The sequence below is a fragment of the Peromyscus leucopus genome, chromosome 19 (genome assembly GCF_004664715.2).
Source record: "Peromyscus leucopus breed LL Stock chromosome 19, UCI_PerLeu_2.1, whole genome shotgun sequence".
Taxonomy (NCBI): Eukaryota; Metazoa; Chordata; class Mammalia; order Rodentia; family Cricetidae; genus Peromyscus; species Peromyscus leucopus.
Window position 1 is genome coordinate 23,688,346 of NC_051079.1, and position 143,687 is coordinate 23,832,032.

The following is a 143,687-nucleotide window of genomic DNA, read 5'->3' on the forward strand; positions in this document are numbered from 1 at the left end:
TTAATCACTATCCACTGCACAGAGGAGCTTTTCTGAGGACTGCACTCACCTGGAGGCACTGAGATACCTGTTTAGAGGGCAGCTTGGTACTAGGTCCATTTAGCAAAATAAAGCAGTAGGTTTATCCCTGGGGTCTATGCACTCCCCAGCCATGAGTTCACGGCCAGATTTATAGCACCAGGCACACATTTCCTCCCGGTAGGAAGCAGTTGGCTAACCCCTTAACACTTCATGCCACAATCGCACCCATGGGCATATCTTGCCAGGCCAGTCTTTATTGTACCTTGCAGGATTCACAGGTGGATCAAGACTGTTGATAACTGCTCCCCTAACACCCTGTATAGAACCTCCCAGCGCTGTGAAGACCAGCCATGAGGGAGGAAGCTTCCCGGTCAGCATCAGCTTGATTTTTTTCATGTCCTGTAACTGAAGTGTATAGTGTCTTCTGCGATAGGGTCTTTCCATCCAACTCATTGTGGGCAACCAAAAGCAATGGCAGTAGCCTATGTTGTTTTGGGAATCATTGTGGGGGGACATGTCACACATCTGGTGTTGAGTTTATTTGACAGCCTATGGATTGTGGGAGGAGTCTTATCCCGTATAGACTAACTCCAATTAAGCATATATAATAAATATATATATGAAGTTTATAAAATAGTAGGTTTCCATATGGCTTTTTCAAACACACTTAATGTTAGTTATCTCTCCCAGTGGCTAACATTTCTGGGAATAAGGGGATGGGGCTAAAAGGGAAAAGGAAGAGTGGGGGACACAGGCTAGCCTGGAGACATCAGCAGGAGAGAGAAGTGAGCAATACCCCAGGAATTCATTACCAGCTCAGCACCTCCACAGGGTGGGCCGATGCTTCGATGCTTCGCACATGAAGCTTTGAATCTGAGAAAGCCTGCATATGCCTCTGCATAGCTTCGGGGGCTGCTTTCTAATTATAGGGTTCTGGCTGGGTGGATATTTTCTCTAAAGGAGAGATGCCTGCCATGTTCTCCCAGCTCAAGCACAGCAACTCCTCTTCTGCAGAAAACGTTGAGGACGCATTCCAATGTAGGTACTGAAACAAAGCCAAAGCAGCGGCTCTTTCCAGACCTGGCAGCCTGCCTGCTGGTCATTGTGGGTCCCTCTTTCCCAAGCGAATATAGGAAGAAATTATATTCAAATCTAGACAAAAATTTTATGATTCATAGAATTTTGGAAGCTGTAACCTCATGGCTTTTATAACCCCAATGCCATGGCTATAATGGGTTTTGTGAGCAAATGTTTGAAATTATAGCCATCTACTTTTGCACAGTAGTAATTGTGGCTTGGACTACGCATACGTTTTGCCTGCATTATTTGTTCTAAGTCTTTCATTGATTTGCATTATTTTTCATATGCAAAATTAGGAAAAAATAACTTCTAGAAAGTCATTCACTTCTAAAAACAATGAGGCTCTTTTAAGTAGTAAACTAGAGGGCTTTCGATTCTGCTTTTAAAAGTTTTGATTAGGCTGTTAAATGAGAGATAAAATGTAATATATTCACTTTCTTTGTGGATATTTGCGCTTTTAACGTGAAAACAAAAAAAGCTTTAGGGCGTTGCCAACATTAATGAAAATAAGCTCTCACCCAGTCTGCAGGGATCCTTCTACCAGGCAAATAACTAGAACTAAGAGAAGCGGATCCTGTTCTACCCGCCTGGCTCCCTGCCTGCAAACCAGCTCCCTCCCAGTTTCCATAGACCTTCCCAGTTTGACGGGAACAGCTGCCCAAATCTTTTTCATTTCCAACTTCATCTTTCATTACTGTCTCTGGCTTGGAAAATGCAGTCTCCTCCCACAGCACTGTCCCTTCTAGTTCCGTACCTGTCCCCTAACTTCTACATCTACTCAGGACCATCTAGACCTGGTGCTTGTACCTGGTCTGCAGTCTGACATTCCGCTCTCTGTGAGTTTTGATCTGGACTGGCTTATTACAGAGCCATTACTTAGTTGTGCTAACATGAGTTGTAAAATGGTGACCTCCAGGTGGCTTGGGGGGTATTGAGTTGAAATGGTGCTAGCTTGAGTGACTTGAAAGTATAAAGGTCAGTGCTTGAAAGTATTGCCAAGCAGAGAGATGGTCAAGTTGGCTGCTCAGTGTGTCTCCAGTCTGCAGGACATGGGTCAATGCCACATCCTGCATCTTAGGACTCTTCCAGGACGTCCCCTCTGTATTTTATTGACTTGCTTTTCTTATCGACTCGTGGTTAGCCAGCGGAGCTCTTTCTGCTTGGATCTGTGAGACAGACCACTGCAGATATCCTATCTCAGCTATGATGTGTTGATCTTATTATTGTAATAGGAGTGTTTCCAAGCTCTCCAAGTCTTGAATGTCACCCTTGTCTAGTACAGTGCCAAAACAATGGTCTAAGTTTTGGTTTTCATCTGAGATTGTCTTCTGCTATATACCATTGCTCTGATCCTGCCAATGATGTCCTAACCTTTTAAAAATTGCACATCTATGCTTTCTTGTCAATATAGCAAAACACCAATGCAGGAGATTTATGTGGTTCATAATTTTGAAAGTGCAAGGGTGCAGCATAATGCTAGCATCAGCTTAGCTCTGGTGAGGGCTCTTTTGATGCATCACATCATGGTTGTTGGCAAAAAGTTGGAGAGGAGGGTCCAGCAACATAGCCCAGTGGGTAAGGGTGCTTGCAACCCAAACCGACAGCCTGGGTTCCATCAGCAGAACCCACATAGCAGAGGGAGGGAACCAACTCCCATGGACTGCCCTCTGACCACATGTGTACCTCGGCATGTATGCCAAGATGTACAGGTGCATGGACACATAAATAAATAAGAAAAACAAACAAATGTAAAAGATAGATTGGAGGGAGGGAGGATCAAGTGCCAGCTCACCAGACAGGAAGTGACGGAACGGGTGGGGGCGGCTTAGGGTTTGTAACAGTTCTTGGAAGAATGTCAAGAAGTAATGAGAGATACTTTAATCCCTTAGAGAGCGTGTTCCCAGCTAACCAAGAACCTCCCACTAGACCCTACCTCTGAAAGGTTCCATACCATCTCCCACCACGGCCTGGAGGACCTAGTTTCCAACACATAGACTCCAGAGAGGCAAACCACATCTAACCACAGCAGTGACACAAAGTTTAAATAAGCAAAATGAAGGAAATAAATTTTAAAAATATTTTAGTATGTTATATGTAGGAGTGTTTTGCCTGCATGCATGCTCAGTGCTCACAGAGGTCGGTTGTGAGCCACCATGTGGGTGCTGGGACTCAAACCCAAGTTCTCTGGAAGAGCACCGGTGCTCCTAACCACAGGGCCATCTCTCCGGTCTCTGTGACTTGCCTTTTAAAGCACACAGCTTAATCCTGGCATAAAATGCAACTGGTGATCTGGCCTGACAAGGACTTGTGAGTGACTCCAGGAATTTGAGACGTCCAGGGCCTGGAGTGGGTGGAAGAGCAGACAGAAACAGACAGGGAGATAGGATCTGCTGCAGGTGGAGTGGGTGAGAAGGATTCCAGCATGGCCAGACCAAATACCAGAAAAGCCTAGCAAGTTAAAAAGGCAAAGTAGGTACCTTTCGGCGGACCCTGCCGAGGTGTGCCACTAAGAACCAGGAACAGCAGAGTTGGTGCAAGAGGTTTACTGGGAATGGAGAGAGTGAAAGAGAGAAGGACCGTCTCGGAGTGGAGACTGAGAGAGGCAGGCAGACAGACAAACGAGCAGGGAGGAGACAAGAGGAAGAAGAAAGGTGGGGGGTGCCAGTGACTCAGGCAGCCGAGTCGGGGTGCAGGGCTCAGGGTCAGTCCCTGGGTGAAAAGACCCCTGCAGCCACCACAACCCCAGCCAACAAAACCTAGGCCGCTGAGCACTGGCCACAAAGGGAGGGCGGGAGTGCAGAGCTCAATCCCTGGGAAAGGAATCAGAGACAGCATGCTGGAAGCAGGGCAGAGCCATCCGCTCTCGAAGCCTATGCCCAGTGATGTGCTTCTCCCAGCAAGGCCATGGCCCCTAAACCTCCAGAAACCATCCCACCAAGTGGGGACCCAGTGCTCAAATGCTCGAGCCTAGAGAACAGTGTGGCACAAATTCTAATTGGTCTCAATAATAAAAATCTGGAGTCAGGCATTGGGGTAAATGCTGAAAGACCAGAGAAGTAAAGGAGCAGCCAAAGTCACCTTTACCTCTCTGACTCCTCCTACCGATAAAGGGGCCGAGCTCCTGTCTTTCCCACCTCATATTCCTCTCTCTACCCAGCCAGATCACTTCCGGTCTATCTGTACACCTCCAGACCTCTTTGGTTCACTAATGGTTAGCTCCACCCTCTGAGCTTCAGGCAATCGTTATTTGTTAGAGCACAAAGTATCACTACAGAGTGGTGGTTCTCAACCTATGGGTTGTGACCCCTGTGGGAGTCAAATGACCCTTTCCCAGGGCTTGCCTAAGACTATTGGGAAACAGAGATACTTACAGTTTGTAACAGTAGCAAAATTACAGTTATGAAGTAGCAATGAAATAATTTTATGGTTGGGGAGGCATCACCACAACATGAGGAACTGTATTAAAGGGTCACAGCATTAGGAAGATTGAGACTCACTGCTATAGATGATATTTCTCATTCAAACTACCACAGGGGTCAAAGAGGCTTTATGAGTGGGGGAGCGTTTGCAGGTCAGCCTTAATATTCAGGAGTTCATAAAGCAGAAGGGAAACTCTTGGAAATTTAATCTGAAAAGGGAAATCTTTTTTAATTTTTAAAAGAATTCTATGTGCATTAGTGTTTTGCCTGCATGTATGCCTGTGTGAGGGTGTCAGATCTTGAGTTACAGAGCTGTCATGTGGGTGCTGGGAACTGAACCTGGGTCCTCTGGAAGAGCGTTCAGTGCTCTTAACTGCTGACCCTTCTCTCTAGCCTCTGAAGAGAAAATTCTTAATTGGAGGAAAAGCAAGACACAATGTGCCCCAGGATGGGTTCCGCAGAATTACTTGTGAGTTAAGGAGCGGGGAGTCTTTGGATAATGATGGTAAGGACTGAAGGTATGCACCTATTAGAAACGACAATGTACAGCAATAATCACACCGATGGGAAAAGTACTATTATCAACAGCTCTGTTTCTGGTATGAGGTTAAATGTTACACAAGGGGCTGGTGAGACGCCTCAGCTGGTAACGGGCACTCGCCAGCAAGCTGGACAGACGTCAGTTATAGAAATTTCAGAGGGATTCTGGGGTGACGAGTAACAGGATAGAGGAGCCTGGTTCTACAGGATAGAGACGTGTTGAGGGTCCTGGGGACACAGAGGGACAGCTAATATAATAAACTTGGAGGAGTCATAGAAAGCCTCCTAAGGGGTGCCCCCCCCCACTCCCAGAGGAAGTCCCAAGAGGAGAGATAAGGACAAGTATAATGGGAGGCATGTTATGGTGAGTAGGAGAGAGAGAGAGAGAGGTGGTTCGGGGTTCAGGGTTCAGGGGGTTTTCGGTAAGCTGCCACGGCACTAGCAAGTGACTCAGCAGCCGTGGGTACAGGGTTCGAGCAGGAAGGAACAAGATAGCGAGGCCTGGTCACCTGTGGTCACAATGCCAGGCAGGGCAGCAGGAACCAGTCTGTTTACCAACCCCACCCACTCCAGGCCCTGGACGTCTCAGATTCCTGGAGTCACTCACAGGTCCCTGTCAGGCCAGATCACCAGTTGCATTTTATGCCATGACTAAGCTGTGTGCTTTAAAAGGCAAGTCACAGAGACCGGAGAGATGGCCCTGTGGTTAGGAGCACTGGTGCTCTTCCAGAGAACTTGGGTTTGAGTCCCAGCACCCACATGGTGGCTCACAACTGACCTCTGTGGTCATTGAGCATGCAAGCAGGCAAAAACACTCATACATTTTTTTTTTTTTTTTTGGTTTTTCGAGACAGGGTTTCTCTGTGTAGCTTTGTGCCTTTCCTGGAGCTCACTTGGTAGCCCAGGCTGGCCTCGAACTCACAGAGATCCGCCTGGCTCTGCCTCCCGAGTGCTGGGATTAAAGGCGTGCGCCACCACCGCCCGGCTAAACACTCATACATTTATATATATTTATTATAATAAAATATTTTTAAAATTTCTTTCCTTTATTTTGCTTTTTTAAACTTTGTATCAATTCTTTGTGAATTTCACGTCATGTACCCCAAACCCACTCATCTCCCATCCCTCCATATCTGCTATTCTGCCCTTGCGACCTCCTCCCCCAAAGACAACAAAACAAGCAAACAAAAATCTGGCGGTGGAGCCACAGCCCCTGCAGTCTGCCCTTTTGCCGAAACAGCTTTACTTGCAAATGTTCACTGCGACCAATCATTGGACTAGTTCGAGGCCTCTGGCTTCTGCTACACTACCAATACTGCACCCTCATCCGGACTCCTCTTGAATATCCTGTTGTTGACCTGTGTCGTGAAGATCCTGCGGCTTTGGTTCTGCAGGACTGGCCTCTTCATGCTCCAGCAGTTCATGCATGGGGTCCCCCAACTCAAAGCTCTGGATCTGGGCCTGGGTGGTAGCTGAGTTGGTCAGCCTGCCAGCTCTCCTGCACCTGTGCCACCAGGGCCAGCTCTCCCACTGCCTAGGTGGAGGGCAGGGTCAGCTCTCCAGTCTGCTGTAATAAAAAAAAAAAAAAAAAATTAAAGCAAGTCATAAATGGCCTTTGAAAATTTAACCGATTTTCCTATTTAAGAAAATGGTCCTTTTGGGGTACTTTGCCTCAAACTTGCCTGAAGTCTGCATTTTCCTTCCTCGGGGGTGATGTGGAGAAGGTCAGAAAACAGGACGTATCCAGAGTCTGTAGGGGAGTGAAGGATTTACACCTACAAATTTTGACATAGGGTTCCTAGCCAGCCGAGACCTTGGAGAATGGCTATATGAGAAGCTACATACGGCCTTTGGTCCCTGGCCCCGCTCAGTAACCTGGACCTGCAAGCGGCCACTCAGCAGGGAAGCAAAGCCTGCTTCTGGGGAAGCTGTGGTTTTATTGTCGGCATGGCGACTGCGCCTGAACCCCCCGCTGTTTCCTAAGGACTGCGCCTGAATCACTGCTATTTCATCCTCTGGGGTTGGGGCACCCTTTAGGAGGCTTTCTATGACTCCTCCAAGTGTATTATATTAGCTGTGCCTCTGTGTCCCCGGGACCCTCAACACGTCTCTATCCTGTAGAACCAGGCTCCTTTATCCTGTTACTCTTCACCTCAGAGTCCCTCTGAAATCTCTATAATTGACACCTGAATCCACCGCTGTTTCTGTAAAGACTGCATCTGAATCCACCGCTGTTTCTGTAAGGACTGCACCTGAATCTACGCTGTTTCCGTAAGGACCACGCCTGAATCTATGCTCTTTCCATTAGGACCGTGCCGGAATCTACGCTGCTTCTCTAAGGACAACATCTACGCTGTTTCCGTAAGGACCGCGCCTGAATCTACGCTCTTTCCATTAGGACCGTGCCGTAATCTATGCTGTTTCTATAAGGACAACATCTACGCTGTTTCTGTAAAGACCGCGCCTGAATCTACGCTGTTTCTATACAGACCACAGCTCCGCAATCACTGCCCCTCTGCTCAGGCCGAGGCCTACTTCCTGTGCGTTTTTCTATCGCCTTTCTGGACTCTCCTAACTCTCTATGGCTACTTCCTGTCAACTAATTTTACTTAATTAACACAAACACAGGGTTCACAGTGTAATCAAATGGCCCACAACAGTGATCCGAGTTTGAGTAGTCTGACCTCCTCATGCACACACACACACACACACACACACACACATGTGCAAAAGAAACAAAATCAGGCTGGGCAGTGGTGGTGCACACCTTTAATCCCAGCACTCGCCAGGCTGAGGCAGGCGGGTCTGTGTGAGTTTGAGGCCAGCCTGGTCTACAGAGAGTTCCAGTATAGCCAGGGCTATTAACACAGAGAAACCCTTCTCAGGAAAACAAAACAAAACAAAAAACAAAAACAAAACAAAAACCCGAAATTGGTTTCTCTTTTCTCTTGTTGACTGTGCTGGGCTTCATGCTTCTGTAGGCTGTTTTGACTGTTAGCAGAAAAGGTACCAGAATCCCCAGGCCCATGTTCCTAGCTTTTGAACAAACCTAGTGAAAAGAAAAAACATTCTGTTCCCTGAAAATCCGGAAAACAACCCAACACTGCTGCCTGGCTTTGCTGCCTACCTGGTCTTGGGGATTAGGATGGAGACGCTGGATGTGTGTGTGTGTGGGGGGGGGGTCATGTTAACCAAGGGAAAACAAATACTGACAAGAAGAGAGAGAGGAAATAACGGATGCTCATTACACTTAGACAGTAGCCGAGAAGTTGTTCTAGAGGAAAAAGTTTAAGCCACCTCAAAATCCACATATATATCCTGTCTCCTTCTTTTGGGTCAGGGTCTCCTTTTGCAGCCCAGGCTGGCCCTAAGCTCCCACGTCTTCCCCCACACCCCACATGCTGGAATGTAGAGGCCGAGTGTGCAGCCATAGCCTGGCTGACCCTTGCTTTCAATGCACCCCTGCACCAGGCTGCTCTCTGGCTTTCGCTCTCCTTGAGTCCCAGCTGGGAGCATAGATAATTGAAGGAGGACTCTCTGACTTTAAGCCCCACCTGGAGTTCCTACCTCACCTGCCTTCTCCCCAAAGGGGAAAGAAACTCTTCCTCCCTAAGCATTCTGTCCTCCAGCTCTACATCGTCACTGTGCGGAACCTCCGGTCTAACCAAATAAGGAGAATTTCTGTAACATCCCACAGAGCCGTTTACCTTCTGACTCTTGTCCCATCTGCACTAGTTTGGGGGCTTTGTTAAAATATTCTGTTTTCCACATCAAACAAGTAACTTAAGTCTTGGCTGAGGACAGCCTCTATCTCTCTCTACATGAAGAGAACACCGCTTCTGCCAGATCAGACTACTGTCTCCATAAACAAGAAAAAATGTCATGATGTGGGGGTGGGGTAGGGTGGGGGGTGGGGAGGGCGGCGGCGGCGGCGGCGGCGGCGCACACTTTTAATCCCAGCACTCGGGGGAGGCAGAGGCAGGCGGATCTCTGTGAGTTTGAGGCCAGCCTGGTCTACAGAGCGAGATCCAGGAGAGCCAGGGCTGTTACACAGAGAAACCTTGTCTCAAAAACACCTCCCCCCCCAAAAAAAAAATCATGACTTAAACATGTTTCTTTCTGTGTGTAAGAGAAGTCAAAAAATAGGTACTCCGGGGCTGGTTTGGTGGCTCCCGGTCATCGGGGACATATATTTTGCATCTTTTGTCATATGTTCAATGGCTGGCCACAGGATGCGAAGTAACAAGGAAGGACCTGCCACAGTTTGTCACAGACTTTCCAGAGATCCTCGCCTGTCTTATGCATCTATCACCTTGGCCAGGTAGGTTATCTGAGGGAGAGGCCAGGAGCTGTGGGTCTTTAATGAACTCTGAGGAAGGAGGAAGCCTCTCCAGGGAGTATTTGTAACGTGGCTGAGATCTGCATCGACCAAAGATCCGTCAGTGGCTGTTGAATGCCCCCATGTTCCCAAAGTTATAGAATACCCCTCTTTCTTTCTCCCCTCCCTCTTCCTCCTCCTCTTCCTCTTGTCTTCCTCTTCTTCAGCACAGTCTCAAAGTATAGCTCACAGATGCCTCGAACTCAAAATCCTCCTGCCTCAGCCTCCCAAGTGCCCAGACATACAAACGTGTGCTGCCTCACCCATATCTACGCACCATTCTCAATCCCTTTGAGTTGATTTAACTATGGTTTCTAACAGTAGACAATTTTAGGGACAAATTAGGCAGAATATTCAGGCAGTATGTTTGACCGTTCTGAAAGACAGCTTTAGGGACGGGTGCTGATATAAGTTACAATCATCGGGCCTTAAGTAAGCATAGTTCATTTGTTGTTGTTGTTTTGTGTGTATATGTCTTGTTGGGTGCATGTATGTGCATGTGAGAGAGCATGAAATGTGTGTGCCAGTGCACGTGGAGACTCAATTCCCCAGGAACCATCTATCTTGTTTGCTAAGACAGGGTCTCCCATTGGTCTGAAGCTCACTGAGTAGGCTAGGCCGACTGGCCAGTGAGCCCAGGACCTGTGTTCTCAGCGCTGGGCTCCTGAGTGTGCCACCTCCCCGGAGTTTTCACCTTGGGTTCTGAAGAGCAATCTCAGGTCCTGATACTTGTGCAGCAAGCTCTGGATGTCCTGATTTGGTTTCTGTTGTCATGATAGGCCAGTGAGTGACCCAAAACGAGTTAGAGAGGAATGGGGTTTATTTCATCTTACAAATCCCAGGTCACAATCCATCATCTGGGGAAATCAAGGCAGGAACTTGGCAGTAGACCCTGAAGCAGAGACCAAGAGGAATTCTGCTTACACTGACTTGCTCCCTGCTTCAGTTCAGCTTGCTTCCTTATACAACCTAGGGGCACCTGCCCAGAAGTAGCACTGCCCGCAGTGGGTCGGCTGCTCTCCATCAATTAGCAATCAAGGAAAGGCCCTGTAGACATGCCCATGGGCCAGTTTGGTGGAGTCAATTCCTCAAACAAGGATCTTGCTTCCCAGATGTATCAAGTTAACAATGGAGATTAAATACCACATTTGATCTAAACTATCTGCCCAGTTGTCTTTCTTTCCATCTTTTGTGAGACGAGGAGGTCTCATGAAGCTCTGGCTGCCTTTGAATGTGCTACACAGCTAAGAACAATTTCGAACTACTGACCTCCCTGCCTCCCCTTCCCAAGTGCTGGATTACAGAAGTGAGTGACCACACCTGGCTCATCCGCTGTTTTTTCAATATTGTTATTTGAGATGTCTTTAGAAAAACATACATGATAGCCGGGTGGTGGTGGCAGCGGCGGCAGCGGCAGTGGCGGCGCATGCCCTTAATCCCAGCACTCGGGAGGCAGAGGCAGGCGGATCTCTGTGAGTTCGAGGCCAGCCTGGTCTACAAAGTGAGATCCAGGACAGGCACCAAAACTACACAGAGAAACCCTGTCTAAAAAAAAGAAAGAAAGAAAGAAAGAAAGAAAGAAAGAAAGAAAGAAAGAAAGAAAGAAAGAAAGAAAGAAAGAAAGAAAGAAAGAAAAAAGAAAAGAAAAACATACATGATCTCTGCAGGCAATGTTGGCGTTTTTTAACTGTGCTGACGTTTATTGATTCTCTGTCAGCAAGGAGGGTGCACTAGATCTGGCCGAGGGGCTCCTTCCCTCTCACGCCCCTCTAATTCCCACTGTCTTTTTGTGGGGGAAATGTCCTGTCTTGCTTGTAATAAGGAAAAACCTCTGATTAAACCTATGAAATATTATTTGGGGTTGATAGGAGAGAAACCAATAATGGAATTGATGATACCCAGGGCTGAAGAAAGAGCACAAAACCCCCCACAAGGGACTCCTAACAATACTACTCATCATGCCAGAAGCCCGGGGCCAGCTAACAAGCCTTTAAGAAGACAATTAAATTCCACGGTACAGTCATACAACCATAGCATAAAACAGAAGTGACCACGTCTGCTCAGTGACAGAGCATGGGTGGCCCTAGGTGAGCTCTCCAGCATGCTCTTACACAACACAGATCACATACAGATGCTAGAAAAGGTGTTCACGATGTGTGACGTTATTCTTGGCTGTCTCCTTGACTATAGCTAGGATTAACTAAAAACCCAAGTCTCGGGCTGGAGAGATAGCTCAGAGGTTAAGAGCACTGGCTGCTCTTCCAGAGGTCCTGAGTTCAATTTCCAGCAACCACATGGTGGCTCACAACCATCTGTAATGAGATCTGGCGTGCAGACACACATGCAGATAGAACACTGTATATATGATAAATACATCTGAAAAAAAAAAAAAACCAAGTCGCTAGGCACACCTGTGAGGGATTTTTAGTGAATTGGATCATCTGGGGTCCAAAGACCCACCTTAAATCTGGGCCCCCCCTTCTTGCAGCTGCCTATACAAAGGGAAAGTTGCTGTTTGCCTGCTTGCCCTTGCTCTTGCTTCACTGGCGTTAGAGCCCACATCTTTGGGATTCTGACGCTCTGACATATACTGAAGAGCAGATGGGACATGCAGCCTTTTGGACTGAACAACTGCTGATTCTTGGAGTTTCCATTGGGAGACAGCCATCGTTGGACTAGCTGGACCACAGTCTGTAAGTCACAGATAAATAAATCCCTTTTTATATATAGATTCACTCTAGCAGTTGTGTTCCTCTAGAGACCCCTAATACATGATGAATACTTTAAATTTCTCCATTTTCATAATAAATAATGCAGATACACACAGTACAAACTTCTAAAGTTTTGCCTACTCATGCCTCTCACCTCCTGATTGCTTTTTATCTCATTGCATGCTATTAAAGTTTTAGTTTATAACACACCAGGTCATATCATGTACAAACAAAACCACAGCTGCACATCTAGATATGGACCAGTGTTTGTATCCCCACGGGGACGTATTTAAGTGAATTTTGAGAGCACTGAGGATCTGTAGCTAGAACTCAGTGGGTTTGTTTTTTGAGGCCGGGTCTCCAGATATAGGCCAACGCTGGCCTTTAAGTCCAGACCCTCTATGGTCTTTGCCTCCTAAAGACTTGTATGACAGAATTGGGCCACCACGCCCCTCGGCGTTTGTTTTTGTGATACTGTTAATTTAGTTATTTCTATTAAATCAATAAGACAAAAGGGTGGGGCTGACCACTTAGTTAATGCTGTGGGTAGTGAGACTTATTGTCTTTCTGCATTCAGAAAAGTGAGCTATAAATAAACCTCCGGCAGGAGGTAAGAGCCACAACTCAACTCCTGGAAGGTGAAGGGACAACCCAGACAGTGCCTGGTCGCACAGGCGCACTAGCTTCCGCCCAGCCTGCGCACCGAGAGCGAGCGCAGTTAGCGCGCCGCGGTGCTACAGCGCAGGCGCAGGGCGAGGGGTCGGCTGGAACCGGCCGAGGGGAACGGACCGTGGGGTCCTGTCCACGATGGCCGACTCGACTTGGTGGTACCGAGGAGGTGAGGGTGGGTGCGCCTAGAGAGGGGGGAACCAGGGCCCATGGGTAGGTACTCCAGGTACCCGGGAACTCTGCCCTCACACCCCACTCCAGCGCTGTCACCCAGGGAAGAGTGAAGTCCTCTGCTGGGCTGTCACCTCCGGGGGTGTGGGTCGCCCAGGGAGTCGCGCCCCTGTCCGCTGCAGCTGGAGCCCCTTCTTGCAGCCGGACCTTTCCTTCCCCAAAAGCTGCAGTGAGGGCGGAGAAAGCATTAGGGACAGAAGGAGGTGTTTTGAGTTGTGTCTCAATAGGACCGTGGGGAAAAACAGTATCAAACCTATCAGTGTACAGCCATAGAGACTGCCCGCCCCACGGCAGAATTTAGCAGTTGCCCCTGTCTCAAGGGAGAAGTAAGAAGGAGCCAGAAGCCGCTGAAAATCGTTGCATTTTCCCCATCTTGGTCACTGATGTACCAAGTTATAGTTACCCAGGAATGTAAAGACAGTTTTTTGTTTCACGTCTCCCAGGGACTTCCAAACATGACCTGCATTACAGACGGGAAGCAGAAGTTAACACCACACTTGAGGAGTTGTTACTCTACTTTGTTTTTTTAATAACTCTATGTATATGTAAGTATACAGATGTAGATTTAAAAACGCTGGTTGAACTAGTAGCTAAAATGTGGAAGTGAAAAATAAAAACAAAGAAAACGGACAAATTTTAGAGATTGTCCTAGGATGGACAAAATTTCCAGCTTTTAAAGGGCAAAACTAAGCCACAGGTGTAATGGGAAGCTTCCATAGTCAACACTGAATATGATTTCTTTTTTAATTCGGAGAATCTATTTAAACATAGTCCCCTGGGTTGACAATTGAATTTAATTTTGTTCAAAGCCATAGAGATGTATTGGTTTGGTTCCATAAATATAAAGTACAAATAGGAACCAACATAAAGTTTGGAGATGACCATAAGTCTCATCCTTTTCACTAAACTCCATAATTAATAATAAAATACATCTGTGCCGAGTAAATGCCAATTTTTAAGGTGGGCAGGGAGAACCTCTCAATCTACTCTACACCCCCGCCACCATGGGTTCATGGCATCAACTTAGTATGTGAAAAGCTTGTTAATGTTTTGTATTTAAACTGCACAATGTACGTAACTAGAAGCTAACGTTACAGGATCTCTCTCATCTCCAAATGGGTAGCCTGTATACCAATTACACAGTTAATTGGTATTGTAGGGGCAGGTGTTTGAGATTAAAGACAACTGTGGCTAACTTGATACGATACCTTAGACTGGTTAATAAAGGCTTCATTATGAAGAGAACACAAACACATGCTTATTACCAAGCATTTAGAAAGCAGAACATATGAGCTAAACGATTATCTATAATCCCACCATTCAGAGATTTTTGAACACTTACGATAAAGCAACTAATCTAAGTCTACACTAAGGGGATTCGTTAACCACTGTAGAGCATGCAGTGAAATAAATGTAACAAAGAATGGCGGACCCATTTGCTTGCAGTGAGCATGCGCCACGGCACTTGTGGCGGCCAGAGGACAGGCTGTGGAGCTGGTGCCCACCTTCATCGTGCACGTCTCGGGTTGCCAGGCTTGATGATGCCAATATTTTCCCTTTGAACCGTCTTGCTTGACCCACATGTTGTTTTGTTTTAACTGGGGAGTTCTGGCAACGAAAGAAAAAATAGTTTATAAAAGGGGAGAAAGAAATACTGCTAATTAAAAATGTTTAAGCACATTTACTCTGTTCCAAAGCATGGGTTTAAATGTTCCACATGTTGGGCTAGAAAGATGACTCCATGTACTTGCTGCACAAGCGTGAGAACCTGAGTTTGGTCCCCAGAATCCAGAGCGTGGTGGGAAGTGCAATCTCCGGGCTGGGGAGGTGGAAACAGGCCCCTAGGATGTTCTGTCCAGCCAGCCTAGCCTACTTGAAAGGCCCAGGCTAATGAAAGGTCTTGTTTCAAAAATACAACCAAGATGGGTTGGCTCTTAGGGAATGCCTCTTTATGTTGAGCTCTGGCCTCCACATGCAGGAGTGCGCGTGCGCACATACGTACTTGTGTGTACACACACACACACACACACACACACACACACTCCAAATGATCCATAATTATGACATAACTATGTAGTAAAAGATAGCATCCTTACCGTGAGATCTATAACCCTTCTCTGTAGCTAGAGTTTTCCTGCCTTGTCCACAGTCAGGACAAATCTTTGTCACCCACCAGTCCCACAGCCACTCAGACCCAACCAAGTAAACACAGAGACTTATATTGCTTACAAACTGTATGGCCGTGGCAGGCTTCTTGCTAACTGTTATTAAGCTTAAATTAATCCATTTCCATAAATCTATACCTTGCCACGTGGCTCATGGCTTACCGGTGTCTTCACATGCTGCTTGTCATGGCGGCAGCTGGCAGTGACTCCTTCTGCCTTCCTGTTCTTTCTTTTCTCCTCTGTTAGTCCCGCCTATACTTCCTGCCTAGCCACGGCCATTCAGGTTTTATTTATTGACCAATCAGAGCAACTTGACATACAGACCATCCCCCCAGCACAGCCAAGTGCAGACCATCTCAGACACCTGCACTCAGGCCCATGGTCCTAATCATCCTCTATGTGGACCAGCTGGGTAAAGCCATGAGGAACCCAAAAACGGGCTCCCACAGGACATACAGAACATCCCACAGCACTTCTCTGCCTTAACCATTCACTATATGGTATTGCCTATTCTTTTTTTTTTTTTTTTAAAAAAAAGGTTTTGCTTTTATTTAAAATAAAATGCATTTATACAGTCTTTAAATCATGGATTATTGGACAATACTGTTAAGTCCATCCCTCCCTGGTGCCTATTCTTAATGTAGAGAAAAAAACAACAACAGTGGAGTTGTGGATATAATGTGACCTCAGTAAAAAAACATTTGTAGGCTCGTAGTGGTGGCGCACACGCCTTTAATCCCAGCACTCGGGAGGCAGAGGCAGGCAGATCTCTGTGAGTTCGAGGCCAGTCTGGTCTACAGAGTGAGATCCAGGAAAGGCGCAAAGCTACACAGAGAAGCCCTGTCTCGAAAAAACAACAGAAATCGTGTATGTGTGTATGGATGAGAGGGCTCACACATGTGTGGTCAGAGAACAACTGTGTGGTTGCTTCTCTCTGCTCCCTCCTACTTGTTGACTTTTCATGGAAAGGATTGTTGAGTGTTGAACCATCTCACCAGACTTATTTGACTTCGTTTTTTAAAGATAGACTATTAAATATACATGCATAAAACCTGAAGGACCTATGTCTACCTTTAGTGTGAGGGTTGAGGGGAACATCTACCCGCTTTGTACAGTTCTGACTGTAATGATTAGATAGAACATTCTATCTAGGCTGCTGAGATGGCTCGGGGGATAAGAGCTTTTGGCAGCCAAGCACGGTGACCTGGGTTGGGTCCCTGGATCCCACATAATCGAGAGAACCAGCTCCCACAAATTGTCCTCCACGTTTGTACCATGGCACACAAGATAAATAAATATAAAATTAAACTTAGACAATGCTGCATTTTTTCAAAGCTGGGGAAATTAATATTTGTGAATGCTGCTGAAGTGGGATTTTAAATGACAGATTTAAGCACGGTATTCTCTCCGCAGTGACCTTTGGGATGGTCAACCCACACATGTACTACTTAAACAAAGTGATGTCATCTCTGTTTGTGGACACGTCCCTTCCTGGTGACGAGAGAAGCAGCTTTAGGTCCATTCGAAGCATCACTGATTTCTGGAAGGTGAGATGTGTGACCTGATGAAGTAGCATTAGATAGCCCATAAGCCAGGGGTTGGAGGCTAGCTCAGGGGTGCAGCGCTTGCCTAGTAAGGAAGTTTGGGCCCCAGCTCTGGAAAACAACAAAAGACAAATTCACAGATAGTCTATAAACCCTTGGCTCATGTAGAAAATGCTCAGAGAATGTTTGTAAAAGGAATTAATAAAAATGAGTATTATTCTTTATTAGAAAATCAACCAGTGATGTTTATTGTTAATCTTTACGTTCACAATGTGACACTGTTCTTTATAACTTCAAACTTTTGATACTTTCTCAGATATTCCCATTTCCCTTGGAAAACACAGAATTGTTGTGTGAGCACTAAAGTCAGCCTGTGACTGTGTAGATAAAGTCCATATGAGTGACAGTCGTACAAATTCTTAACTGCCCAGAAAGGATAATATTCATAATTTATATATGCAACCCTCTGTTGTATATGACAGTAATAGGCTATATATAATTTTTTAAAAAGCAATGTGTTTAATCACACGGGAGAGTGGTTCCTTCTGCCCTGGGATACGCAGGGCTTTCTGTGACATGGAGCACGAGTCACATCCGGCAGGAAGAGCCACCAAGGAGGAGCAGCTTCCGGTCTCCATGTCACAGACACTGGGATGTAAAGGCTCTTCCCACACTCATGGCACTGTGGACACATTTTAAAGGGTCGATAAGGGATTCTAAAACGGGGGACCACGTGCTGTGTGCTCTTCACGCGGAGCTGAATTTGCAGCGTGAACATAGAGAAGATGGATTAGAGAGTGAGTGGACAGAGGTCGTCACATCACGGAGCTGAAATTTATGAAAGAGAGTCATCTTCTGAGTGTGGGCTGATATGGTGGTTAACTTCGGTTCATGCCAGAGCAGACCCTTGGGTGTGCCTGGGATGGTGTTTTTTCTGAGAGGGGTAACTACCCGGCGAATGTGGGCAGCACCATCCACAGACTCTGGTGGGATGGAAAAGAGGAGAGTAAGCAGCTAGAGCTCAGGCATTTCCACTCTGCGTCCCGGCCGCCATGATCTGAGCCGCCCTGTTCTGTCACACCCTTCCTGCTAAGGCGAGTGAAACTTAACTGAGACAAATCTTCCCTCTCTTTGGGTGTTTAGGCCGCTATTCTGTCACGGTGACAAAAAAACCTATTAAGAAAGAACAATGTGAGATAAGTGGTCCCAAGTCCTTGGCCTAGCAGGAAAGGAGGACTAGACGTGATGCTTCCCCCTTTCAATGGTCTGTGTGGCCAGTGGCCGACAACAAGAAATGGGGAAAGCAATCCTGGGCCTGGGATCACTTAGAACGGAACAGGGACAGAGTGAGGAGTCGCCATCACTGTGGCCTTCACCAGCGGCGTTGGCCATTGCCAATGGTGTCTCAGTCAATACTTAGACTCAGAATCACACATGGGACTAGAGTCTGTTGCCATGAAGGTATTTCTGTTTCTTCCCACGATACTTGCCCTCGCCTGTGAAGTTCATGGAAGGACCCCTTCTGGAAGGCTTGTACTGGGACTCGTGGTACAATAACCAGCAGCTGTACAATTTGAAGAACAGCAGCCGCATCTACTACGAGAACGTGCTTCTGGGAGTCCCCAGGGTGCGGCAGCTGAGAGTCCGCAACAACACCTGCAAGGTCTTCTCGGTGTTTCAGCCGCTGATGAGCGACTGCTACAACAAGTACACAGCTGAAAATGAGGACCTCTCCGATTTTGGCCTCAGACGGGATACCGAGTAAGCACCATGACACTGGTGGCCCTTTCCTAGCGGGTACCCTTGTTTGTATCTTTACAGAATTATCTCAATGTGTCTGTCTTCTGAGTGACGGGAGCTGGGAGCTGCTGGCTGCAGTGGTTTTCTCTTCGAACAGCATGGGAAGAAGCCTTGCCAGTGGCCGCGCTTAGAATACAAGAGTATCCACCTGGTGTGATGTCCCTGTTTGATGGGGCTGGGAGGGTTGACGTGGTGTGTGAAATGTATGGTTATACTGGATGCAGAGTAAAACATCAGTTTGTCTGTGTGTGTGTGTGTGTGTGTGTGTGTGTCTGTCTGTCTGTCTGTCTGTCTGTCTGTGTCAATAAGGAGACCAGATATCAACCAGAGGTGTCTTTCTAGGGCTGGAAAGATGGCTCAGTGGTTAAGAGCACTACAGAGGTCCTGGGTTCAAGTCCCAGCAACCACATACATGGTGGCTCACAACCATCTGTAATGAGATCTGGTGCCCCCTTCTGGCCTGCAGGCATACATGCATACATAATAAATAAGAGATGTCTTTCTAAATCACTCTCCATCGTTCATTTTTGAGACCGGGTCCCTCACGGAAACTGGAGCTCATTGGTTCTGTTAGGCTGATCAGCCAGAGAGCTCCAGGGATCCAGTGGTGTCCACCCCTGAGCTCTGGGATTACAGATTCATGCCCCAGCAGCTGGCTTTTATGCGAGTGCCAAGTGATTCACTGCCACGCTCCTCCCTCCTCACTGCGCCCCACTTAAGCGATGTCTGTGGCTCCAGGACTAGAAGGATGCAGTTATGCTCTCAGTGATCGTACCTGATGATGCGGGCCCAAGATGCTCTTAGTTCCTTTTATGGCTGTGCTGGGGTACCACACAGCTTGCAGAAGTTTGCTGGGGGCTTGCCGTGGTCGAAGGTTAGAGTTCATGGTAATTATGGGGGGTCAATGTAGACCCACCACCTTATGCTGAAATGTGAAAGCCCAGAGTTCCTGGCACCACCTCCCCTGGACAAAGATGTTTCTGGTGTCTCTGCTGTGTACACTTTGTGTGTCAGGCGTCCAGTGAAAATCATGGCCAGGGGATAGGGCCAACCCTTCTGTATTTAGTGTTTGTTACAGTTATTCAAATGTTTATAATCTGTTTTCTGCTCATCATATGCTCTAGAAACAGCTATTCTTTGCTCTTTTACCTGCTTTGGTCAGAATGTACTGTCTCTAAGGAACATCCTCGCAGTGCTGACATTTTACGAGCGCGTGTCTTTGTACGGGGCAGGTCATCTGCCTCCTCCCTCCTGTCCCCGCCACCCTAGCTTCCTCTGAGCCTCTCAGTCTCCGTTATACCTGACTGCTTTTCATCATTAGTCGGTATTTTCATCACGAAGTTTGATGGTATGTCCTTTCTTACATAGCCTCCTCCAATCTCAGGATTAATTGCTCTGTGTGTGTTGACTTACTTTTTGTATGAGTTTGGGGATTTATTTTCTCTTACTCAGAGACAGGATATCGCCATGTATATAGCCCAGGCTGGCTGAGTTTGGGGCATTCCTGAGGGCTTATGTAATTTTTATAAATGTAATAAATTCATAAGTATAATCACACATCTTTCAGATATGTTTGGGGGAGACTAAATAGGGAGACTGAAAATGGGGAGTCGAGGTGTTCTTCTTTTGGTTTTCTTGTAATTATAAGTTAAGAGCCAGAAGGTTTAATTATAAACATTTTTTGAAAAAAAATTAGCCAGGCAGTGGTATGCACACCTTTAATCCCAGCACATAGGAGGCAGAGGCAGGTGGATCTCTGTGAGTTCAAGGCCAGCCTGGTCCACAGAAGGAATTCCCAGAGTAGCCAGGGCTGCACAGAGAAACCCTGTCTCAAAAAAACCAACCTCTCTCCAAAATGCATGTGCGTGTGCGTGTGTGTGTATGTGTATGCAGGCACAAACGTACCACAAAACCGTTGGATGTATTTGTTGCCTGTGATAAGCACTAAAACACGCTGGGACTTTGGTGCTAACTCAATAATCTTGGCCCCTTCGAACTTTCTGTTTCAGCTGTTTTGAAGCCACTTCTTAAACCAAAGGTTAGCTTAAGTCCTTGGAATGCTTCCTCCTCGACTTCTCAGGCCACTGTTCTTTTACTGTCTGACAGATGGAAGTACTCGCCTCCTCCTGCCAACGCCCCTTGGCACTGGGGATTTGTCGGTGTGTACCGAGATGGAGGGTATATATTCACATTATCAAAATCAAAATCCGAAACCAGAACCAAACTCGCTGACCTTCGACTCAACAGCTGGATCACAAGAGGGACCAGGGTGGTTTTCATTGATTTTTCCTTATACAATGCTAACGTCAATCTGTTTTGCGTCATCAGGTGAGTGGTTCAGAAGTTTCCTCTTGGCAAACTGAATTTTAAAAGGCTCCAGAGCCTTCACTGGAGTTTGCTGAGATTAAAGTCATAGCTGTAGGATAAATACGATGTTCTTCTGCCAGGGGTGCAGCAGAAATTAAAGCAACATCATCCCGATCGTTCCGTGATTTCAAGGTATATTTAGGAACACGATTCACACACAGTGTGCTAGGTTTAACAATCTGTGCGTGTGTTTGTGTGCTCGTGCTCAGGTGTGTACCAGGGTGCCAGGTGTGGAGATCGGGACAGTTTTGGGGAGTCCGTTTTCTCCTCCCACAGTGGAGGAGTTCCAGGAATCAAACTCAGGTCGTCAAGCTTGTGCGACAAGCGCCTTGACCTATGGAGTCATCTTTACCGCGGACACTTTAGTTCCATATGGTGTCTCTAGCCAAGTCTGTCATCCTGGAATTGTACAGATCTGCCATCATAATTTGTTCTTAAAGTCACATTGTCAAAGTCTCTTGGTTTATGGGCAGGGGAGGTAAGTCAGTTGGTAAAATGCTCGTCATAAGTCTTAGTTAGTGTTTCTATTGCTGTGAAAAAACACTAGGGGCAAAAGCAACCTGGGGAGGAAAGGGTTAATTTGGCTTGCACTTCATCATCATGGCCCATCATTGAGGCAGGAGCTGATGCAGAGGTCATGGAGGGGTGCTGCTTGCTGGCTCAGTCAGCTGTTTGAACTTCCCCTTGGCAAGGCCCTGCCCTTGGAGCAGGGTGCATATCCAGCTGCAGGAACCTGAGCTGAGGAACTGGAGCTAAAGGCCAGTTTTGCTTGCGCAGAAGCAGACCACAGTGTGTTTGTCAGACATGGTCTCCCTGAAGCACCAGGCCCAGGGGCAGCAGCGGGGCAGCCGGGGAAATAGTGCTTATTCACCCAGCCCTCCCTGCGACTTGAGTCCAAGGATTTTAATTGAACCTGCAAGCCCGAGGAAATATGTTTAAAAAAAAAAGAAAAGTTCTTACTCCATAACCCAGGCTGACTGTCCTCCTGCTTCTGCCTCTGGGTTTCTGAAATTTGTTCCTTTTTTAAAGAACAATTTACAATTTGATGTGCATGGGTGTTACCTGCATCATGTATGTGCACCATGAGGATGTGCGGTACCCACAGAGGTCAGAGGAGGATGTCAGGGCTCCTGGAGTTACAGCCAGTCGTAAGCCCACACGTGGAAGTGAACCCGGGTCCTCTGGAAGAGCAGGACGTGCGCCTAACCAATGAGCCGTCTCTCCAGCCCCCAAGGAAACACATTTTGTACAAAATCTGTGGTTAGCGTTGAGTTATATGTTGTTATTGATTTAGAAATTTTACAGCAATTTAAACACTAAAACATAAGCACTTAAAACGTTCTCACAAACTTCATCTTGCAGGCTGGTGGCGGAGTTCCCTGCGACAGGTGGCCTCCTCACCTCATGGCAGTTCTACTCCGTGAAGCTCCTGAGATACGTTACCCACTACGATTACTTCATTGCGTCCTGTGAAATCGTATTTTGTATTTTCCTTTTTGTCTTCATAACACAAGAACTGAGAAAGATGAACGAGTTTAAGTCTGCCTATTTCAAAAGTATTTGGAACTGGCTAGAACTGCTGCTTTTGGTGGTGAGTATATAGCCACAGTATGATATACGGGAATCATATCTGCTCCTGCCAGGAGACATATAGAACACAGGATTTTTTATGCATCCAAGACTTATTTCAAAAGCTACAAGTATCAAATATAAAATGAACTGTCATAGGGCAGTCTAATCCTACACCCCTAAAAGAGAGAAATCTGTTTTCTTTGATTTAGTCCTAGAGAGGGTCAGCAGGAGCCTACAGGACTCCATAAGAAATTGTTTCCCTCCTTCCCTTCCCCCCCCCTCTTCCCCCTCTTCTCTCCTCCCTCCCCTCCCTCTCCAGGGTTGTTGTAGCCCTGGCTGTCCCTGAACATGCTATGTAGACTAAGGCTGGCCTTGAATTCACCGAGATCTGCCATGCTTCTGCCTCTTGGGTGCTGGACTTTAAAATGTGTGCCGGTGTTGAGATTGAATGCACATAAGAGGTCTTGATATCCACACTCCCAGCATGCACTCGTGTGAGGCTTAGCACGGAGTGCTTATAGCCCCAGCTGCTTGGGAGCCCAAGGTAGGAGGCTGCAGAAGTTCAGGGGCAGCCTGGGCAATATACTGAGACCTGATCTAAAATTAAAATAAGAAAAGGGCCCGGGAAGATGGCCCGGTGGGAAAGAGCGCTCGCTGTTTAAACATGAAGACTCCAGTCCCCAGCACCCACATAAGGAGGCTGGGAGTGGCCACGCACACCTGTAACCCCAGCACTGTGTGGGGCAGAAGCAGGAGGCTTGCTGAGCCCTGCTGTCAGCTCCAGATCCAGGGGAAAGCCTACTTCAGGGGAATAAGGGAGATATTAATAATAATCACGGAGCACAACACCCACACCCAACAGCCCCCGTGGTCTCTGCTTGCACACACAGATGCACACATCACATACCAAAAAGGAAAAAGCGCCCCATCTACCGTTCTAGGATCCCCAGGAATGTCTACAAGGGCAGGGCATTAAATAGGTTTGGTTAAGTGTTTCTGTCCAAGGAAACATTTCAAGCGGTTGTAAATCTCCAATGCCTCAGATAACCTGGACCCAAAGTCATCGTTCAGAGAGCTCGGTATAGCATTCTTTTTTCTTTTCTTTTTCTTTCTTCTTTTTTTTTGGGGGGGGGGGCGGAGAGAGCTCGGTACAGCATTCTAAGGAGGTTTGTTTATGTCCGTTACAAGTTTTGTTTGTTGGTTTTAGTATTCCACAGTGTGAAAGACTCCACTTTTGGGTAGGGTGACGCAGAAGCCCTCAGACCGAACAGTGACAGGCAGGCAGGTGAGGATGGCCAGGAAGTGGTGTTTCTTTTTATGAGCCACGGTGGCTCTATTTTAAGTGCAAGTTGAGCGCCTTCCATTTCTGGGATAGCTATGTTCTGCATGGGCTAGCACCTGCCAAGCAGAGAAAAGGTCAACCGAGACCACAGCTGGAAGGCAAGCTGCAAAGGGGAGTGGCGAGGCCAAGGCATTGCCCCGTTGTGGGTATTCCTTCCCCCCATAACCTCGGGGTATAATGCAGAAAGTCCACCGTTACTGAGAAAGGAACCATTTATTAAAGGATTACATTGCGGGGACCAACGCACCCATGCAGGATATGGCAAATTCAGTCGCAGAGTCCTGGAAGACTGAGAACCGGTCCCAGCTGCTTCACGCCGCCTGATTCGGTCTCCACCCTCCAAGAGTGCGAGAGAGAAGGGACCCCTGTACGTGCTCCCCAAGTCTTAAGCTAGCCAAGAGGCCACGCCCTAGGGGCCGGTACTCCAAAGTCAGGGGTGGAACAGACACCCACTACATGGCAAGCTGGGCTGCAGTTCCTGTAGGCTACATCCAGACCCTTGGAAGGTGGGAAGGTGGGCGCCTGCCTCCACCTGAAGGGCTTCCTCATCTCCAAGTAAAGGCTGCCGTCACTCCATCACTCGCTCACTCACTCGCAGTTGCAGCCTATGGTCTTGTAGAGATGGATTCACCGCTTACCAAGGCTTCCACAGCTGGAGACAATGTGCCCTCACACCCCAAGGAAAGGGACAGCACGAAACTGATCACGGGGCTGCTAAACAAGCTGCCCGCTACCTCATCGTGCTGTGGTTGGGACCAGACACGACGGCGATCCAGGAAATTCTAAAAGTGGCTCACGGTAAAAGCACAGAGAACAGCAGTAAGGCTTGCCGAGAGAGACATTTGTATGTCCTCGGACTCAAAAGTGGGTCGTCTCCTTCTGAGTAGTCACGGGCATGTGTTGATTGACAGATGTCTCCCTTGTGTTTTATACAAAAAAAAAGACTTGATAAGGCACTTTTCACGAAATTTTTTTGAACGCCCATATCCTGTCTTTCCCTCTTTTTTATTAAGTATTTGATGAACTTTTTTCATGTGTTTTTTCAAAGGCTGGGAGAAATTCAGAGACAGAGAGAGTCTCCACTTTGACCTTTGTGGTTTTCCCTTTAGCTGTGTTTCCTGGCCGTCTCTTTCTATGCGTACTGCAACATGCAGAATTTTCTCTTACTTGGACGGCTGTTGAAAAACACCGAAAGTTACCCGAACTTCTATTTCCTCGCATACTGGCACATTTACTATAACGATATCATCGCTATTACGATCTTCTTTGCATGGATAAAGGTATTTACATCTCATTTGTTACATAATCCAATAGCATACGTGTGTCCGTAAAATTCTTACCTTGTATGGAGGGGAAGCATCCCCACTAGTAAGTGAATTTTCTGTTTTTTGCTTTTCACTGTGTAGTCCCAGCTGTCCTAGATCTCCCTCTGTAGACCAGGCTGGCCTCGAACTCACAGAGATCCTCCTACCTCTGCCTCCTGAGTGCTGGGATTAAAGGCGTGCGCCACCACTGCCCAGCAGTAAGTGGTTTTTGAAAGCAATTTGGCACACCAAGTGAAGGTACCTGCCCAAGCTTGGTGACCTGAGTCTAATCCCTGGGAAAGAGAACCAGTTCCCACAAGCTGTCCTCTGAGACACTTGTACCTGTGCTCTGTGGTACACTCTTCCCACAACCCCCTACCATCTGTACGAATCCAAACACAGTGATTAAAATATTAATTTGACCTTTAAATGATCCCTGACATCTTCAAACACCCTTGATTACCATTGTCTCCTTTTACTTGAAGAATTCTTCTGAAATTAATTTCCTGATTCTAAGCAGCTGTTTGGACATATTGACTCTTGCACTCTATCTCTTTCAGATATTAAAATTCATAAGCTTCAATGAGACCATGTCTCAGCTGTCGTCAACCTTGTCCCGCTGCATGAAGGACATCGTGGGCTTCGCCATCATGTTCTTTATTATATTCTCCGCCTATGCCCAGCTGGGGTTCCTGGTTTTTGGGTCACAGGTTGATGACTTTTCCACTTTTCAAAATTCCATGTAAGCTCTTAGCACGGGTGTCTTTATGTTTCCTCACTGGGAAACCACAGTGGTGAAGAACACTGGGATAAAGAGTTCCTTTAAAGCTTGGCCCTACAGTTCACTTAAGGCTACACAGGCATCATACTCAAAATGAAGTCTGTCTCTGGACAATCAAACTAGGTGGTTTTTAATCACTGGTAGGTCATTAGAAAAAAGTTTTCACCGGAAAGGAGAATATGTCATGTAAGTGGGTCCTAGTGTTCCCACAACATTTACCCCCCTGAGCAGAGGGAATCCCTGCTTCCCACAGAGGCTTCATCTCTAGAATATTGTTTTCCCGTTAACGGCTCCTGCTCATGTGCCAAACCCGTGCTTCACGGTAGCGTTCTGACGCCAGGTGTGGCAGTGCATGCCTGTGACCCAGCACTCAGCAGGCAAAGGCAGAAGGATTTGAGCCAAGGCCAACCTGGGCTATATAGCAAGACGCCGTTTCAAAATGACAAAAACATCTAAGTTTTTTAACACATAAAAAGAGCTTTATAAAAGGAAAGTACGGGGCACACATCTATATTCACAGGTCTCAAGAGACTAAGGGAAGCCAGGCAGTGGTGGCGCACACCTTTAATCTCAGCACTTGGGGGGGGCAGAAGTGGGTGGATCTCTGTGAGTTCAAGCCCAGCCTGGTCTACAAAGCGGGTTCCAGAGAAACCCTGTATCGAAAATTAAAAAATAAATAAAAATAAAAATGAAACATTTCATGGATACAGTTAATAAGAGTGCTTGCCTGGCACACAAAAAAAAGCCCTAGGTCCAGTCCCCCGAGGCACACATACCTGGTGTGGTGGCTCACACTGGTAACCCCAGAGGTGGACCCGGGAACTGGGAGATCAAAGGTGCGCTTAGCTACGCAGCAGGTTTGAAGCTAGACTGGTAAACAAAAGAGAAAGATGATCCTTTTTTTTATGTGTTTGAGACAGGATCTGACACTACCCGCCCCCCAGGCTGACCTCAAGCTCACAGCAAAGCCCCTGCCTTTGCCTTTCTGAGTGTTAGAATTATAGGGACAAGCCACCACGTCCAGTCTGGTGTACAGTTTATCTCCTGTTGAGTAGATAGAACAACTTTGTGTCTGTCTGAGGGAGATAATGTCTGTGGACCCCTCCCCCTGGACAGCAACAGGAAGTCCTAATACAGCACCTCCAGCCCTTCAAGCGGGCGGCCCCTCCTCCACTTCAGGTCGTCTTTTACTCGTGGATCCCATCCCTGAGACAGAAGCCATGCTGGTTTTTTGTTTGTGGCTTGCTTTAACACAATGTCCTCCTCTTCCGTCCACTTGACAGGATTTCACTCTCCTCCGTGGCTCAGTGCTCCTCCACCATATGTGTGGGGGCAGGAAAAGGGACAGGACACTCACCGTTCCCTCAACTACGACACCAGCTATCGAAGCACCTCTTTTTTCCCCTTGTGTGTGTGTGTACAATACGTGTGTGCTGTGCACATGATTTGTGTGGGCACGTGTAGACGTGTGTGCCGGCAGATGTACAGGTGGAGGTCAGGTCTGACATCAGGTGCTTCCTTGGTCTCTCTCCACTTTGTGTGTGTGTGGGGGGGCGACATGCATGTAGAGGTCAGAGGACATTGGCGTCTATTTTCTCAGGCTTGGTGGAAGCACCCTGACCTGCTAAAACATCTCCAGCCCTCGGTTTTGTTTTCTGAGACTCCAGGTTCAGGTTCAGTCTGTCACTGAACCTGGAGCTCACTTGTTGGCAGCCGGGGAGTCCACCTATTTCTGCCCCCCTCCTCCCCCCGCTCCTCCCCCAGCACTGGGATCACAGACATGCGCCTCCGAGCTCAGCTGTTACACAGGCGCTTGGGACCCAGGCTCAGGGTCTCATCTTGCACGGCAGGCCCTTTCCCAGCTGAGCCACCTGCACAGCGCCCCCTTTTGGGAGAGGGCGCCATGGAGCCTCCAGAGACCTTAAACCGGCAATGTAACAGAGGCCGACCCTGAACTCCTGATCTCCTGCCTCAACCTCCCATGTGTTGGGATTGGAGCTCTACCATGCTCTGTCTGATTTTAGGATGCTGTGGCAGCACAATTAAAGCCGGGGTGGGGGAGGAGCTGGGATGTGGCTCTCGGTGTAAAGCACTTGACCTAGCATGCATGAGGTCTTGGGTTTAGTCCTCAGCACGGAAGAGGAAAGCCAAGAGCATATGCCTTTGCCTTATGCAGCTGGAGACATTAGCAACCCCAAGCTGTCATGTGTATAAATGAAGAGGCGGAACATTTTCTGATGGTTGTCTTTCTTCCCATCGAAGATTTGCGCAGTTTCGGATTGTCCTCGGAGACTTTAACTTCGCTGGGATCCAGCAGGCCAACTGGATCTTGGGGCCCATTTACTTCATCACCTTCATCTTCTTTGTGTTCTTTGTACTGCTGGTAAGCACGGCTCTCCTTTGTCTTCATCACAGACTAGTCACAGAGTTGTGGCCTTGCACACTTGGTCCCCAGTAGGTGGTGTGGCCTTGCTGGAGGACGGCTTGTGACGCTTCCTCATCTGCCCAAGTAGCCAAACTATAGGCATTTGCCGTAGTACACATATGTGCGTGCGTGCGTGCGTGCGTGCGTGCGTGCGTGTGTGTGTGTGTGTGTGTGTGTGTGTGTGTGTGTGTGTTGGGATGCTGGGGATCAAACTCAGGACATTCTAGACAAGCACTCTAACACCGAAATATATGCCCACCCCTAAATAAATTTTTATTGAAAAATCATCCGACTGTTTCTCCCCAGAACATGTTCCTGGCCATAATTAATGACACCTATTCTGAAGTGAAGGCTGACTATTCGATAGGAAGAAGACCCGATTTTGAACTTGGTAAAATAATTAAGAAGGTTAGTTAACTTACTTTCCTAAATATAATTCTACATTTTTTTTTTTTTTTGGTTTTTTAAGACAGAGTTTCTCTGTGTAGTTTTGGTGCCTGTCCTGGATCTCACTCTGTAGCCCAGGCTGGCCTCAGTCTCACAGAGATCCACCTGGCTCTGCTTCCCGAGTGCTGGGATTAAAGGCGTGCACCACCACTGCCTGGCCTAAATATAATTCTAAAGGACTTTGTATCACTTAAACCCTCCATGAGACACGAGACACATGCCCTCCAGGTCTTGTTGAGAAATGGTTTCATGTCTCACAAGCTGCCTCAAAGTCACTATGCAGCCAAGAATAATCATATGATCCTCCTGCCTCTACCTCCTGGGTGCTAGGATTCCAGGCATTCACCGCCATGCCCATGTGTTGCTTGGCATGGAACCTGGCTTCATACATGCAAGCTAAGTACTCTTTATCAACTGAGCTACATCCACAGCCCCTCTGCTTCAACAGTTTCGCCAAAATCATCTCCGAGTCCCACACCCCAAATACTGAATACAAAGCACTGTCAGGTGATAAAGTATGTGAACAATTTCGTTGCTCCCAAAGGTTTGTCAAGTTAGATACTAGCAAATTTCCACAACCAAACTCAGCTTTTGTAGTCCGTCTTCCTCACTCTCCTCCCCATGTACACAGCAGTATTATTCAGTCTCTCCTGGCTCAAACATTGGACTTCCTGTCCTGTTGGCTCTCCGATAGTTTGTCCTCAGGGCTTGCAGTTTCTCTCCGAAGATGCAGGTCTTGCTCACACTTGTGGAATCTCGAGGACCCTTTAAATTCTGCCACCAAGAGATCGGGGCTTTCATTTCCCCATACGCCAATATCCTCTGACATATTCTAGCCTGACCCCAGGCCATTCCACTTTGGGTTTAGCAGATTACCTGGGCCTATCAAACTAAGGCCAATTTCTTCACTCAGCTCTCACAAGCCTTCCGCACCCCTCACAGTCCCTTCAACTATCAGGAGCCTTCAACTATCAGGAGCTAGAGTTTCTTCTACTTTTCTTGCCTCTGTGTATTACACTGTAAGTTCCGGCTGATTGGGTGGGTTGGGTTTTGCTTGTTTGCTTTTGGCTTTCTGAGGCACGGTCTCACTATAGGCACCTCTGCCTGCAACTTGCTGTGTGGACCAGGCTGGCCTTGAACTAACTGCAGTCTACCTGTGCCTCCAGAGTGCTGTTAACCTGAGGACTGTCTGTGTGACCCACATTCTCACTATGCCTTCTGCTCACACCATCTCCTACCCCCGAGACATCCTCACAGCTCACACCTACCCCTGAGACATCCTCACAGCTCACACCTACCCCTGAGACATCCTCACAGCTCACACCTACCCCTGAGACATCCTCACAGCTCACACCTACCCCTGAGACATCCTCACAGCTCTTCTTCCTTTCTGCTCTTGACAGTAGGACCTGCCCTGTCCTTTTTGACATCTAGCTCGTTTTCAGTTCTGTACCTCTCTTACCTTGTTATGGATTTTATCGCTGTGATAAAACACCGTGACTGAAATAAACTTGAAGAGGAATATGGCTATTTCTGCTTACAGTCTGTAGTCTATCATCCAGGGAAGTCAGAGCAGGAACTGAAGCAGGGGCCATGAAGGAATGATGTTTTACTGGCACACTCAGCCTGCTTTCTTATACCATCCAGGACCATGGGCCCAGGGATGGCACTGCCCCCGACAGACTGGGCCCTCCCCATCAATCATTAATCAGGAAAATGCCCCATAGACTCCAATACAGTAGGGGCATTTCCTCAATTGAGGCTCCCTCTTTCCAAATGACTCTAGCTCATGCCAAATTGACATAAAACTAGCCAGCTTGTACACCCTGGCAGGTCCAAGAGCACTTCACAGAGGTCAGTAGCTGTGGTCCTGTGGGGTGTCTGGGAGCTTGTCTGTAAGAGAATACTGTTAAGATGACCTCCCATGGCCAGCTCAATTGTGGGGTTTTTATCTTTGATATCTTGAGTATGATGTTGGTGGTACACAGTAGAAGTGTTAACATACTTAACGCAGTCCATCTTAACACTTTCATTTTTTAAGATTTTCAATAGAGTGTTAGGTGCCCACTAAGACCAGGGGCCTTGGGTCCCCAAGGCTGGAGCTGCCTGACAGGTGACAGGAGCAGAACCCAGGTCCTCTGGAAGAACAGCTTGTTAACTGCTGGGCCATGTCTCCAGCTCCTGTATTAATATTTTAAGTGTTTTTATTCTCCTCTCATATATTACACTCTGACTGCAGTCCCCTCCCACTGCCCCTCTCCCCCAGATCTGCCCCCCCTTTCCCTTTAGAGAAGGGCAGGCCCCCCAGGGCTATCAACCAAACATGGCATATCAAGCTGTAGTAAGACTAGGCACCTCCCCTCATATTAAGGCTGGATGAGGCAACCCAGGAGGAGGAAAAGGGCCCCAAAATAGGCAAAGAATCAGAGACTGTCCCTGCTGAGAGTCCCTCAAGAAGGCCAAGCTACACAACCATAACGTATGGGCAGAGGACCTAGGTCAGACCCAAGCAGGCTCCCTGACTGTCGGTTCAGTTTCTGTGAGCCCCAGTAAGCCCGGGTTAGTTGATTTTGTGTTTTGTTGACCCCTTGGCTCTTACCATCCTTCCTCCCCGTCTCCCACAGGATCCCCCAAGTCCCACCTAGTGTCTGTCTGTGGTCTCTGCATCTGTTTCCATCAGTTGCTGGATGAAACCTCTCTGATGATAATTATGCTAGACTCCTGTCTGAGTATGGCCGAGTATCACCAGGAATCATTTCATTCATTTTTTTTTCTTTTTGTTGATCGTTTGGTTCTATCCTGGGTCTCTGGGCTGTCCAGTCTCTGGGTCCCGGCCCTCCAGGCAGTGTCGGGGTGGGTTTCCTCTTGTGGCATGGTCTCCAGCTGGACTGGTCATTGGGTGGCCGCTCCCACAAATTCTACACCACCTTTACCCCAGCACATCTTGCAGACGGGACAAATTGTAGGTCGAAGGGTTTGTGGCTGGGTTGGGGCCCTGGTCTCTCCACTGGAAGCCTTGCCTGGTTACAGAAGATGGCCAATTCTGGCTCCATATCCCCATTACTAGGAGTCTTAGCTAGGGTCACCCTTGTAGATTCCTGGGGTTTCCATTGCACTAGCTTTCTATCTTGCCCCCCAGATTCCAGCTGTCTCTCCCTCCATCCTCCCCCCACCTGACCCCTCCTATTCCCGCCCACACATCCCCACTGTGTTGATATTTTTAAGACTTTTGCATCACATCCCAGTGATGTCCTGAGAGCACCCTTTGCTTTCACAAAGGCACAGTGAAAGGATCACAGCACAGTGCCAGACGTCTTTTTAGGCAGGAGTTCCTACAACCAGTACGTCATAGTTCATGTGTCTTGACTGAATGTGAAGAATACGGGAAATGATTTCTGATGAATTTTAAACTCTTTTTAATTAACCCAGAGTTACCTTAATGTTCTCGAGAAACTCCGGCTGAAGAAAGCCCCAGACAGTGAAGACAAGAAAATGTAAGATGTTGAATTTTTTTTTATCACTTTCAAGTTCCACACAAAATGTCTTAGTCACGTTCCTGTGGCTGTGAAGGGTCACAAGTGAAGCAACTTTTAGAGGAAAGACTGAGGCTTTCCGTTGCAGAGGTGCGGCCATGGCCATCCTGGCAGGGAGCATGGCAGCAGGCAGGCAGCCGGGCCTGGCACTGGGGCAGTGGCCAAGAGCTCACATCTGATCCACAAGCACTAGGCAGAGCGCGGACTAGGAATGATGTGAGCTTCTAAAACCTCAAAGCCTACCCCAAGTGACACACCTCCTCCAAGGCCACACCGAATCCTTCCCAACAGTTCCACCAACTGGGGACCCACATTTAAATGTGTAAGCCTGTGGTAACATTCTCAAACCGCCACACGGATGTTCAGTGTGGGGTGGGGTGACGTGCCTGTCAAACTATTAGGTTGAAAATGCATTCAGCACCTTTAACCTACCAAAGGGTCCTAGCCTAGCCTGCATACATTAAAGATGCCCAAACTACTAACATCAGTCTTCAGTGGGGCAATATCAGCTAACAGAATCCCTACTTGATAGTTATGTATTGTATCGTGTAATGAATTGGCTTTGTATCTCTAAAACTCACTAGCAATACTGCAAGCTGTAGAGTGTCGATTGCTCCCCCACGTCCATGTCCGTGGCTGACAGAGAGCTCTGCCCCCTGCACAGAATATTCAGAGCATCTTACCACATATTGTGCCCCCTGGGAGAAGACCAAAATCCAAATTTTAAAGTCTGGTTTCTGCTTCTGCATCATGATGAAGTCAAGAATGCATAAGTGAAACTGAGGTTAAAGTGGGAACATCTACCCGATTACAGGAGAAACAATGAGATAAGGTTGAAACCCATTCTTTCCGACATCCAGTAAGCCTTTTGATTTCTGTGGGGGAAACTCTCAGTTAAAATCAATATGGACTGCTGAGAAGTAGTCCAGTGGCAGAGGACGCGCCCGCCAGTGAGGCTCTGGGCAGGTCAGAGGCCCTGGATCCGGCTAGCACCACTGGAAACAGAGCCCAGCCCATATTTTGTCACTCGGGAAGGCTGACAGGAAGACAGGAAAGTTCCTTGCACAAGTGTAAGGCAACTTTAGTCCGCATGCAGTACATAGCTCATCCCAATTATCAAAAACATTTTACAGTCACAGTTAGGAACAGGACGTGTGCTTAACAGGATGCCTGTGTTTATTGATGGAAAGAAAGTGAATTATTTTACAGCTAGTCCCAGTGAATTTTCTTAATGAGCAGCATTTGTCATGAGAAAGGAGATGTCCAGCTCCTTGCTGTGGACCTCACTGCTCATGGTTCACTTCCTTTTCTTACTCTCATGCTTATTTTGCATTTACAGGAGGAAAACCACCGGAGATTTGGCCCATCAAGCCAGAAAAGAAGGCTTTAGTGAAACCGTAAGTTTCATTGTTTTTTGAGACAGGTGTCTCCGTGTAGTTTTGGTCCTGGATCTCGCTCTATAGACCAGGCTGGCCTCGAACTCATAGAGATCCACCTGGCTCTGCCTCCTGAGTGCTGGGATTAAAGGCGTGTGTCACTGCCGCCCGGCTGAAACCGTAAGATTTTAACTGATTTTTCTAAACACAGGTGATAGCTTTATTAGTTCTGATTAATAGAAATAGTTTATATCGACAGTTGTCACCTCCAACACACCTCTCAGAATCAGGAGCCTTTCTCATTTATGACAGGGCACAGCAAGCTGCTTAAAGAATACTGGAGATCTATTTATAGAATTTTACTTAAGAGATCCATTTCTATTAAAAAGACCCATGTCAATTTTGACCAATCTCAGGATGTTTTTTGTGCATGTATGTGTGGGTATGTTCGTGTGTGGACGAATACGTGCACAGACCAGAGATGTTATCTCTGGAAGGCCATCCACCCCCTTTAAAGCAGGGTCTCTCCTCAGCCTGAGCTCACCTAGTAGACTAGACTGCTTGCCAGTAAGCTCCAAAGGTCCTTCTGTGTCTTCAGCCCCAGCCCTGAGATTCAACAAGTGTGCACCATCACAGCCAGCACTGTAAAAAGATTACGTGTGTATGTGCACCCACAGTATGAACAGCCTGGTCATTTAGTAGTTAACAGTACTAGTGCACAAACTCAGGATCTGCAGCTGGCCAGTTTCCGGTCAGGGACCATATTGGAGGTGATCAGAAGCAGGATCTACTCAGCTGCCTTGCAGTCACTTCTGGGCTAAATACACTTAGTAAATTCCTAGGAAGTTGCCCTGGTCCGCGTGTCCTTGCTCTCTACACTCCTTTTGTGGGAGTGCGTGAGTGCACGTGTTCAGGTGTGCAGATGGAGGACAAAGCCAGCACCTCGGATTTCCTCGCTTGAGACAGTTTCACTGAACCTGGAGCTTACTCGTTTGTCTAGACTAGCTGGCCCCCACAGGGCGGATTACGGGGACATGATGTCACAGCGTAGCTTGGCGACCTGGCTGCTGGAGATCTGCACAAGCCCTCCTGCTTCCTGCCAGTGCTCACTGAGCTAGCTTTACCCTAGCTCCGTTCCAGATTCTTGCTATGCAGCCCAGGGTGCTCTGGCCTCTGGTAACACCAGAGTAACACCAGAGCAACACCAGAGTAACACCAGCAGTCAAGTGCGTGCGACCACACCTGGCTTACAAAACCACTTTTGACTCACACCTGGGTACACCCCTTTCTCCTTCCCTAGGGCTGCTCCTATTACCATACACATTTCATTTTTTTCCACCCTCAATCTGAGCAAAAGGAGGTAGGGAGAGATGGCTCAGCAGGGAGAGGCACCTGCTATCAAGCTTGATGACCCACATGGCCCTGCAAGTTATCCCAACATGCACCACTGCATGTGTGCCGCACACACTGAAGGTAATAGTGTACTTGCAAGTCAGTGCAGTTCATAGGAAGGACTCTTTCGGTCAGGAAGGGGCAGTAATACGTTTTCTAGTGAGAGACTTGTATTGTGGTACATGGCACTGGTACACAAGGGTCCCATCTGTGCAAGCCTGGCAGAAAAGCTGCTGGGAGGCGGGCAGAGATGCATTCTCAAGTACACTCTAAGGGGGTGGGGTGTAGCACGTGCAGAGCACGCAGGAGACCCTGGGCTCAACACTCAGCACTGAAGGAGGAAGATGGACAAAAGAATGTTAGCTTTGACAGATGAATTAAAACCAGAAAGAGACTCGGAGGCAAACGGAAGAGGCAGCAGGATGAGGTGAGTAGATGAGGCCCGAACCCTAACATCTGTGCCGCACATCTCCCAGCCCAGTCCTGTGTGGTGACTTTGCCGATGCAGACACCCAAGCACCAGGCCGCTGGAAGCCTGTGATCTTTAGTAGTCTACCTGGGAGTCTCGGACACATACAGACTGCCACCTGTACTTGTCCTCTAAATTGACAGGAGATCCAAGGGGCAGAGCAGATGAAAGCGTGGAAGGAGAGGCTTGAGAAAAAGTATTATTCTACAGAAATTCAAGATGACTACCAGCCTGTCACTCAGCAAGAATTCCGAGAGTAAGCATTTGCTCCATGCACCAACATGTACCAACTGTGGTACCTAGGACACCAGGATATGCAGACTGAGGACACAGTTACAGATGTTCTTTTACTGAGTCAGAACCACATTGCTATACCTAATTCTTTCATTCTCTGCAGCTCCAAAATTAAAGCACACAACTCCATTTGCTTAGACAGTGAGACCAGCACACTGGCGAGCTGGCTCAGTGGTTAGGAGCACAGGCTGCTTTTCCCCAAGAGCCACATGGCAGCTCACATTCGAATACCAATCCCAGGACAGCATATGCACCAGGCATGCACAGGGTGCAGACCTAACACATACATGCAGGTGAAGCATGCACACACATTTGAAAGGTGAGGCAGATGTTCCCCCTCTAGATGAAAGGGCGCAGCAGGCCTGGTCTCCCAGCTCCAGCTTCCCATCAGTACTGCAGATCACTCACTGCCCTGGAAAATGTCATCAGGAGCTTGCCATCCTAGCTCCCTCTCAAAGCACATCACAACAGGCATTAATAAGCTACTGTCTACTGCACAGAACGACCATGCATATCTCTACTAACTAAACTCTCTCCTAGACTCTTTTTATATGCTGTGGAGCTGGAGAAGGAACTGCACTACATCAGCTCGAAACTAAACCAAGTGATGAGGAAGCTGCAACAGTAATTAATCCTGGAGGTGAGACTCCATGAGACCAGTGCTCTGGCACAGACTGTTAGGTACTTAACTGTATTCTCTCCTAAAACGTCACCATCTCTGGCTACTTCGCTGTTCTTACGCTGCGCTGGGGATAGGGGACAGAGCCCTGCAAGCGCGAGGCCCCGAGCTCCAGCTCCAGCAGAGACGCATTTTAAAGGCACTAAAGCGGCAACCAGTTCTAACAGGATGATTTCCATAAATCGGATTGGAACCCCCTGTACAATCCACAAGTTCACTAACTACTTCCTGTAATATGCACATGGGTATACTCACAGGATTTTTAGTACAAGATTTATTATTCAATTCTGGGAGTGTAAAAGGGAAGTAAAGTTAATGCTTCTTGTCATGGGGCGGATCTCCAATAGCTGGATGGGAGGTGCAGACAGATGAACTGTTGGTCTCAACCGTGTCCCAGGGTCTCACTTCCTTTGGCCAGAGCTAAGTTAAGTCTTAGGACTCTGGAAAAGTATTATATATGACCAACATACATAAAATAATCTCCATTCTACAAACTCCAAAATGCCTACAAAAAGTCAACTACAAAACAACTACAGCTAACTACAGAAATTTCACTATCATCTTCAAATGCAGAATTCATCTAGTTTCTAAAGGACAGCATTTCAAGTTTCCCAGAAATAAAGAAGATGGCATATTAAGGCCATAAAAAGTTGTTTGGAAATTACAGCTGCAGGTCCTTTAAGAGCTTTCTTGTTGGAAAGTTGTGCATGACTGGTATTTTACAAACTGGAGGGGAGTATTATTTTTCTAAGCTACACAAGCCCCTCCAGAACAGCATATGTTCTGTTCTGTAGGCCAAAGCAGCAGCACATTCAACCCTAGCACCCGACTTACACATTAGTGCTCAATGTATACATTTGAAACATGGATAAAGCAAAGCTTAAAGAAAAAAGAGGGAAGCAATGGCACGCCTTTAATCCCAGCACCTGGGAGGCAGAGGCAGGCAGATCTGAGTTCAAGGCCAGCCTGGGCTACAGAACAAGTTCCAGCACAGCCAGGGCTACACAGAGAGACCCTGTCTCACCCCACCCTACCCTGGGGGAAAAAAAAGGGTCACCCAGGCTGGCCTTGAACTCCTGGGCTCAAGGGGTCCTTCTGCCATGGCCTCTAGAATAGTTGGGATGACAGGTGCATATCACACCATGCCCAGTCAAATAATGGAATTTAAAAATAACTACCCATCTTCCTCCAAGTAAGGAGGGTAGGAGGGTCAAGTTTTCTTAATATGGTAATTCACTGCAACAAGAAATGACTAATTCTGGCATTAGGAGGCAGAGATGAGGAACAGGAGTTCAAGGTCTTGGGCTACATAGCAATTTCAAGACCAGATACATGAAATCCTGGAAGGAAAAAAAAAAAAAGGTAGTCAGCCTATTCTCCCTAAAGAGCTCTAAGAAGCAGTATGTGGACTTTTCCCCAGAACATGCTGGGCAAACTGTTGAGCAACCTTAGTGTGTCCTCTGCATCGTCACTGGGTAGTGACTTAAATAAGCCTAAGACAATACCTCCTAGAAAAACGAACATACATTTACAATGACTTAGAACATTAAAGTTCTTTTATTACAAAAGTCTGTACAATGAAGTGCCAAACACAGCAATGTAATTATACTGGTGGACATACATATATCTATATAATACTTCTATATAGATATAATTTTTATTTGTACCAAAGTAGAACTCTCGCAGGTGCCTAATTCTATGACCACTGCTAACCCACGAGTCAGTGACAGCACACACGAGTGTGTCACCACCACACTCTCAGCCACAACTAACACCCCAGGACCAATCATGATGCAGCTGTAATGAAAACCAGTCAGAGACCAGTCAGGCTACAGACTTAGAAAAATATTGTACTCAAATAGATTTAGCGTTATAGAGAAGGAATATATTATTTAAAACATTTAAATAGTGCATATGGACATTTTTGCATGTGGTATACAAAATAAAACATTCATAAAAATATACAGTGCACATAAAATTACATGTAGCAATCCTGTCTGGACCAAAAGAAACTAAAAAGTACACCACATGATGGGTTCAAATCAAATGATACATTTTTTGGCATTCGTAATTACTTTCCTAAAAATACATTATGAATGATCTAGCAATATCAAAAGGAACAACACAAACAAGGCTGGATGATTTAGTGCTTTTTTTAAAAAAAAAAAAAACTTCCACTACACATTCACTACCGCTGGACTTTTCCCTCTCCCCCAAAAAAGGCATTGCACACACAAGTGAAATGTGAAGTACTAGAGACACTATTTATTATGAAGCTACCTCACATTCTTACTGTGTAATAATAGTGCCAGAAGTTGGAGGTTCATGCTTTCCTCACCTTATTAAAGATGCTGTGAAATTCCATTTGTATGAAAAACTATTAATATTAAGAAAATCATGCATGAGTCATTACATGCAAAGCATGGGCAAAGTGAGACATTTATCAATTGAAAAAAGCACAGGGGCAGGGGGGAGGGGGTGATCCACTTAGATTAAGCCTGACCCACATCTGTTGCATTAACACAAGAAGTTATTATTCCGTAAAAAATGATTAGCAGATTACCTGAAGAAAAGCCATGCAAAGCCAAAGGAAAAGAAATGCTAAGAGTCTATGGTAAGGGGTGTACCACTACACATCCTGTAAGTGGCTGTAAGACAGCAAGCGCCTGGGTGAGAGGTGGTCATTTTGGGGGGAAGGCAGCCCCTGAATGGACATGTAAAGCTGCAGTGGTATAGCCCTTGTAAAGAACAGATTTACTTAAGTGTCATCATCCTTGTGCCAACTGAGGCCATGTGATGAAATACACAAACCTGAGCACCATCCAAGTCCCTCCATACTGGCACAGCTATTTTCTCACATTATCTGGAGGTGGGTGGGGGGACAGCGCAGGATCTGATCCAGACAAGTCACATCATTGCTGGTAGACAGTAACTGAAGTCCTGTAGGCAGCATGGGATGTGATTCAGCTCTGTGAGTGATGTGTGTAATGTTTCAAATGACTAAGCAAGGCTGCTCTGTAGTCTACCCACTGTTATCTTCATTCAGGTAGGACCACAGATTTGCAAATTCTGGCTAAGTACTATCTGTGCAGGTGGGTGTCACTCTGGGAATTACACAGAAAGGTGTTCCACACTATGATTTGAAAATTCGGGTTGGTTTTCTAGGAAAAACAAAATACAGTTGCATATGTCACGTTTATAGGCTTTTCTTTTACATTTTCAGTCATTCTGTAAGAAAAAGGCAACCGAAGAACTCAGTGTGAAGATTTTCCTCTCAATTTTCTTCAGTAATGAAAAGGAAAAACAAAACAGTAAACAACAAAAAAGTTCTGTATTTCCAAAGTTCTTGAAGTGAAAAGAATAAAATTCTTGTCTTTTGCTAACAGATGTGTCTGTAGTAAACAATGGAGGGGTCTGCGTGTCTGCTAAGTGTGGAGCGTCTTAGTAAACTGCGGTATGAGGAACGGCCTTCCTTTCCTACTGAACCACAAACAAGTACGGAAAGGGCTCTGAGTGCCTGACAGGGTGAACTCAGTATGAGCCAAGTACACATGAGGAACTTCAAGGAACACAACTGACTTTATGATGTCACTTTTCAGGGAACATATTTTATATGGATTTTGAAGAGTCTTGTTTGCTGATAAGAACTTCAAGAAGTCTAAGTTTGGCTTTAATTTTCTTGTACTCCTTATATTCCTCAAGCACCGGGACACGATCCTCTTTCTGGGCATTCCTAGGGAAGATAAAATCTGACTTAAAAGTTGTCCTAATATGGAGCATAATACTACAAATTCAGGCTGAACTAGAAGCTTCTCTGCAGGGCAAAAGGCTAGTGGACTAATTCACACACAAAGAACATTCTAAAAATGCTATTTTTGATGGATCTCTCTAGTAACTGCTTAAATGATGTTCTATACTTCTTACAATCGGCAGGGGAGTCTGTAAGTGCTAGAAAGCTACCATGAGTCCTTTTACACATTTAGTTAACCCCTCCACTTCAGCATCAATCACCTCAGGTAGAAGTTGTTTTCTTTCAATATAAAGAAGGTGCATGGAAAATGCCTTTATAGCACTTACACTTTCTTATACTTTTTTGTGTATACATACATTGTACATGTGTGTGCATGAGAGCAAGCCAGAGGTAAACCTTTGTCTTATCCACCTTATTTGAGGCAGGGTTTCCCACTGCCTAAAGCTAGCTGAGTAGCTAAGCTAGCTGGCTGTCTAGCCCAGTGATACAGCATCCAGAGAACACCACCAACTGATGTGGGCTCTGAGACTCAAACTCGGGGCCACACAGCAGGCACATCACTGAGCCATTTCCCCAGTACCGGACTCTTTAACTCACACTTGATATAGATGTGAAACTAAAATTACCTCCTGGCCCCAGCTTCTTTTTAAAGAAAACATACTTTGGAATTTGTTAACAGCTCCTGGTTTGGTAGGGCCACCAAAGTTACTCTGAGACTTAAGCCTCAACTCTGCTCATTACTTCTCTTGAAGTGTATGTGTGTGCATGGGAATTTGCAGAGGCCTCAGGAGGACATCTGGCATCCTCTATCCCTCTTCACAGTGTTTCCACGAGACAAGGTATCCGGCAGAGCCTACAGCTTGCTCGTCTTTAGTTAGACTGGCTGCCGTACAGTGAGCACCAGGGGTCTGTCCACCTGTCCGCACCCTTCCCCAGCACAATGACTACTGGAGCTTGTTTCAGGATAAAAATTAAGAATCCAGCCAGGCAGTGGTGCTTAATCCCAGCACTCAGGAGGCAGAGGCAAGCAGATCTCTGAGTTCAAGGCCAGCCTGGGATACAGAGTGAGTTCCAGGACAACCAGGTCTACACAAAAAATCCATGTCTCAAAAAAACAACAAAAAAATCCCAGTCAGGGATTTCATTCCTCCTGTGGGATCTTTCCTAAGAGAAGAGATACATAAAACAGGCCAGTGGCTCCCATCTTTAACCTTGCACCAACACTTTAACTCTGCACCAGCAGGTCAATCTGAGTTCCAGGCCAGCCTGGTCTACACAGCAAGTTCCAGACTAGTCATGGCTGCATAATGAGATCCTGTCAGAGACAGGTCACCTCTAAGCAATATAAAGTCTCTGGGGGCCGGGAATGTAGCTTGGTGGGAGAATGTCTGCCTCGTGGGTCTGAGCTCCAGCACTGCCAACAAACAAGAACTGCTTTTGGAAAACCTGAAAATATATGAGATGCTTACTCCAGTTATGACTTTTCCTTGAGAGCATGAAAAGGAATGTTATAAAACTGGCTGGGAGTGGTGGCGCACGCCTTTAATCCCAGGAGGTAGAGGCAGTGGCTCTCTGAGCCAGCCTGATCTACAGTTAGTCCAGGACAGACCTTGTCTTTTGCAGTGCTGGGGATGAAGCCCCGGCCTTGCACACGCTGAGCAAACGCTCTTGCACTCAGCTATAGCCTTAGAGTTAAAATAACATTTCAGGGCTAATATCCTATAAGCAATGTGTCTCTAACTCTTCCTTAGTGTGGGGGAGCATGAAAGTGCATGTGCTATGACATGCATGTAGAGATCAGAAGACACCTTTTAGGAGCTGGTTCTTTTCTTCCCCCATGTAGGTCTTGGGCATCAAACTGGAAGCCTCTGTACCTGTGTTTCTAATCCCATGTATTCCATTATCTTAACATACATTTTGTGAATTAAAGAAGAAAGATGTCAACATTTACAATGCTTAACAAACCTTCCATTTTGCTGATAAAATGTTTCTTCAAATTCCCGTAACGTTTTACGTAGTTTCTTTTTCTCAGCTCTGGCTTTCCAAAGCTGTTCCAGTAATTCAGGCCTAAAATTAAAATGGAAGCAGAACATTACTAAAGGGTACAGTTTCTTCATTATATTAACAGTGGTTCTAACCCTTGCTGTAGCTGATTGGCTTTCAGAAACATACCAATGTCTACACTCCACTACACATCAATTAAATCACAAAGTTGTTCTGGGGCTGTGGGAACTGCTCAGTTGATAAAGTGCTTGCCACACAACCCTGAGGAACCTGCACTTGATCCTCAGAGCCCACATAAAACCTCTGGGCGCAGTGATATGCACCCATAATCCCAGTTCTTCAAAGATCCCTGGCCAGCCAGTATGTAGACAGTGATAACAGTGATAAGTTCAATTCCTAGCACCCACATAGTGGTTCAAAGCTATCTATAACTCTAGTCCCAGAGACCTGAAGCCCTTTCCTGGCCTTCAGGGGGCACCAGTCACACACATGTTGCAGAAACATACATGCAGGCAAAGCACCCATACATATAAAAAATACGTAAAAATGAATGGGTGCCAGAGAAATGGCTCATTAGTCAATGAACACATAGTGCTCTTGCAGAAGACCTGAGTTTGGTTTCCAGCACTCATGTATGAGGCAGCTCAAATCAGCTTGTAACTCCACATCAAGGGGTCACAATGCACTGTTCTGACCTCCAGAGGCACTCAACACATGTGCATAAATCCATAAAAAGATACACATAATTAAAATGAAATCTTAAAAAAGTACAAAAACACATAAGTCTTTTTTAAAAAGGGGGATGGCTCTTAAAGACAAACAACAAGTTTGTCTTCTGACTTACACACAAGTGCACATGAACACATACACATACACCTCCTAGTTAATTTTAAGGTGAAATAAGGGTTGAGAACCATTGTCATAAATCCATCTAAAGATAAGCAGGCCAATAAAAAACAGGCAAATTCTCAGTTGGTTCCTATTTAACTGTTGGAAGTTGAGTACAATTTTTAATTGAAATATTTAATAAAGAAACAGGAACCACAAACTGGGGAGATGGGCTCAGCAAGTCAGGCTTGCTGCCTCAGCCTGATCCCTGAAACCCATATGAGAAGGCAAACAAGGTTCCCATAGCTGTAACTCCAGCACTCGACACGGCACAACACAGCGAGAGAGAACATGCCCCTTCAACAAGGCAGAGGGTAAGAACCAACACTTAAGGCTGTCTTCACACACGCACACACACATGCACACACACACAAAGTGGCCAAGAGTACCCTCTCACACAGTTTTAAAACAAAGTAAAATGAGGCCTGGAGATAAGAGTACTTACCTTCCACACACAAAGCTCTGGGTTCCATCCACAGCACTACCACCAGCAGCCCCCACTCCCACACACACACAAAAGGGAAGGAAACAGGAACTACAATCTGTATTTGTAAATCACACTTTCAAAAGTATCTCACACAAGCAATTATTGATAAATCTCTTAATAGTAATCCCCTCCAAGCATTCAGCTGTTTATACTGGGTATCTTGATATGTAAGTTTTATTATGAAATAAGCTAAAAATCACAAGCCCAAGTACTTACATAGAAGCTGCCCGAGTACTTGATAAGCGGAGATCCCGAGCTAGTTTTTCTTGATTTTCTTCAGCATCAGATTCTGAGTTTTCCAACAATGACTGTGTGTGTACAGCTGTTTTCAAGATGTCACTTAACTCAGAAGACAGACTGACACCATCTTCTTCTTCTTCCTAACATGATAACCAAGCAGAGCGACACAGGCCATGACTTCCCACTTTCTTGTCAGCAATGTCATTAGGGAATGACTTTTCTACACAATTACCTTGATTTCTTCAAAAAAATGAGCTGTTTCTCCTTCTATTATTGGCTGTAACATCTGACCCCGGCGCTTCGTGGAGGGAGACCCCTGTAACAATCGGCAACACCTCATTTTATATTTCACAGATTTCAAGTAGTTAGTGCTGCTTCACATTCCTATCACGTTACATTTAGCTAATAGAGGCACTCAGTCCCCAGCAGGCCCCGGAAAAACCAAGCAAACAAAACTCAAAGCAGAGAAACTAAATAGAAAATCAGTTAAGATAAAAAATAAATAAAACAGAAAGTGCATAAAAACATGGAGTGCATTTTCTGTTGGCCAACTACTGTTTTGGTTTTTGTTTTTCTTTTTTTCTTTCTTTCTTTTTTTTTTTTTTTTTTTGAAAGAGCAAGAACACTTGTGGATTATGAGATCCTCCTACCTCAACCCTCTCATATATTATGATTACAGGCATGTGCCACCACACCCAGCTCATCTTTATTTTGGAGTCTGAGGACTCCATCAGATTCTTCTTTAGAACCAAAACTAAACTAAACCAAATTCTAAGATATTATCCATCCTAGCACGCAAGGTAATCATTACACCACTTAACTACATCCTAGCACTCCCCCATTTTTAAGAAAATTTGAAGACAGGGTCATGCTAAGTTGCTCTAGCTGGCATCAAACAAACTTACAATCCTCCAGGAATAGTGCTGTGCCTTGTATTTAAGTATTATAGATTTCATTTTTCTTCATGTTGGCATGCTCACTGTCCCAGCTACTTGGATGGCTGGGGCTAAAAGATCACATGAGCTCACAACTCAAAACCACCTGGGACAACACAGCAAGACCCCATTTTAAAGTAAGTTTTGTTCTGTTTTTTAATGTACACCAATACAGGTAAGCATTATTTAAGGTATTTTATGTCATTTGTTGTGTGTGTGTGAGAGAGAGAGAAGAGTGTGGATGTACCACAGCATGTGTGTCAAGATCAGGTCAGACTTGATGGCAAGCACCTTTACCTGCTAAGCTATCTCTCTGGCCCTATGAATTAGCATTGTTTAATTTAATTTATTTAGTTTGGTTTTTTGAGACAGGGTTTCTGTGTAGCCCTGGCTGTCCTGGAACTCCCTACCTATGTAAACCAGGCTGTCCTAGAACTCAGAGATCGCCTGCCTCTAGTGCTAGGATTGAAGGCCTGTGTAGACACCTGGGAGTTGGCATTATCTTGATAGGTTCTTTTTTTAACACCCATTATAGGGTCAGCAAGATGGTTCAGCCTTACTGCCAAGCTTAACAACTTTGAGTTCAAAACCTAGGAACCTGAGTAGTAGGAGAGAACTGACTCCCTCAAATCTGTCCTCTGAGCCCCACACTCTTACCAAGCCACACATTTACATAAGTAAACGTCTAAAACCCATTTCTGTTAGAATGCAACCAGAGGTACACTTTCACGGGGGTCATCACAAAAGCATCCCGAGACAAGAACTGAAGTAGAGACTAGGCGAGGCATATCCCATACAAGCACTACTTCTGCCATTTCTGTAGATAAATCTGCACACACAGCAGCACTACCTGGAGCTCAGCGTCATAGTCTAATTCGTGTGTTGTTTGTCAAGATTTAGTGCCACATGCCTGTAAGTGCTTACCAAGGTGCCTAGAACAGTCATCGGCATTTCTATCCTTTAAAATTCATTATCTCAACAATTTTTCAGCCTTGGCATGTATGTCTCAAGAATACTCAAATTTCTTGGTGTTTCATCTCCCCCTTTCTTTTCTTAAGTATACTTTGACAAAATGAACTGAAGAAATACTGGGGTGAGGCCTGGCCACACCTGCCTACAATTACACAACTCGAGAGTCCTGATTGATGGAGCTAGTGAGTTCCAAGCCAGTTTGGCTACAAGTGAGGCTCTGTCTTTAAAAACAAAACCAAACATTTGTTTGCTTTACTTACAAGGACAGGAGTAATGCTAGCTCTTGTCAGCATCTGTTTTACAAGCCTGTATCTATCATAGAGAGGCTTAACAATGTGCCTTTCTTCCCTGGTCACCTGAAGCCAAAAAAAAAAAAAAAAAAAAAAAAAAAGTGAAGCCAAGTAACCTTACTATCAGAAACCTTGATATCAAAAACAGGCAGTATGACTCCCTCACCCCAAATTTAATTTTTTAAGTAAGTAGGTGATCTCCCAGCTCTAGGAAGCAAAGCTGGATAAAAGCAGCCCCGAAAAACAGAGATCCCCAAAAGGACCCATGCTCTTCTGTAAGGGAAAAAGCACAGCATCTTAGCGAGGAAGAATTACCGGCCTTCCGTGTTGACTTTCATAGTAAAGCAGGCTTTTCTGCAGAGAGGTCTTCTCTTCTATCAAATGATCTTTAGTCATTTTCTAGAATTGGGGGGAAGGGGAAAAGTACTGGGGTCATTATTCTCCTCATTCCCACAGTGTAATTAGGTGAAAGAGCAGACGGTCAGCAAAACAGACTAAGCTAATGCACTCTTTGATGATGGACTTGCAGCAAAATTTTTCAGACTCCTATACAATTCAAACCTCCTAGTATGTCAATGAATACCTTTTTATGGCTTAATTTTATACTTCGTATAAATTATGAATGCTGGTTTGGGTGCCTTAGCCACCTCGTGTTCAATATCCCAATACAGAAATCAGTAATACTCCAGTCTTCTCAAAGGACTAAATTCATCCATGTAAAAGCACTTGTAACAGTGTCTAGCTTGCACATAGGAAACTTTCCTAACTGCTTGATATTTTATAATTTACAAAGTCTCCCAATCGTAAATATGGACAGAAAGCTGGCTCAGCCTGTCTAAAAAACTTGCCCAGAAGCCTGAGGGCCTCAGTTGAATCCAAATCAATCTGCAGAGCATGTGGCAGAAGGAGAGGACTCTTGAATGTTGTTCTCAGGCTTCCCTGTGTATGCTGTGGCATGCGCACCTGCACACGCACCCCTGCACACACACACACACAAAGAAAGAAAGAAAAGACTAGTGTACACAGGCAATGCATTGTGGTCAGAGGCCTATAATCCTGGCATTCGAGAGACAACAGCAGGAGGAATCAGGAAGTCAGAGTCAATGTGGCCCGCAAGATGACAGTCTTTCTCAGACACCAACGACTGCTGATGGAATTCAGTGGCACATGGGCCCAGCTTGTACAAGGGCCCCTGGATTCAACTGGTACCAAAAATGGATGGATGGATGGATAGGTGGACAGATGGATGGATGATAAATAGTAGACAGACATATAGACAAATGAGACACCAAAGAAAGAGACTAGTGGAGACAGACACACATTTCAACACATACACAGATTTTATGACCCAGTGTCTCTCCTCTAAGGAAACCCCTTAGCAGTGTAAAGATCCTAGAGAAAGTTCAAAAATGTCAATTTGCAGCCTCTATTCTATGACCCATGTATGTATTCTATGGCTCTGTATGGGTAGACATGTTCTTTACAGTGTGATACACCCATCTTATCTTTCACTATTCTGAATGGCAGAGCAGGAGAACTCCCTACATGTGTTTGTACAGACCTTCCTTTGCCCCACAGGCTCATCCATTATCTCAATGAACCAATGTTCCACAAGATAACCTTCAACTAGACCAAATAAATTCTATTTCCAGGAATGGCTAACAGTTCTTAGTCTCTTGCCAGAGGAAAGGAGAGATTACAATTGACTGGACAGTCGCCCCCGTAACAAATCTCACTTCAGATTATATCCATGCAGTAGGCACTAACGGAGTGCACACTCTATAAAAGACTATCATTTGACTTTCAAGTTTGAACCTTAAATCTAGGATTGTACATTTGAAACAAGCTAATGCAACCAAATCACTTGCAGCAGAAGGAGACTTGTAAGAACAAGACAAAGCTGAAGGAGGGATAGACTAAGTCAGCCCGTTCAAGGGAAATAGACTCAAATATTTATATCATGAGGGAGGTGTACTCTGTTGCCAGTGTGTCTGGGTTCACTGCGACATGGACAAAACTTCACCTGAGACGATCTCCCCAGTAGTCTCACCTCACATATGACTTGGTTACCAAGCACTCTGCCTGACTGCCTCAGAGAGGGCAATATGGAGTGCTGGGCCTACGTGCAGGTGCAGTGAGCTCTTGTCTTGAGGGAGTAAGGCAGACACAGGGAAGGAAACTGGACTTCGGCCTCCATGTGCGTGTGAATCCACACGTACCTATACTATCTATAAGAGTAATGGTTCCTAAAAAATGCAATTCATGAAATCCTACTAACAGAGATCACTTGTGTTTTTGTTGCTAGTTGTTATTTTATTTTTTTTAAACAGTGTCGTGTGGCCCAGGCTGGGCTCAAACTCACTATGTAGCTGAACTCCTAAACCCCCGACTTCAATTCTCTAGTACTTGGATTACAGATATGTGCCACCATGCCAGGCTTTTCAGTGATATTTTTTCTTTTTTGTTTTTTCAAGACAGGGTTTCTCTGTGTAGCCCTGGCTATCCAAGAACTCTGTAGACCAGGCTGGTCTTGAATTTAGACATCCATCTGCCTCTGCCTCCCAAGTGCTGGGATTAAAGGCGTGTTCCACCACCGCCTGGCAAGATAATATTTTTTAATGGCTAATATCACATCTATATTTCTTATAGGATTGTTGAAAAAAACCAAGTGGCAGAACCCACATAGCTTATGCCAGATACCCACAGGCTAATACCAAGAACTCAGTACACACAGCTACCATTCAAACTCAGCCATTTTATACTCTACACATTCATCTTGCCAACAATCTGCAACATGCTTTAATGCACAACATGCTGGATTTAAAAGCATAGTTTGAAATGGCAAATCTGAAGGTAGAAAAGTCAGGCTACCCAGCTCTCCCCCCTGTTATGCTGTTACTTTGTTTCAGGCATTCTAAAGGCTACCCCAGGCAGAGGCCAGAGCTCAGCACTACCTTGATGTCCTCGGGAAGGTGACGCTCAGCACGGTTTTCCTTCAATCGTTTTGTAATAAGTTCCAGAGTAGCTTCCTTAGATGGCTTCTTCTCCTTCTGAATGCCTCTGGGTTCACCTTCACTCTCGTCATCCTCATGGTCTAGAGAAGAGCCAAAACTTTTTGGAAGAGTGTTACTCCGAGGGCGTGTCTGAGGTACAAATTCTCCATCACAGTTTCTGTGTTTTGCATCTAAATTTCAGAAGGAAGAGGATTAAGAACTAAAACATACACATATTTCAAAGCCCCACATTTAGCATACAGTATGTACACAGCAGGAGAACTATTCTACTTGTCCTTTTAAACAATATTCACAAACAGCCCACTGCAAAGCACGACACTTTGGTAAGCACCAAAGAGAAGTAAACAAATAGACATTTTCATGGAGTACATACTGCTTCTCAAGGAGGGAAAAACCGTTCTATTAATAGTTTCAGTTATTTCAAAAATGCTAAGTGTTATGAAGGAGATAAAGAAGAGGCTGGGGAGACAGCTCAGTTGGAAAAGTGTTTGCTGTGCACGTCCAAGGACTTGAGTTCAGATCTCCAGCACCCACGGTAAAAAGCAGCGCAGAGACGGGTGCAAACCCACAACCCCAGCCCAGGGAAAGTGGAAATGGGAGGCTCTCTGAGGCTTGCTGCCCAGCTGGGCTAACCATTCAGTGAACTCCAGGTTCAATTAGAGACCCTGTCTTAAAAATCTGAGCATGAGCTGGGCGTGGTGGCAACACACCTTTATTCTCAGCACTAGGGAAGCAAAGGCAGGTGAATCTCTGTGAGTTCAAGGCCAGCCTGTTCTACATGGGGAGTTCCAGGATAGCCAGGACTCCATAGAGATTCCTTGTCTCAAACACACAAAACCATTTTTTACTACTGAGGAAGGTACTTGACACTAAACTCCAGCCTGCACACAACTGAGGGACAAAAGTGGTGGGAGTCCCAGAGCTAAAGCATGTGCTTTGTGGAGGAAGAACGCTGGACGGGATCAACAAAGAGGGCCTCTGTCACTGGGCTGTGCTGGCACATGCCTTTAATCCCAGCATTTGGAAGGCCAGCCTGATCTACAGAGTTCTGGGATAGCCAAGGCTCCACAGAGAAACCCTGTCCGGAGGAGGGAAAAACAAACCCCACAACATCAAAGAAAGCCTCTCTGACTGGTGTCATTCCAGCTGAACACGGACTGAACAGGGCACTCCACGTTTAACCAGACCAGCACGGAAGACTAAGGGGGAAGCATTCGTGTGCAATGGAGGCAATAGCCTGATCAAAAGCCCTAAATTTCTCCAAGTTTGTGAACAAAAATGAGACATTAACATGATAAAAATCTACAAAGGGCAGTGTGTACAGGCTCTTAAGAGGCATGATATAGGGAAACCCAATGGAAGAACACAATAAAAGAGTAACAATACTCTTCAAAGACAATTCTGGTCTATGCAAAGGATGACAGCAGGAGTGGAAGAAAACTGGAATGTGAGGTTATTTAATCAATTTAATGGGAACAATTAATGGCTGAAAAGTGGTTTAAATAAGGAAATGCTTACAGAACTAGAAAAGGAAATAGTCCTTTAAAAAGAGCCTCACAGAAATGACCTTAACCACAAGACTGAAGCCTACAACAGCAGGAACAGTGTCTGAAATCTTAAGAGTTGTGAAAATGTCCACCAAGTTCAAATGAATAAAGCAAAGCAAAGGTTCAAACTGTCAGTCTCTTCCACACACAGGTAACTTTTAGAGGAGTGGTAATTATTAAAGAATGCTCAGTTAACACAGAACAAATACAACTTAACCATAGTAACACTATACTAACATCTAAAAAACCTGGCATAATTTAGGGCTTAGGAAAAATTTCCAACTTAGCAGTTAATTTTTATAGTTTCAAAAATTCAATAAGCCTAGGGACTAGAGATGGGACACAGGGCCTCACACATGGTAGGCAAGTACTCTACCATTGAGTAATATTCCCAACTCCTAATTATATTGTCTTAGATAAAATTTTACCCCCACCCATGCACAAAGATCTTAATGAAATACCTACCAAAACCCAAAGCAGTTCACTATTTAGACTATATTTCAGATAAACTGCATAGGATCAGTGCACCTATGAATATAATCTAGGGTACCTTTCAAAAGAGTAATACTCATACAAAGACAAGACATTGGAAAGAACATAACACAAAGATTCCCATTTATTTTATTTTTATTTTTATTTTTTGGTTTTTCAAGACAGGGTTTCTCTGCGTAGCTTTGGAGTCTATCCTGGAACTCATTTTGTAGACCTGGCTGGCCTCGAACTCACAGAGATCCACCTGCCTCTGCCTCTAGAGTGCTGGGATTAAAGGCATGTGCCACAACCACCCGCATTAAGATTTCCATTTCTTAATATGCATTACTGGCCTTAACAATAAAAGGAAATCTATTTTTTTCCAAAAAAAGTTCCAAAATAGATTTTATTATTATTATTCAAGACAGGGTTTCTCTGTATAGCCCAAGCTGTCCTAGAACTTGCTCTAGGCTGGCCTCGAACTCGGAGGTCTGCCTGCCTCTGCCTCCTAAGTGCTGCGATTAAGGGCATGCACCAGTTCCAAGATTTAAAATGATCAAAAATTATAACTACATTGTTTATAGAATTATGTTTTAAAGACGCAAATTTCCCACAAGACGTAGACTCATACCTTTAATCTGCTTCCGCAACTTCGTAAGCTCTGTCATCCATTTTAATACCTTCGGATTGGCTGCAATGTCACTGTAGGAGGGCTACAAAGTTATGGAGAAAGATCACTGACATTTGTAATATACAATAGTTATGTTAACTCATTCCCCGTAGCATGTTATGGTTCCCATAACATAAATTTCGTTCAATTCTCACTTTAATTTGATATCAAGCTTTTCCCGGTCAGACAACTGGAAGGAGCCAGGTTTGAAGGTAGGTGTTTCATCTAGGCATGAGACTTCATACAGGTTCTAGCTATTATCTAATTATTAAAAACACGCGCTTTCTTCATTCCTCCCTCCCCTTTGTGACTTGTGGTTTATGTCAGAGCAGAACTTTGATCTGTTACTGTAAATTTAGCTTAAGAATTCTAAAAACTGTTTGCACATGAGAACATGAAAACACACTGGTACAACGTTAAGAATGCTGTCACAGAAACCAAGAAGAACTAAGGCCGCTGGCTCTCAGGTGTCCACAATCATGCCTCCTCTCCCTCGCATCTCAGGTGTGCGGAGGGAAGCGCTGGAGCACCTGAGATTCTAAGACCCCCTCTCTCGGCTCTAATGGGAACTTGGCTTGTTCTAGGCAGGGCTACAAACTTACCTTGCTATTTCTTTCCCTTTCAAATTGCTCCTCAAATTGTCTGATTTTTTTCTGAAGTTTCTTGACCAACTGATAAGGTGTTCTGTCTTCTCTTTTCTCATCTTTTGAACTAAAGGATGACCTTCGAATTCTGAATTAAAACAACAGGCCAACATGGTGTGTTAAATTTTCAAGTGTCAACATGGCATTACTTCTTGTCCTGGTGTGTTACTATTAGTGAGGACATCTTAAAAGTGAAGGCAGGGCCAGCGCCAAGGCTCAGCAGTTTTCCCTCTGATCTCCATATAAGCACTGTGGCATGAGCATGTAATACAATAATAATGATGATGATCATTTTAAGTGAAATTAAATCCCTAATACCAAAGAACAGCCAATAAATAAATTAGCTATCACACATGGTAACAAAAAGAGTCTTAGGCTGGAGAGATGAATCAGCAGTTAAGAGCACTGGCTACTCTTCTAAGAGGTCCCAGGTTCAGTTCCTAGCACCTACGTGGTAGCTTACATTCCAGTCTCAGGGGATCTGACACCTCTGGTCTCTGCAAGCACTGTACTCACATGCACAAACTCACGCACAGAAAAACACATATATACATAATTAAAATTAGGGCGGGCAATATAAAATGTATTTAAATGATCAAGATTTCTTATTGACTCTCTGTCAGTTTAGGCAACTTAATCCAGCCTGCCAGAAGGCAGTGCAGTATGTTACTGGGAACCCTGTGAAAAGGTTTGTATTGTTTATTATTATTGTTGATGTTATATGTATGGGTGTTTTGCCTGTGTTTTGTTGTACCCATACATTACTGTGTGCCCAGTGTCCTTGGAAGCCAGAAGAGAGCATCAGATCCCCAGGAACTGGAGTTACAGATGGCTGTGAGCCACCATGTGGGTGTTGGGAACTGAGCCTGGGTCCTCTACAAGAGCAGCCAGTACTCTTAACCACTGAGCCATGTCCCAACCCCAAAGAATTGTAGTTGAGAATACTAGTTGGAAGGAAGGAAGGTAGGAAGGAAGGAAGGAAGGAAGGAGGGAGGGAAGGAAGGAAGGGGTGTTGCACACACATTCTCCCAGAGATTAAAAACCTGTGTTTACATTCAGTGCTGAGAATAAAAACCCTCCAAAAGAGGGACACAACAGGGACAGGAAGCCACACAAACCATGTAGCTCCCAGGAAAGCCTTCAAATCCTATCTTGCATTTCGGAACTTCACCAATGCTAACACAGTTCACTATCTTGAATTCCAAATAGTATCTCCACAGTAAAGCAGTAAGTAACTTCTAAAACTACTACACAGGGGCTAGCAAGATGGCTTAGCAGGTACAGCACTTGCTGCTCAAACCTAATGATTTGAGTTTGACATCTGTAACCCACAAGCTGGAAGCACTCTCTCTCACTTCTCTCTCTCTCACTTCTGTGTGTGTGTGTGTGTGTGTGTGTGTGTGTCAAGCTTACATGCACACATGCATGAAATAATAATGGGGGGAGGGTGTTTCTGTGATAAGGTTTCTCTATATAACAGCCCTGGCTGTCCTGGAACTGGCTCTGTAGACCAGGCTGGCCTCGAACTCAGAGATCCACCGGCCTCTGCCTCCCAAATGCTGGGATTAAATGTGTGCACCATCACCACCTGGTGCAGTAATAAATTTTTAAAAATATCATAGAATTTTCAAGGGAATCTCTGTGAGTTCAAGGGCAGCCTGGTCTACAAAGTGAGTTCCAGGACAGGCAGAACTACATAGAGAGACCCTATCTCTAATGAATAAATGAAATTTTTTTAAATTTAAATTATTTTTAATTGTGTGTTTGTGTGTGTGTGTGTGTGTGTGTGTGTGTGTGTCTGTCTGTCTGTCTGTCTGGGAGTACACCAGTGCCCATGGTGGGTAAAGGCAGCAGATCCTCCTGAAGCCTGGGTGACAGGTAGCTGTGAGCTGCCTGATATGGATGCTGACACTGGCCTTGGCCCTTTGGCAGAGCAGTACATGTGCTCCAGCCCTACACAAAGGCTCTTTAAAAGCAAACAAAAAATGGCACTGTTGAATCATTTCCTACTTAGTATCACTTACAATGACGTTTGCTTGCTGCATTTTTCCTACAAAAAAAAATATCCAATGCTATTTCCTAATATTAGAGCATTTGGAAGTATACATATTCTATGTTAGCTGTTTGCTTTTTTAAGTTTTGTGTATAGGGGTTAGGGGGTATGCACAAGAGTTCGGGTGCCTTCAGAGGCCAGAGGGACCAGATCCTCCTGGAGATGGAGTTACAAGTGGTTGTGAACCACCTGATATGAGTGCTGAAGATGGAACTTGGGTCCTCTGCAAGAGCAGCATGCTGTAGTGGTATCTGCTCCGTCCATGACCTTGAGCTATACAGCCCAAAGGAGGGTACGTGACCTCTAATAAGGAGCTGGAGAAGGGTCACATGCACCTTCTCCCTGCTCCTGCCTGCATTTGCTCCTGGTCAGATTAGAGGACAATTTCAGCTGTCTACTCCATTCTGTATACTTGAGTATATTTCCTCAATTTATATCTTATAAATTCTATTACCCATTTAATAGACTCATGTGAACTGATCATAATAGTATGCTTGTAAGTCACCAAGCCATCTTTGCAGCCCAATATGGACATGTGAGTGCAGGTGCCTATGGAGGCCACAAGAGGCGCAGGATCCCCTGAAGCTGGAGTTACACAATATGGGTGCGAGGAACTGTAAGTGCTCTTAATCCCAATCCATCTCTCTCGTCGCCCCCCACCTCAATGTTGGCTTTTAAAATGATGAAAGTCTTTTCAATGTTATTAAACAAAAGAATTTTTCTAATAACAAAATACATGTAAATCGGAATCTCAGGCCTTAGGATGTAGCTCAGTCGGTATAGTGAGCATATCTGGGGAGCCTTGTGTGTGATCCTCAACACCATAACATCGGACTGCAGTTGTTCTCACTTTCACACAAAGAATCCCCCTCCCCAACACATCATACACACAATAGTACATTCTAAACTCATCTGAACAACAGTAACCAGAGCCTCCATTTCCAACAGCAGTTAACCTGTCAATCATGAATGACAAGCTGCAATGTCAAGGACACTGCTAGTAAGGCACAGAAGAAGACCTGCTGCTCTTTCCTCCATGACTTCATGAGCTGAAAAAGCACTACAGCTTCAATCTGGAAGGCAGACACTGCTGAACCAAATGAAGGGAGGCATCAGACTCTACAGCAGACAATATCCCCTTTCCATGAGTTTTCCCTATGCAGCCTCTGTCAGCTTGGACATCTCTGAGATTTTGCTGTTGTTTCCTTTTGTAACCTTTTCTCTGCCCCTGCCCCTCTCTCTCACACACATAGAAAGAGAGTCTGGAGGTCAGAGTTGACTTGGCAGCAGGCACCCTGGCCACTCAGTGCATGTCAGCTCCTTCCGGGAAGAAGGTGCAGTCTATGATGCTGAAGAGGAGGCCAAGACCACAGTCCCCCTCCTGCTTCCAAGACAGCTGAGGAACCCAATTAAAATTAAGTTTCGATTAGAACACTGGGAACTAGTCAGCTTCTTTCCTTTCAGAGTTCTACATTCCAATTACAAATGCATAGATGAATGAGGACTAAACCATGAAGAAATGCCCAGTCTAACAGTTCCCCCCGAGTGCTACATAAACCTCAATAAATTCAAAATGCAACAGCAAGAGAATTAGAAAACATGCTTCAGGAACAGGGGCAGCGGCTTTAAACGACTAAGGCCTGGAAGCATCTGTGTACAGAATGAGACCTGCCTCTCAAATATGTGCTATCACACACCTAGTGAAGGAAAGCGCCTTGGACGAAAAATCCAACGCTTCTGGATCATGTAGGAAACGCTGGCTTTGTCCAAAGTCTAAACTACGATGTGATAATACTGGAGGGCAGTCCTCTCCCAGGGGATGATGAGTCATCCTTGCAGCCTGTGGAGACAGCTGAGCTTCTCCAGACTCCGAGTCCTCCTGCCAAGACTTAAATGCAGGAAACGGCTCTGTGAAACAAACACAAGGGCGGGATTATGGGAGTCTTGACTCTACAACATTGTATAGTGGGTTCATTATATATGAAAACATTAAAGCAAGAGATACTAGCATATTCATAAATGCCTGCTGGGGTTTAAAATTATCCGAGTTTGATTCGTCATATCCTCTCATTAAGAGATTCACCTTAAATGCCTGAACCCAGTAACAAAGCAAGAACACTATTAAGTTTCTTAAATTTAATTCTAAAGATGTTATTTAACATAATCCTAACTCAATATTCTAAAGACATTACACAGAAAAACATTTTTTCAAATGCAAGTCGTTACTTAGAAACAGTGAACACTCACTCACTAGGTATATGACTCTCTATCAGATAGTGGCTGGTATGTTAGAATATGAAAGTTTTCCCCACACTACACACAACTAAGAAACGGAACTAACACTCTAAGAACTCTAATATTTGGAGTGAGGAGTCAACTTATCCTGTTCATAATATGTTAAATAACATGAAATAAACATAAACCGTTAACAATAAAATAGTGGTAGTTACTTTTCTGTTATGGGGTTTCTAAGATACACACACACACACACTCTCTCTCTCTCTCTCTCTCTCTCTCTCTCTCTCAAATTCCCACAACAGTATTTCAGTGAGAACAACACAGTGCTGCTTCTCCTTAAGCACATTTTTCTGACTACCGTGATCCTGTATCTTTCCACTGAAGCCGTGTTAATATAATTTATGTATCTTCTCACACATACCATCTACAAATCTATGCCAAATATAACATGAACTTTAAGCATCACTGGATTATGGGAAAGGAGAGGCTTCCTAGCTATACATTAGACTTAAAACTAAAATTTTGAATCTTGATATAGCTATTGTAAAAGCAAAACCTAATACAATAATGGATTAACAATATCAAAATTTAAAAAGTTGTCATTTTCTTTAGACAATAATCAAGACAACCACTTCAGCAATTTAGTTTAATGTTATGTATTAGCCATTTAAAGCATTATTTTTTAACAGTTTTCTAGAAAATAATTTAGCTTGCTTTTGAAGTCTAGATCAATTTGGTGACTAAAAGTTGGGTAACAAGTATGTAATCCCACAATAAACTCAGCAATACAGTGATTTCAAAGCAACCCTTGTACCTGTGTCCCAGCAAATACACTAATAATGAACATTTTATGAGAAATAGCCATGTTTTAAGAGAAAAATATTGACAAAAACATTTTTTTCTTAGTTTTGAACACCAAAGTTTTCCTCAACTTTGGGGACAGCAGGAGAAGGGCTGAAGACAAGACAAACGAAGTGAACCACAAAAGGAAAAACTAGACTATGGTGAACCATACTTACCCTCCCCATCTCTCTGCAGATGCATTGTTTTGAAATCAATGAGGGGGAAAGTGATAAGGCATGACGCTAATAAAATGGAAAAAATGGCAAAAAATACTAAAGTGAACACACGGCACAGGCAGAACAAACCATACACATAACACAAAGCCAAGGGCACCAAAACCAGTTCCCTAAGAGCAGTTAGGCATTCTGCTCAAAACACTGTTCAAAGAAATGACTACTGACCAAACTTTAGCAGACATACATTTCTATTTCAGCAAGTAAGGCAAACCCCAAAGATTAGTCAATCTCAACAAAGGATGAAGACCCGAACCATCTTAGCCAAGTACACTTTGAAGCCTTTAGTAAGGCTGACAGAAAGAAACAACTCCCTTATAAGGCTGAGGGTATCATTAAGATGGAGTGCTTGGCATCTTCAAGGCTCTAGGTTCAATCCCCAGAACCAACAAGAGAAAAGAAACAAAACAAAACTCTCCCTTTGTTCATGCTTTATGCTTCCTAAAAGACTACTACTGTATTTCATCCCAGAGACAGCAGCAGAAAAACGGAAAGATGATAGCCACCGCCATTAAGACTTTGAACGGCTACCACAAATTCATATTGGTTGTGGCAGACAAATGCAACCTGCTTGCTGACTGTCTTCTGCCACCTACCCTTTGAGGTGGGCCCCAATTTGTGGAGTCATCCCCATTCCTCTACTGCAGTCACATCAAACAAACAATGTCTACAGATTTCAAAGTACACATGGTCTAAAGAAATTTAGTATCTTAAGTTTTTTTTTTTTGTTGTTGTTGTTGTTTTTAATATTCCAACACCTAACTGCAGAAAATCAATATTCACAGTTGTGGCAAAGTTAGACCAACATGACTAATGACAACCATTCTCTCCCAGGGTTAGGCAGTTCACTTATCTGCCCACTAGCATTGAGTTTCTGAAGGTCTCCGATCCCCTTCTGGAAGATACCTACGTGGATTTACCCCGATTGTGAGCAGGCGGGTAACGAGGCAGCCCTGGCATTGGAAAGCAGGCCTGCTCCTCCTCCTTTCCCAACAAGCTCCAGGGGGATTCCGACAGAGGGAAACCAGCACTGGGCTTTCTTTGAGAACCTCCAGAAAGCTGGAGCTAGAGACACCCATCTCTTCAACAATGGAAACCGCTCATTCCGCAGGTTTAATTAACCCAGGGTCAGAGCCTCCAGTCGGAGATCCCAAGTGGTTATTTATTTGCATCTCCTACCAGAAGAGACAAAAGTGCTTCATTGTATCCTACCCTCTTGTTCAGGGACTCCTTTCCTACCAAGGTTCCCAAGGGTGCTCTTTTAGCCACTGTTCCTTTCCAGAAACAGACATGTGCTCTTCACCACCACCAGTATGCTAACATCTCCTAACTCAAGGGAGCTTCTTTATTAATTCTAGAAGTTCTGAATAAGTCAAGCAGACCCCAACCTCCTGATTTAGTTTAAGTTGGGGCTCACAGTCAGAGATCTAGAACGTGGGTGGGGAGGGTCACACTAAAATTGGCACAGACAAGGATTTGGTAGGCCGTTTTAAATGCCTGGACTTGAGACTGAAGACTAAGAACAACCAAATCTACACTGAAACTGCGGTCAGTTGGCAGAAGGAACTCGGGCACTGGCACTGTTCCTTCGGGTACCGCCACTGCATGTCACCAAATAACCTGTCAAGAGACAATCCCAGGTCTCTAGGCACATCAACAGAAACTGGGCTCAGAAGTCCTGAGTTGTCTCACTCTCTCTTTACAAGGATGGCTCATGACTCAGAGATCCTGGATCCAAACTGGTTGCTTGTCCTTCCCCCTTGGCCAGCATCTGAGAGTTAATAAAATACAGCGGAGGTGAGTGGGCATCTGTAGACCACTGACAGAGCCCACCATTAGCACTCACTGCGCCTGCGTCTATTATTCACCCACCTCACCAGCTGTCTTCTTTTTACGGACTCAAAGTAAACTGTAGATTCTAGTGTCTTTCCAAGAAAAACTTTGATGTGTAAACAATTCACCAAGTCCGATATTTGTTTACAATTTATGGTTTTTCTTAATGTAAAACCTTTAGCAAAAATTCAGTGTACATTTGCTAAATTTAAAAAATAATTATGCCCATATTGCTTGTTAAATTTAAACTTCATTCCTTTGTACAAATGTTAGGGTCTCCCCCCAAATACTTTTGTAATCTATAGTACAATCTTTGCTTAGAAGTACCCTTGAAGAATTAAAAAATAAAAAGCTACTACTGATGACTGTAAGAAAAAGTAGCTAAACATCCTATTTAAACTGGTAAAAGCACCAAAACTCTAATACACTGAACTTTCAAAGAACAAATGATGGTATCTGATTTAATAATTAACCAAGTTCATTCTGGGATGATTTTTATTTTTAACCAATTTTGATTCTTCTTTGAGAGAAGTGCCTTGGGGAGGGGCACTGAGAGGGTCTCAGGACATAGCTCAGGCTGGTCTTGAAACTCATGATCCTCCTCCTCTCCCAGATGCTGGATTACAGGCATGTACCATCATGCCCAGCAGCAGCATCCTTTCTCAGAGCTAATCATATAGTTATATTCTACTCATGAAAGAGCTGCTCTACTATTATACTTGAGAAGACAAAACAAAATCCAAAGACAAAAACAACAAGCTTCATTTGTTTTTAAGAGAGAGCAGAGCAGGATGACAAGCATTGTCCAGAAGAAGCAGGAGTCTCATCACTGCTCTGGGTTACTTCAGTTACAAATAAAGGGGTTGGGAAATTGTCGTGTGTGGGTAAAATTACCTTCCCATTTATCACCGTCAGAAACATTCTTCAGATCTAAATGTGCAATCTGTATACATGCTGCTTCTCCTTGAACACCAACACTCTGACGGTCGGTTACTTCTGATTCAGTGTTGGCATTCAAATCATGTATCTTGCTACTGGAATCCTGCATTTTAAAATAAAGAATGCATTTCATAACCATGACATTTCTCACAACTGGTTCAGAGACAATCAGCACACAATATGTATTTTTCATTACTTTATTGTGCCAACAAAGCCAACTGTCCCATTTCTCTCTCTCTCTCCTCTCTCTCTCTCTCTCTCTCTCTCTCTCTCTCTCTCTCTCTCTGTCTCTGTGTGTGTGTGTGTGTGTGTGTGTGTGTGTGTGTGTGTGTTTCATGTGCACCTATGCTATGTGCACCACATGTGTGCCTTGTGCCCAAGGACGCCAGAAGATGGCATCAGATCCCGAGACTGGAGGTACAGATGGTTTGAACTGCCATGTGGGTGCTAGAATCAAACCCAGATGCTCTGGAAGAGGAATCAGTATTGTTGTTTTAGGTTTGTTTATGTATTTTATATATATGAGTGCTTTGTTGGCTTGTATATCTAAACACCAGAAGACAGCATCAGATCCCATTACAGATAGTTGGAAGCTACCATGTGATTGCTGGGAATTGAATTCAGGACCTCTGGAAGAACAGCCAGAGCAGCCCACCTCTTCAGCCCCAAGCAAACTATTCAAATGCAAATTTGCATTTTATAATGTCTTACTAGGAAACCAAATTTGGATCTCAAATTTAGGAAAAGTACTTTCATAACACACAATCTTGTAACCACATTAATTGATACTTAACTATAACATACATGACTCCCTTCAACTTATCCAATGCAAGAGTCAGAGGCCAGATATAATAATTGATCCATTAATCTAAGCAACAGAACTATAACATAAAGACAGTTCTTACCAGAATCAAGTGGGGCAATTTATCACTGTCACATAACAAATACTCCTTCCTAAAAACACAAGTGTAGTTATTAGCATATGAAAACTAAAAAGGTTACTTTATTATTTCTTACCTAGATTCTTCTCTTCCCCAATACAGTTAGCATATAAATGTGAGAGGAAAGTGACATCAGGGCATATGCCCATTCTTTGGAGCCCTATATCTGAAAATCACACAATACTGAAAAGATCCACAGACTCACTTCAAGTTGAGAAAAAATAATACTCTCTACCACTCCCTCCCCACATAAAAACACCCCCAAAAGAAAAATCTTTATGAAAGGAAAATTAAAAACGGCAAAAAGAAGCCAGTGAGAACTGATGCATTTTAGAAAAGGAATCCATAAAGTAAGGACTGGTTTGAACCCACTCTTCTCCCCATGCAAAGACTTACAGAGGGTTGGAGCTGTCCCTTCAGGCTGTGCACTACCACAGGAGGTTACTGTAACTCAGCAAGTTTACTGCTTCTTAAACCCTCACCACAAAATCTAACATACAACATTTAAAAAAAAACAAAAAACAAAAAAAAAACCACTTCATACACCTTTGAGTTCCCAGGAACCATATTCTAAGTTGTCACAAATGACCTCTACCTCTTTGACCAGTCAACAAAGCATTTGTTATTAATAGGGTAAGCTATCAATATGCCCACAGTGGAAATGTTCCTCAGAGATCTATGTCAATTTATAATACATAGACCTAAGTGCTACTTTTAAGTGGTCGTAATAGTGATGAACACTTGGAAGACAAGCCTTGACTTAAAGAAGCTATCTCCTCATATAAGTATCTTATCTTTGGTGGCCTGAGAAACTGAATTCTCTGACAAGCTTTTTTTGGGGGGAGGGGAGGAGTCAAGACAGTTTCTCTGTGTAGACCTGGTTGTCATGTAACTCTCTCTGTAGCCCAGGCTGGCCTCAAACTCACAGAGATCTGCCTGCCTCTGCCTCCCGAGTGCTGGGATTAAAGGCGTGTGCACCATCACTGCTTCAAGGCTTTCTTTTATTTAGGGTCGGAGCAAATGGTAGGATAAGTTAGACTCACTCTCAAAGACCTAATTATCTAAATCTGAAAACCATAAGTATTAACCATGCAAAATGCAATCCACCTAACCAAAGTACTCTGGATCTACAACAAGTTTGCTAACCTAGACACGAGCTGAAGAGTAAAGAGCTTTCCAGAAAGACTGGCTCCTCACTAAATGGATACTTAGTGTTCTACCATATCCCGATGTCATCATTCTGGGATGCCTGTTAATCTTATATCTTCAGCCCATAGCTCCAAAACTCCCTGGGCTGGAAGAAGATCAGTCCTGCCTCCTGAAAGGAAGCACAAGGAGCTCCGTAAGCAGGAAATCTGTGGACCTTCAGAGTATGAGGACACTCCAGAGACATGGCTCCAAAGAATTTACTTACCTCCAACAACAGGTTCCTACTCACAATTAAGATACAACAGCATTAACAAAACTTTACCTGACCAACAGGCTATCAGCAAATCAGTAACGCTCTATCAGAGCCCTCACTATTGATCGTTTTCAGAGATCAAATCACCTTTGCTAAGAATGTTAGGATATATTTCTTGGCAGCCTCTGAAAGAATGGTGTAAAGGGCAGCAAGACCCGAGTGACTGGAAAAGCCTTCTATCACTGATTAAAACACTCTGCCAAAGCTTTTCCTCAAAGGGACTGTATCTGTGGAGACTACATTTGGTGGATCTTGCAGGGTTGGGGTGAACAAGCACCACATGGGCAAGATTATCCTTGGACACAGTAAGGATGAGTAGCAGGAACGAAAAATATCCCATACTCATCCATTTTAGTATTTCACCAATTTTTGGTTGGCTGGCCACAGTTCCCAAACTATCAGCTCACTGACATGTCTATTTACAGTACTGATAAATTCTAACTGTTCTATAAATCAAGTTTTTGTCATCTCTAAGGCGGCTGTGTTCTCTCTGAATATATATTCATAACTAATGTTTGTCTGCACCTGAAAACTAAATACTTGTCACTATTAATATACTCTAACCTACCATTAAAATAAGAAGCCTGGTTTTCTTAAGATTAACTGTGGCTCTAATGACATTCACCCGAAGTTTTCAACCAAAACTCTGTGAAAAGGTTCCAGTTCTGCAAACGACTGACTTATCAGCAACAATAAAAGGGGCTTACCTCTCAGGACAGCCGTCTTCACTGTCGCCATGGTCACTACAAGGCTCTAACAGTATACCTACAGACTGACAAAGACACCACCACTGTTTACCAGTCCCAACACTCACGTCACAGACAGCTGCAATCAGGACACTACATTACAATCAGCAAACCCTCCTCCTCCACTACTCCAACAGTCTGTAGGAACTGGCAGTTTCTGTACACAAAGTGGATAAATACTTACAAGGCCCTTGTTTTTGTCTCCTTGTAAGCAATAATCACTAGTATCTTCTGTCCTTAGAATTCTCTCCTTCAAGAATTATGGTGCTGGCTCTGGAGTAGAGCACTGTCTAGCATAACTTCTTTCTATACAGGGGCCTCTTGAGTCCCAGAAGCACAGAACCACCTACTTTTCAATGAGTTTACAAATTAAAAATGATCCAAGAGAACCGGATGTGTTGGCACAAGCCTATAATCCCAACACTCAAGAGGCAGAGGTGGTAAGACTCAAGCTCTGAGCTGCTCCCGGGCTACAGACCAGCCTAAGCTACGTGAAGGAACAGGCCTTGGAAATATAATCCAATTCTCTTCAATGTTACTACAACGTGTATACACATTTTCATGTTCTTGATCATCTTTAAAATCAACAAACACTTCGATTCTTAGACTCTTCTTAAATTGTTTTACTCCTGTTAGTATGTGTTTGCGTGTGCACACATGCCACAGCACACGTGTAAAGATCAGAGGACAACTTTCAGGAACTGGCTCTCTCCTTCAGTGTGGGTTCTGTGGACTGAACTCAACTGGACAGGCTTGTGTGGCAAGCACTTTTACCCACTGACCATCCTGCCAACTCTTTAGAAGCTACCATGCATGTGTCCAGTTTTGTTTGGTGTGAAAAGTGTCTGTCTGTCTGAAAAAACTGAATCTCCATGAGGCTGAACTGCTTCCCACTCTCCAGTTCAATCTTCAGCAGCAGATTGAATACAAAAGCAAGTATGAGAATCCAACCACCCCTAGGCAGGCGTTAATGATATTTATAAACATAAAACAATGCAACCTCCCAAATCAACACATTTAATGAGAACAATTGTTTATTTAAAAATAAAAAGTGGCCGGGCAGTGGTGGTGCACGCCTTTAATCCCAGCACTCGGGAGGCAGAGGCAGGCGGATCGCTGTGAGTTCGAGGCCAGCCTGGCCTACAGAGTGAGTTCCAGGAAAGGCGCAAAGCTACACAGGGAAACCCTGTCTCGAAAAACCAAAAAAATAAATAAAAAATTTAAAAAAAAAATAAAAAGTGACATGTGGGGAAACAGCTTAGCTAACATACTTCTCTGCAAGCATGAAAAAAGCCAGTGTGTGCCTGTAACCCAGCACTGGAGAGGCTGAGACAAGAGGGTCGACTGGGCTTACTGGCTGGCAAGTCTGCAGAGTGGCAAGCTTCGGGCTCAGTAAGAGAGACTGTAAGGCAGCCAATGAGAAGACTTGATGTCAACATGTCTTTCCCTCCACATGTCTCTGGCTTCTGTGGGCAATGAACATCTCAACCCACAAATATACACATAATTAAAATTAAATCTTCAGAAGAAAGAAAAAAAAGTTATACACATGTGATGCAACTCATACTTGTAATCCCAGCACTAATGATACAGGGGTTGTTCTGTAACTGAGGCCAATTTCTACATACAAAAGTAAAAATATACAAAGCATGACAGCACATACTTAAGAGGCAAAAGAACCTAAGTTTAGGGACTACATGAAAAGGAAAAGAAAAAGATGGGTAAGTGTGACAACTCTAAGCTACTTATTACACCTACTTTTCTGTATGATTTACAATAGTAACATACTGAAGAAAACTTCCTTATGTATTCATTTATTTAAAAGTGTTAAAAAAAAAAATGCCAGGTATGGTGGTGCACCTTTAATCCCAGCACTCACAAGGCAGACAGAGCCTCGGAGTTCCAGCCTGGTTTAGACAGCAAGTTATAGGCCAGCCAGAGATACACAGTGAGACCCAGTTTCAAAAAGACTAAATAAATGTGTTAAAATACACAAGTATGTCTTTTAAAAATATGGCTCAGGCCAGGCAGTGGTGGCTCACGCCTTTAATCCCAGCACTAGGAGGCAGAGCCAGGTGGATCTCTGTGAGTTCAAGGCCAGCCTGGTCTACAGAGCGAGATCCAGGACAGGCACCAAAAACTACACAGAGAAACTTTGTTTTGAAAAACAAAAAACAAACGAACAAGCACGGCTCAGATGCTGCTTTTACACTTTGTTTTCTTTTAGACCTTGGTATCAAATCCAGGTGTGTCCTGTCCCGCTGACACACAGACCCAGCTTCTAGGTTTGTACTCGGAAGTGTTTCTTTAAAACAATTGTGCCAGTGGCTTATGCAGCACAACCAACAGTTCAGCCATTTTCAAAAGTGTTCCCGAGTTTTCTATAGTTGCAGATCTTGAACGTAGCATTCTGACCGTGCCGTACATCACAGGCCTCTCAGACATTACCGAGCTGATTGTTTAGACAGTGACAAATGGGGAAACAAGCACTACCCTTTGTATCAGAACATCTCGCACATAAGGCATTTCATTTGTACTGCATCTCCTCCGCCAGGAAGAGAACGGTGGCTGTGAACGGTGGCTGTAGCGCCAGGGTTTCTATCACTCTGCCCTAACAGGACTAAAGCCTTTGGATGGCTCAAATGCCTTTTCCTGGTCATCTCCTACACACCTATCCTCGATTCTGGACACTAGTGCTGGTTAAGCCATCTTTAGAGATTCACTGTTTCCTCCAATTCCCACCTGTACTTGAGGTATAATTTATTAAGCTTGTTTATCTCATCTTTTGTGTCTTGTTGCCAGGCATGGTGGCCCACTCCTTTAATCCCAGCAATTCAATTAGGAAAGAAAGGTAAACTAACCTCTGTGAGTTCAAGGCCAGCCTGGTCTACATAGCAAGTTCCAGGCCAGCCAGGGAATATAGTGAGAGCTAGAGAGACAGTCAGCAAGCAGTTAAGAGCACTGCTGCTCTCTCAGGAGGGCCTGGGAGCAATCCCCAGACCCCACATGGCAGCTCACAATTTTTACTCCCTTCCCAGGAGTTCCAATGCCTCCTCTTTTGGCCTCTGGGCCTCCACTAAGCACGCCATGTGGTACATGCAAAACACCCATACCCATATGAAGTTCACAATAAAAAAAAAAGTTTTCATTTAAATCGGTCTTTTGTTACAGGAGTCTACTTTCAACTAAGAACTGCAAAGGGAAAAGAGGAAAAAAAATGTTACTATACTATGTTCTTCAAAAGTACTAAGAAATACAGAAAGCTTTGAAACTAATAAAGCTCAACCATAATACCACTAGCTACCTCAGCTGGAGTCATAAACTTCCTTCCCAGAAATACTTCCTAGAAAATTTTAAAATGTGTTTGACACTGACATGAAGGCACACACCTTTAATCCCCGTATGAAGAGGGGCAGCCTGGTCTATGTAGAGAGTTCCATGCCAGCCAGGGCTATACAGTAAGACCCTGTCTAAAACAAAAAGGCCCTTGGGATGGGGGATGGCTAATTGGGTACAAGTGCTTGCCACATAAACTCGAGGAGTTGAATTTAAATCCCAAACCCAAGTAAAGCGCAGCAGTACAAATCTGCCATCCCAGTGCCTACAGCAAAGCTGGCTAGGGGACAAGTTGATCCTCCGAAGCTCCTGGGCCAAACAGCCTGGTGTATACAGGAGCAAAACAACACATCCTGTCTCAAACAAGACTGAATGCCAAGATTAGCACCAAGGGCTGCCTTCTGACCTCCACACATGTACCATGGCATGCATAAGCTTGCACTCACAAACAAACATACACAAAAGATTAAAAATAATAAAAATAAGGTGCTTTACGCTTCCTCTCTACCTAACATGATTCCTAAATTCTACAGAGAATGTATACAAAAGAGACATCTATGTTAGCAAAATTAATCAGCTATAACTTTTGCTGTCAAAGGAACACGTGGGACAATTAGAATGATGCTTCTAGCATTTCTTACCTGATTATTTTTCTGACCCTCCAATGTAAGATCTTGCTGCATGACTTCATTATCTGCAGTCGTCCCAGCCACAGGGTTTGAACACTTTACGTTACCATCACTGGCAGTAGCAGCAGCAGCAGCAGCAGCAGCAACCCTAGTAAGTTTTTTAAAAAAAATCAGATCAGGCCTTTGAAACAATTGAGTAACAATCATGACCTATGTTGGGTGTGGTGGCCCAGTCTGTAATCCTGGCATGTGGGAGATGAAGGCAGAAGTTCAAGAGTTCAAGGTAACCCTAGGCTACACAAAAGAGTGTGGGGCCAGCCTGGACTACATGCATTTCAAAGCAAATAAATAATTCATAAATCTTCACTTATGGGTGGGTCCTACCATGTAGTCCAGCTGACCTCAAAATGGCAATCTGCTTGCCTCAACTTCCTGGAAAATAAGATTAGAGGCAGCTCCTCTTCACTGTCAGAGCCACTGGACATCATCCTGAGCTCTGCCTGACAGAAGCTGGTAGAGAAGCTGGCTCTGTATGAGGAGCCTGCACCTGCTATATCCAGGCTCTGACCGGACTATCTACAAATACTGTCAGCCCAGCTTTCTGTATACCATCGAGCTGGCTAACAGAATGTTTACTTATTAAAGAAAACACATCTTCATAAATACATATGTATTTTCTCTTGCTGAGTTACAGTAAATCTGCTACGTGTTTTTATTCTTCTCTGAATGTTATTAACAGACCTTGTAAGAATTCTCATAAGCAAAAATACTATGCTCGATTTCCTTTATAAACAAACACTCCTACATATAATACTGCTTGTCCTAGTTAAATACAAGCTTAGTCCTGGACACCATCACGAGTACCTTATCAGATACAACAGCAGTAGCTTTCTAAGTAACTTTCCAAGTTACACAGTTCTAAACACATGGACTTTTGATTAGATAACACTACCAGTGATGGAACAGAGTCCTTTCCAGTGGTGAAATGAGAGCAATGCCTGAGAGGGACACAAGGTTTCAGGATCAAACGCCACAGAATTCCTTTGTCTGGTTCTCTGTCATGTTTCTCCCACTTTCCTCCTCCGATACCATGTGCTCTCTTCCCACTTGGCCCACACCCTGCTATGGGTACTGTTCTACGACCAAGGCTCAAGGGGAGAACATAACAGCACATTTGAGGAATTCTGCTGTAGCCAGAAGGGAACGACCAAAGGAGTATTACCCAAGAGACAGGTGGGGCAGATCAGTTATATAGACTCTATCGTCCACTTGATAATTCTGTTTATTATAAATAAAACAGGATGATACTGAAAAGAGTTAAAGGAATGAAATGATCTGGGGATTTTGTCTTTAAGATTTGTTTTTAGAGCTGAAGAATTGCCTCAGTAGCTAAAAGCACTGGTCACTCTTCTGGAGGACCTTGGTTCATTCCCAGCACTGACATGATAGCTCACAACCAACTGTAACTCCAATCCCAGGGAATCCAATGCCTTCTTCTGACTTTCATGGGTACCAAGCATGAACATGGTACACACATACATGCATGCATGCATGCATACAAAACACTCATACACACAGAAAAATACATTGTATAAACAAAAAAAAATGGAACACACATACAAAATAAACTTAAAAACAAACTGGTCAGTAGTATCACAGTACTTGCAGTTCTAGCCTTGTGCTCCTGGTCAACCCAATCCTAACCTTGAAGCTACAAATACAAGTCAGTTCAAGAGGCTGAAGAGATGGCTCAGCTTTAAGAGAGCCGAATTTGGTTTCCAGCACCCAGGCCAGGCAGTTTACAAAAGCCTCAGAACTCCAGCTCAAGGAGATGCGACCTCTCTTGTCCTCCACAGGCACTGCATTCACACATACATAACCCCCTCCCCCCACATACACACATAATTTAAAAACAACCTACTTTTAAACACCAATGTGGTAATTTGGATGAGAACAGCCACTGCAGTAAGCCCCCACCAGTGAAACTGCTTGAGAAGACCTGGGTAGTGTTCCCTGTTGGGAGGTGTGTCACTGCAGACAGGCTTCAAGTCTCAAAAGGCCAGCGCCATTCCCTGTGTGCACATGCTCACCTGTCCACGAGGGTGCGCTCTCTGTGTCTCTCTCTCCTCTCCCTCTCTCCTCCCTGTCTCCCCACCCTCACCCCGCCCCCTGCTTGGGGATCAAGATGTGAGCTCTTAGCGGTCCTGTCAACCATGCCTTTGCTCCACCATCATCGACTGCAATCCTCTCCAGCCATAAGCCCAATTAAACGGTTTCTTTAAAGGTTGCCTGATCATGGTGTTTCGTCACAGCAGCAAGCAGATAAGTAACACAGTCAGTTCAATCACAGTACTACATCTCTAGAAATCAAGGGTACTAAAACTTTAACCAAACCTAACTAATTAGCTAATATAAAAACAAATTGTAAGAATTATACACACAAGCCTTTATTTCTGAAGAAAAGTGTGACACTGGGAAATGAAAACTCCTAACAGCTTTTAGTTTTCTTCTTGCTCTTTGATACTCAAATGTCTCCCCCCACCCCGCCCCCACCAAGAAAAGGGTCTTACGTATACAGCCTGCACAGCCTGGTCTGCTGGAAGAGATCCTCCTGCCTCTCTGCCTCCCAAACACTGCGATTATAGGAACATGCACGTGCCAGGTGACTCTCCAACACTGGCTGTAGCCCGGCTATGCCCGCTATGCCCGGCTCAGCCTCACAGGCAGTTAGTTCTCTTGGTGTTTAGTGCTAGAGTCTACAGTGAGCCTGGAACCCTCAGAAGCTAAAGCTGGCTCAACTCAAGCCTTTACCTGGCTGATGCTGTAACACTGTCTGGTTCCAGGATGTTTTCAGTCATCCTTAACTGCAACCCCTCTGGCATGCCATCTGACTTGTCTACACCTTCTTCTGGAAGTTCTTCTATATGCTCCAGCTTTTCATCTTCCTCTTCTTCCTCAGAAAGTTCATTAACCTACATAAAAAGGAATTTCAAGATTAAATTTAATAAAGCTTTTAAGACTTATCTAAGATACACTACTCTAAAAATACTGTGAATCAAGTCATTTGTTTTAAGATTGCATTTCCTCATGGGCTGGAGAGATGACTCAGAGGTTAAGAGCACTGGTTGTTCTTCCAGAGGTCCTGAGTTCAATTCCCAGCAACCACATGGTGGCTCACAACCATCTGTAATGAGATCTGGTGCCCTCTTCTGGCCTGAAGGGACACATGCAAGCAGAACACTGTATACATAAATAAATAAATCTTTAAAAAAAAAAAAAAAAAAAGATTTCATTTCCTCAGGATAGCCAGAGCTGTTACAGAGAAACCCTGTCTCAAAAAAACAAAACAAAAATTCATTTCCTAATACCAATCTCTCCTATAAAGTGTCAACATTTTTATATCAAAATAAAATTATAGAACAGGGAAAACATTTACCTAACATGCACAAGGCCCCAGTTCTAATCCCCAGCACTATAAAACTAAATAAATAATAAACAAGTGTATAAACAAGACAAATGTAACTTTTTAATTTTCATTTTTCTTATATGAAACAGCATTTTGATGCATGACAAAAAAGAATAATGTTATAACTGGGAAAAAGCTTGCACTGAACAGTAAGACTGTTTCCCTTTTGTTGGGTCTGGTAGTACATGTCTACAATTCCAGCACAGGAGGAACACTGGAGGTTCCAGTTGGCCAGGACTGCACAGTAAGACCTGTCTCAAAAAATTTTAAAGCTTCATTTTCTAACCACTTTTATAATCTAATAATTTTCTAACTAATCTTATAAAGAACTTACATTTTAACTAATAAGCACAAAGTTGTAATTATATTTTTCTAGTAGGATTTATTCAAAAGTCTCCATCATCAAACCAACTATACTAACTAATCACTAACAAAAGCAAATAACTAAGATACAAAAGTAAAGTCAATAAAACATTTTTTGTTTTTCAAGACAGGGTTATTTTATGTAGCCTTGGCTGTCCTGGAACCACCTGCCTCTGTCTCCCGAGTGCTAGGACTAAAGGCGTGCGCCACCACTGCTCGGCCAATAAAACGTTTTTAAGTGAAACATATTTTAAGGTTGTCCAAAAGCAGCAGTTAGATGTGGTGGCACACCTCTAAGAGTTCAAGCCTGTCTGGGCTCCAGAGTGACTTCCAGGCCAACCTGAGCTACTCAGCAAGACCCTGTCTCAAAAATAAATTATACCAAAGAAGAAATTATCTATAAGTAACCTAATAGCTTTTATAAGTTAATATTAGTCATTAAAATACTGAGCAGCACATCCTGTGCCAGAGACCATTACAGAAAACCACAGCTGATCAAACTGCAGAGAACAAGCGGCTGTGTGGAAGCAGCTCTAACCGATTATCTACACCACCACTCCTGCACCTAAAGCTCAGACCACTGAGGAAGAGGGCACGGAGGCTGTGGAAGCCAGAGGGACAGAAAGTCTGCTGTGAGACTGTGTCTCCTAGAAATGTTAGACTGCACCCAGAAAGTCTTGCCAACACGGCTGCCTAAACTGGACTCCACCCCCAAGTGGGAGCCTCTTCAACAGGAACTGCCGCCATTTGTCAGATGAAACACTAACAACAGTCAACGGCTGGACACTGCTCAGGGACATGGGTCAACATATGGCATCTCAAAAAACATTTCTAAAAAGTCCATGGCTTCAGTTTGCAAATATGAGAGACTCCATTCAATTTGTTATGCTTATAAATGCAATGCCTCATCTACCAATAAAACCATGATGAAAAACGCTCAGAGGGGCAGTGAACTGAGTAGATAGCTCAGCAGGTACAAGCACTGCCATAAAGCCTGAGTAGATGTCCTTAAGTTTGTTCCCCAGAACCCACGCAGCTGAGGGAAAAAAATTCTCCAGACTGTCCTCTGACCTCCACATACACAATAAATAGACTTAAAATCATTTTATTTGAACAGAATAAATACTTATCCGGTCTACCTATCTTTTGGTTAAAAGGTACTCTTTTGACATGTATCACTTTCATAAATCATTCTGGAGACTGAGGAGGGGGCTCAGAGGGTCCAGTGCTCACCACGCACGTATGAGGATAGAGTTCAGATCCCAGAGCCCAAGTGCAAAGCCAGATGAGAGTAGCAGTCTGCCTGTAACCCCAGCGCTCAAGAAGCAGAGACAGGATTCCAAAGCAAGTAGCTAGCTAGACTAGCCCAAGTCAGTGAGTTCTGGGAATTAATGAGACCCTACCACAATACACAAGGAAGAAAGCATTCCAGAAAGACACTAATGTCAACCTCTAGCCTCCACACACACAGGCATACACATGTGCATGCACCCCTGCACCAGTGTACGCACATACATACGAACACATATGCATATCAAACATACATGCTAAAATGAAGTCATTAGGAGCTGGGGAGATGGCTCATTTGGATGCCTCAGCTGGCTCAAATGGCATTTTACATAAGCATTGGGACCTCAACCTGGATCCACAAAGCCCATAAAAGTCAGACATGGTCACGTCCATCTGTGACTCTAGCACTGAGGATAGGGAGTCAGGAGATCCCCAGCACACACTGACCAGCTAATCTAAGCAGTCCCTGAGCACCCACTTCAGTGAGAGGCCCTGCCTCCTAGGGTAAGGTGAGGAGCAACAGAGCAAGAAGCCCAATGTTGTCCTCTAGCCTACACACACACACACACACACACACACACACACACACACACACACACATCACACATACAAAATTTAAAAAACAATTCATAATTATTTATAAAAAATCATTTCTATACACAATAGCTCTTGGGAACTAGGAAAGTCTTATACTACTTCATACTGAATGTATCATATTCAAGTCAATAAACCTTACATAACCAGCAATCTCCAGTATTTTTATCAACACTATTATAATCACAACTAAAAATACAACCTGTAGGATTTTCTTCTTCTCAATTACAATTCCTAGCACGATCAATGGGACATCTCCAGTAATAACTAACTCAATTACTGAGATCAAGAGAGGTCATAAAGGACAGAGTCAAATGTCCTCTCCCTCCACACTAATCTTCACAAGTTCTTCATCTTTACTCTGTCCACCTGACCTGCTGCTCAACAATTTCTGTTTATTTATAATTCACTTTGAACTATGTAGCTGCCTCAACTTCCCCTGCGGAAACCTTCACCCCTACTTACATCTCTTCTCTCATTCCCTTCTCTATGGCCTCATGAAATGCCTGCTCTCCAGACTCCAGACTGTGGAGAATGCTGCTACCTGCCTTCTCAAACGTATAAAGGAATGTAATTATCACTTCAAACCCCCTCCTGGATTTTCATTCATTTGAACAGTCCAATCAAAGTCCACCTGACTTCTGTCAAGTCATTTCTCAAGCATTCCCTATTCATCATTTCAACACACATGCTGCGTAAGACTGCCTACCACCTTCACAAGAGTTTAACAACTAAATACTTGAGTTAATGGGATGAAACTCCAAAACAGTGCTGAATAAACTTGGCTTCCTTCAATTACCAGGATTAAATAAAATAAAAAGCAAAGCACTGCCAGACAGCCATACTTGCTGCTATCCTTAAATATATAAATGAGCCTTAAGAAGTAGTTAAGTTAAAGCAACTTCAACACAACTAGGCTGAGTTCAGGACTATTCTACCTGCACTCAAATACCTCATCAATCCTATGAACAAATCAAACTGAGGTTTATCAAAACTGTTTAAGAGAAACAAGCTTCACAAATCTGTACTTCTGTTACTTGTAACCACTTTAATCAAGAAGTTTATTTAAATGGGTAAGAAAATAGACCCCAGGGGCTAGAAAGAAGGCTCAGGGGTTCAGAGTACTTACTGGCTGCTCCTCCAGGACCCAGCACCCATATCGTGGCTGACAATCACATGTAACTCCAGTTCAGGAGATCTAACACCCTCTTCTGGCCTCTGAAGTCACCAAGCACGCACAACTTGAAAAACACCTCACTACCCTACTTCTTGGCACTATTTTGCTCAATAGACTGGTATCTTTTCTATGGGCAAACCCGACAGAACTCAACATACCTCTTCAGTCCTACTCAATTTAAGCATCATCCTATGTAATGTAAACCGCAATAATAGTTTAAAGCCAATTTTTCTAATGTTTAAAAAAATATAAAAATACTGACATATAAACAGAAAGTTCAGCACACGTAAGGAAATTATAAGACAGAAGACCACAAGATTATATAACAATATAAAGCATAACCAAATTTTAGGAGTCTATGAACAATAGTAGGTCAAGCTGTCATCAATTTCTAACAAGTCAAACATCTTAGAAACATAGAAAATCACACACACACACACACACACACACACACACACACACAGACTGCTATTACATTTTGGACCGCCATTAATTTTGAATCGAAAAAAGCTACTGGATTAAAATGTAATTTAAAGAAGGATGACACAGAGAATTCCTTAATAGATGGGTTTATAACCATCAAGGCATTAAAGTTAAGTGTCAACCAAGCATAGTGGAGAAGGGAAGACATAGAATCAGAAACTCAAGGCAAGCCTTGGCGCTATAAGGAGTTTCAGGTCAGCTTGGGTTGCATGAGACCCTGTCTCAAACAAAAACAAAAAACTTTATGACACAGCCATCGACCTGTCCTCTTGACGTTTATTCTCAAGCAACACTCATGTGGAGCTAAGTGTAATCTCAGAGCTCACAAGATTGAGGTAGGGTATCAGTAATTCAAGGCCAATCTATGCTACACAGCAAGGTCAACTGTGTGTTACATGAGATCCTACCTCAATAAACTAGCCAGGTATGAGGGAACAAGCCTTTAATCCCAGCACCCAAGCTGCACAGGCACACAGATCTATGTATTGGAGGCCAGTCTGTGGTCTGCATAGTTAGTTACAGGGCAGCCAGAGATATACAGTAAGACTCTATCTCAAAATAAATACATACATAAAAAAAAAAAAAAAAATACATACATACATACATACATACATACATACATACATAAACAAAAGTGGTGACAAACTACTTGAATTTTGTAGAAGAAAAACTTTCAAACATATATCTAACTCACAAATTCTAAACATGAGGAGTCTAAATAATGCTTTAAAAAATTTTTATTCAAGTTCCAACATTCTTATTTCATAAAGGAAAAAGAAATCAAGTATAATGCAAGCACTAAGGAAAAGTGTGCACAGTACTTCATAAAACCAAGTGTGGTAGTGAACACCTATAATCCCACCAACACTTGGAAGGCAGAGGCAGGAAGATCAGAAGTTCAAGGTCATTCTCGCCTACATACAAGTTTGAGGCAAGCCTGAGCCACACAAGATCATCCCTCGAAATGAATGAATGAATGAATAAAAATCGTAATAACACCAGATTTTAAAAGCCAGGCATGGTAGCCCACACCTGTAATCCCAGCACTGGGAAGCCAATGCAAGAGGACTATTGATAATTTAAGACTAGCTTAGGCTACCTACTCAGTTCCAGGCCAATCTGGGCTAAATTAATACCATTATCTTCACACAAACAATAAAACCCCAAAATAAAACGGTCCAAAATTCAATATATAAATAATGGGTTTGAATAAATCCAATAAATCAGAGGATTTAAAATTATCTACTACCCAGGTGTGGGGCATATCAGGGATCCTAACACTCAAGACAAAGAAGTTAGGTGAAGTCAAGGGCAACCTGGGTTGCACAAAATAAACAATTTCTAAGTGAATAATGGGGCTGGAGAATGAAGTACAAAAGAATTTCTACCATGCACTCTGACTTTTTCCTAGTTGAACATTTATCTCAGTGATAGAATGTTTATCTAGCATGTTCAAAGACTGAGGTCCAATGCCCAGCACTACACATTAATAAATAATAAATGCCTTTTGCTTAGAACCTAAACTGAGATCAAGAAGTGGGGATAAGGGTATAGACCCAATCATATGCTACATGGATGTGTAACCCATTAGTTACAAAGGACAATCAAAAGAAGCACCTCTAGGTTACTAAGTCAATTCTTTGTTCGTGTCAACCACTAAGAGTGTACTCTTAGTATTTTCTAAGAAATAGAATGTTAATGATGCTCACCTGCTCAGTAATTGAACTCAGATCATTTGATGAAAAATCTTCTTCTTCATTTTCAAAAAACTCATAGTAATTTTCCAGAAGTCCTGCCATTATCCTGCTCACAATTTCTTGCTCTTTCATATCTTCCATATCCGTGTAAATGCTAAGAATAAAAGCTTAAATTGAGCTGAGTTCTTAATTACAGGTAAAATGAGAAAAGAACCAGTGAGTCACTTTATGAAACTGAGCAATTTATGTCATCATTCTGTACCTCAGTTTCCCTATCTGTAAAACCTACCTAATTTGTACCCTGAACACAGCAATGCTGTGAGAATTAATCAGATAGACTATAAAAAAAAGTCATAGCTCATCAAGCATCCTATTATTCTTGGGAGACAATATAATGATTCCATTTCACAAATCCAATTTTTCTAAATTAAACAAAGTTGTGAAATAACTTACTGGAAGACATCTGGACCAAAAACAGCAGCCAAAGAATTTGCAGACCAAATTTCTTCATGATGTGATGCTACATTGGCTAAAAACCTACACAGAAACTTCAACAAACTGTAATTAACAGGTGGAAGCTGCTGCAAGAGGAACCTCAACTTTCTTCCAAATTCATCTTCATTATCATAATCTATAAAACATAATGACAGGCTTTCTTAATGAAGTAAAAAGCAAAGCTCAGATAGTTTGCCAAGTTCACATCACTCCACCCACATTATCATTATTATTATTTTTTTACTATAATTCAAAACCTCTTCACTTCCTCTGGAGAGGCCAATGCCTTAGGGCTTTGCAGTCCACTTAAGTGAAAGAAAAGTTTGAAAAGGGGAGGTGGAGAAAAAGGACTCAGCCTCTCAATTACTGTAGGAAGTTTTCCTCACCTATTACTCATGCGCCTCGATTCTCTAACTTTTCTCATCATATTATCTTTGGCATGACTACAACACTTGTGTTTCCAAATTAATGCCAATGCTGAGAGGTCAAAATACACTGACTTTCCAGTCAACAAAACTACTAAGGAGCCATCAACAGGCAAGTATCAGTGACAATTTCCTACACAGACAATTGAGGAAATAAGAAATGAACGAGGTGACAGACGATTTTTTTCGCTCTTGGTGTTCAGAAAAGAACCATTAAACCTAGGCAATATGATGCAACTTTCTGTTTCTCACATGGGTTTCTCCTCTAAATTTTCTGGTTTTGTTTTTGGACAGCTGGCCCAGGCTGGCCTCAAACTCACAGGATTACGGGCATGAACCACCACAGTGGCTCTGGCTTCCTTCTTGACCAAGTGAATGTGAGTAAGGTAGGCCTCGAGTCTTCAGTATCAACGCGTTTTTACAACAGAAACTGGGCCTTCAGAAATCCCACTAATGGATGATGGGCTAATTTTGGAGAATTTCTCAGAGATACTTCAAAATGAAGTAATTTAATACTTTCTTTTTTTTTTTTTTTTTAATTTTTCTGCAGGTTCTTAAAATTAACTCACAGAAAAAAATGTTAAAAGGTGACTTATGGTAATGATAATATTGGCCATTTCTGTAAGATAACAGCGGTCTAAAATGTTTTCAGGGTCTGGGGGACCGAGTCAGAAGAACTCTTACTGCACAAGCCTAAGTACCTGAGTTCAGATTGGGGATCCTGGGGCATCCCCTTAACTTAAGACCCAGAACCTACATGGTAGAGAACCAAGTCCAGCAAGTTGTCCTACGACCTACACAGGCGTACTGTAGTGTGCACACCATCCACACCACCAAATAAATAATTGTTTGAAGAGATGGTTCAGTGGATAAAACACTTGCCACACAAGCCTGATGCCTTGAGTATTTGGATCTCCAGAACCCATGTAAAAGTGGGAAGTTAAGGAACAATTCAAAGCTGTCCTCCCACATACATACATACACACACAGTGCTACATAAACACATACACTCTCATACACAAATATACACAAAAATACATATTCAAAAATGTTGAACTACTACAAAGGTCCAAGAAGTTGTCATTCCCTTAACTATACCATATAGAACCAAAGAGGAATGGAGAAAATAAAAAAATTCATCTCTAAAACTCTATACTAAACTGACCACATATCAAATTTCTAAAACGTGGGGACTCCAAAACTAACAATAAACGACTGATAAAAATCCAACTGTTACCTTGAGAAAGCTGCATCAAGTGAGTGTGCAAGCTGCCAGGTATGACGGGCTCAGGGAGCTCCTGCAGGAAAAACCTAAGGAGGCTAATGGCTGAGGGGACGTCCGCTTCCTTAACCAGATCCACCTCTTCTCCACTGTCGTATCTCTGTCGAAGCCACTCCACTGTCTCAGCGTTCCCATTGACTTGAAACAGCCCTTGTTGCTCCAGACCTCCTAGGTTAGTTCAAGTAAGAATTAAGCTACACCTTCAACTGCCTGCCCACATATACTCATTCTCAACTTAAAATTCTCCTACTTTTGGAAAGGCTTTCCTGGCTCCCCAGATTTGGCTAAATACCAAACTGGTCCTCTAGCAGCACATTATCTCTGAGGGACAGTCTACCTCACCCCACCCTTAGAGCCTTGAAAGAGTTCCTAGTACCCCCGCAAAGAATGTTCTCAGCTGGGCGATTGCCATTTCTAGATAAATCAATTTAAAAATATATATATATACTAAAGCCTTAGAGTTCATATTGGTCTTCCTGCTTCTCACTATCCATACTAAGAAAAAATTAAATCCAAAATCAAAAAGGAGCAGTTGATTCCTCACGACAAAAGCTAGCCCTCAAAGGAAGGAAATGTATACCATGTTCCTCAATATAGTCCACAACGTGGCGGACTATGAATGGAACCGCATTGTCTGGATGGCCTCCCTGCTGCAGCTCATCAAGTGGAATCCCAAAGATTTTGTTAGCAAGATCGGAGTTGCAGTTACTCAAGGAAGGGGAGGAGCTCTTCCTCATATCTTTTTTGCAGCCAGAAATCAAAGCTGTCTTTTCTGCCAAATGAAAGACAAAAATGAAAATAGAAAAAGAAAAAAAAAAAAAAAGACTATAATGACAGGTGGCAATGAGTAAATACATTAAAGAAAAAATGCTTTTACACCTGAATGTGGACTATCTATTTAAATATGTTCCAATTATCAGGACCATGATACAGTCTACAAATAAATCTCGGAGTAATTATATAGGTTTTCTCTACTACAGAACCTGGTCTGTAATATCTGACTGAACACTTAACTGTCAAAAGGTCATCCAAAACTTTTTGGAAAGTGACATTAATATCCCAAGACAATTAAGGGCCAATTTTGTCCCAAGAAGACTTCCACTCTGAAAGCATAGTGGTAATACAGTTTTAGGTAGAAGCCAAGCCTGGTCCATCTCCGAACCTGCAATATGAACCCTCAATTCACAAACAGGTAATCAGGAAAAGAACCACTTTATAAACTGATGGACTTTTTTGAGACATGGCCTCAGTGTAAGCTCAGGTTGGCCTTAAACTCAAAATCCTTCTGCCTCAGCTACCTAACTGCTAGGATACAACCATATATAGCATGCCTAGCTATCAATCACTCTATAAACTAAGGCCTGATAAGAACAAGAATCATTTATTACTATCTGAGCAGCTGTAACTTATTTTTTTTTTTCCAGAAAGGAAAAATGTTTAGTTCTAAGCTTAAACGTTTTTTTGGGTTGGTTTTTTGTTTGTTTGTCTGTTTGGTTTGGTTTTTTTTTTTTTTTTTTTTTTTTTTGGTTTTTCAAGACAGGGTTTCTCTGTGTAGCTTTAGAACCTGTCCTGGAACTCGCTCTGTAGACCAGGGTAGCCTCGAACTCACAGAGATCCACCTGCCTCTGCCTCCCAAGTGCTGGGATTAAAGGTGTGTGCCACCACCGCCCAGCTCTAAGCTTAAACTTTCAGTGAGGAAAAAAAAATCCCAGACCTCCAAGCTAGTTCAAAAGAAATAGCTGTCTTCATTTTGTAGGATGGAGACCAGTAAAGAGGAAAAGAGAGAATGCCTCAGAAAGTGAGTCTCCAGTATCTGAAGCATTAGATAACAAGCAGTCCAAATAATTAATTGCTAAACAAAAGGAAAAAAGATTAACTTTAAAAGAAGGAAAACCTTTTTCAAGTACTGATACTCCAGATAAAAGGTGAATCCCAGTCGTATCAGGACACAATATGAATGTAATAAATCAATATAATTAATGAATATCATAAATAATTATTGAATGAATAAAAAAAAAGGTGAACCCCAAGATTCTAAAGTTTGAAAAAGTAAGACTGAATCAGCTTTATCAGCTCTATCAAGGGCTCCACAGCAAGAGCAGGAAACAACCCAACCAATTTTCAGGAATGGTAGAAATGAACTTACCAATAAGAAAATAACCATAAATTTACATAGTTTTAGACAAGCAACATCTATTCTTTGATGTACTTTGTGCCGGCTAAATACACAATCTCAAAGTTAATCAAATAGCAGCTAACAACATGAATCACTGATACCAAAGAATTAAACAGCAGCTATAAACTGCAAACTCCGAAACTCTTGGCAGATTTACGGGGCATTACCACGAAGCAAGCTTACCTTTGAGTACTTAAACACCTAAGGTTAAAAAACGGCTTCTGCACCAGCTACCCTCACTGAGCAAGCATCCTTCTGTCATTTACGGTTGTTTGAGATTATGGCAGAAGATCAGCCTGTAGTTCCTCATTGAAGAAACGCAGAACTCGATCAGTACTTCAGCAGTTAATCTACAAGACAAAAAGAAAATGACTGTTTCAATTCTCCTGTCTTTATGTGTGCTTGTGTGTGTGGTACTTAGTACTCTCCATCTTATGCTTGGATCGAATCTCTCACTGAATCTGAAGCTTACCAGTTCAGGAAGAGTGACCAGTCAATGAGCTCCCAGGAGCCGCCTGTTTCCACCACAGAATGCTGGGGTTACAGGATCTAGCAACTATTCCTAGATAGGTACTGAACAAAATCTTTAAAAAACAAAAACAAAACAAAAAAACCCCAAGGGTCTCACTATATAGAGCTGGCTAGCCTCAAGCTTACAGAGATCATCCTGCCTCTGCCTCCCAGCCAAATCTAATCATTCAAATACACAAAATTTCTCAACTGTTTTCCTTTGCCCACAGCTGTTATTCCAGGGGGGCAATCATGAGCACATGTCATCTTGCATTTCCAAAGCAGAGTAGTAAACGATACACTAAAATATAACATACGTAGATGTAACACATTAAGGAACTAGAACAATGGTTCTCAATCTTCCTAATTGGTTGGAACCAAATGCTAGGATTACAGGCATGTGAAACCATGCCGGGATAGCTTATTGTTTTTTAATATAAAACTACAATGTACTTGTTTCTAATCAGAAAAGGGTATTAGAGGAATTCTCTAACTTACTCTAGACAAATAGGTTCCCAGAGATGGAAACTTTTCTCATTTCATTTTACAGTTGGCAAGAAGTTCCTTTGAGAAAAGGGGGGTGGAGGGCAGAACTTGGGGATGAAGAGAGTTAAGTGCTCTCCCCACAAGAATAAAGACTCAGTTTCATCCCTGGCACCTGTATAAAAAGTCAGGCATGGTGGCATGCCCATGTCATCAGTGCTGGGGAGGCAGAGACTGCAGGTCCCTGGGTGCAAAGGCAGACCAGCTAGTCTAGGATAATCTGCAACCCCAGCTCCTGGTGAGAGACTGTCCCAAACCAAAGCGGACGGATGGCTCCTCAAGAACAACGCTGCACGCTGTCTCTGGCCTTCAAACTCACACAAGTACACTAGCATCCACACCCACATGTGCACACAAGTATGTACCGATGTACACACACAACAGAAGCACTGATCTAACACGTAAGGCCACAGGTTCAATCCTAAACTCCACAAATGAAGAAAGGTGGGACTATCCTTATTTGTTTTGTGAGCTTTGAGCAAATCTCCACCTCAAAGACTTATTTGTTTCCACACTTCTAAACTCCCCAACTAGAATCCAATTATTTGAACCGATGCTATTATTTCCAGCACTTTCCACTTCACTACCCATGGAATCCTCCAACCATCCTGTGAGATAAGGGGGCAGGAAAAACTGCTGAGAGCTGAAAAAACTGGTCAAGTTCAGAGCTTGTGACTACAAGCTGCAACTAGCTTTTAAGTGGATGTCCTTTCTAGCTAACAAATATAGATCTCACTGAAACTGCTGCTTCGAGTTCTGTCAAAATGTATGAAGCCACAGGGTGATTGCTGCATTAAAGTGGTATGTGTTACACTCTATTCCAAATCCTTCACTGTTCCCATTTCTAGTTAAAATCAGCTACTCACAAATTAACCTACTGTTCTCTCTTGGAGAAGTCCCAATTCACTCGTCTGCATTAACACGAAGTATAGACAAGTTCATCTATACATTCCACACTCCCTTTTTTACAATAGTAACTACTCCCATATTCTTGGCATGCTACAAAAATACTTTATTAACAAAGAAATATTCTTTGGAAAATATTTATTCATTGATTAAAGTGGGGTCTTCATTTAATGGGGAGATTCTATTTATTGCTTTGTTTTTGAGACAGTGTGTCACTATGTAGCTCTGGCTGGCCTGGAACCCTGATATGCCTGCCTCTGCCTCCAAGGTACCAGCATTAAAGGTGTGTAACCAGGTATGCCTTTTTAGTACTGATGTGACAGAATCAGTATCTAGCTGAGAACTAAATTTAAGCTAAGAACCTTGTTCAAATATAAAATCAGCTTCTTTGCTGTTTATCTGTAAAACACGATATTATATTAATTTGCAGTAATTCATTCATGCTAAGAAATGTTAGCTTTTCAAATAAAAAGATTTAACCCATGTAGAAAATTAAAAAAAAAAAAAATCACACCTACAACTCAATAACAAGGAAACAACTCAGTTAAAAAATAGGTATGGATTCCAGGACAGGGTCCAAAGCTAAAGAGAGAAACTCTGTCTCAAAAAACCAACCAAACAAAACAAAATAAAAATATGGATCTGAGATAAACACTTCCCCAAAAATATGCAGCTGGTAAGCGTGCTACTTGTTTGGTTTTGCCAACTTGACACAAAGTAGGGTCATCTGAGAAGATAACACTTCAGCCCGAGTCCAACCCCGAGAACCTACCAAAAGATGGAATGGGGCTGGAGAGCTCGGTGGTCACCGGCTGCTCTTCCAGGAGACTCTGGGTCGATTCGTAGCACCCCCCACAAAGCTGTTTACAATCCTCTAACTCCAGTTCCAGGGGATCTGGACTCCCCCACACACACCATGGCATGTAAACCTCACTTACACTAAAGTAAAACTTTTTAGGTTGCCTACTACCAGTCTTTAGGGAAATAAAAATCAAAAGCATTTTTGCAGAGAGGCTAAAGATGTGACTCGGTAGACAGAGTGCTTGCCTCACATGCCCAAAGCCCTCCTCAGTCCCCAACACCACATAAACTGGGGGTGCAAGCTGGTAATCTCAACACTGAGGTGCAGGGAAAAAGATCACAAGTTCAAGGCCATCGAGAACCCCGAGGTCAACTGTCAGCAGCCCTGTAAAAAGTGCACATGCAAATTATTTTTCTGAAGGTGGGGGAGGGGATTGTACACATGCTCTGGGTAAAACCTGGTGCTTCTATGAAGAAAAAACTACTTGTTACAGTTGGATATAGTGGTGTCCACCTGTAATGTAATCCCAACACTTGGGAAGCTTCGGTAAGATTTTTTGAGTGAGGCCAGCCAGGGATACATAGAGACCATCTCAAAAAACATAAAATTGTATGTCAACTGTGAAATGACAAATTTTAGGTATATATTTACTATGATGCTTTGAAAATAATTTGAAGACTGGAGAGAAGACTTGAGGGGTAAAGGCACTTGCCACCAAGCCTGATGACCGGAGTTCCATCCCAGAACCCACCCCCACGGTAGAGAGAACCGAAAGTTGTCCTGACCTGCAATGTGCGCCACGATACAAGCACACACGCACGATCATTTTTTTAAGCATTTGCAGCCTAGCGAGGTGTGTGCTTTTGATCCCAACACTTGGGAAGGGGCAGGGGGCAGGAGTTGGAGGTCATTATTCCTCAGCTAGATAAGGAGGTGGAGGCCAATCAGGGTTACCTGAGACCCTGTCTTAAAAGAGAACTGCAGTTTTATTGGTGGGGAAATACTGTAAATCACTAATTCTGCCACTTCCTATCCTAAAACATTTTAATAAAAAAAAAAAAAAAAAAAAACTACAATGGAAGTTACTGTATCCAACGAAAAATAATGTCACTAAGATAGGCCCTTCTCCATTCGGCAGGAACTTCAGCAGTGTTACAGATACCGAGAAAATATCCTAATTTAAAAAGATAAAGGGAGGGAACCTAAAAGGCAAATAATGACCAAAACAGGTATTTACTAAGTGCACCGTACTTGTGAAAACCCAGGCCAAAGATGTACTTCGGGGTTACAAAAGGGGGTGGGGGGGGATTGAAGGCACAACTTCACACTAACCCAAGCACACAAAGTTAATATTCAAAACTATCCTTCCCTATCTCCTACAGACTTGCACGCCACGGCTAATGTTAAACAGCCAAATATACTGTAGCTGTGGTTGCCATTTTCAGTCTGCCTTCCTCCAAGCTGACCAGAAGGCCGAAGAGGAAACCGGATGAAATTATGCAACACTTTTTCGAAGTCAGTTTGGGTTTAATTGATTACAAACAAAGAGAGTTTAACCATTCCCACTAGGCGAGTGTGCCAAGTGGTTCCACTTCTTGTCTAGCCAGGCGCCCCATCTGAAACTCGACGCCCTGCACAGGGGACCCCTTCGAGCCCGGCTCTGGCTTGAGGGCGTTCTCGATGAGGTCCCCGAGCACCAACAGCCCAATTTTGGCTGTATTCTCTGAGCGACTTAAGGAAGTCAGCAACCACTCATCTCACGTGACCTTAAAAAAAAAAAAAAAAAAGGGCGCAGTGGAGCCCGGAATAAACCACTTTCCGCAGCCTCCCCCCCCGCACCCCCTCCTCTGCCCAGCTTGAAGGAAGTGGGGTGCAGACAGAGGTGGGCAGGCGAGGAGGCTCCGCGGCGAGGCGCACCCCGGCTTGCGCGCACTGCAGCGGCTGGAACCCCAAGGCTGCCACACCCCCCGACGGCCGGGGCCACCGCCTCTTCCTCCTCCTCTTCCCAGCAGAAAAGGAGACCCCCCCCTCCTCGACCGAAAGTCCACCGGGGCCGTGCCTCCGTCTCCCCGACCCCGAACCGCAGAGCCCAGCGGCCACCGCCGGGTGGGGACCCGGGGTTGCGGGGCGGCCGCGGAGGGAGGAGGGGAGGGGGGGGGAGAGAGAAGGGCCAGCCGCGCATGCGCACGGCCCGGCACCCGCCCGTTTAACCCACCGTTGGAACCGCGAAGCCCCGTCCCCCGGCCTTGGCCGCTTCTCCAGAACCCTGGGCGACGTCGACAAGGCGAGAACGGAGGCCCGAAGTGGCACGGCGGCCGGCGGGTCTCCTCCCGAGGCGGCCTCGAGCGCGAGGCTGCAGCGACGGCGGTGGCGCGGGGCCAGCCCGGTAGCGACCCCCGGAGACCCCGGGCGGCGGCGGCGGCGGACGCGGAGAGAGAGAGAGAGAGAGAGAGAGAGAGATGGGGGAGGACGGGAGCGGCGGAGGCGGCGGAGGCGGCGGCGGTGGAGGCTGAGGCGCAGAGCCTCCCTAACGGCGAGCGGGAGGGGAGCAGGGTGGAGGGCGAGCGGCCGGGCCGGAAGTGACGCGGGGGGGCGGGGCGAGCTGGCGGCGCCCCGGTCAACCCCGATTCGGCGCCGGACTGCGGCGCCTCCGGCCCGCCCACTTGTGGGCGCCTTGGTCGGCGGCCAGGCGCGAGCCGCAGGGAGGATGGCGGCCCGGTGGCGTGTGTCGCGGGGGTTTGTCCTCGACTCGGAGGAGGACTTGGGAGGCACGGAGAGGGGAACTGAAGGGCGGGCACCCGGTCTCCGCGGGGCTGCGTCCCAAGCCAGCCCCGCGGAAGGTTCGGGAAGCCCCGGCGGTGAGCATCTCCAAAACCACCCCAGGAAGCGGCCCAAGTGTTATCGCTTACTGCCTGCGATCTGGGCCGGAGGAGGGGTTCCTGGGGCTCGGCCTCGCCCCTTCCTCCCCATCCCACCCCTACCCCGCTCTACCTAAGTACCTGACCTAGAGACTCCAGAGAGAAAACCGAGCCTGGGGCCGGGAGGGCTCGGGATATGGAAGTCAACAGGCCACTTGCTCGCAGAGAACTTCTGGTACTAAACCAGAGCTACAGGGCAGGAAGACAGGAGTTACGAGCCAAGCATTGTGACCTTGCCCGGCACCTTGCTTAGGTGCCCACGTAGACCAAGCTTGCAGCTCCCTCACACCCTTAATCATGTGACTAAGGCGATCTCGTCTGTTAAGGGCTTTGACGACTTCCATTGAGAAAAACGTCCTGTTTGGCAAGGTGAACTATAGTCGTTTCAATAAAATATAAACCACCGCAGGGGTGTGGTGGCATCCCTCTCTAATCTCAGCACTCTGGAAGCTGAGGCCGGAGGGTCACCTCCAGTTGGAGGCCAGCCTGGACTGTATAACAAGAGCAAAACCACCCTGAGCTACCTCAAAAGACAGCAAAAATAATAAAAACAAACCACCGCAATCCCCTACCTACCTGCCTTTGTCAGAAGTCAGTAACCTGGAAAACGTTAAAAAAAAAAAAAAATTCACAGACCTTGGCACAAGATTTATGAAAAGTAATCAGCCAGATGTGGTACCCCAGGCCTGCGATCCCAGCATTTTCGGGGTAAAGGCTGGAGGATTGGGAGTTCAAGGCCAACCTAGGCTACTTAATGAGTTTAAGGTAACCTGGACTACCTTGTCTCAAAAACCCACAAAGATAAAAATAAAAAGTCACCCTATGCAACGATCTCTCTGTAAATATTACAGAGACCAAAGTGGCTCCCAAACTTCATCAGAGAGACTGAAATCACCTGTGACCTAAAGGTCTCATGCCCAGGTGATGCTGTCATAACTGAAGGGCGGGGTCCACAAGAAGTCTAGAACCACAGAACCTGAGTGAGGATATAGCAGAGCTGAAGAGAGAGCCCTAGAGCAGGGCTTCTCAACCTTCCTCATGTGTGACCCCCTTACTTCAGTTCCTTGTGTGGTGATTCCCAACCATAAAATTATTTTTGTTGCTACTTCATAGCTGTCATTTTGCTACTGTTATGAATCATACTGTAAATATCTGATATGCAACCCCTGTGAAAGGGCCATTCAACCCCAAAGGGGTCACAACCCACATGTTGGGAACCACTGCTCTAAAGTTTTTTCTGCTCTTCTAGAAGAACCGAGTTTGGTTCACAGCACCCATGTTAGGGAGCTCACAACTGCCTCTAACTCCAGCTCCAAGGGATCTGGCCCCCTCTTCTTAGGCACCTACACTCACAGGTACATAACCAAACACAGAAACACACATATACTTAAAAATAAAACCTTTAAAGTATTTGTGTGAGTGTGCATGCACACGAATGTTCATATATGCAGTGGGACTCCCACTCTGTCCAGAAAAGGGTTAACTGGTACTGATGACCAGGATCATATACCCCAATATCAGGGCCCAAACCCTAATTCAAAGCTTTGGGCTATAGGTCAGTGGACAATCACTTTAGCAGCTTAATCCTCAGTACCCCCGCCCCCACCCCCCCATCGCCAAAAACAAACAAACAAACAAAAAAACGGTTTTGTTTGTGAGGCAGAGTGTCCACTGTGTAGCCCAGGCTGACCTGGAACGCTTGGGGGTCTGCCTGTCTCAGCATCCCCAGTGAAATGGGATTGTCCAGGGTACACCGTGAAGACTGGTCATCTAGCTGTACGGTCTCAGTCCATTCTCAGTGTGATTTATAAATAAATTAGCTTCCATTGAATTCTGAAGTTGTTCTATCCATTTAGTTCCTCAAAGCCTAATTAAACCTGAGCAAGTGAAATTTAAGTTTCCAAATCTGCCAAACTAGGCCAGCAAAGATGGCGGACGCAGCAGGTGAGGTGCTGCTGCCGAGGGCCTACCTGCTGGAAGGAGAAAACTGACTCATGCAAACTGTTTTCTGACTTCCACACGTGTGCTTCTGTACACGTTTATACACACACACACACACACACACACACACACACACACACTCACACACACATGTAAAAAATGATTCTGCCAAACTGATGACTAAAGCCTTTTTCATAGTAGCTCAATCAAGATGAAGTTTACATTTAACCTTGTATCTTTCTTTAAATGTGGTTTGTCTCATTTTGGAAATGAGAAAGACGTTTTACTAGCTGACTTAAGAGAGCCCATGCCCACCCTCCTTAGGTGGAGGCTGGGGGATCAGAAGTTCAAGATCATCCTCAGCTGTATTGTGATTTTGAGGGTAGCCTGGACAACATGAGAACCAGAATCAAAAAAGGCCAGCAAGTCTGTGACCATACCACCCTGAAATTGACAGATCTCATCCCATATCAGAAGCAGAGTCGGGCCTGGTCTTGAATGAGAGACTGCTTTGGAATACAGGGTACTTTAGGTTTTGCTAGAGGCAAAGGCAGACAATCTCTTGAATTCTAGGACAGCCTGGTCTGTCTGCATAGTGAGTTCCAGGGCAGCTAGGGATATAGAACGAAACCCCATCTCAATGTGTGTGTGTGTGTGTGTGTGTGTGTGTGTGTGTGTGTGTAGCAAAGGGTATTGAGAACTCAAACACAACAGCTAGCTCTCCATCTGGAAGCAAGGTGCATTGTTGACATTAATTATTTCCCTTCAGTGTTCGTCTGTGGAACCTGTCAGACAAAAATCCTGGAAGATGTAAAAGCACCTCATCAATTAATACCGCTAATGCATGCATACAGACATTTTTGCCTATGTAAACAACACTGTATCATCTTTTCTCCTAGAATTTTACAGCTTTCTAAGGTGTGTGTGTGTGTGTGTATGTATATATATATATATATATTATATATATATAACTTTTACATTTTAAATTAAATATGTTATATATATATATATATATATATATATATATATATATATATATATATATAATTTTTAAAAAGAGGACACACTGGGTGGTGGTGGTGCACACCTTTTATCCCTGCACTGGGGAGGCAGAGGCAGGTAGATCTGTGAGTTCAAGGCCAGCCTGGTCTACAGAGCGAGTTCAGGACAGCCAGGGCTACACAGAGAAACCCTGTCTTGAAAAAAAAAAGGTGGAGAAAAAAAGAGGACACAAGGTTAGGTGGGTAGAGAAGGAACTGGGATCTGGATGGAATGAAGGCAAGGGTAAATAAGATCAAAATACAGTGTATGAAATTCTGCCGGGCGGTGGTGCCGCACGCCTTTAATCCCAGCACTCGGGAGGCAGAGCCAGGCAGATCTCTGTGAGTTTGAGGCCAGCCTGGTCTCCAAAGCGAGATCCAGGAAAGGCACAAAGCTACACAGAGAAACCCTGTCTCAAAAAACAAAAAAAAAAAAAAAAAAAAAAAAAAAAAATACAGTGTATGAAATTCTTAAGGGAACTAATAATTGTTTAAAGGAGCTATTGATAAAGGCAACATATTTTCAGCTTTTACAACATTTTCTTCAAATAATGGTTTCTGGGAATATACCCATGTTAATTTCTGTGAGACATTTCCTAATTCTTAGAGGATTTGAAAAATTTGGAAAATTTCACACGCCTATGAAACTGTTAAAATTGAAAGATGGCCCAGCAGGTAAAGGCTCTTGCTTCCAGGCCTGAGTCTGATACCCAAGGCCCACACAGGAGAGAGAAAGCTCCCCAGCCTGTCCTCTGACCTCTGTCCACACTGTGGTATAGACCCACACGTTAAGTAGATAAATAAATAAATGTAAAGGTGTTTTTAAGAAAAGAATTCCACCAGATTAAACATTCTAAATAAAGCCTTTACCTTATTTTACTTTTTTGTGTGTGTGAGTCCATGGTTGGAAAATAGGGGAAGTATGACTGCTTCAAAAGCTTAATCATAAGCAAGCAAAAGTCATGAGTAATGCCTAAGAGAGCAGAAAGTCCTCCTGGCCCCCACTTCCACAGGCCCCTCTTGGCATAACCGGCTATAGTATGCTTTGTGTGAAGCCCAAGATGGGAACCCCCCCCCCTCACCTCTAGGTATCCCAGTATTAAAGTACAGGTTTTCAAATAACTATGACTTGATTCACTGAACATCTTCCCTCGGGATATTCAGGGACCTGCCTAAGAAGAAAAGTCCTGGATCTTGGTTTTGGTGTGGTTTTGGTTTTGGTTTTGGTTTTTTCGAGACAGGGTTTCTCTGTGTAACAGCCCTAGCTGTCCTGGAACTTGCTCTATAGACCAGGCTGGCCTGGAACTCATAGCTATCCACCTGCCTCTGCCTCCTGAGTGCTGGGATTAAAGGGGTGCGCCACCACCGCCCAGCTGAATTCTGGATCTTAATAATATAGAGTGTTCAGTATGCAAAGCTTGTGGGCTATAATTTTTAAACTAAAAATTTAATCAGAAGTAGTAGCACAGGCCTATAATCCCAATGGGAGGCAGAGACCTGAGGATCACTGTGAGTTTACAGACAACCCGGAACTACTTAGGGCACCTTGTCTCACAGAACCAAACCAAACAAACAACAAAAAGACTAGCCATGGAGACGCCTCTGCGGGTAAAAATCATGTGCTGCATAAGCCTGAGACCCTGCGTCGGTCCCCACAGCCCACAGACAGCTGGGTACATCTGTAATCCCAACACTGCTATATCGAGATGAGAGATGGAGACAGAGAATTGCCTAGAAGCTCAGGGGCCAGCTAACCTGGTGTGGCAGAACAGCAGAAGCAACAAAGTGGAAGGGACAAGAAAGAACTGACTCCCCAAAATTGTCCTCTGACATCACATGCACACACAGTGACATTTTTCTTTCATTTAAAAAACTTTCTTTTAAGCCGGGCGGTGGTGGCGCACCCCTTTAATCCCAGCACTCGGGAGGCAGAGCCAGGCGGATCTCTGAGAGTTCGAGGCCAGCCTGGGGCTACCAAGTGAGTTCCAGGAAAGGTGCAAAGCTACACAGAGAAACCCTGTCTCGAAAAACAAAAAACAAACAAACAAAAAAAAACTTTCTTTTGCCATCCCTTTCAATTTGTACAGTGGCAATAGATCACCCACCTAATTGAAAAACCCAAGGAAGATCCATGAGTTTTGTGATTCCCTTAAGACTAGAAGGTCCTGTGATAGCTGAATCACCAAAGGTGAAGATTTTCCCAGCAGGCTTGCTGATTCCCAACAACACAGCCTCTAAGCCTCTGAGTCCTCCTCCTCCTCCCGCACCTCACTAGCAAGAGCCACAGGGAGGGGAGGGAAGAAAGAAAGGAGCAGAAAAGGTCTTTCTTCATGTGATCAGTTAATACTCCCCGGGCTTAGACCTTTAAAGCTGACTTTTCCTGATGGACATTTTTATAACTTCAGAGGCCAGCACCACCTGCCTTTCACATCATTTCTCACCCCCAATTCCCTTGATCTGAGCAGAATCGCTGTATTAGCAAAAGTTTTACTTTCTCCTTCAGCCACTTGTTGAAGACTGTTCATCTTTGTGGGGGCCTGCCCTATCGGATAAGATGTAAGGTCCTGGACCAACCCTTATCATTGTACAAAATCAGTCCTCCATGGTGTGTGTGTGTGTGTGTGTGTGTGTGTGTGTGTGTTACTTTGGTTTTCCTGCAGGTGGCAGTAAAGTGTTTGTAGAGTTAATATGACTGACGTTAGTATGACAGCTGTACAGTGTCTGGACAAACTTGCTGCTGTTGCAAATGTGTCGGACCGCGGTATCTCTGTACAGCCTTCACTGAGACCACGGGAAGCTCACCTGAACTTACCCAAACATGGGAGGGCAGTCCCACCTTAGCTGGGATTCAGCATTCCTCTGCTCTGCTGTCAGGATAACTGTCAGCCCTGGGAGTCAGACACAAGCCCACCATGCCCTCTAACTGCAAGAAAAACACGGCAAGTACTGAGTGGTCCCCGGAGGGCCCCTGTCACCTGCTGGAGGTGAGAGGCAGATAGATGCCTGCCTCTGGTAAGATGGCCGCATACTGCCACAGTCCCCAAAGAAATCCTCGGCAGTTCTTACTTAACCTTTTAACTAACTATAGTTAGTGTCATAGTCCTGCTGTTGTCTAGAATTTCTAAAAAGGGTGCCCCTGGGAGAGTTGTCATGTCTTGGTACTTCCTTTAAAACAGTAGTTCACCAGCTGTCAAGATGCTTCCATACAAGCCTTGTGACCCGAGTTCAATCCCCAGAACCCATGTAAAGGTGGAAGGAGAGAACGACCTTACGAGGTTGTCCTCTGACCTTCACGCTCACGCCACAGCACACCGACCCCCTTCCCAAGCACATGCAAAATACATAAATGCTTTAATTAAACAACAGTTCTCAGCCAGGACATTTGGAGGCAGTGTACAGATATGTAGTTGGGAGATAAACATGGAGCAGACCCAGAAGTAACTACCAAGGGTGCTGCTGAATCTCGTACACAGCACAGGCTGCTCCACAGTGAGGACTGTAACTTCTTTTACTCTGATTTACTTGGGGGTGGAGGCACACACCTGTGTGGAGGTCAGAGACGACTTGCGGGAATCAGTTCTTTCCTTCTAAACTATGGGTCCTGGGGTTCACACACTTGACCCTGAGTAGTTTTGCCAGGTAAGCCATCTCCCTTGGCTGAGATTATAGCTTCTGGTGTAATACAGTTCGATAAGCTTGACAGTCATGTCCCAAAAGATTCTTCTTTTTTCTTATGAATGCTTAACCTATATATAGGTGTAGAAGTCATGGCTATGTAGTCAGGGCTGTCCTGGAGCTCGCTATGTAGACCAGGCTGGCCTTGAACTCACAGAGATCCTTTTGCCTCTCTGCCTCTCTGCCTCTCTGCCTCTCTGCCTCTCTGCCTCTCTCTCTCTCTCTCTCTCTCTCTCTCTCTCTCTCTCTCTCTCTCTCTGTCTCTCTCTCTCTCTGCCCCTCTACCCCCCGCCCCTCTGCCCCTCTGTCTCTCTCTCTCTGCCGTGCTGGGGTTAAACGTGTTCATCACCATACCTGGTCCTATTTTATTCTGGGGATCAACCCAGAACTGTATCCTGTATACCCTATCCCTAGTCAATTTGCTTTCAAATGAAAACCAAGAACCCCCAAACTCTTGGACTACACCTTGTTTCTTGGTATTATTGTTAAAATCTACTGAACCTCAAAGACATTTCTTCTTGCTAGACATGGTGATAGGCACTTTTGATCCCAGGGCTCAGGAACCTGAGAAAGGAGAACCACTGCAAGCCTGGGATCCAAAGTGAGTTCAAACCTAGCCTTCCTACCTAGAAAGACCCTGTCTGGGGATGTGGGGAGGAGGGGGGAGGCAAGAGAAAGAAATGGAGGAAAAGAAAGGAGAAGAGAAAAAGAAAAAAAATGATCTTCCCTAATTAGTGGTTACACTGCCTGCTTGTAGAACAAGGCAAGGCTCTAGATACGGATGTGAAAACAAGCAGTCTGGGGAAAGGATGGAGGCGTTCCCAAATGGGAAAGGAGACTGTCAGCTCTGATTCTCCAAGAGCAGTGGAAGGCCATGCCAGTCCATCACACTTAGCTCGCAAGACTAAGAACCCATCAAAACTAGTCTTCCAATGAAGGAGGAGCACTCACCGTTAGAGAGTAACCTTGCTGCCTCTTCCGAGGGATGCACAAGAAGTCTGTCTGTGCCACTTTGCCCAGGACCATTGTACCAGTGCAAGAATGTGTATTCCTCATAAACACAAAACAACATTACTAGCTGCAAAGAGAAGGGACTGTTCCAGAGTGTACAAATCCCACGCCAGCACCCAAAATAAAGGCAGACACTGTTTGGCTCTTAGCAACCCAGGGTAACCTTTGTGTCATTTGCGTCCTGATACATATTTCCTGAGCAACTAATTATGAAGTGCCAGGGAAGAGTATTAGTGATCTCTGCCCTGAAAAGGCTTCATCATACATCCCTCTGAAATAGGCTATGGAATAGGACCAAAGTCAACACAATGTGGATTCCGGCGGCTATATTCACTCCTAGAGCCCTGGTGCCAGCCGCATCAAGTTGGAGGCGCTGGAACAATCAACAGTAATGCTCATCTTTGCTAAGTCCACAGTTTGAGCCTAATAATTTGGAATTCTTTGTATGACAATAATGTGAGTATTTGCTGCCGACAAATTTGCTTTGGCTTCTTGATGAAATGCCCATGATCATCTATTTTCTACAATCTAACAACATTGTTAGAAATAAATAAGTTAAATGAATACCAGTGAATAGATGTTCCTTTCTTTTTCTCCTTCTCCTTGTATCCATGGAGGGGAAACAAAGTTTATAGAGGCTCAGATTGTGACCTTCACAAAACAATAAAACTTTGTCTGCCTTCTTCGCCTGAAATGGTGTTACCGTTCTGCAGAGCCCTTCTCTTCCTCAGAGGCCCTGAGGTCTGGAATCTGACCATCTGGACTCCTTTTCATCCATCTCTCATCGGCGCCCTGCCTGTAGCAAACTGATAGCCAAATGCTCACTGCCGTCCTACTGCAAGGGTGGAGCTGAAGACCCCTACTGTGAAAACACTCACCGAACTCATAAGAGTGTCAGTCAGGGGTGGTGGCACACGCTTTTAATCTCAGCACTCAGGAGACAGAGGCAGGTGGAACTCTTAGGAGTTCAAGGTCAACTGGTCTACACAATGAGTTCTAGGCCAGCAAGTCTACATGGTGAGGCCCTGTCTCAGAGAAAGAAAGAGTCTAGTGTGGGGGCCCAGGCCTGTAATACCAGCATTTGAGAATAGAGCAAGGAGGATCAGGAGTTCAAGGACAGCGTTTGATACACAGCAAGTTCAGAGCCAACCTGGGCTACATGAGACCCTGCTTCAAGCCCCCCCCCCAAAAAAAAACCCTAAAAGGAAGAGAATGCACCCATATATAGTGTTGCTTTATAGTAAGGGGGTATTGGTATTTTTATATTTATTTGTTTTAATGTGTGTGTGTTTCAGACAGGGTCTCAATATGTAGCCTTGGCTGGCCCAGAACTCACAGAGAACCACCTGCCTCTACTACCAGAGTTCTGGGATTAAAGGGGTTTGCTACCAGCTGGGCCTTTATAGGAAGGTTTTGCTCTTTGTTTCTTGTTTTTTGTTTGTTTTTTTGTTTTTGTTTTTGTTTTTGAAGACAGGGTTTCTCTATGTAGCTTTGTACCTTTCCTGGAACTCACTTGGTAGCCCAGGCTGGCCTCTAATTCAGAGATTCACCTGGCTCTGCTTCCCGAGTGCTGGAATTAAAGGCGTGTGCCACCACCGCCCAGCTGTTTCTTGTTTTCTTTATTGTTTCTTTCTCCTGGAGTATCCATGCAGTAAACAATATTTACTGAGCACTTATGATATGCCAGCCCTGCTGCTAAATGCTGGGAACAGCGGTAAACTCTGCATTTGAACTCTAGCCTTCAGGACATGGTTCTTGCCTGTTGTGAATACATTGTGATTATGCCTAAGACTTTGACTTCCTCTTGAGTAACCTACATTCACCTGGTGTCTTCCAGAGCTGGCTATGTGTCCCAACACAGCCCCCTCTCTAGCCTTACTTTGCTCACCTGTACTGGAGATCAGAATTATGTACCTCTAATTGTTAGACACTTTCCCAGAAGCTGCCAAGAGAACCAAGGGGATGGGGAAAGTCCTTTGTCCAGACCTGGGAGTTGCTTCACCCGAAATCCAACTCCATTTAATTCAAAGAGCTGAATTAACTCACAAACAAGCAAATAAAGCCTCATTCCCATTCGCTTTGCCCAGCATCCCTGTTTGCTAGATGAATGCTGTGATGCTAAAGTACAACCTACAGGAAGAGGTGACCTCACCAAGTGGCAGAATGTTCTGGTATCTTACAGTTCTGTGGATTTGTAACAGGTCCTCAGACCTCAGCACAACTGACATCATGTTAGAGGCACCATTCTGACCTTCAAACCCAGCACATCAGGTATGCCAAAACCTGCCAAAATGGAACAAAGACCTAGCCAATTAAAGGCCCGGTCCATAGTTCCAGGATCCAGGAAGGCCCTTAATGTACTAACCTTGCTTTTTGGTTTCTGTAGTTCTGCTTCTTCCTAATTGTTCTTGCTTACTGAAGTGTGTCAACCAGGATGTGAGTTTTGTGCATAAAAGACCTTTGTGAGGACCAGCGCTTTATGATTTGGGCAAGATTTTCATGCAGCTGCTAGCCAGCGATAAAGACTTTTTATTTGGCTTTAAGAGTGTATGTTCTTGCCTGAAGTGGTGGTGATGCATGACTTTAATTCCAGCACTCAGGAGGCAGAAGAATGTAGATCTCTGTGAGTTCGAGGCCAGCTTGGTCTACAGAGCTAGATCCAGGACAGGATCCAAAGCTACACAGAGAAACCCTGTCAAAAAAAAAAAAAGAGTGTATATTCTCCAGTTGAGATGACCTTGCAGTATTCTGGAGGTGCCAGCAAGATCCCCAGAGACTAAGACACCGAGACACCGGGGGTCTCAGACCACCTCTGAGCCAACAGCATGGAGAAAGGACAGTTCCTAGGAGTGTGCACCCTGAGACATTCCAGAGCCCCAGGAACTTCTCCCTCCTCTACTCCTGAGCTCCCGAGCCTCCACCCTAAGGGAAATTACAGAAAGTCGCCTGACTCTGTCTCCTTCAGAGATGAGTGTGTTTATGGCACCTCCTGGAAAGTACACTTAGGAAAGGCTGAACACGGTGTCCAGGTATGCGTGAGATGTCCCTGGAAGCCCTGGTTTAAGTCTGTGTGGTGACCACCCCTGGTTGCCTTTCTTGTTGCCTGTCTCTGTGTCTCTGTGTGTTTGTCAATCCTGTTGGCTGGAAGGGAGTTGCGATGGGAGGGTGTGGTGGTCTGAATAGAAATGCCCCCATAGACTCACGTGTTTGAATGTTTGGTCACTAAGGAGTGGCGCCATTAGCAGGTGTGGCCTTGTTGGAGGAAGTGTGTCACTGGGGTGGGCTTTGAGGTCCTAGATCCTCAAGTCTGGCCAGTGTATCTCTTCCTGCTGCCTGTGGATCCAGATGGAGAACTCTCAGCTACCTCTCCAGCACCATGTCTGCCTGCACACCATCATGCTTTCCACCATAACAATAATGGGCTAAACCTCTGAAACTGTAAGCCAGCTCCAATTAAATGTTTTCCTTTATAAGAGTTGCTGTGGTCACGGTGTCTCTTCACAGCAATAGCACCCTGACTAAGAGGGAAGTGGTAGTCCGAAGACACCACTGAAGTATATGTTAAAACACTGCAAGGAAGTTGACGCCGTCTCTGTATCGCGTCTGGGAAACTCCGGACCTTCTGTGAAATAGATTAGCCTCTTTGGTAGTTGAGTGGCCCAGTGATGTATCTCTGGATCCCCAGATAGTTCAGGCTGTCTGGAACATGGTGACTGGAGACTCTGGCCACCCTGACCAATGTCCCTACAGTGGCCAATGGCTTTCTCTGGTGCAAGATCCACCCCCTTGACTTAAAACCTGTGCCCTCTCCCTGGGGACCTGAATCCTCTTGTTTTGGCCAGGCTACCCAGAGAAACCTAAACCTCTGCCTGTTCTCTTTGTCCCACTGGAGGAAGCTGCCCCCTCCAGGAAATAATTCTCATGGCTACACTGAAGGGCAGATAGTATCTCGGGCCCCTCTCCCCTCCACACAAATGGAGTGGCTCTGGCTAAGAGCTCTGGGACAAATTTCCCTGGGACAGGGTTAATTCCCCCATTCTGCCTATAGGAGAATACACACACACACACACACACACACACACACACACACACACCTGTGGGTCCAAGCCCTGTAGTTCTCATTCTTTTCCTTTCATAGTTTGTACCTTCTTTGATATCTCCTTTTCAATCAATGATCTGTATAACTGAAAAACTCAGAACCCACCATTCTCTAAAAAACCCTCAGGCTCTCATTAGCCTCCTCAAGACACACCTTAACACCCACCAGCCAACCTAGGATGATTGCCAACATCTCCTGATCATCCTCTTCATGACTGAGGAGCAGACAGAATCTGGCTAGAGAGTCTGGTCAGGACAGCTGGAGTCACTGCCAGATAGAGAGGTGTTGTAGAACAATCTTTTTGTACACTGTGAAGATGTGTTGCTCTCAATGGTTTAATAAATAGCTAAAAATAAATAAATAAATAAATAAATAGCTAAATGGCCAATAGCTAGGCAAGAAGAGGTTAGGCAGGACTTGTGGGTAGGGAGAGAGCTCTCTTGGATGGAAAGGGGCAGGGTGAAAGGAGATGTGGAGAAAAGATGAATTTGCTGTGCTGATAAAAGGTACCAAGCCACATAGTAGTACATAGACAAAAAATAGGGGTTAATTTAAGTTATAAGAGCTAGTTAGAAACAAGCCTAAGCTATTGGCTGAGCATTTATAATTAATAAGTCTCTGTGTGGCTATTTAGAAGCTAGCTGATGGTACAAAAAATCCGCCTACAGAGGAACTTCTGCCCAGCCTGACTAGGACCCCAACACTGAGCCATTAAGGATGCTCTGGGCAATTTTTGCCGGGACCTTTTAGAATGAATGAAGGCAGCTGCTAGAAAAGCTACCGATCTATCTTAGGTGAGTGAGGTAATACAAGAGCCCCAGGGATCGTCTGTGGTTCCTGAGAGCCTCTTCGAGGCTTCCCAGGTGTTCATGCCTGTAGACCCAGATGTGCCAAAAAAAACAGTGAGCAACCAAATATTGCTTTTGTTACATAGTCTCCCAAGATAGTAGGAAGAAACTTCAGAGGTTAGGAGGGTTTGAAGGTATGAATAGGTCCCAGCTATTGGAGCGTGTTCAACAGAAGCTTCATGATAACCTTGATGCTAGAAGAAAAGCAGAATAAAAGATAGACCTGAGCAGTAGCGGCAGCTCTCAGGGAGACTGATAAGAGAGACCACAGAGGGGAACCAGAATCTCCTGCAAAAGAAGAAGCTAGAGAAGGACCAATGTGCTTATTGTGTGCAAAAGGGACACCGGGAAAATGACTGCCCAAATTGGAAGAGGCCAGAACTGACGGGGCCAGAGCTCCATTCCTCCGAGTCCTCAGGAGCCTGGGGTAACATCGAAGGTAGGGGGCGAATCTGTCATCTTTAGCACACCTCATCTGAATGTAGTGGCCCTATCAGGCAAGCCCCAACAACCATAACAAGGACATTTTCCTTTACTTTTTATTGGCAGGTTTTCATTTAGCCCAAGCGGGCCTTGAGCAACTTGGACTCTGACCCTTCTGTCTCTGCCTTCCAAGAGCAGTAAGAACTGTACCACTGTGGCCTGCTTCCCCCTGCTTCCCCCTGCTCGCTCTTTCTTCTTCTGGTGATCTGGTTCTTTGTGGTTTAAGTTTTCCTTCTTAGACCTGAGTTCTTCTCATGCGTCTGGGATGAAGAAACGCCAAGCTTTACCCAACTGTAAAGCTAGATCTAGGCAAGAACTTAAAGAGGGTCTTAGAGAGACAGTCCAGTTTCCACCATCACTGTTTTTCTCCTCCTCCTCTTCTTTTCTTTTTTAGATGTATTTATTATGTATACAGTGTTCTGTCTGCATGTATGACTGCAGACCAGAAGAGGGCACCAGATCTCATTACAGATGGTTGTGAGGCACCATGCGGTTGCTGGGAATTGAACCCAGGTCCTCTGGAAGAGCAGCCAGTGCTCTTAACCTCTGAGCCATCTCTTGAGCCCCTTTTCTTCTTTTCAAGACAGGGTTTCTCTGTGTAGCCCTGGCTTTCCTGGAACTCACTTTGTAAACCAGGCTGACCTCAAACTCAGAGATCTGCCTGCCTCTGCCTCCCGAGTGCTGGGATTAAAGGCGTGCACCTCCAGATCCAGCTTCATCATTGTTTTTCAAGTACAAAAATAATATACGGGCCCTGAAAGATGGCCCAGTGGGTAAAGGTGCCTGCCCATCGAGGCCGACAACCCATCCCAGTACCCACATGGCAGGAGAAAAGTGGTTCTCTGTTCTCTATTCAAACACAGTGGCACAAATGTTCCCATACCCACACTAAATAAATAAATAAATGGAATGAAGTTTTAAGTAATACATATTCCTGGGTTTAAGTACAAAACAATGACCATGTTTTAGTAATTGGGAATTCAGAACAATTAAAAATGGGCAATGAGAGGTGGGAGTGTAGCTCAGTGGTATGAAGTACTTGCTTAGTATATACAAGGCCCTAGGTTCACAGTACCTAGGTTGCCCATGGGTGCACACACACACACACACACACACACACACACACACACACCACACAATAACAACATACGAAAAACAAAATTCTCATGACTCAAGAGTATTAGCACACACATGTTCTCTCAGCGTTCAGGTAGAAGTGGGAGGGTCACTTCGAACCTGAGGGCTGCCTGGTCTACATAGTAAGCTCCAGACTAGCCTGGGCTATGTAAGGATGCCCTGTATTACAGTTCATGTCTGGAATAACAGCATTTGGAAGGCTGAGGCAGGAGAATTGCCATGAGTTTGAGGTCAACCTGAGTTACAGAATAAGACCCTGTCTGAAAAAGCCAAAGGAAGACAGCTGACCAGATGGCTCAGTGGTTAAGAGTGCGTACTAATTGCTCTTACAGAGAACCTAGGTTCGGTTCCCAGCATCCACAAGGCTGCTCACAGCTGTCTATAACTCCACTTTCAGGAGACCTGATGCCTCATCTGACTTCCACAGGCTCCTGCACACATGTGATGTACATATATACACTTAGGCATACATACAAAACTAAGAATTTTTTATGCCGGGCGGTGGTGGCACATGCCCTTAATCCCAGCACTCAGGAGGCAGAGGCAGGTGGATCTCTGTGAGTTCAAGGCCAGCCTGGTCTCCAAAGTGAGTTCCAGGAAAAGGTACAAAGCTACACAGAGAAACCCTGTCTTCAAAAAAACAAAAGAAGAAGAAGAAGAAGGAGAAGGAAAAGGAGAAGGAGAAGAAGGAGGAGGAGGAGGAGAAGGAGAAGAAAAAGAAGAAGAAGTTTTTACACACCAAAAGGTTTTCAGCTCTAAATTTTATTCCCTTTCCTACAAAAGTAAACCTTGTGAAGGGTATTCTTTTAGATGCCTATATCATGCCTAAAAATACACATAATTTTTAAAAAATAAATAAAAGTATCCCCTAATATCCCATCTGCTCTTTGGGGGTGGGTTGTTTTGTTCTGTGAGATTGTACAATGTATGTATGCACATACATAGCCCTGGCTAATCTGGAACCAGACTGGGCTCAAATCCTCGGAGATCTGCCGGCCTCTGCCTCTGCAGTGCTTGGATTAAAGGTGCTTGCCTCCGGGGCTTCCATCTACTTCTTACAAATATTCCACAGAAATGTGTCCAACTATTACAGTTGTTTCGGGTTTTTTCCATGAAGAAAGTGCTGTGATGCGCTTGTATATTCATGCATATACAAGATATACATAGAGCAAATCCCTAACAACCAGGTAAAACAAGGTAGAAAAGTCAGACACTTAGCCTGGGTGTGGCAGCACACACCTGTAATTCCAACACTCAGGAGGCCGGAGGATCAGGAATTCAAGGTCATCCTAAGCTATATAACAAGTTTAAGGCCAGCTTGAGCTATAGGAGACTTTGTCTCAAAATAAAATAAATCTTAAAAAGAAAAAGAAATCAAGACAATAACAAATGAACGCTTAAAATTTGCTTGAACTTTGACCAACAGTGGATACTCTATAGGATTTCTTTCTTTTCTTTGTTATCTTTTGAGACAGGATCTCACCCTGTCAGGTTGGCCTGGAACTTACTATGTAGCCCAGGCTGGCATCAAACTGACGGTGATTCTCCTGCATTAGTCTCCCAGCCACCACACCTGGCATACAGTCGTCTAGTTAGGCTGAGGAGCAGAAGCAATGACTTCTTCGTGCATTGTACCGAGTGTCTGTAGTGAGGGCAAATCTGCTTCTGGGTCAGCAGTGTGACCCAGTGAATTCTCTGTCTGTCCATCCGTCCGTCTGTCCATCCATCCGTCCGTCCTTGCTGCCTGTTTTTCTGCTTTCAGTTTCCTCATTTTGATCATGAATACGGAGCACTTGGCAGTGAGCCAGCCACCACCTTAGATGGGTTTGCTGTTTTAAAACAGGGTCTTGCAATGTAGCACAGACTGCACTGGAGCTCTGCAATCCTCCTGCCTCAGCCCCCCAAGTGCTTAGAGCATGGACATGCACTGCCACCTCTAGCCTAATCAAACCCTAGTCATTTTACTCTAAAAGTTCCACTTTCTCTGCCATTTCCCAAAACTTCCTTTTTTACTCACAGAGAGACCTCAGAGGGAAGGCACTCACCCAGCTCAGCCCAGCAACTTGGCATTTCAATCCATATCAATGGAAGACTTTCCATCATCCGGTCCTTTCGATCCTTTCTCCGGAACAAAGCTGAACGCGGCCCAAAAGGCTGTTCAGGCAGACTTAGCCTTAGCTGGCTATTTTATCTCTGTCCTCAGAAGATAAAGAACCAGCCCACAGGACAAGGGTCAAAGATAAATAAAATGGGAACACCGAGAAACATAGGGACCTTGGCTCCATTCAGTCAGCATCAGAGTCAGAGCAGGGGACCCAGAGGCTGACAAACAAGCTTCAGATGTCTGACCTCCTCCCACAACTGTGTTACAATCCTTTAAGACGGAGTCCTGGGCTACTGTTCACTGAGTTTCATCCAGTGCCACTCCCCCCCCCCCTTACATGCTTTATTTTTTATTTTTGAGACAGGATCTCACTGTTTGCCTAAGCTGGCCTTGAACTTTCAATCCTCCTCCTTTTACCTCTCAAGTAGCTGGAATTACAACACTGTGCCATATGGTCTTTGGAGACATGTTTTTAGGATTTATTTGATCTTCAATTATGTGTACGTGGTAGTGGGGTGTGCTGGAGCCCTCTTGGAGCTGGAGTTACAAATCTTTATGAGCTGCCTGGTGTGGGTGCTGGGAACTGAACCTGGGTCCTCTGCAAGAGCAGCCTGTGCTCTTAAGGGGGTCACCTCTCCAGCCCCTTGGTGAACTTTCAGTCACAGGTGTAAAGAACAAATACACAGTCTCCGCCTCTTCTTTCTTAGGCAATCAGGGTAATTGTTGTATAATCCTCTCGTTAAATAGCTCAGGATGAAAGGACTGTTCTTATCTCCTCTGAGTGTGTGGTTCACACCTGTAATCCCAACAATCAGGATGCTGAGGCAGAAGAATTGCTGTGAGTTCAAGGTCACCCTGGGCCAGACTAGCCAGTGAGCCAGTGATACATAGCAAAACTGCCTCTAAAAGAAAAGGAAAAAAAAAAAAGCACATGGGTTTGGTTTTGGTTTTGTTTCTTTGCTGTGGTTTCTTGAAATCTTAGTAACCTATAAAATACAAAAAAAACTGCCATATTAATCATTGTCGTTCAAAGAGAAGGCTCATATGAATCACATCTGAGAAACGGCTAAATTCTCTCCCCCTCCAGGAAGATTAGAGAGATACCCGTGTGAGAAATTTGAAAATTGTTTGAAACTGATTGATGGATACATGAAAGCACACTAAACTGTGCTTTCCACCTCTATCTAATTAAAACTTTCCAATAATTATAAAATAAAAGAGTGTTGGGCCCTGGGCTAGGCTCTGGAGATCCAGGTATCTCACAACTACCATTTACCATCCTCCAGCTTCCAAAGTACGTTCCTGTTTCCAAGCGTGCTCTCCAGCTCATCCAGTAAAGGGTGGTAGGACTGTGTATCCAGCCCGGAGCCCTGGGAAAACTCCCGCAGCATTCATGACTTTTATCATTCCTTTCTTCCTGGTCTTTTGTTTTCCTGCGATAATCTAATCTAGGAGGGGCGAGATATCTGCCAGTTGGTGGGTGGGGTGAGTTGGAAAGAAACCAAGGTGGCATAGGAGGCCGTGTGTGTGTGTGTGTGTGTGTGTGTGTGTGTGTGTGTGTGTGGTGTGTGTTGTATATATGTGTGTATGCAGTGTAGTGTGTGTGTGTGTGTGTGTGTGTGTGTGGTGTGGGTCTATATATATATAAATATATCACATACATATATAAATATATATCACATACATATATTTGTATGTGATGCATGTGTGCTATAGTGTATGTATGTATGCATGGATGGATGGATGGGTGGATGGATGGATGGATGGATGGATGTGTGAGAATGTAGTGATTCTCCTACCCCAAAGCAGTCAAACCAAGTCACAAAAAAAGAACCAATTTCCCTGGAGTAGACTTTCATTCCCTTCCGCTCCCAGAAAGTCATTTTGTGAAAGGCAGACAGATGTTTACAGCAACCTTGTTTCAAACTAGTTCTATCACCGGCTTCAGGAAGCAGCCGCTTTCCATCCATGTGCACACAATGCCCACATGTACACACACAATAATAATGAAAACATGCAAACTGCCAGCAGTGCTGATGAGGGAAATAAGAAAAACATCAAATTAAAGGTTTCAGATAGGAAAGGGGGATCTTAACCAAAGTTAGCACTCTGCTCTCCCCAAAAAACTCCCGACAGTTCACCCATGCCGAATATGCCCACTCGCTCCTTTGAGTGTAAGGAAAGCGGCCGAAGTTTACTGACATTAGCTCAGGTCGAGCACGTAGTGACAGGCATGAAGGTTCAGGCCCCAGTGGAGACAACAGCAACAGAAAACAACCAGAACGCCTATTCTTGCATCTAGGAACACCACACAGTTTCACGGGAGGGAGGTGGGCAAAGAGAAACCCACAGCGGACAGACGGCTGGAGAAAAGCCCCTCGGGGTCCGGGGTGGGGGTGGGGAGTAGGGCTGGGGGTGACTTTGGAGGCAGTCTGACTCAGCCCGGAGAAGGCTACCCTGTCCTGGCGACCCTGTCCTCACTGCTGAGAAGAACTCTGGTACTTGAAGAAAGGGATGCGAGGCCACTTCTGAGAGGTCGCCTGCTTCCGGCGGCGCGGCACGCCAGCACTGCCAGAGCCGGCATCAGGCAGCCAGCAGGAAGTTGCAGGAGAACTTGCAAGCTCCAGAAAACGCATCCCTTCCCAGCCTCCCGTAGAAAACCAGGCCGGGAGAAGGGCTGCCAAGGCTGAAAGCATTACCTCATCAGGATAAGCCCCCATTGGCTGAATACTCCCGGCAAAGCTTGCCTTTAACCCTCTGCGGGAACAAACAGTACGTGTACGTGACGCCACTTTCCCTCGCTGCCTCTGGTTTTCATATAAGGAAAATGGGTAGCCATGGCAACAACAGATCGTTCTCTCACACTTTTCAATAAGCATACCTATTTATACTAAAAGGCCCTTGTGAGGTCGACATACCACCACCACCACCGCCCCCCACCAATTATTTAGGAACCATCTGCAACAGGTTGTTACAATATGGGATAGATAGGAAGGGATGACGCAAGTGAATTCTTAGTCTTTTTCTAAACTTGCAGTGGAATTGCCAGAGGGAACAAGACAAAAGAGAATTACCAAAAAAAAAAAAAAAAACCGTTCTGAGAATGAATTCAGAGCGGAGTGGCCACACCTTTTGTTCCAATACTTGGGAGGCAGAGGCAGGCAGATCTATTGTCTATTGTTTATCGTTCTTATTGTTTTATTTGTATGTGTATGACTGTTTGACTTGCACGAATATCTGTGCACCAAGAGCAGTGTCTGCAGAGGCCAGAGAGTGTGGGACCCTCTGGGACTGGAGTTACATGGTTGTGAGTCACTGTGTGGGTTCTGGGAATTAGACCCTGGGTCCTCTGCAAGAGCAAAAAGTGCTCTCAACCGCTGAGCCATCTCTCCAGTCCCATTTTTTGTTTGTTTTGAGTTTGTTTGTTTCTTTGTTTTTGAGGCGGGCTCTCTCTATATAGCTCTGCTTATCCTGGGGCTCACTGTGTAGACCAGGCTGGCCTCGAACTCACAAGTCCTCCTACTTCTGCGAGGCCGACACATCCAGCCCAGTTTTTCATTTCTTTGAGGCAGGGTCCTCAGCACTCTGTAGACCAGCTGGCCTGGAGCTCACAGAGATGCACCTACCTCTGCCTCCTGGGTGTTGGGATTAAAGGTGTGCACCACTCAGCCCTTTGAGATCCTGTCTAAATTTTTAAAATCTGAGAAATATTGGGAAGAAACAGCCTCTGGTCTTTTGGATTGTGTTTTGTTTTGTGTGTATATGGTTTTTGGTTTTGGTTTTAGTTTTGGGTTTAGTTTGGTTTTTTGAGACAGGGTTTCTCTGTGTAGCTTTGCGCCTTTCCTGGAACTCACTCTGTAGTCCAGGGTTTTGGTTTTTGAGAGTGTTTCTCTGCGTAACCCTGACTGTCCTGGAAATCTCTCCCTGTAGACCATGCTGGCCTCAACTCACAGAGATCCTCCTGGCTCTGCCTCCCCACTACCACCACCAGGACCACCACCACCACAAGCTAGCCTCCGTTTTTTTGTTTGTTTGTTGTTTTAACAACTAATTTTCTAAAAGTTATCCTCATAAACGGCATCCTCCATTTTTTTCACAAACACTGCCAAAAGACATCCTAATCTGTGCAAAAGCAAGTAAGCATGATCAAACAGAAGTCCAAGTTTATGGCTTGCACTCGGGGGTGAATAAAGTACTCAATAAACCTGTCTTCCTGTTACGAAAACTCGAACTCAACAGGACGGAGAACAAAGGATTGTATGCTCCAGAAGCTTTGCTATGTGATTAAAGCCACGGGAAGGCAGGGAGACACAGTTTGGGAGACTGGCGTTTTCCCGCCAGGTAAAAGCTGTAAACCCCTAGCAAGATGACTCAGCTGGTAAAGGCACTTGCCACCAAGCCTGACAGACCCAAGCCTGATCCCCAAGACCTGCATGGCAGAAAGAGAATCCACTCCACAGGTGGTCCTCTTGACCTCTACATGTGCACACTGACATGTCCATGCGCACATTTATACACATACACGAATAAATAAAATGCAATACTTTTTTTAAAAGCTATTAGTTTTTACCTAAGAAACAAGAAACAAAAGCCATGCTTGTTGAAAATACTGAGCTGACTGAGGAGGGTGGTCTGGCTCCAGACCATAGGGAACGTAATTGTATCTTTTCTTCTAAATTATTATGAGTTTATTTATTGTATCCCAGGCTGATCTCAAACTCACGGCGTGGCCAAGAATGAACTTCTGACCTCCTTCCTCTACTTCCCCGATGCTGGGGTTACAGGCGTGTACCGCCATGCCTTCTTTAAGAAGCACTAGGGTCAGACCAGACCAGCCTACCACATCCCGGCTCTTGTGTTATTTCTAAATGCCAAACTATCGGGAGATTATCATTTGCTGTTGGGTCTGTAACGGTTCAAAAGCAGCAGTGCTCAGTGAACTAGCTTAAAATGCTGGCTGATTTGCTTTTTCTATGATGCAGCTCACACTTGAGACACCTTCCATAATGTAGCCTGGCCTGTTTTTAACTCAGTCCAGACTGCCGCCAACTGTTTCCTGACCTGTTGGGGTCTCCGGAACTTTTTTTTTCCTTTTTTTTTTTTTTTTTTTTTGGTTTTTCAAGACAGGGTTTCTCTGTGTAACAGTCCTGGCTGTCCTGAAACTTGCTTTGTAGACCAGGCTAGCCTCAAACTCAGTGAGATCCACCTGCCTCTGCACCCAAGTGCTGGGATTAAAGGCGTGCGCCGCCGCCGCCGCCGCCGCCGCCGCCGCCCGCCGCCGCCCCGCCGCCCCGCCGCCGCCACCACCCCATCACCTATGGAACATTTTTAAGCAGCAGTTTCCACAACAGAATGATATAATGGTATAAAATAGAACCAAACACTAAAATCCTCTGGAGAGAACAAATTCCGGTTTGGTGAACTGTGCCAAGTAGAGGCTGTGGGAATGAGGCCCAGGGTTACTCACTTTGGTGGTCTTGCTCTGGTGTCTTGAAGACCCTCTGTTCTTAGCACCTTTGCTCAGTCGGCTGACATTCTCCAGGCATCGCTGCTAGCTGTCAAACTGCTCTTCATTCTGACGTTGTCTCCATTACAGCCACGACCACAATGGGAGAAACGTGCTCCCCTGTACAAAGCTCCTATGTAGTTTTTAGCGTTTGCTGAGCACCTGGGATATGCCAGGGACTTTTCATATTACTGGAAGTTCCCAAACTTTCTCTATTCAAAGAACTCATAGTGTCTCGGGAATTTTCCACTGTGTTCTGAGGCCAAAAGAAATACCTTCGTAGGACTGGGAAGATGTCTCAGAGGGTAGAGGCGCTTTTTGGTTGGCTTTTATTGTTTGTTTGCTAAGTTGGGTTTAGTTTGGGGTTTTTATTTTATTTTTTATGTATATGGATGTTTACCTCTGTCTGTACACTGCATGCCCGGTGCCTGAGGAGGCAGGAAGGCAGCATTAGGTTCCCCTGGAACTGGAATTGCAGACAGTCGTGAGGCCGAATATGGGTTCTGTGAAGCAAACTCATTCCTCTTAATTTCCAAGCTGTCTTTCCAGCCCCGTGATTTGGGGTTGTTTTGATTTTTGTTTTGTTTTGTTGTTTTGTTTTGTTACAGGGTCACACCGTATGGCCCTAGCTGGCCTCCTGCTTCAGGGCCTCCTGAAGTGATTCTCCTGCCTCTGTCCCCCGAGTTCTGGATATATGCCACCATGCCCTGCTCTAGTGCTCGCTTTAGAGATAGGGAGGGTCTCACTATGCGGCCCACACTGGCCTCCACCTCACGGCAGTCCTGCTGTGCTCTGCCGAGTTTGGGGATTGCAAGTGTATGCCACCACACCTGGCTGTTTTTAGTCAAGACAGGAGCCTTTAGGGTGGTGTAGCTGGAGACGACCTCACTGTCTTTAAATGACTTATTTTAAAATATAACAGAGAGGCCTCAGAGACGGCTCATGGTTTAGAGCACTTGCTGCTCTTCCAGAGGACCCAAGCCAGGCTCTGAGGCCAGCTCACCACCACCTGTAACTCCAGCTCCTGGGAAGCCAATGCTCGTCTGGATTCCATAGGCACCTTACACATGTAATGTGTGCAAACTCGTGAATGCACATGTGTACACACACACACACACAGAGAGAGAGAGAGAGAGAGAGAGAGAGAGAGAGAGAGAGAGAGAGAGAGAGAACTAAAACAAAACAGACACAGAAAATGGCAGATGTGTGTGTAGAGGGAGGAAAGGTAAGGGAGGGGCAGAGGAGGAGTTACATGGAACTATAAAGCCAACGTCTACATTTTAGAACACAACCAGATCACAAAATAAAAGCCAGCACCTCTAAAGGTCCTCCTTTGGACACAGTCCCGACCTCTCTTTAGTTTTATTTTTAAGGGAGCTATGTGTAGGTGTGTGCACTTGAATGTAGGTACAAGTTGAGGCTAAAGGGAGCCTTAAGGGGCCAGATCCTGGGGAGCTGGGATTACAGGAAGTTGTGAACCGCTCAGTGTGGGTGCTGGGACCCAAACTTAAGTCCTCTGGGAGAGCAGTCCATGGTCTTAACCCCTGAGTCATCTCTCCTGCCCTCCTACCAGATATCCAGTAGTCTTGACTTTTACAATCATTCTTCATTTTCCTTTGTAGCTTTACAGACTATTCATGCGTCCACAAATACTATACGGTTCAAGAAACACTTCCCTCCAGGCCTTGCCTACAGCCTCTCATTCCAGCTGAGCCGGCTTCCCTTGGACACACCTGCAGTCACACCAGACCCCCGGCTAAACGGCTTCTTGAGAAGCTGCACAAAGGCAGGAGGCGTGGTGGAGCACCCCCAAATCTCCAGTTATCAGAAGCAAGGCGAAGGCTCGATTCTCAAGACTTCCAAGCTAGGCCAGGTGGAGTGACCTACGCCTTGAATCCCAGGATTCAGGAGGCAGAGGCAGGTGGATCTCTAAGTTCCAGGCCAGCCTGATCTACAAAGTGAGTTCCAGACCAGCCTAGTCTACACAGCCTCAGGTGTGTAGTGAGTTGGAGATTAACCTAGACTATATGAGAGAGAAGTAAAAACTCTGTATCTAAAATGTCTCTGTTATACCCATACATCTGATTCATAATCTGGCAGGATAGAATTCCAGGTTAAGAGCCACTTTTCATGGGTGCATCAGTCAGGGTTCTCTGGAGCAGCAGAACTGATTGTATATTATATATATAACAGGGAGGTATTAAAATGGCTTACAGACTGTGGTCCTGTTGGTCCAACAATGTCTTAGGCCGGAAATCCAGTAGTTGTTCAGTTCATGAGGCTGGATGTCTCAGCTGGTCTTCAGTACACCGTAGAATCCAGAAGGAGGCCACAGTGCAGGCAAAGAGGATAACTTCCTTTCTTGTCCTTTATATAGGCTGCCATGAGACATTATGGCTCAGTTTAGGGTGGGTCTTCTCAAATGACCCGGATTTAAGGTAGATCTTCCAATCTCTCGTGATCTGGATTTAAAGTGGATCTTCCCACCTCCAACAATCCAATTAACTAAAAAACTAAAAAACTCCCTCACAGTGTGCCTAGGGACTTGGGTTTTTAGTTAACTCCAAATGTAGTCAAGTTGACAGCCTTTTAAAAAGTGTATTTGTGCCAGGCAGTGGTGGCACACACCTTTAATCCCAGCACTCTCAGGAGGCAGAGCCAGGCGGATCTCTGTGAGTTCAAAGCCAGCCTGGTCTACAGAGCAAGATCCAGGATACAGGCACCAAAACTACAGAGAAAAATTTTGTCTCAAAAAAAAAAAAAAAAAAGTTTGTGTGAGTATGCATGGCTGGGTGTGCCTGTATACACCCATCCCTCAGAGCTGGAGTTACAGGCATTTATGGGACACCTAGCTTGATGTACAGGTGCTAGGATATGAACTCTGGTCCTCATGTTCTCCAAGTAAATGCTCTTAACCACGGACACCATTTCTCCAGCCTCTTGGGACTTTGAAAGACCTTCACTGTTTTGTATGACTTGTTGCTGTTTTATTTGCAGTTATTTTTGTTGTTTGGGTTTTGTTTTTGTTTTAGGACAGGGTCTCACCATGTTGCCCACGCTGGCCCTGAATTCAAGAATCTTCCAGCCTCAGCTAACCTCAGTACTGGGGTTCCCAGCAAGTACCACTACACCTGGCTGCCTTTGAGCATCTAATGTTCTTCGAGCATTCTGAGGTCATCTTCTGTCCCTCTGGGCAAGCTGCATGTTTCATCATTGGAAGCTTCAGGGTCTGTTCTTCCCACCTGGTCCTGGAACATGGAAGTCATGGCCATTAAGCTCACTCCTCGGGAAAGCAGATCTTACCCCTAAGCTCCTGAGAGTGTTGCCACGAGCATTCATGGGCAACCCTACTTAGAGAACACCTGACTGAAGGCATTCCAGAACCAGCCGGCAGCCAGTGACTGACAGTCTGGGAGGTGAAGGCCCAGCTCCCTCACCTCAGCTGGTATCAACTCTGCAGGGTCCTGCCAGCCCTAGCATGACGTGGTAGGGTGGCTGGAGGTCTTCATGGGTCCTCCATCACAGCCCAACTTCTCTGCTCGGTCTTGTTTCTCCTATGACTCATCCCACAGACAATCAGTCCAGCCTGTGTTATAGTGAACGCCTGAGTGTGATGGCCTTCTGTCCATCACAGCAAACCCACTCAGCATTGTACCAAATAGGGACACACGACAAGTATTTCTTCCGTTCTCTCCATTTTTACTCTGTATAGTGTTTGAGTTCTCACAGCCAGAGCAATAGACAATAAGAAGAGATAAAAAAGGATATAAATTTGAAAAGAAAAACATTGGACTGGAGAGATGGCTCCATGGTTAAGAGCACTGACTGCTCTTCCAGAGGACCGGGGTTCAACTCCCAGCAACCACATTGTTAGAATTCCTAGCCACTCCCACAGCTACAGGACAGCGCATGTGCACTGGCAAGATGTTTAGTCACCCCAGGACCTTACACCCTACGCAATCCGTGCGCTGCGCGATCACGTGATCTATGCGCATGTGTGATGTGGCTATGTCAGCCCATATGTGCACGTGTGGAGGAATCTATAAAAGCGGGTTCCACATGTACCTCTTCTCTTCCTGCATGATTTTTCCATAGGTCTCAGCACCCCCTTCTATTTCCCCCCTTAGTAAACTCTTATAGCGGGCTTTGTTGTACCTCGTGGCTTTTCTAGCACGTAAACAGCACCACTTAATGAATAACATTGGTGCTGAGACGAAGCAGGCCATCCCGACGCTCTGCACCCAGGACCCTGTACCCAGGTTTACTCTATCTACCACTGCCCACTTTTCCATTTGCCCAGCCGCCGGACCACTTTGCACAACACCGGCTGTGAGTTTTCCCTTTCCAGCCAGCGTAAACAGTCCCCTGGACGCGTGGGAACAACCATAGATTGTCCGGCATCCCCCTGGTGTCCCCAGGATTGGGGAAACCCCTGTCCACGGCCTTCATCAGCTATGGTCAGCCCCCATCACAGGCTTTAATCTCTAGACATTTCCCACGACTGCAGTCTGAGATGTCGTTCTTGCTGTCAGACCCCCCCCCACACACACACGCACTCCACCTTGGGCTGTGTACACCCCGCCCTCATTCTCTCGCTTGATGAAGCATTGAATGACTTGTACCTGCTGCTATCAGACCCCCCAAGTGATCCTTGATACGTACACCCTGGTCCTCATCCTCTGGCTTGACAAAGCATCGAATGACTTGTGCTAGTCACCAATCCTCACTTGATCTTGGGGACGCCTGAGATGGTAGTCTTGGATCACGTTTGATTTTTTTATTTTTTCTCTCTGGCGCGGTCATGGGAAATAAGGCTTCCTCCTATTCGTCCCACTCCTCCTCTGAGAAATGGCCCGAATATCCCTTAGATAGCAATAAAAAATGGCCAGTCAGTGGCTCCTTGGACCCCGATATTTTACGGGAATTATCTAACTTCTGCCAGTGAACCGGCAAGTGGAAAGAGTTACCTTGTATCCAAGGCTTTTTTTTACCTCGGCTCTGAACCCCGCCTTCCTGATTCCTTCTCTCCGGCCCATTGCTCCTAGCTGTGCAACCTGAACCTGAGGAATCTGACTACCGCTCTGGACCCTGCCCATGAACCTCCTCGGCCTCTCCGACCTCCCGCTCCCACTCTCCGGTGTCTGGCCCCTTCGGCTCCTCCTCTAGCCCCCTCCTCCTCTCCAGTATCGGGCCGCCAACTGTCCCACTGCGGCTCCCATCCTCACTCCTCCTGACACTCGTTCTCGAGCTGCCCTGAGGAGTTTGGGATCAGGCTAGGATACATGCACATGAGGTTCATCAAACCAATGCTGCCCATCCACCCAGGGCCGAGGCGGTTCCCGATAATTCAAGATAAGGAAGAAAATCCATCTCATTTCTTAGAACAGCTTACAACGGCTCTCTTACAATATACTAGCCTAGATCCTGAGAGCCCAGAGGGCAGGCAGCTCCTGATGACCGCTCTGCCTCGCAGAGCTTCCTCAGCATCGGGGCTAAACTTAAGCGTCTGGAGAGAGGGCCCCTGTCCCCACAGGCAGAAGTCTGAGCTGTGACAGTTTAAGGTGTGCCATGGGAGAGATGAGAAAGCCCGTAAATAGAACTGACAGATGCTGGCACACGCTATCCGACCAGCAGCCCAAAGCCTCCAGGTCCCTGTTTTTAAATGTGGTAGAGAAGGCCACTGGGCTTGTGCCTGCCCTGCCCCATGTGGGCCACCATCTGGGCCTTGTCCAAAGTGCCACCAAGAGGGACACTGGTCAGCTGACCTCATGGCATGGGGACATCAAACGAAGATCCCCCTCCAGCTGATCTCCTAGGCTTGGCAATCGACGGTTGAAGGTGCCATCTCTCACAAGGAACCCAGGGCAGTCATTACAGTACTGGGGTGATCCATTTCCTTCCTTTTGGACACTGGAGCCACTTACTCAATCCTGAGGGTGTTTTGGGGTCCTACCTCTCCTCGTTTCCCTATTGTTGGGGTAGGGGACAGCCTTACCCACCTCATCAGACCCCACCACTTAATGGTATTTTCAGGGGAATCCTTCTCACCAACACATTTTTAGTTGTGCCAACCTGCCCTGAGCCCCTAATGTGAAGAGATTTTCTAGCTAAGGTAGGAGCTTTTATTTTGTCTGCTCCCCACATTTGCCTCACTCCAGACTGATCAGCAGCTCCTCTCCTCCTCCTCCTCCTCCTCGCCACCCAGCCTACTAGCTCTAACATTTCATTTCCCTTGACAGCCTCTCAGGTGGTAAAAAATAAAAGGCATGTTCCAGGTTTCTCCTTCTCTCTCTCTCTCTCTCTCTCTCTCTCTCTCTCTAACACTAACCAATACAAATTCTGATAGAAGAGTACTAAACATGGCTACCAGCTCAAGATTTTAAATTCCCTGTGACTGCTTCTTAATATGTTTAAAAATTCTTCCAAGCTCTAGAGCCAGTCTGAATCCACCTGGACAGGTCAGATGCACTTCAGATAAGTATAATTCAAACTTTCCTGGTCCCAGGACCCCCCTCCCTCACCCTGGAACCCTTCGGGGACCCCCACAAGGTAAAATCTTTTCTAAACTTCCTCTTCCACCTCGCTAGCTCCTTGTTAGACCCAGTCACAGAGCCTGAAGCAGCAGAAGGCGAAGGACAATCCCAAAGCAGCGAAGGACAATCACTACCTCAGGACGTCCAGCTATCCTCAAAGCCCCCTTTCCTACCCCCAAAAGTTAACTGACACCCACTGAGTCAGCCAGAAGCAGTTGTGGGAGACACGGTGACCCCATCCCATTCACCCACCATCTTTATAAAAAACAAGGAGAACGTTAGAGTTCCTAGCCCCTCCCCCAGATACATGACTGTGCCTGCGCTGGCAAGATGCTTAGTCATCCCAGGGCCTTCTGTCCTACACAATCCGTGTGCTGCGTGATCACGTAATCTATGCACATGCGTGACGTAGCTATGCTACGTAAGCCCATATGCACATGGGGGGGCGCTATAAAAACAGGTTCCACATATCCCTCTCTTCCTGCATGATCTTTCCATAGGTCTAAACACCCCCTTCCACTTCCCCCCTTAATAAACTCTTATAGTGGGCTTTGTTGTATCTTGTGGCTTTTCTCACATGGTAAACAGTGCCGCTTAATAAATAACACACATGGCGACTCACAACTGTCTGTAACTTCGGTTAGCAGAAAATACAATTTCCTATACTTAAAAGATCCTAAAGCTTCCCCTAAGAAACTCTTAGAGCTGATAAACATTGAGCCAGGGTAGAAAAATCAACAAAGCAGTCACTCTCTCTCCCCGCCTCCTCCTCCTTCTCTTCCTTTCTCCTCTTCTTCTTGGGATGAGACAGAGTCTCAAAATTGGCTCGGAACTCACAAAGTAGCTGAGGATAACCTTGAACTTCTGACCTCCTGTCTCTGTCTCCCAAGTACGAGGATTACAGGCATGTGCCACGAAGCCCAGCTTCTAGCCGTATATTTTCTATACACTGATTTTCTTTCCATGCTGAGAAATGAATCAGGAAAACAATACCATTTACACTAGCTTGAAAGAACAAACTTTAAGAATGAAAGAATCCGTGTGAACGTCGACAGTGAAATAAAAACCAACAAGACGGCCCGGAGAGTAAAGCATTTTTACCTGCAGCTGTGGCCGCCAGAGTCCCACCCCACGACCCACGTGAAGGAAGAAGGAGAGCGTCAGCTCCAACAGTTGTCCTCAGACAGTCACATGTGCACAGTGCGCTCACATGCACATGTGTCACGTCCACACAATAATAATCAATACACTTTAAAATCCAGGTGATGAGAAGGCTGAGCAGGGGCGGCCTGCTAAGGCCGGTGACCTGGAATTCACATGGTGGGCGGAGAGAACTGAGTTCACAAGTTTCCCCTGACCTCCGTGCACTCACCCCCACCCTCCATAAATAAATAAACATAGTTTTTTTTTTTTTTTTTTTTTTTTTTTTTTTTGTCTTAAATAAGAAAATGAAAGCCAGGTGTGGTGGTACACACCTTTGAACCCAGCACTTGGGAGGCAGAAGCAGGAGGATCTCTGTGAGTCCAAGGCCAGTCTGATCTACACAATGAGTTCCAGGATAGTCAGGGCTGTTATACAGGGAAACCCTGTCTTGAAAAAACAAAAACAAAAAAATAAAATAAAATAAAGAAAGAAGGAGTTGGGGATTTAGCTCAGTGGTAGAGTGCTTGCCTAGCAAGCGCAAGGCCCTGGATTGGGTACTCAGCTCCAAAAAAGAAAGAAAGAAAGAAAGAAAGAAAGAAAGAAAGAAAGAAAGAAAGAAAGAAAGAAAGAAAGAAAGAAAGAAAGAGAAGAAAGGAAGAAAGAAAGAAAGAAAGAAAGAAAGAAAGAAAGAAAGAAAGAAAGAAAGAAAAGAAAGAAAGAGAAAAAGTGGGCGTGTTGCTGACCATTTCTAAGATGATTACAGCATTCTCTTGGTGTGTTTTTTTTTAATTATTTTTATTTCATGTGCATTGGTGTTTTGCCTGCATGTAGATCTGTGTGAGGGTGTTGGGACCCCTGGAACCGGAGTTACAGACAGTTGTGAGCTGCCATGTGGGTCTGGGAATTGAACCCAGGTCCTCTGGAAGAGAAGTATGTGCTGCTAACCGTTGAGGCATCTCTCCAGCCCCACCTCTCAGTGTTTTGGGTAGTCCCCTCCCCTTTAGTGTAAGCTGGCTGGACAAACTGATGCATTTGTAACAAATGAAATACAAATGTTATATGACATCATTTTCATGTGTAGTTATAAAAAGTCTACAGCTTCTTGGGTGTTTTCTCTCTTTCTCTTGGATCATTTACCCCTGGGAAAGCTGCCAGCTACGTAATGAGACAACCCCATGGAGAGTCCACTGGGTGAGAACCAACCTGCCAACACCCTGTCAGTGAATTTCATGAGCAGTCTCCCACCTCACCCTCACTGAATCCACAGCTGAGAACTTAGCACCCACCACAGCCTGCAACCTCTCAAGATCCCAAGCGGGAAGCACCCACTGAAGCCAGATTCATAGGAGGGTGACAAAGCAAGCCATGTGCTGAGTCACAATAGATAATAGAAACTGCAGACAGGTGTGGCACATGTCTATAATCCCAACACTTGGGAAGCTGAGACAAGTTTGAGGTCATCTTCTAAGCTATGAGTTCCAGGACAGCCTAAATTATACGATTCCCAGGTCTCAAAAGAGAAACGTGAGCTGGGCTTGGTGGCGCACACCTTTAATCCCAGTACAAGTGAGAGGCTGAGGCAGGTGGATCTCTGTGAGTTTGAAGCCAGCCTGGTCCCAGCCAGAATGACACAGTGAGACACTGTCTCCAAAACAACAACAACACCAAAACAAACAAACAAACAAAAAAACAGAACAGAGAGAGAGAAAGAAGAGAGAGAAAAGTGAGTGATACTTGGCTTCTAAGGGCTGGTGATGCTGTTAAAAAGTAGTGTGCATGATTAGTCTGCAGGCAATACTGGGTTTGATCCTCAAAACTTATAAACAAATAGATAGATAGATAGATAGATAGATAGATAGATAGATAGATAGATAGATAGATAGATAGATAAATCTGAAGCCAGCTCAGTGGTTAAATTGTAAAAGCATGGGTTGCTCTTCCAGAAGGCCTGGACCTGGGTTCCACTCCCAGCACCCACATGGTGGCTCACAACTATCTGTAATCCTAATTTCAGGAGACCTGATGCCCTCTTCTGGTCTCCAAGGGTACCAGGCACAAACATGATGCACAGACACACATGTAGGTGAGACATCCATATATATATGTCTATTCATATATATATATGTGTGTGTGTGTGTGTGTGTATGTATATATATATGAAAATATGGCTTAAAGATGAATTTTAAGACAGGAAAGAAGACAGGTAGCTCAGCTCAGCAGGTGAGGTGCTCACTGCTCCTGCCTGATCTGGGCTTGATCCCCAGAGCTCATGGTAAGAGAGAGTAGACTCCTGAAAGTTGTCCTCTGACCTCCACGTACACACCTGGACACATGTACATCCACATTTGTGCTCAGATAAGCACACACACACACACACAATAAACAAAACTAATTAAAATTTTAAAAACTAAGCAACCTGGCCTTCCTAGCACATTCTAGATCAGCAGAGCTAAATAAATACAATTAAAAGTCAATGTAAAATCTCAGGGGCTGGAGAGATGGTTCAGCAGTAGAGAACATCTTGCAGAAGACCATAGTGCAGTTCCCAGCACACATCATGTGACTCCCAACCACCTGTCACTCTAGTTCCCAAGGATCGGATGTCCTCTTGCGACCTTCAGGGGCACCTATACACACAGCATCTACTCACACGTACACACACCTACACATGTAAATAAAAACAAATAAAAAACAAAACAAAAAGATGTCTTAACAAATAAATAAAACCTCGGAAATGGGGCTGGAGACATGACTCAGAGGTTAAGAGCACTGACTGTTCTCCCAGAGGTCCTGAGTTCAATTCCCAGCACCCACATGGTGGCTCACATCCATCTGTAATGAGACCTGGCACCCTCTTCCATATACATAATAAATAAATGATTCTTTAAAAAAAAAAAAAAAAAAAAAAAAAAAAAAAAAAAAAAAAAACACCTCGGAAATGTCAAAGGAGACTCTCATGATACTAGAAAGCCACACAAAGGCCTGTTCATGAGATTAAAGGTGTTTTGTATGGACCCTTTCCATTAAACAACAGGATCTTTAGGACGCTCAGGCGTCGAGAAGGGTTATCTCCAAGAGGCGTGGTGATTCACTTCTGTCTAGGAAAATGAACGTGAGCGTCACGGGAAGCACACTGGTTTTCCAGGGAATTCTATCAGTAGAAACGGTGCCAACTTGAAGGGACTGTGGACCTTTGAAATTCTGCTAACAGGAATTAGATAGTGAACCACGGTCAGGGGTTCATACCTGTAATCCTTATACTCGATACTCCAAAGGCTGTGGCGGGAACTGCTAATTCAAGGAGCACTTGGGATACAAATCACTGACTCAAAGAGAGAGAGAGAGAGAGAGAGTTGGCTGTGGGCATGGTGACTCAGGCTTGTAACCCCAGCACTTAGCAGGGTGTGACAAAGCAGCGTTGCTGTGAGTTCAAGGACAGCTGCATAGAGAGCAGCAGCCTGTGCTACTTGTGACCCTGTCTAAAAAGAAAGGGAATGAACCAGGAAGACTGACATACAGGGTCACAAAAGATAGGTTCAGATGTAAGGGTTCAGAAGCAAGCTAGATGTTACTCCAGCACTTGGGAGATAAGATACGACGGTCAGGAATTCAAGGTCATCTTCAGTTACACAGCAAGTGCCAGGCTAGCCTGGGCTACATGAGACACCCTGACTCAAACAAACAAATAAACAAAAATAAGACAAAACATAATCGAGGAATAATAACACAATTCCATATTTAAGTTATATATATACATACATATATATACATACACACACATATATATACATATAAACTAAATATGGTGGCACACACATAATCACACCACTCTGGAGGCTGAAGGATTACAAATCTGAGGGCATCCTGGGCTACACACTGAGACCCTATTTCAAAAGACAACAGCAGGGCATTGTTGGAGAGATAGCTCAGTGGGCAAAGTAAGCTCCAGGTTCCAGTGAGAGACTCTGCTCAGTTTATAAGGTGGAGAGCTACTGAGGAAAACACCCCATGTTACACATGAACATACATGCATGTATACCTGCCCACATACATGTGAACGTGTGTGCGCGCGCACACACACCACACACAAAACAATTATATATATTGCATGTATATGAATATGTGCAAAGAAAATAATCTGCTCTAAACTGTTCAAAAGGGTTACTTACAGGGAGTGGGGTAGAGTTACGTGTTTACTATATTATATACTTCAACTTCAGCTCATTTTTTTTGTTTAACAAAGCCAAAATCACTTTTATAAAAACACATTTTTTGTGTGTGCTCTCATTACCTGCTTGACAGATAATATTAAAATTATGGTTTGTATATACAAGTGTTGTTTTTTTGTTTCTGCTCTTTTACTCTTTGGGGGGCCTGCCACCCAGCTCCCAAATAAATCACACATGGAGGCTTATTCTAAATTATAAATGCTTGGCCTTAGCTTGGCTTGTTGCTAGCCAGCTTTTGTTTGTTTGTTTTTTGAGACAAGGTTTCTCTGTGCAGCTTTGGAGTCTGTCCTAGAGCTCACTCTGTAGACCAGGCTGGCCTTGAACTCACAGAGATCCACCTGCCTCTGCCTCCCGAGTGCTGGGATTAAAGGCACATGCCACCACTGCCCAGCTTTAGCCAGCTTTTCTTAACTTTAAATTATCCCATCTATCTTTGGTCTCTGGGCTTTTCCTGTTCTCTTACTCAGTGGCTTGCTGTGTAGCTGGATGACTGGCCCCTGGAGTCCTCCTCCTTCTCTTGCTCCTTGATCTTTTCTCCTCTCCTCCCAGATTTCTCCTTCTATATATCCTCTGCCTGCCAGCCCCGCCTATTTCTCTCTCCTGCCTCTCCTTGACCATTCAGTTCTTTATTAGACCAGCAATGTTTTAGACAGGCACATTAGCACAACTTCACAGAGTTAAATAATATAACATAAACAAAAGTAACACACCTTAAAATGATATTCTACAACATACAAGTACATTACAAGCTTTTTGGGGACATTCTGAAAACTCAGTATCAATAACGGCAAAAATCCCTCGGCCTGTCAACAAGAGCCTGCAATACCACAAACTGCCGCTAGATGGCAGGCCTCACCCAGAAGTCCTCTTCTACAGCGGTTCTTCAGCAGACTGGTGAGCATGTGTCACAGGGAGTTGTGCGAGCTTCTCTCTGAGCAGAGCAAGAAGAGTTCATCCTGCATAGAATTATCTCCTGGTTCATCTTGGATCCATACCTGTTGAGTACCGCCTGGAACCCCTAGGGCAATATTTTTGGAACAGATAGATGGATGCATTTATGTATATTTCTCTGCACACTACTAAAATCCCACAAGCAGCTTCATAGCGTCCTCCTTGAAAAGCAGGAGAGGGGAGCTGGGCGAAGGTCTTGCTGCCAGCCTGTCACCTGAGTTCTCACCCCAGAACCCACGTGGTAGATAGAAGGTGACTCCCATAAGTTGTCCTCTGACCTCCGCAGGCACTCGGTGTCAAATCTTCACACACAAATAAATAAGTTAATAAGTGTAGAAAAAAAAAAAAAGTCAGGTATGGTGGTGCACGCCTTTAATCCAGCACCCCAGAAACAGAGGCAGGCAAAGCTCTGTGAGTTCACGGACAGCCTGGTCTACATAGCGAGTTACAGACACCAGCCAGGGGTACATAGTGAGACTCTCTTTCCAAAAAACAACAACAATGAAAGCACAATTAACCAAGAAACAACTGGACAAAGTGGAAATAAGAAACACTTGAGAGGGCTGGAGATGTACCTGAGTCTGTGGGGTACTTGCCTGGCCTGCAGGGAACCCTGCACCTCACATGCCCCAAGGGCCTAAAATCCCAGTGCTTGCGAGGTGTAAGCAGGTGGATCAAAAAAGTTCATCCTCAGCTATGTAGTTGATGTTGAGCCAGCTTGGACTAGAGGCCATCTCTCTAAAAACAAACAAACAAACAAACCGGAAAAGAAAAGGAAAAAAAGAAACAACTGAGAATTCCCCCCTCTTACCCAGTGTCCACAGCTAGAGCTGTGGGAACCAGAAAGGAAGCCCCTCCCCAACCCGGCCCAGACAACTCCCACCCTTCCTAGGCTAAACGTGAAGGTGGGCACCTCAATGAGCTGGAAGAAATGTGTCTGTATTTGCGAAGATTCCCGTGTGGCTGGAACTGACAAGACCTAAGATTCCAGGTTAGTAAAGTGAACACAGCTTCCAGCCGGGAGAGTCGTGAATTGCATCCACGCCCCCCCCCCCTGTGCCCAACCCACCCAGGCCTGTGTGTTCCACAGACCACCGATTCTTTTCCATACGTGAAGGCCTCCCCTCTTCCCTCCCTCCACTGGAACCCTGGGCTGAAGGAAAAAATGGTGCTAATCTGCATTTTCCCTGTAGATTATGCTGAGAGGCCCAGAAGCTCCAGTGAGGAGGCCAAGGTGGGGACCAGGAGCGCGCCGGGCTGTGGTGTTTGACTAGGAGTCCAGGGTTCCCAGGGAGGGGTGCCAGGCCTCCAGGGAGGAAGGGGGACCAGAGGTTGAAAGCTCTGCTCCGTGTCACCTCTGAAGACTATGCAGGGGGGCTCACTGTCCCCACTTTCCCACGCCCTCTTCTAACTAGCAGAGCCGCTTATCTCTCCTCTGGCTTTCTCCCTCACCTTCTTGACCCCCGCCTCCCATGCTGCGTCTAACTCTTCCTTCTCTTGCTCCACAGGCTAAGCCCCCACTCGGGAGGGCTGGTGATTGCACATTTAGAAGAAGTACGGTTTTGTGGCTGGTTCACTCATGACCGTCTTTGCAGCGCTGAAGGTTTGAAACTTCAGTCTCTGGAGAAGCAGGATGGTCGGGTCTGGGCTGTCTGAGCCCTGTGTGCCCCTGGATCCTGGATCTGTCTCCTTTTGCTGGATCTCAGCTGCACCCCGTAAAACGGAACTCAGCACAAATAGCCCCTGGCATCAAGCGTCGGGCCTCTGATCCAGCCCTCATTGATGGCAGCGCCAGTGAGGACACCCGAAATCCCATCATCCTCTAACACAGGGGGTAGAAGAGGCCTCTGGGGCTTTTCTGGCCACACTAATTTTTGAGCTCTGAATGCCTTTCAGAGGCATTTGCACCTCGTCATTGTGTTACAGGCACACTGCCTGCCCTCGGCTGAATTATAGGTCGTCACACACCTTATTCTCTGTTTTACTGGACACCGAGCCGCTTGAAGTGGATAGCAAGATCGACAGCTCATCGAGGGCTAAAGTCTCGTGCGTACCTGGAACAAGGCATTGGTTTGCATTATATCTGCTGATTTATCTTGTGTGCACGTGTGCGTATGCAGCAGCACACAGGTGGAGTTCAGAAGCCAGCTTGAGGGAGCCAGGTCTCTCTTCCCACCATGTCCTGAGGACTGAACTCAGGTTATCAAGCTTGGCAACAAGCACCTTTACCAACTGAGCCACCTAGCCAGCCCAAAACAAGCAATTATTTGATGGTAATCAGCGGGAAGTTGGGCAGGTATAATGGTTCGTGATTTTAATCCCAGCATACTGTAGGCAGAGGCAGGTAGATTTCTATGAGTTTGAAGCCAGCTTGGTCTACATAGTGAGACACTCCACCCCACCCCTGTCTCAAAAAGTAAATAAATATAAAAACACCAAAACAAGCCAGGCAGCGGTGGCGCACATCTTTAATGCCAGCACTCAGGAGGCAGAGGTAGGCAGATCTCTATGAGTTCAAGGCCAGCCTGGTCTAAAAATCAAGTTCCAGGACAGCCAGAACAAAACATGCTGATGCCATAATAGAGCTGGGATCCTGAAAATTAATGTACAGGATGGCTAGAGACAGTTTGTACCTGGTTGTTTCCTCCTCCTAAGGATGAAAAACCTTGGTCAGCATGGCACAAGGACCTTATGTAGACAGACCCACAGGACTTTAAAGAAGCCATTAATTGGCCTGGTGGTGTGGTGGTGGTGCACACCTTTAATCCCAGCATTTGGGAAGCAAAGGCAGGTGGATCTCTGAGTTCCAGGATGGTCAGGGCTACAAAGAAACCCTGTCTCAAACAACAAACGAAAGAAGCCATTGGTTGACCTCCAGGTGCCCCTTAAAGAGCCATTCATTGCCCACTGCAGGATTAACATGTGAGTAAGATGATTTATGCTCACAGCCTGGGATTAACAAATTCTATAAATATTTTTAAATTAGATTTATTTATTTTATTTTATATGTGTTTGCCTGCACGTGTGTATGTGTACCACACGCATGCTTGGTTTCCTTGGAGGCCAGAGAGGGCGTGGAAACCTCTGGAATTAGGGTTAGGGATGGTTGTGAACCACCATGTGTGCCCTGAGAATTGAACCAGGGTCCTCTGCAACAGGAACAAATTCTCTTAACCACTGAGCCAAGTCTCCAGCCCAAGTTCTGTACCTCTTACATGGGAGTGCATAGTAAGAGATCTATGAAGTGGTCTTGTTCCCGACATCCTCATGTTAGTGATGAGGAGATTGAGTTCACATAGGTCCATTTAAGAAACCATAAGATCTGCCAGGTAGTGGTGGTGCACACACTTAATCCCAGCACTCAGGAGGCAGAAGCAGGCAGGTCTCTGAGTGTGAGGCCAGCCTGGTCTACAGAGTGAGTTCCAGAAAAGCCAGGGCTACACAGAGAAACCCTGTTTCAAAAAGAAACCATAAGATCTTAGAGTTGGAGAGATGCCTCAGTGGTTAAGAGCACTGGCTGCTCTTGCACAGGACCTGGGTTTGATTCCCAGCACTCACATGGCAGTTCACAACTGTCTGTGAAAGAGAATCCAATGCCCTCTTCTGACCTCTAAGAGCACCAGACACACACATGATGCACACACATCCATGCAGGCAAAACATGCATACACATAAAATAATTGAACAACCCTTTTAAATGATATAAAAATAAACTGTGCAATCTTTATTGAACCTGAGCAAAAGCAAGCACAAAGTATTCACACACACACACACACACACACACACACACACACACACACACACACGCAAACTCACAGGCCAAAAACTCCTCATTCCCTTCTCTGCTTTCTAGAAGATGGAAGAATATTTTCTTTCTTTTTTTTTGGAAGAAAAATTTTCTAAGGTACCTACTAAATGCCCCATCCAGGAGGCACACAGAAAAATAAGCCCTGGTCAGCCAGACCTGAGGACACATGCCTACAATCCTAACATTCTAGCGGCTGAGGCAGGAGGATCACAAGCTTGAGACAGGCTTGGACTGCACCTAGTGTGTTCCAAGCCAGCCTGAGCAATAGAGTAAGATCCTTCTGTACAAAACAGAACACCAGCAAAAAGTCTAAGACCCAACCCCTCATCCACAGTAGGTCAATTCGGAATCAAGCCTCAAAGTCTCTTAAGGTGCTTCGGGAATGTGGTGGTTTGAAAGAAAATAGTCCCCAAAGGGAGTGGCACTATTAAGAGGTGTGGCCTTGTTGAAGTAGGCGTGGCCTTATTGGAGGGCGCGTCTCTGTGGGAGCAGCCTTTGAGGTAGGTCTCTTTCTCAAGCTTCCCTCGGTGTGACACTCAGACCACTTTCTGTTGGCTGCAGGATGTGGGACTTTTGTGTTGACGGCGGCACCGTGTCTGCCTGCACACAGCCATGTCCCACCGTGATGATAACGGTCGGAACTTCTGTTTTTTTGTTTGGTTTTTCGAGACAGGGTTTCTCTGTGTAGCTTTGCGCCTTTCCTGGAACTCACTTTGGAGACCAGGCTGGCCTAGAACTCACAGAGATCGGCCTGCCCCTGCCTCCCGAGTGCTGGGATTAAAGGCGTGTGCCACCACTGCCCGGCGGTCGGAACTTCTGAACTGTACACAAGCCACCCCGATGAAATGTTCTCCTTTATAAAGTTGCTGTGGTCATGGTGAATCTTCACAGCAACAGCAACCCCAAGCAAGACAGGGAGCAACACTGAGATGTCATTAACCATCCCCTCCTGAACCCAGGGAAGTCACTCCAAAATCAAGCCTGTTTTCCCAAGAAGTGCAGGTTCAAGGACATTTTTTTTTTGATTAAGAAAATTAGGGATGGAGAAAAGACTACTGAGGCAAACTCTGTAACCTTTTCCTAAGTGCCTTAAATCCAGGACATCTCTTCCCCCAGCTATGAAGCCCAACAAGCAAGCTCTAGCCAAAAGACAGGCCTTTCATCCAGTGAGGACTCGCCCCAAAATGAGACGGGACAAAAAGCATACCCAAGAGAAGTCATTAAAAAAAAAAAGATCTAACATTATAAATCATTGCTCCAGTCTCCAAACACTGTTTTCATAATTATCTTGTCACTGAAGGACAACAATCACTTTGCAAACTGACACCATGGCTGAGCTGTACTTTGAGGACATAGAGAGTCCTGGGGACTCCGGAACTCTGGAACTCTTCGGTGTGTGTGGCCAGTGTCATTTCTGTGAGGGCCGCAGAACAATGGCTGAGACCGCCTTCCCATCCATGCTTCCCTCTGAACTTCGTTACGTCCCCAGACCTAGGGAGCAGCTCAATCCCCCGAGGTCATCCCCAGCCCTGCCTAACAGCGCCCTGAGTCCCGGGAGCCCCACAAGCTCCAGCCTTCCTCTGTTCATCCAGTCCCTTTCTCAAGTACTGAAGCTCACGGTGAATCCAAAAGACAGGTTTCTGCCTAAGTAGCTGGAACCCCAGTGACAACCTCTCATCAAGAGGGGGGGGGGGGTGTCACTCAGCAGTAGAGTGTGCTAAGCACACAAGAGGCCCTAAGTTTGATACCCAGCACCCCTTGTCTGCAAAGTGGTATTGGTAACAGAAAGAAAGGTAGTGGTCTTTTCAAATGTAGCCCTGGGTGGCACGAAGATTGATGAAATATGTAAGCGATAATGAACTGGAGAGCTGACCCTCGGCCACAGAAGGGAAGACTATGGAAATGAAGGAACTATACCAGAACTTACTTTGACGGAAACTATTATAAATATGGTGCCTGCTGCTTCTCTTCCACAGCCCCACAGACGCGTCACCTTGCAGTCACCAAGGGAAGAGGTAGAGATAGTGTGTTCACTCATTTAGGAGGAGGGTCCCCAAAAAGTTCTTCTGTGATTACTAACAACATGTGGAGGAAATCAGGGTGAAGGGTGAAGTCTCATTAACATTTGGAGACCTGCAGCTCCAAGGGAGGGGGGACTTGAGGTCAGGGGAGGGGCCTACACTGCTCCAGGCTACATGATTCTAAGCGATGGACCCTCTCAAGCAGGAGGAGATAAACGGACTATGTGATCAGTGACCCTAAGGGTGGTGGGAGACCTGCCTCGGCCCCTCTCGGTCTGGGAGAGAAGGGCGTGGCCTCCTTGAAGGCTTTGGGCTGCGACCCTCCTCTCTGATTCCCCATTGGTCAGTGGCTCCCACGGCTCTGCCAATGAGGGACAAATGAGATGGGCTGTTGATTTTTCCCTCTGGGCCATTGAGAATTTGCCCACATAAATACTGGGAAAAGCTCTGCCTTCTGCTCACTTCTCCGCACTTGGCCCTGAGCTGGCCCGGGTCCCCTGGGATGGGCAGGGCCATGGGAAACTTGCTTATGCTGTGGGTGGCTGCTGCGGGCATGTGCTGTACCACCCCCAGTGCCTCTGCCTGGTGAGTCCTGCCCCCAGCCCTCGGTCCCCAAGGAAGCCCAGCATGCCATCCCCGTTCACCTCAGTTTTTCTTGTTTGGTAGGTCAGTGAGCAATTTCCTGGTAACAGGTCCCAAGGTAGGATGATGCCTTTCGGTCCCTCCTGATTTTACCCTCTGGGGTCCCTGATGACTCTTCTGGGGAAAGCAAAAGGGGCGGCGGGTGGTGGGAGGGATGATTTCAGACCCTCTCCCTGGGAGATCCAGAACTGTTTAGTTTTTGTGTTGTTTTGTGGTGTCCAGGATTGAACCTAAGGCCTTGTGGACGCCAGGTAACTGCTCTGCCGCTGAGCCAGGTCCCCAGGCCCCAGTATGGTTTCTTTCTGGGGAATGATTGTGTTGGAGTCTGTCTTCTCCACAACCCTCCATGTCCCGAGGAAGCTCACAGCCCTTTCCCCTGGCACAGGCCTATCTGACCTACGCCACCAGCGTGGCCTTGGGCGCTCAGACTGGCATCGAAGAGTGTAAGTTCCAGTTTGCTTGGGAACGATGGAACTGCCCGGAGCATGCTTTCCAGTTCTCCACCCACGGCAGGCTGAGAGGTGGTAAGTTGTCACGGGACGCCGACGCCGCAAGGTGGGCTTGCAGTACATACATGGGTATGTGAACCGTGTGCACGGTGAGATGTGAAAGGGACCAGCGAGCTCCTGACACATCCTAGCTGTGCTACCCTGAGTGAGGGTCACAGGGGCCGGTGTGTGTGCTTCGGACCTGCTGAGAAGGAGTTTTGTACCATTCCTTTATTTACAGGGGTCATGCCGCAGTGCGCGCGTGTGTGCGTGTGTGTGTGTGTGTGTGTGTGTGTGTGTGTGTGTGTGTGTGTGTACAACTTGGGGAGTGTGTTCTTACTTCCACCATGAGTTTTGGATTGACTCAGGTCCTCAGGCTTGGATGCTAGTGCCCTGCCCTGCTGAGCCACCTCCGGGCCCTAGGAGTGTTCTGAGGTCTGAAGGTCTGAAGGAGGTGGCTTTTACCACAAAGGTTATTGTTGGCTCTAATGCACATCTGCCTGTGTGCTCGTTCACACTCACCTTGCTCTGAGTTGCATGAAATGAAGTAAAAATGGGGAAAGGCATCCATGGGGCCCTTGAAGGAGTTACATTGGCCCCCTTATCATAAAATCCCAGTGACAATGAAGCTGTGAGATCAGAATGACTTTGCCTCAGGTGGCTGTGGTGTGTGTGTGTGTGTGTGTGTGTGTGTAGGTGTGTGGATGTGTTTGTATGTGTGTATGATATGAATGCATGTGTATAATGTATATGTTTGTGTGTGTGATATGTGTACGTGTGTATATATGTGTGTGGTATGTGTGCATGTGTGATGTGATGTGTGTGTGTGATGTGGGTGTGTTTGTGTGTATGTGTGTGCAATATGTGTATATGTATGTTAGGTGGTGTGTGTGTGATGTGTGTGTGTTTGTGTCTATATGTGTGTGATGTGTATATATATGTATGTTGTGTGGTATGTGTGCATGTATGTGTGATGTATATGTAGGTGTGTGATATAGTATATGTGTATTTGTGTGTGTGATGTATGTGTATGTATGTGCATGTGTCTCTGTGTGTGTGTGTGTAGTTTGTGTGGTATATATGCATGTGTGTGCATGTGTGCATATGGGTGTGTATATATATGTGCATGTGTGTGTATGTGTGTATGTGTATGTATGGGTGTGTATGTATATGTATGTGTGTGCACACACGTGCATGCTTTCAGTTAGGTGCAGGAGTTTGCATGGGAAACCTTTTGTAGAAACAGCAGAGTTCCTGAGAAGAGTTGGGGAGAATAAAGGGCAGGAAGAGCTTCCTCTCCGTGGAACACGCAGGTAGACTAGGCAGTATTTGGAAGACCTCCAGGGTCTGGGGGATGCTCAGTGGGTAAACCCTTGCTATGTAAGCATGAGGCCCTGGTGTGGACCTGGGTGTCATGGCACACACCTGTCGTCTCTCAGAAACTGAGGCAGGAGGATGCGAGGCCTTACTGACCTGCCAGTGAGCTCCAGATTCAGACAGACCCTGGGAGAGTAGGACAGTACAATAGAGGACGATGCCTGATGTTCACCTTGGGCTTTTCCACACACACAGGCACGTGGGTCCACAAGTACATCGCCTCCCTACTCTGTGTTCAGAAATAAAAGGTCTTTCTCGATTGCCTACACCAGCCTTGTGCTGGGTCTCACTGCCTATATCCTATATACTATACAGAGGTCTAGGCTAGACTTCAGGGGAGTGGAGTCCTGATCCGAAAATCAGCACTGGCCTTAGCTTCAGAGTTCCCTGAGTTCCGATTTCCCCATCCGCAGCGCGGGATGTCCATTCCTGCCTCGATAAAGTGAGGAGGGGGAAAAGGCAGAGTGAGCGCCCAGGGAAAGGCGTACCCTAAGTCCTAAGGAGGCGGGGGCAAGAACAAGGCTGCTTTGCGCCACCAGGATCCACGTTTCTAGTCAGCCCCCTCTTTCTCTCCAAAGCTACTAGAGAATCATCCTTCATTCACGCTATCCGCTCTGCTGGAGTCATGTACACCATCACCAAGAACTGTAGCATGGGTGACTTTGAAAACTGCGGTTGTGATGGGTCAAAAAATGGAAAAACAGGTAACTTGGGCTTCGGTGGAGGTGGGAAGAGGCGGGGAGCTGCAGAACTGAGTGCTGACGGAGTTTTCTAAGAGAGCTCTAGGGGACTCTCTTGAGTCCCCAGACCCTAACAGTCCCTTCACCCAGCGGTGTCATGGCCTGCCTGCCGAGAGCTGAATTTGCATCCCTGAGACCAGGAATTAGAAAGTTTCTCTACTGGAGTGAGAAGGCTGGGAGAGTCAGAGACCAGCCCTGGTACCGGAACAGCTTGTCCTCAAAGCTCCCCAACTATTTGCAGACCCTACAAGACTTAGACCTATCACTAATGAGTGCAGGCCCTGACACTGTTGTAAAGGGGTAGAGATCCAGAATGTTTGCGATACAAAGGACCTCCGAGGCCATCCACCTCATCCTGTGCACCCATGGTTTTCCTGTGGGCACACAGGACTTACCTCTTGAAGCTGAGAAACACTCAGAGTGGGCTTTGGGAATGGGAACCCACCCATCCTCCCCAAATACCTATATTTCCCCGGCTCACCTTCAGACATTCTCTGAGGGCTCTTGGGGATGGTTTGGCTGTCGACTGAACAGAACGTGGCTCTTTCCCTGGGATCTAGCTGAGCGTTGTATGCGGATCTCTTTCTTTCCTGTGTGTAGGTGGCCATGGCTGGATCTGGGGAGGCTGCAGCGACAATGTGGAATTTGGGGAAAAGATCTCCAGACTCTTCGTGGACAGCCTGGAGAAAGGGAAGGATGCCAGAGCCCTGATGAATCTACATAACAGCAGGGCTGGCAGGCTGGTGGGTACAGGAGTCATCCAGTTTGGACTGCAGCCCCTCACACTCACCAAGAGCTGTCTCATACCTGTTTCATCCCCAAAGCCATTCAGGAAGAACTGAGGCAGTTGTCTCTGTTTTCTGGATGAAAGGCCAGTTCAGTCCCAGACAAGTGGCTTGTCTAAGACAATACAGTTGATAAGCCTCAGATCTGAAGTCTGTGCATTAAATTTTAATACTTTTTTTTTTTTTTTTTTTTTTTGGTGTGCTCCTGTGTGTGTGTTCTCCAAAATGGAGTCTTTTCAGGTAGCCCTGGCTTGCCTGGTACTTCACTATATAGTCCTTAAACTCATGGCAATCCTCCTGTCTCAGCCTCCCAAATTCTAGAATTACAGACATGAGCCACCAGGCTGCAAAACATTAACCAGTTTAACTACATGCTAAGACATTAACAGAGGCCTATTATCATCCTTAAGTCTTCCTGGGATTTGAGAGGTTGGTACTGTAGAATCTGTTTTCAACAACGTTTCTCTGGTGGAGTAATACTGTGAACTCAAATCTGGAAGCAAATTGGACTTGAGACAAAAATCATTGAAAAGTTCCTGTGAGCTTCCACCTGGATGTCCTGGTCACCCAGGGCAGAGGGAGGCACTTTCAAGGCAATTATAACCACTGCCTTGAGGGTAATGGGTTCAGATCCCTTCTCTCTAAGAGGGTGTGAGGGAGGCCAGAGGGAGGGTGACAGGGCACAGACAAGCCACCACAAATAGTCTAGCTCCAGGCTTCACAACAGACGCTGTCTGTGGGTGTGGTTTCTTCATAACTTACAAAGTGTTTCCTTGATTTTTTTTTTTTATTTTTAATTTTTTGATGTGCTGGAGACTAAACTCTGGGCCTCATACATGCTAGGCAAGTCCTCTACCCTTGAACGATATCATCAGTCCCTATCTTATCCTACATTTCGATAAGAAATTGGCCGAGAAAAACGCTGGGATTGGGCCAGGAGCCGTCTAGGTTCCTAGCCGCAGTAGCCTCTTCTCAGCATTTGGCCAGCTCTTCATCAGAGGCATCCAGGTCCTTAACCTCTGAATGTTCTCCTTGACTAGATCTGAGCAAAGGCTTAGGAGCCTCCCTAATAATCCCCACAGGTCTCCAAAGCTAGAAAGCACAGCTCTAGAATATTGCTAACCACTGGCCTTCTCCATCAAGAGTTATTCTTTGTGTTCTTCCCCACCCTCCCCCGCCCCGCCCTGTCCCTTCCTCTTCCTCCTTCCCTCCCTCCCTCCCTCCTTCCCTCTCTTTCTACCTCTCTACCTTCCTCCCTTCCTCCCTTCCTCCCTCTCTCTCTCTCTGAAGGCAGTGAGGGCCTCCATGAAAAGGACCTGCAAATGTCACGGCATCTCAGGAAGCTGTAGCATCCAGACATGCTGGCTGCAGCTGGCTGACTTCCGGGAGATGGGAGACTACCTAAAGGCCAAGTATGACCGCGCGCTGAAAATTGAGCTGGATAAGCGCCGACTAAGGGCTGGCAACCGAGCCGAGGGCCGCTGGGCTCCCACAGAGACCTTCCTTCCCAGCGCAGAGGCTGAGCTGGTCTTCTTAGAGGACTCTCCTGACTACTGCACCCACAATGCCAGCCTGGGCATCTACGGCACCGAGGGCCGCGAGTGCCTGCAGGACGCCCGCAATGCGTCCAGGCGGGAGCAGCGCAGCTGTGCGCGCTTGTGCACCGAGTGTGGGCTGCAGGTGGAAGAGAGGAGAACGGAGGCCATGAGCAGCTGTGACTGCAGCTTTAAGTGGTGCTGCACCGTCAAGTGTAGCCAGTGCAGGCGCACTGTGAACAGGTACTACTGCACACGCCCCGCGGGCAGTGTCCGGCCCCGGGGCAGGGGCAAGAGCAGTGCTTGGTAACACCACCACAGATTCGCTTGCTGCTTAGTTGCGGGACAGTGGAGGTGGGGATACAGCTTCTGGCCCAGAGGACACAGACTGGAAAACAATTGGGACATCACAGGGTTGGCCTGTAGACCTTATGATAGCTGTCATAGATCATACAGCGTCTTTGCAGAGCTGAAATCTGAACCTGGTTCTCCTGGACCCAGCCTTTCCCCGCGCAGTCACTCTTGGACTTACGCAGCTTCTTAAAGGAGGAGTTTGATTTAGGGTGCACATCCAAAGGACCCTCAAAGAATTTGTTCCGTTAAGTTTCAGACCTTGTCCTGTCCAGCTGTGCTGCTGGGAGTTAGAGCGAAGAGAAGCAAAAAGAAAACAGTCCCAGGGCTGGAGAGATGGCTCAGTGGTTAGGAGCGCTCATTGACTGGCCTTCCAGAGGATGCAGTTCACTTCCAGGCACCCACATGGTGGCTGCCAGCCATCTGTACTTCCAGTTCCAAGGGATCCAATGTCCTCTTCTGGTCTCCTTGGCCACCAGGCACAAATGTGCACAGACATACAGGCAGGCAAAATACCTATGCATATAAAGTAATAAAGTAAAATTTAAATTTAAAAAGATCAGAGTTCTGTTCGAAACCTGTGAAGGAGCGTCCTTCCTCACTTCTGACCGTCTGAAAACACTTGCAGAGGGAGCTGGGCCCGGGACCAGATTCTCCAACTGTGAGCTTGTTAGTGTGCTGGGGTCTTCATCTGCTAATGCACTTTGAAACAGTTCCCCCAGCTAAGCCTTAGGGAAACCAGGACCCAACATGACCAAGGAACCATCTTCGGAGCCAAAATGACAATCAGTGGACAGGTGACGAGGACTTAACAGACAACATCCTCGAAGAAGAGAATTTCCCTGGAGACCTATAGAACATTTCAACTTTGTTATTTTCCAAAATTAGAAACTCAATTTCTAATAAATAAATGCTTCTAGGATATACCTAGATAGGACTTTCTTTTCTTTTAAAGATTTATTTATTTTATTTTATGTGTATAACTGTTTTACCTGCATGTACGTCTGTGTGCCGGGTGCCTGTGGAATTCAGAACTGGAACGACAGGTAGTTTGTGAGCCACCACGCGGTGCTGGGAAGTGAACTCAGGTCCTCTGCCAGAGCATCAGTGCTCTTTCTTGTTCGTTTGTTTTTTGAGATAGGGTTTCTCTGTGTAGTTTTGGAACCTGTCCTGGAACTCATTCTGTAGACCAGGCTGGCCTCGAACTCACAGAGATCCACCTGCCTTTGCTGGGTGTGCCACCACCACCTGGGGCAGTTGGTGCTCTGGACCACTGAGCCATCTCCCCAACCCCAGGACTTCTCTTTTTTTCTCCTTTAGACAGTCTCTAAGCCAGACTGTCCTCACCTCAAACTCGCTATGTAGTCAAGGATGACCTTGAACTCTTGACCTCCAACCTCCACTGTCTGAGTGCTGGAATTATCATCACCATACCTGATTTATGTGGTGTTGGGACCAAATTTAGGGCTTCAGACATTGCTAGGCAAGCTCTCTGCCTGTTGAGTCCCATCCTCAACTGGGACCTTTCCTTACTCGCTGTGGAAAGCTGAGGATCACAGGGCTATGGAGAAAACTAAACACTCAGTTGATTTCAGGAAGTAAAGTCAAAGCTGGGTGGGTGGCAGTGCGTGCCTGCAATCCCAGCACTCGGGAGGCAAGAGAACCACGAGTTCAGCTATAAAGGGAGTATGAGGCCAGGCTGTCTCAAAACCAAAATAAATGAATACAAATACAAACCAAACAATGAAAATGAAGTAACAGGAAAACAATGCACATAGATTTCGGTGTTATTCAAGTATGACTCAGGCAACTTTAGGAAGTGAGGAAGCCCTCTGAACTTGGACCATATTCCAAGTGTGCTTACTCTCTGGATTTAGACTGCCTAATGTGTCTGTACACCAAGATCTGGGCTCCAGGGCAGTAGCCTAGGAAAGCTGTGGATTCTACTTCCCTGGTTTACACTTTCCCCCTTAAGAAGGTCGCCTCTGGAGGAGGAGGAGTATCCCATAAAGAGCATCTGCCTCTTCCCCAGGCCACTGGCGTCCTAAGTGAAATTCACAGCCTTGGGAAACACCGCAGAGACACTGGCCGGACCCCTGCAGGGAGGTTTAACAAGTGAAGTGATCCCCGAGAGCAGACAGCATTCCCAGGCCTTTGTTAAGAACAGGATACTTTGTTTCTTTCTTACTTGCCTACAATAAATATTTTGCCTTATGCGCATGCAGGGTGTGGGGGTAGAGGCCCGGAGACTTCCGATTCCTTTGAAACTGGAGTTAATAAAGGCGGTTGTAAGGCACCTGCTGTGGGTGCTGGGAATTGAACTCAGGTTCTCTGCAAGAAGAGTGCAGATTCTTAACTGCTGAGCACTCCCTCCGGCTCCACTAATCAGTTCATCTTAAAACGGTCTTCCGTCTCAGGTTGTAGTGATGAAAGTGAGATATTCACTAAGGAAGTTGGCATCACAAGAGAAATCACAAGCAGGTTCCTTACAAGTCTGGTCCAGCCTGACCTCCATCACTTCTAGTTTGAAACCCCCACATGTGACAGAGGCAAGATACGACGAGAAATCCAAAGAGATGCTTTTCTCCACGTCCTGCTTCAAAGCAAGGGGTTAAAAAGACTCTGGTAAGGACAGAGAACGGCAGTGTGGGCGACTCCGGGTTGTGGTCATAGGGAAACAGGAGAACCTACCTAGAGGGCAAAGGCTTTGAGTAGGCAGCCAAAGAAGAAATTATTTTCCTGGGAAGTAAACGCTAAGTACAAAATTCCGTGGTCCTGAGTGTCGACCCGCAATAAACATGGATCTCAAAGTCCCCAGCCTGATACCTAATTTGAATTGTGATGCTGTTAGGGAAATGAATAAACTCGACTTTTCTCCCTGCATTCCTACAGAATTTCCATCCAAAGGACCCGAGGCACCTGACGCCTTGACATCCCACCCCACCCCCTGACCCTCACGCTGTATTGATATACCCAAATAATCTTGGGTGGTGTGGGGGGGGCGGTTTGGAAACAAAACTATCCTTGCTGCTTTGTTTAATGACCACCCCCAGGAGAACATGCTCTGAGGTCCCTGTGAGGTTATAGAGGAGTTTTCATTAAGAAAACAAAGAAAGAAGAATTCTGTGGCGAGTTTACTGAGCACCGCCCCCCCCAAAGCTCATAGCCCGCTGGTGTCTTCTTCTGTGCCCCCCATCCCCATCCATCCTGCCTCCAAAGTCATCAATCATCATCACACCACCCAACCTTCTCCCGTGGACCCTCGGCCAGGAACTGAAGGAATTTAGATTTCTCCACATCCATCACCTTCCTGTCAGTGACCTATTCCAGCCTCATTCAAATTCATCAGTTACAACCCTACACCCCTTCCCTTGAGGTTCATCCTTGACGGGCTGGCTATCCTGAAGGTCACAGAATATAAAACTCACATGTTCTATAGGTTCAGGGTCGAGACTCACAGCTCGGTGGATCTCGAGGACCTGCTGCAAAGGGGATGAACGGGATGAGGGAAACTTGCCCCTGAACCAATAGTTCACAAAGTCCGGGCACCGCTTCGCTTTACCTGGAAAAGGGACGCCTGTGTTTTCTGTCCAGACTAGAAAACACACCTAACGCTCGCTACAGGTCCCCGTAAGGCTCTTTCTCCCGTTACCTTCTTCTCCTCCTCCTTCCCGTCTGAACTCTGATGTGGGTTGCTTTAGGGACTCCTAAAGAAGACCCTGAAGCCGTTTTTCCAGAGCCTGCCATGGTTTGCCACGGACATAGCCTCAGCTAGCAGTTTGGTGATGGTTCAGGGTTCGGGATCCACAGTGGGAAGGTAATATTAGCATCTACCAAGAGACAGGTGCTTAGCAGACTCCTTCGATCTTCAGAATGTCTAATTAAAGAGTTAAAATCACTGGGACTCCGGGTAGAGCTCACGGGTAGAGTACGTGTTTGGCATGCTCGAGGCCCTGAGTTCAAACCCCATAAGCCTCTCAAAAACACCCAAAAATTTAACAGTTACAATTATTTCCCTCTTACAGTGGCTCCGAGAGGGCCAGCAGCTCAGCCTGAGATAACAACAGGAGGTGGATTTGAATTCAAACCTGTCACCTCATAAATTCAAATGCTTCCCTTTACAGCCACTGCCCCTGTGGGGAGCCCCAAGTCTCTGGCAACACTGTAAGCCCCGTGACAGTTCCGTGGAGTGAGGATCATTCATATGCAGTGCGAGGGGTCTTCTTCTTCCTCCCTCTATCCACAAGTGAGAGCGCTATATTTCTCAGCCTTTCTCCTGAATGAGAGCCTTAACTCTTGATTTGCAAAAGCCTTCCTTAGAATGAGAAAGCAGATGGCCTGGCACCTGCTGACTGGGGAGGGCACAATTCTAGTTCTCCAAGGGGCACTCAAAGGGGGGAAAAAGAAACACTGATCATTGTGGACTTCATTAGAGGTCAACGTTTCAAGAGAGGATGCCAGGGAGGGTGTTGATTTCAGAAGAGAGAGGAAGGGGGAAAACAAGCTCCCAAGGAAAACAGGGAAACGTTGCCGCACATCACAAACTGCCTGTAATTCTCTTTGGTGCCAGAAGAGCCAGGGCTGAGAAAAAGGGGAGTGAAAGCGAGGGCCACCTCAAAATATATCTCTCCCCCTACCACAGGAAGAAAGAATCCTGCATAGCAGAGGAGAGAAGACTAGACTCCGCCCCTGAGCAATATCCATGGCTGGTGCTCTGGTCATCCAAACCAGGATGAGGCAACAGAAAAGAATGTGTAATATCCCAAGGGAAGCAGAGAGAGTTAGGCCACGGGTCAACGAGGGCTCGGACAGATAGGGGGCTGGGGGTGTGGTGGTGGGGTGCAGAAAGGCCTTGTGGTTGGTGCCCCAGGTGGATAAGAAGTACCCAAGGGCAGAATTATAAAACAGACAGCCAAAGGAAAAGATTATTTCCCTAGGGCTCAGAGAAATTAAAAAAAAAAAAATCATAGTTAATCATAGTTATCTGATTCTGATGTTAAAACACTCAGTAAATAATGACGCCAGAAGACCCATTCCCAGCTGGGTTTGGTGTCACATACCTGTAATCTCAGTTTCACAGTGGGTCCAAGGCTGACCTAAGCTACATTAGACTCTATAGGAAGAAAGAAACAAAGAAAGAAAGAAAGAAAGGAGGGAGGGAAGAAAGAAGCCAGGCCAGGCATGGTGGTTTACATTTTGTTTGGGTTTTGTTTGTTTGTTTTGTTTTTGTTTTATTTTTTGAGCTGTGGACCGAACCCAGGGCCTTGTGCTTGCTAAGCAAGTGCCCTACCACTGAGCTAAATCCCTAACCCCTGTTTTGTTTTTTCGAGACAGGGTTTCTCTGTGTAGTTTTGGCGCCTGTCCTGGATCTCGCTCTGTAGACCAGGCTGGCCTCGAACTCACAGAGATCCTCCTGTCTCTGCCTCCTGAGCGCTGGGATTAAAGGCATGTGCCACCACCGCCCGGCCCAGGCATAACTATTCTTAACTTACTTTTATTTTGTTGCTTGCTCCTGCAGCTCCAGCCAGGTCAGGTTATGATAGTTCCTTGCACTTATAATGTCTATGTTGAGATCATTCCCCTTCCTAAAGCTCCTTTGTCCAGCTCCAAAGGCTCCTTGAAGGGCTATCTGTACCTTGGCCTTGTGCTCCGTTAGTCAGAGAGAATCACAGACCATTGCCTATGCAATGTGTTTGTGTCTCTACAACAGGTTGATCCACACATGGTGGTACTTGACCATGATCCCAGGCAGAGGCAGGAGGATCCAGAGTTCAAGATTACCCTCAGCTACAAAGCATGCTCTAGGTCAGCACAGGCCACAAAAGACCCTGTCTTAAAAACACAAACAAACAAACAAACAAACAAAAACCCGCAATAGAGCTGACATGCCTCTCTCTTTTAGGTGGGACCACGATGCTGTAGTCAAATCCCACTGGACTTCAGTGGCCTCTGGAAACACAGTGAGTACTCTTTCTACTACATCTTGGTTTAGGGCTTTTGTTGAAAGTGCAATTACCATGACTGGTCCCGTCACTCTGAAAAGTGTTCTGGATTTTTGTTTGCTTTATTTTGTAGTTTGGGGGATCCGACTCAGGACCTTGTGCATGTAAGGCAGGAGCTCTACCACCAAGCTACATCCCTAGCTCATCTGTTTGTTTTTTTTTTAAACAAAGTCTTGACATGTAGTTATGCTGGCCTGAAACTGACCATGTCAGTTAGAACTAGCCTCAAACTTGCATTGATGACTCCGTGACAAAGGATCTGAGCTCAGATCCCTGGGCAAGGTGGCACACATGTGTAATCCCAGCCCTGAGCAGGGTGGCACACATGTGTAATCCCAGCCCTGGGGATGGTGACACACATCTGTAATCCCAGCCCTGGGGATGGTGACACACATCTGTAATCCCAGTCCTGGGGATGGTGGCACACATCTGTAATCCCAGTCCTGGGGATGGTGGCACACATCTGTAATCCCAGCCCTAAGCAGGGTGGCACACACCTGTAATCACAGCCCTGGGGAGGCGAAACCAGGCAGATCCCCAGAGCTTCCTGACCAGTCTAGCCCAACGGTAAACTTCAGGTTCAGTGATAGACCCTATCTCAAAAAAAAAAAAAAAAAAAAGGGGGCGATGAGTTTGGCAGTGGCATCGCATGCATTTAATCCCAGCACTTGGGAGGCAGATGCTAATTCATGTGAACACTTACAAACACATATGCACATTACACACACACACACACACACACACACACACACACACACACATACATGGGCCAGCAAGATGGTTGCAGTGAGGTGCTGGTAAGGCACTTGTCACTCAAGCCTGATGATCTTAAGATAAGTCCCTGGATCTCAGTTAAAGGTGGAAAGAGACCCACTCCATGTTGCCCTTTGACCTCTACACAAGCTGTGGCATGCTCCCATTCTCAGTCATGCACATACACAAAATAATAATAATAATAATAATAATAATAATAATAATAAATACATGTAGCTGTTATTTATACACCCTCAACAAATGCTTAAAAGCAAGCACAGTTACACTCATAGCAATGCCATGGGATGAGCCTTCTAAGGATGAGTGTACAGGGCAGGGACCCTGGGGTGGGGGCAAATGCAGCAGCCAACATCTGTCTGCCTGGGGAAAGCAGTACCCAACCAAGCAGTGAGAGGGGCAGTTCACTGCAAGCCACTCCAAGAACAGAAAGGCACTCGCTTCTGTCTGTTTACCCGGGGTCTTTCATTCCTAAACAAAGCCAGGCTGCTTGGTGGAAAGGTAAAATCATGATAGGTTTGTGGGGGCGGGAAGAAGGTTCTTGTTTCTCTGTTGACAATGAAGAACAGCCTTCCCCAGTGAGCCTTGGTCAACCAGGGGTGGGGTTGGGGTGAGCATTAGAGGGAACTGTAGAAGAGAGTAGTTTATTACTGCTCTTTCTCTCACACACAGACAGACAGACAGACAGACACACACACAAAGCAATAAAATCCTTTTCTGTTTTTCGAGACAGAGTTTCTCTGCAGCTTTTGGAGGCTGTCCTGGAACTCACTCTGTAGACCGGGCTGACCTCGAACTCACAGAGATCCACCAGCCCCTACCTTCCGAGTGCTGGGATTAAAGGCGTGTGCCACCACTGCCCGGTGGTCATAAGGGTCTTAATCAGTAGACAAGCTATCACTTAGCAGAGGAGGAAACTGGAGTTTTCTTTCCTTCCTTTGGAGCACCCTTGAAGTGGATTGATGACATCACTCAGTCAGTCAGCATTGGGCCTGCTGTATTAATTTTGTTTTGCAAAACAAAGCCAGTCTCGGTGGAACTTAGTCGATCAGTTGCATCGATTAGCACAAGAGGCTCCTGGAAAATCAGACAGGTGGGAAGGCCCTTCCTGGGAAGTGATGGGTTAATCCGGGCCAGCATGGCAGGGAGCTTCAGGGGGTCTTTTAGTCCCTGGCACCCTCCACATCCCCATCCCTCCCAGCATCCCACTCTCACCTGTGGCCTCAGTTTGACTCTGTGCTCTCCAGAGTGGGAAGGCCAGGGCTGGGTGGAGGCTAAGATGTGTTTCCCCATCGTGGATATAATTCTTCTTCCATCAAGGCTGGGGAGAGTGGTATGGTAAGGGGAAACCTGACCTGACTCCAGATTCCCTTAGAGCAGACATCGAGCGGTGTATGAGTCAGGGTTCTCTAGCGGAACACAACTGACAGAATGGATGATAGAATGATTGATATTGTGTGTGTGTGTGTGTGTGTGTGTGTGTGTGTGTGTGTTTATATATGCTGTCAAGTTTCACAAGTCTACAGGTTTGCAGCTGGCTTCGTGTGCTTCCAGCCTTTGGGTCAGGGAGGGTGGGACTGTGGCCTTACAAAGGCCAGCACCACCAAGGAAGAGAGCTCTTGTTTCCGGAGTGTACACTGGTATAGGCTGATCCCCGGCTAACCATTTTATGGCTCCAGGAGCCACTAACCACACAGATATGTTAAAGACCCCTCGAAATGGTATTATACCGGCAAGGACCAGAAACACTAAAGTCCAAAGAGACTGCCATTCCAGCCCCATCATAAAGGCCACTCGGAAGGATCAGGATTTTACAGTCTTTATTAAGACAAGATTTATTAAGTGCCCCTCCCCAACACAAAGATGTTTACGCTTTGTGTGTGTGTGTGTGTGTGTGTGTGTGTGTGTGTGTGTGTATGTGTGTAGCTCAGAGGACAGCTTGAGAGAGTTGGTTCTCTTTCTACCTTGTGGGTCCCAAGAACAGAACTCAGGTCATCGGGTTTGGCTGCAAGTGACTTTATCCCCTGAGCCCTCTTGTCAGCCCCAAGGTGCTTATTCGTAGACAACAACTTGGCCCTCTGCATTCCACGATTCTGCTGAAAAGTAATCGGTTCTGAGCAGAGCTAGGAGAGATCACTAAGTAATCTAAGGGAAGCTGCCTCAAGACAGTGAGCCCTGACAGCGATCGGGAGAAAACTCATCATCGATCATGTCTGGGTGTCAGTTTTCTGTTCACATCAGCCTCCCAGTTTGCTGTCATGGAGCGGTCCCTAATCCCCCCAAATCGTCCTTCTCACACCTGTGGGGTCCGCAGGGAGTTGACAACGCTTAGGCCGACCCAGCCCAGTTGGTCTGAGACGGCAGACAGGAGGTGGGGTCTTGGAGCCTTAAGAAAGGCACACCCGCGAGGAGCATGGCCCCACCTCAGTCAGCCCTGAAGTGCCGACGGGGCAAGTGAGGGAAAGCGGCGTTGTGTACGGCTCTGGTGCTGGGGCTGTTGATGGGATTAGCCGCCGGTTTGTCTGCAGGCCGCTCTCTGCTCCTCAGTGTTCTCCACAGCAGCTGCTGCCCGGGAAGCCTGGGGACCGGACTCCCCTGGAGCGGATGGCAGTGGCAGGGGGTGGGCTATAAAGAACAGTTTGTCTGGGAACAAAAGGCATCAATCAAGGCAGCGTCTTCAGCCTTTGATTTGGATGGGAGGGGGAAGGCAGGACCCAGCTTCCTCTGGCCATCTCCCTTTTCAAGTTAATAGGAAAGGAGCCTGCCTGCACAGAGGTCTTCCTCGGGCCTGCCTCTGATGAAGTCACTCACGTCGGTATCTGAAATTGCCAGAAACCACTGGACTCCACCTTAGACGCCAGCTTTCCTGTAGGCCTGCAAGGCCCTGATCACGCTCATTTTTCAAAGGCAGTATAGAGTCTAATTCAAAGGCACAAAGTAAGCCCAGCAGAAGTTCCTAATGGAACGGACAGAAGAAAGGCCCAAGGAAAGCAGGAGGTCACAGAAATGGAGCAGAGACTTGGGTCGTGTCCGAGTCAAAGTTCAATCTAAATACTTCTGACAAGGAGCTGATTGCAGGAGAGCAGGGCCAGTGTTTCTGGGTACACACTTCTTAAAATATATTTGACGATCTCGATTCAGGCTGATCTATGGTATGAGCTGGGCTGTGGTAAGAGGATTAGTTCAAGTCTGGTCTGGACAGCTCACTGAGACCCTGTCAATAAAAACTAAAGAACCAGGTTCTAGCTCACGGATAGAAAGAGCGTTAGGTAGCATTGCCCTAGGTCCCATGACCAGAACTGCAAAATAAATAATAATAATAATAATAATAATAATAATAATAATAAAAAGAAGAAATTGGGGCTGGAGAGATGGCTCAGAGGTTAAGAGCACTGACTGCTCTTCCAGAGGTCCTGAGTTCAATTCCCAGCAACCACATGGTGGCTCACAACCATCTGTAATGAGATCTGGTGCCCTCTTCTGGTCATACATGCTGTATACAAAATAAAATATCTTTAAAAAAAAAAAAAGTTCTACCATTGAGCTACATCCCTAACCTTTGGGGTGTTGGTTGGTTTGTTGAAGAAGAAGAAGAAGAAGAAGAAGAAGAAGAAGAAGAAGAAGAAGAAGAAGAA

The 143,687-nt window shown here is 45.6% G+C and overlaps 3 protein-coding genes across 7 annotated transcripts; 2 read left to right on the plus strand and 1 right to left on the minus strand.

Moving 5' to 3' along the window:
• Positions 1–12,868: 12,868 nt before the first annotated feature.
• On the plus strand, positions 12,869–39,922 carry Pkd2l2 (polycystin 2 like 2, transient receptor potential cation channel). 2 transcript variants are annotated; one of them, XM_028886818.2, is made up of 15 exons: positions 12,869–12,987; positions 13,493–13,594; positions 16,628–16,761; positions 18,263–18,519; positions 20,665–20,886; positions 22,288–22,516; positions 24,949–25,119; positions 25,704–25,885; positions 28,187–28,307; positions 28,656–28,757; positions 32,226–32,290; positions 33,669–33,726; positions 35,710–35,822; positions 36,401–36,500; positions 39,763–39,922. In XM_028886818.2, exons 1-14 carry the CDS (start codon positions 12,957–12,959, stop codon positions 36,486–36,488), a joined length of 1,875 nt encoding a protein of 624 aa, XP_028742651.1. In that variant the 5' UTR covers positions 12,869–12,956; the 3' UTR covers positions 36,489–36,500; positions 39,763–39,922. The 2 variants fall into 2 exon arrangements, with proteins under 2 accessions (XP_028742651.1, XP_028742652.1); XM_028886819.2 differs by lacking the exon at positions 13,493–13,594.
• Fam13b (family with sequence similarity 13 member B) lies at positions 38,074–87,011 on the minus strand. 4 transcript variants are annotated; one of them, XM_037197055.1, is made up of 22 exons: positions 86,919–87,011; positions 81,337–81,503; positions 79,558–79,749; positions 78,933–79,145; positions 77,229–77,406; positions 76,788–76,929; positions 70,517–70,677; positions 67,718–67,853; positions 63,702–63,766; positions 61,497–61,545; positions 60,547–60,694; positions 57,763–57,828; positions 56,203–56,413; positions 52,411–52,540; positions 51,770–51,851; positions 49,061–49,290; positions 46,422–46,505; positions 46,077–46,172; positions 44,142–44,225; positions 43,886–44,049; positions 42,256–42,357; positions 38,074–40,272 (listed from the first exon to the last, which is right to left on the minus strand). In XM_037197055.1, exons 3-22 carry the CDS (start codon positions 79,712–79,714, stop codon positions 40,149–40,151), a joined length of 2,622 nt encoding a protein of 873 aa, XP_037052950.1. In that variant the 5' UTR covers positions 79,715–79,749; positions 81,337–81,503; positions 86,919–87,011; the 3' UTR covers positions 38,074–40,148. The 4 variants fall into 4 exon arrangements, with proteins under 4 accessions (XP_037052950.1, XP_028742646.1, XP_028742649.1 ...); XM_028886813.2 differs by lacking the exon at positions 86,919–87,011 and adding an exon at positions 86,130–86,492; XM_028886816.2 differs by lacking the exons at positions 46,077–46,172; positions 86,919–87,011 and adding an exon at positions 86,130–86,492.
• Positions 87,012–127,824: 40,813 nt separating this feature from the next.
• Wnt8a (Wnt family member 8A) lies at positions 127,825–133,611 on the plus strand. The gene is made up of 6 exons (XM_028886845.2): positions 127,825–127,946; positions 128,028–128,061; positions 128,389–128,527; positions 130,447–130,572; positions 131,209–131,351; positions 132,684–133,611. The coding sequence occupies exons 1-6, from the start codon at positions 127,864–127,866 to the stop codon at positions 133,236–133,238; spliced, it is 1,080 nt and encodes a 359-aa protein (XP_028742678.1). The 5' UTR covers positions 127,825–127,863; the 3' UTR covers positions 133,239–133,611.
• Positions 133,612–143,687: the final 10,076 nt, after the last annotated feature.

What these genes read in the sequence shown, in the direction of transcription:
- Fam13b (XM_037197055.1), bottom strand. Translation starts at nt 79,714, where the DNA reads ATGAGGAAGAGCTCCTCCCCTTCCTTGAGTAACTGCAACTCCGATCTT. An exon ending in AGTGTTACAGCATCAGCCAG is followed by an intron (nt 67,854 to 70,516) that starts GTAAAGGCTTGA and finishes AAAACTTACTAG; the next exon opens with GGTTGCTGCTGCTGCTGCTG. An exon ending in AAGGCGCTTTCCTTCACTAG is followed by an intron (nt 52,541 to 56,202) that starts GTGTGTGATAGC and finishes GTTTTAATTCAG; the next exon opens with AATTCGAAGGTCATCCTTTA.
- Wnt8a (XM_028886845.2), top strand. Translation starts at nt 127,864, where the DNA reads ATGGGCAGGGCCATGGGAAACTTGCTTATGCTGTGGGTGGCTGCTGCG. An exon ending in ACCCCCAGTGCCTCTGCCTG is followed by an intron (nt 127,947 to 128,027) that starts GTGAGTCCTGCC and finishes CTTGTTTGGTAG; the next exon opens with GTCAGTGAGCAATTTCCTGG. An exon ending in CCACGGCAGGCTGAGAGGTG is followed by an intron (nt 128,528 to 130,446) that starts GTAAGTTGTCAC and finishes TTCTCTCCAAAG; the next exon opens with CTACTAGAGAATCATCCTTC.
- Pkd2l2 (XM_028886818.2), top strand. Translation starts at nt 12,957, where the DNA reads ATGGCCGACTCGACTTGGTGGTACCGAGGAG. An exon ending in TCCACTTTTCAAAATTCCAT is followed by an intron (nt 25,886 to 28,186) that starts GTAAGCTCTTAG and finishes TTCCCATCGAAG; the next exon opens with ATTTGCGCAGTTTCGGATTG. An exon ending in TTGTGTTCTTTGTACTGCTG is followed by an intron (nt 28,308 to 28,655) that starts GTAAGCACGGCT and finishes GTTTCTCCCCAG; the next exon opens with AACATGTTCCTGGCCATAAT.